The 111,344-nt window shown below is 55.9% G+C and overlaps 3 protein-coding genes across 5 annotated transcripts; 2 read left to right on the forward strand and 1 right to left on the reverse strand.

Moving 5' to 3' along the window:
- Nucleotides 1-19,996: 19,996 nt before the first annotated feature.
- HDAC7 (histone deacetylase 7) lies at nucleotides 19,997-55,936 on the forward strand. 2 transcript variants are annotated; one of them, XM_054719132.1, is made up of 26 exons: nucleotides 19,997-20,233; nucleotides 35,432-35,482; nucleotides 38,950-39,137; nucleotides 39,246-39,348; nucleotides 39,649-39,760; nucleotides 40,327-40,442; nucleotides 40,580-40,705; nucleotides 41,074-41,165; nucleotides 41,339-41,449; nucleotides 41,587-41,767; nucleotides 41,951-42,147; nucleotides 42,365-42,535; nucleotides 43,287-43,506; nucleotides 45,318-45,451; nucleotides 45,611-45,731; nucleotides 45,988-46,037; nucleotides 47,281-47,388; nucleotides 48,533-48,588; nucleotides 48,724-48,811; nucleotides 49,893-50,012; nucleotides 50,249-50,346; nucleotides 51,787-51,905; nucleotides 52,892-53,025; nucleotides 53,343-53,427; nucleotides 54,507-54,645; nucleotides 54,820-55,936. In XM_054719132.1, exons 1-26 carry the CDS (start codon nucleotides 20,215-20,217, stop codon nucleotides 54,863-54,865), a joined length of 2,985 nt encoding a protein of 994 aa, XP_054575107.1. In that variant the 5' UTR covers nucleotides 19,997-20,214; the 3' UTR covers nucleotides 54,866-55,936. The 2 variants fall into 2 exon arrangements, with proteins under 2 accessions (XP_054575107.1, XP_054575108.1); XM_054719133.1 differs by lacking the exon at nucleotides 41,339-41,449 and having other exon boundaries at nucleotides 19,999-20,233.
- A 1,723-nt stretch (nucleotides 55,937-57,659) lies between these two features.
- Nucleotides 57,660-64,227, reverse strand: SLC48A1 (solute carrier family 48 member 1). The gene is made up of 3 exons (XM_008140598.3): nucleotides 63,990-64,227; nucleotides 58,579-58,746; nucleotides 57,660-58,051 (listed from the first exon to the last, which is right to left on the reverse strand). The coding sequence occupies exons 1-3, from the start codon at nucleotides 64,123-64,125 to the stop codon at nucleotides 57,915-57,917; spliced, it is 441 nt and encodes a 146-aa protein (XP_008138820.2). The 5' UTR covers nucleotides 64,126-64,227; the 3' UTR covers nucleotides 57,660-57,914.
- Nucleotides 64,228-77,280: 13,053 nt separating this feature from the next.
- Nucleotides 77,281-98,952, forward strand: RAPGEF3 (Rap guanine nucleotide exchange factor 3). Of its 2 annotated transcripts, XM_054719134.1 has the most exons (29): nucleotides 77,281-77,715; nucleotides 78,172-78,384; nucleotides 84,615-84,668; nucleotides 84,752-84,858; nucleotides 85,071-85,192; nucleotides 85,343-85,511; nucleotides 86,119-86,203; nucleotides 86,546-86,606; nucleotides 86,714-86,790; nucleotides 86,981-87,127; nucleotides 87,666-87,778; nucleotides 88,048-88,136; nucleotides 88,445-88,523; nucleotides 88,725-88,875; nucleotides 88,961-89,049; nucleotides 89,816-89,855; nucleotides 90,399-90,563; nucleotides 91,510-91,591; nucleotides 91,886-92,032; nucleotides 93,902-93,999; nucleotides 94,441-94,566; nucleotides 94,653-94,834; nucleotides 95,003-95,093; nucleotides 95,234-95,284; nucleotides 96,214-96,301; nucleotides 96,707-96,771; nucleotides 97,245-97,299; nucleotides 97,391-97,462; nucleotides 98,524-98,952. In XM_054719134.1, the coding sequence occupies exons 1-29, from the start codon at nucleotides 77,710-77,712 to the stop codon at nucleotides 98,640-98,642; spliced, it is 2,943 nt and encodes a 980-aa protein (XP_054575109.1). In that variant the 5' UTR covers nucleotides 77,281-77,709; the 3' UTR covers nucleotides 98,643-98,952. The 2 variants fall into 2 exon arrangements, with proteins under 2 accessions (XP_054575109.1, XP_054575110.1); XM_054719135.1 differs by lacking the exon at nucleotides 90,399-90,563.
- The last annotated feature ends 12,392 nt before the right edge of the window (nucleotides 98,953-111,344 follow it).

Genomic DNA, 111,344 nt, shown 5'->3' on the forward strand with positions numbered 1-111,344 from the left:
CCAGCTCTCTACTAAAGAGCAGGTGAGGGAGGTTCCCATTCCTAAAGGAGGCCCGGTGATGGGAGAATTGGAGGGGCTGGATCAACCGGTGTTCGACTCTCAGGAAGCATTCAATGGGGTGCCATCAAGTTATGGCCCTTACCTGAGACCTCAAGAATGAAAGCCAAACAACTGTTGACAAAAATGTGTTTTGTGTTTGAAATGCTGCTGTGCCAGTGATGGAAAATTGCAGGGGCCAAGAGGAGCCAATGCACCCAGCTCTGTTCCCAAGGATGTGGGGCTTATAAGGGGCAACATCGCTTAACACAGCAAGCAAAAATACTAGTAGCTCACCAAAACAACACGGTCATCTGCACGTGGGAAAGTCCTGTCCAACCAGAGTATTTTGGATAAGTTGGCCTGGGAACCTGCAGGTGCGATTTACTTTAACTTTTCAGAAGTATCTGCAAAGATTTGAAACCAAATGTGTCACTGGGGGTGGGGTGGGAGTAGAAGAACTGAGGATAGGGCTTGAGGGCCACTTGTCATGAAAAAAAAAATGAAAGGACTTAGAAACAGCTGCTTAAGTGTGCATGTCTCTGGCTGGTGAAGTGTGAAGATGAAGTTCTTAGAAACTGTTTGGAGAACCTATTTGGTGTCTTATAGAGGATCTAGAAGAACACAAAATCTCCAAATTACAATAAACTCCAGGCAAACTGAGAGAAATGCACCCAGAAAACCTTAAAGTCGGAATGAAGTGATTTTAAGTTTTCACATTCCGTTTCTGATTCTACATGTGTGCTATTCAACCAAGTGCCACGTGTGACTTTTCCAACTAATTGAAACTAAACTAAAGCCAACATTTAGCTCTCCCGCTGCACTAGCCCCATTTCCATTACTCCGTGGCCCCAGGGCTACTGGAACGGACATGCAGACACAGAACAGTTCTGTCCTCGCAGAACATCCTGCTGGACAGCACGGGTCCGCACAGCACCCTTTACCTGGTACTAATCGTGGATGCCATGCCCCGGTGACCTGGTGGGCAGGCAGTCACTAAACTGTTGAACATCGTATAGGAGATAGATAGGGACGACCCTCCCTTTACATCAAGCGATGCTGCTCCTGGATGCTGTGAACAGGGCCCTCAAGGAAGACATAAAGGAAAAGCAACTCACGGGCTGTGGGTTTGACAGGTTTAGCGCTTCCTGTGGCAGAGGTAGGTCAGTGGTATGCCGGGAAATACCGATTTCTGTAGTCGGAGGGCATCAAACAGGGCCTGCCAGGAGTGGCCGGAGCCCTCGGGTCAGTGTCTCTAGCTTCTGCTGGGACTCCGTGGAGGCTGTCTGTGCAGTGTGGGGTCTCTCCGCCTGCCCTCGGCGAAGAAGACAGTGCGGCTAAGGGGATGCCTGCCAACACCCTTTCAGACATTAGCACCCGTGTGGGCGAGAAGTCTGTGAGGCTCCTGAAGGAGTCTGCGCGCCAAGTGACCAAGAGGCACAGTGGGGTGTGGAGCAGTAGCGGATGAGGGGGCGGATTCAGGAGGAGGGGGGGTCCCTGCTCCAGACAGCTGCTCTGAATCTCTATTCAGACATGTCATCTATGACAGCAGTCACCAACGTTTCGGACCTCATGGACCACCAGTGGTCCGTGGACCACCGGTTGGCAACCGCTGATATCTGATACATGAGGTAGTGCAAGTTGGGTTCTGGGGAAGCTGACTGTGAAATGTGGGTTGAAGGGCAGGGAGTGTACTGGGGAGAGGTCTCTGGGTCACCAGCTTTGATGGCAGGGAAGGAAGTAGGATCAGTTAGGGAGAAGGTGTTCTCCATCGAGGTCTCAACCAACCCTCATGGGGAACTCTGAAATGGGATGGCACGTGCCAGGTTTTGGGGTTTTTTTAATATATTTTATTGATTTTTTACAAAGAGGAAGGGAGAGGGAGAGAGAGTTAGAAACATCGAAGGGAGAGAAACATCGATCAGCTGCCTCCTGCACACCCCCCACTGGGGATGTGCCCGCAACCAAGGTACATGCCTTTGACCGGAATCGAACCGGGGACCCTTCAGTCTGAAGGCTGATGCTCTATCCACTGAGCCAACCCGGTTAGGGCTTGCCAGATTTTTATATTCCTTCATCAGCCAGTTGCTGGATGTTGCCTGTTCCCACAAAGAGTGTGACCTTCATGTGACCTTGAGCTAGGTGGCTCTTTTCAGCCAAGGGCAGGTAGGACTGAAGGCTGTTCCTTCACATTTTGTACAATCAGGTGGGCCCTTTCAGAATGGGCGGCTCTGCCTTGGGGAGAGGCTGGGAGGCTCCCAGGCCCTTCCTAGGGCTCTAGGTAGTGGGGCCTCACAAGTCCCAGACGCTCCCTCTAGAGGAGGATGTCGCCAGCTTCTCCCCAGCTCTGGACTATCTGTTCTTTTCCTAAATCATCTTGAGCTTTACCACTAGGTGGTGCGACTGCTCTACATGGACAGGTTTGGGCTGTGGGCTTGGCTTCTCTCTTCCCCCCACTCTCCTCTCTCCCCCACTCCTGTCCTTTCTCTATTTCTGTGACGCTGAGTCCCTGACACTGCAGGCACTTGGTGGTGTTCATCTCTCCTCACACCAGTGACCAAGCAGAACACGTAAGGGACCTGCTCTCTGGCTTTCCAGGACACCTCTGGAGTCACCGCCAGGGAAGATTCTGACACTCACACCTTAGCCAATAACCCTCTAAGGCTGAGCTCTGGTGCCTGGGGCCTCTGAGCACCTTTCATGCCGGCCCCAGGTTCCCTCTGAGGTCCAGCCTGGTTGTTTCCAAGCACAAACACAGCAACTGCACTCAGTGCTGGGGATACAGCGATGAATAAGACAGTCACTGCCCCGGAGAAAGGCACAATCCCGTGGGAGAAGACAGACCTATAAACAGACCATAACCAAGCAGTACAAGCAGAAGCCACAAAGCATAACATTTAACAGTATAACCTGCTGGGTCCCTGTCCTGGTTCTGCCACTTATTACCTGTATGACCTTGGGCAAGTTACTTAATGTTTTTGAGCCTCAGAATCTTGATCTATACAACAGTAACAATAATAGTACTTACTTCCAGGTTTGTTGTTGTGTTATAATCTGTGTAAAACATTTATCACACTTACCTGGGCGTAGCCATGAATCACAAATGCTGGCCAGCATCATTATTACGTTGCCAGTGGAGGGATGGTCAAATCAATTTGCATCGGATGTTGACACTGCTCTCATCCCCTGACCACTGATCCTTGCTGGGCTTTCTGGACTGGCCCCAGGTGATCTCTTAGGCCTCTGGAGCTATGGGCTCCTCCTGCAGGCTCCAGGAATATCTACTTCAGCTGGGAGGCATCATTATGCCATCTGGCCACCAGGGGGCAGGGATGCAACTTAATAAGCCAAATGGGTCCCAACTGAAACAGTCCGCTTGGAGAGCAAAGTGTGGGAAAGAGATGGGAAAGTAGGCACATAAACTGAAACACATGGAACTCTCGTTAATACGGTCCCCAAACTTCCTTCAATTATGGTCTTTCTTTGCCAGCTTTGCTTCCCCAATGACCACCACCACCCAATTTCATTGCACACACAACCAGCCCATAATTAATGTTGGTATTCTCTGGTAAGAAGTGGCTCATGCCCCAAGAAGGGGAATCAAAATGAGCTTCAAACATCAGGTTTACTCTATGTATTTGTTTTGTTATTGCTTCTCATTTTTACCCAAGCACTTCCCAGGTCCCAGGTCCCAGCTCCTTTGGTGAGATAAAGCCTACTATGATCAGGTCTGTCTGCTTCTCCAGGGTCACGTGCCACTGTCCAGATGTTGGAACTCAAGCTCCTGCCACCTTCAACCACTTACTGGTCTCCAACCGTGTGTGTTGGCAGCCTGCCTCCACGAACCAGCGGTTCTCAAGAGAAAAATAAGGACTGCAAAGAGCTTTTGTTTCTGTCGGTTATATCCACCAATATTTACCATGTTAGAAATTTAAATTAAGAAATTTGAAAAACGTATTTAAAAATAACAGTAATGAATCCTATACAATAAAAGGCTAATATGTCAATCGACCGAACAGCAAAATGACTGTTTGCTATGACGCACACTGACCACCAGGGGGTAGACGCTCAATGCAGGAGCTGCCCCATGGTGGTCAGTGCTCAGCCAGAAGCCAGGCTCACGGCTGGTGAGCGCAGCAGCGGTGGCGGGAATCTCCCGCCTCCACTGCAGGCAGGCAGTAAGGAGCGAGGGGTCCCGGACTATGAGAGCCCCAGACTGCGAGAGGGATGTCTGACTGCCAGCTTAGGCCCGATCCCTGGGGGGATCGAGTCTAAGCTGGCAGTCAGACATCCCCCAAGGGGTCCTGGGCTGTGAGAGGGCGCAGGCCTGGCTGAGGGACCCCCTCCTCCAATGCACAAATTTTGTGCACTGAGCCTCTAGTCTATTATAAGTTCACATAATTTTTATTAAAACAACCTTTTTCCCAAAGCAGAACAAATTTAGTGACAACAGGGTATGGTTTTACAGTCTCGCAAATCTCTTTAACGCTGGCTTACTAGAAGGCAGCTAGTTCTCATATCTGCTTCTACAATCCATCTGTTAGGATATCACACGTCATGGAAGCTCTGGACAACTCCTCTGTACAAAAGTGAGGAAATAAGAGTAAGAAGGCAAACGATGTCTTAATATTATTGTGAAAAGAGTATTGACCTTGCAGAGCCCCTAAATGGGGCTTAGGGACCCGTAGGGATCCCCAGACTACACTTTGAGATCCACACTGTATGCATTTTTACATGTTATTTCCTGACATGCCCTCCACTGCTCTCTCTCCCCCAGTTTTCTCAACTGGGCAAACTCCTACTGCTCCTTTGATTTCTAGTTCAGGCTTCATTCTCCCATAAGTTCTTCCCTGGATGTCACCCTGCTATACCCCCCGCCTGCCCCATCTGGGTAGAATTGTGCACCTACCCTATTTGTAGAATGAAGTGTACATTGTAGTGGGTTTCAAGTTTCTGTTTTGCCTCTGGGGCTCCCTTCCAGACTGGAGCAAAGGAGGGAGGGATTCCATAAATTAGCTGAAAAGGTGGATGAATGAATGAATGAATGAACACAAAGCCATGTACTACCCACTTTTGTGAGCGTCTGCTCTACATAAGAGACATCAAGTTTAAAAAATCCTGCTCGGGTCCCTACTAGAAAATGAGATGCAAACAGACTTATGCAAATTTAAACACCTTCCTCTGAACTTTGGAAACTGAGAAGTTAAGTCCCTGTGGCTTCAGAACCCACATGCTAACTACCTCTCCCTAAAAGCATCTATCTGTAGGTGGACAGTTTGCTTTCTGTACCAAAATGCAGAATTGGCATTTTTCCCTCTTCATATTTATCTGATTTGATTTATCATCCCACATCTTAGCCTGCTCAAATTTTTGAGTCCTCATTTTGTCACTCAGTATTCTGACCATCCTCGTGGCCTTGAATCTTCCAAAACTTAGGTCTGTAGACCATGCACAAAGTTAATTCACACAGAGCCCTAGGCCAAGCCCCTCCTGCAGGTTGATATCAGTGCTCTGTGGTCCGGCTGTTCGTGACCTCAGAGGGAGCCAGAGAAGCGGGTGTGTGATGGGAGACTGGGTTGCAGAAGGGAATAGTTGCAAAGACCCAGGCACCCACTGCAATTTGGGAAACCCGTCCATGCTTCCACAACCCCTCCGTCCTTAGGACCCAAGAGTCTCACCCCAAGTGTGGACAGATCCTTAGGGAATTAAACCGTATCTGAGCCAAGGATCAGAGATCCAGTGATATCTGATATAGGGATGCAGGGAGGAGTGGATCAAGTGTCAAATTCCAAGCTGAATTGTTCTGCAAATTCTGTCTGAGCTGGACTCGGGAAAGAAAGAAATGGTCTCCTAGATACTGGCTGCTGAGAGGAGAAAGGCCACGGGCAGTGCGCAGAACGCTCCGTAGGCATCCCTATCGTGGTGGGGGGTGGAGAAGTCACATGTCACGGAGCCTGGCCATCCTCATCTAGCTCCACGGGGCCTCCCCACTGCCCCCTTCACTTGCACTCAGAACCCTAAAGGCGTCTGGAAAGGCCTGTGCCACCCCATCTAATTAAGAATCCCAGAGATGCCTGTGAACATCTGTGGCAGCTGGCACGGGGCTCGGGGCTCGGGTGAGGGGAGGCAGGGGCCCCACGTCTGCGCCTGGTTCCTGTTTCTCCATTTGCCTACCCGATCAAGCAGCCCATCAGCAGAGGCTCATCCACCAAGGTTAGCCCACCCTGGGCCTGCAGGACTGAGGGCACCAGCTTCAGAGTGCCAGGGCCACCCCTTCCTGGGGTCCCTCTGTTTTCCCCACCCCACCCCCGTCCCTCCCCCCATCCATTGATTTAAATGTCTTCCCCTCTCTCCCCCTGGAGCCCCACGGGGGTGGCAGGGAGGGGATGGTGGAAGAGCCCTGGGTGATAAAGTGGGGATGGGGAGACGAGATAAAGGAGGTGGCAGAGAGGCCAGCCCCACTTCCGCTCTGATAGGGACCCCACCCCAAGGGGCTCGCTGCCTTCTGCTGTGTTGACAGGAAAGCCTTGAGGTGGTGGAGGAATGGATGGGAGGGGAGGGAACGCTGTCGCTGGGCAGGATACCAGTGGCCTTGGGAGATGTCTGTCCGCTGTTGTTTCTCTTGGTTGTTAGTTCATTCTTTGAGCTCCTCCCACCACAAGCCAGCAAGGTGCTAGGCTGTGAAGGCTGCAAAGGCAGAGAGCGCTCAGGTGCTCTCCCAGCCCCCCTCCCTGCCACTCCCAGCCTGGAGGGAAGCAGCAAGGTGGTGCATAAGAACATGGACTGTACAAGTAGATCGTCTGCCTCTGATAGTGTCTGTCACTCGCTGTACAACTTGGGGGGAATTACTTGACCCCTCTGGGTTTCCTCTTCTATGCATGGGGACACAGAGTCTTTGTGGAGGTAACACAAAGAAAGGCTTGCAGCATGGTGCCTGGCAGGGCCTCACCTAGGGTAGCGGGTGAGGACGGCAGAAGCAGCACCGAGGGGAGCAGGATCTGAACTTCGGTGGGGCTGCCGGCCACGTGTACTTGTGCTGTCGCTTCCGTAAAGTGAAGGTAATGGGACCCACTGCATAGGTGTGAGTTCACACACAGCGTCTAGAGTTGTGCCTGGCCAGTAGTAGATGCCTGAGAACTATTAGCCTTTACTAGTATGTTCATCAGCACCTGGGCATCCCCTCCTCTAAGCAGGCATCCTCTTCCTTACAGGGGTCACCCTCCCCTCACAGCCCAAGTCAAGGCTGAAGGGGTGGGAGTTGGAACTCACAGGTGGGCCCTGTCATTGAAGGACTGAGATGGCGCCCCAGCCAGGCACTCCGCCTGCCCACCATGCCCCACCCAGCTCCAGGGCAGCAGGGCAGCTTCTGTCTTGAGTGGAGCCTCCCCAGGCAGGGGACCCTGCGGGGGGGGGGGGGGGAGCTGGTAGAGGGGCTCCTGGCCCTGGGCCCCCTGTTCCAGGCCAGGGCTCTGCCTCGCCCCATTATCTCCTCCTGCAAAACCTCCTCCACCCGTCAACCCCCAACCGAGATTATAGACCCTCAACTGTCTCCAACTGCTCTGATTCATGGATAAGGCCGGACCCTGTCCCCACGCCACAGTCCCTGGCCACCCCCACCTCGGCCTGCTTCTCTGGGAGCTGGAGGAGCAGGTGTCCCTGGGGCAGGGCACCAAGGAACAGGGTGGCCAGGAGGACATTGCCCCCACCCATGGGTGGCCTCCAGAACTCAAGGAGGAAAGCCAGGCTCTGACGGGGAGGGATCTGGTCTCCCTCTATCTCCCTTTTGGTTCCGTGCCGCTCAGCCTGTCTTGTTTCTGTGTCTCCAGGCCGCTCTGCAGTTTCTGCCTCTTAGGCGGCTCTTCCCCCACCCCCAGAGCACACCTGGCTCCTCACATCAGATAACCCAACCACAGCAGCTCCCCTCGCCCCAACCCCGCTTCTGGCAGCCCCCTGCTCGCCCCTCGCTCTCTTCCTCCCCCGCCTCCCCCACCTTACAGCTCCCCGGGCTCACCTAGATTCCCCTGGGAGGCCTGGGGCCCCCCAAAGCCTTACAGCCTTACTGGGTAATGAGTGTGTGAAAGACAACTCTTCTTAGCCACAATACACACACACACACACACACACACACACACACACACACACACACGTGCACACATGGTGGAAACTTTATACCCGTGTGCCATGTAGGAAACAGAGTGAGGGGGCAGGACCAGGGACCAGCCTTGAGGTATGAGGAAAATCCAGCCTGAGGAAGTGAAGGGTGGGGGTCGCAGAAAGGGATGGGGGTTCCAGAGCTTCCTGCTTCTAGGCAAAGAGAAGGGTCTTCCCTCTCCCAGAGCTTCCTGCTTGCATGAGGTCATCCTGGTCCTAGGGCTGGAGGACTCCCCCAGGCCGGGGTCTGGGCAGGGAAGCAGACAGATGTGATCTGGGCCCTTCACAGCCCCAGCCCCTGCCTCCTACTCCCCAACAAAGGCCAGGGAGGGAGGAGCTGGGGTGGGGGTGCAAGTGGGACTGGGGAATGCTGGTTTCAGGGAGCAGGGATGAGGGTGAGAGCTGGGCAAGAGGGGGGGGGGGGGCACAGGAGGGGTGGAACAAGGACCGGTGGGTGCCTGGGAAGTGGGCCTGGAGGTTTTAATGCCTCTTGACAACAAATGAATCATAGGCAAATGATGTGGAAATGATGGCGTAAATAAAGACGTGTTATTTCAAGGCCCCAGTGTGTCACTGTAGGAAGATAACTGAGGGGGGAGGAGCAGGAGGCTTCCCAGCGGATGGTGCCCGTAGGTGGGGGCCCAGGTGGAGTTCCTGTGTATGTGGGGGGGGGGGGGGGAAGGTGATGGCCCACTTACATCTCACGGCACCTTCAGGCGATGTGAAATGGCAGGTGGCTGACCACAGCCTGCCAACCCCTCCCCCAGAGCAGAGCAGCCCTCCCATCCCCTAAGCTCCTTGGCGATCCCTCCCACCCTCCCCGAACCTCCCTGGGCCTTTGCTACCCACACACACTGTTCCCTTTCCCCAGTATCTGCTCTCGACCTCCCTTGGCTCTGCCCTCTGGGGCTGCCCCTCCAGGACCAGGCCCAGGACCAGGTCCTGCTCAGCAGGGGCACAGGAGCCAGTGGAACGCCAGGAGCTTCCAGTGGCCAGAGCACCTGGGAACCCAGGCGGGAACCCGGGCTTTTCCCTTCAGGACAGCGCTGAGCTAACACCCGCAATGACAGTGCCCGGCACATGGGCAGAGCCCAGGATACACCTGCACCTGCTAAGTGAATAAATTCATGACCTCCAAGAGGATGTCAGGAGCCTACGAGTAGCTCAGTCTAAGATTCTGGTCAACCTTCACCCCCACTCACCACAGCTCTTTACAAGGTTGACAATTATTAAATAACTAGAAAAATGTGTATACTCATGCCACCTTACATAACCATTACTATTGCATGTATTTCCTCTGAAACTTTTTCTCTGTGCTTATGTGGGGTGTGTGTGTGTGTGTGTGTGTGTGTGTGTGTGTGTGTGTGTGTTTAATACAGTTGCCATCACAGGGCATACACAAATCTATATTCTCCTGAGATTCTAGGCTGCATTCATATGCATCTTTTTAACAGCTTTATAATTTTCTATTAAGTGGAAATATAATTTACTTCACAATTTTCCAGCTGTAGGTGTTCAAATTGTTTCTAATTTTCCCCATTACAAATCGTGTGGTGGTGGACATCATTATGCACTTATTCCATTCTGTTTCGGCTATAGACAGCTAGTTTAGGTACATTGGGTGGAGTTATTGAGCCAAAGGGTAAAAACATGTTATAGCTCTCACTATATATTGCCAAACTGATTTCAAAAGGGGTTACACCACCAACAACAACGTGTACATTTCACCACACTCTCACTGACGTCTGAAAGTGGCTTCTACCTTTATCTTGTTTTAATTGGCGTTACTTTGAACATTTCCCTACCTTTGCTTACTCGCTGTGCTTCCTCTTTCCCTGAAGAGCCGTTTCTGGGCTTTGAACTTTAGTCTAGCATTGTTTTAGTGTTTCCTATCAATCAGTATGAGCGCTCTCTATAAGAATGATTTCAAAGCATCGTCCATTCCTACTGAGCCCAATCTTCTCCTCGGAAGACTGAGAGAAATATCGATGTGAGAGCAACACATTGATTGGTTGCCTCCTGCACACACCCTCACCAGGGCCCGGGCTGGGGAGGAGCCTGCAACCAGGGTACCTGCCCTTGACCAGAATTGAACCTGGGACCCTTCGGTCCACAGGCCGACACTCTATCCACTGAGCCAAACTGGCTAAGGCTTTTTATTTTATTTTACTTTTCATCACTTGCAATTTTGATAGTTAGAATTGAAATACGCTATAAGTATAAAATCTAAACTGGATTTCAAAGACTTGGTATGAAACAAAGGATGTAAACTATTAGCAGTTTTTTGTTTTGATTACATGTTGAATGACAATATTTTACATATATTAGGTTAAATAAATATACTATTAATGTGAACTTTACCTTTTTACTTTTACTTTTTGTAAAAAAAAAATTTAAAGTCACATTCTGTTTCTATTGAACAGTGCTGGTCCAGACCCCCCTGCAGGCAAAACTCGGGGCTCCAGGCTAAGAAGCGATGACAGGTCCCCACAGATTTAGATGCAGACCCCACTGGAGATATCACCACCCAGTTGGATACGCAGGGCAGACTTTGAGTGGCCCAGCGGCCTGGACAAGGCAACATTTCCTGGGTAACCTCTTTATCCCTGCATTTCACAAGGCCCTCTGAGCTGGCGTGTGGCTCTCCAGAGCTTGTCTCTGTAATGCCCTGTTACTCCAGACACGCAGTCACCCAGAGCCACCCACCTCCATAGTTCATGGAGAAGTTCTTCATCATTCATTGAGGCCAGGCCCTGGGCCCCTCTCCAGAAGCCCAGAGGCGTCCTTCCTCCTGTCTAGCGCCCTCTCTCCCACGCACCTGCGCTTAGGCTCAGCCCACCTGTGGGCTGGAAGGGGATGAGAGAGGGAGGCGGGCTTGACGTGCCCCTGGGCCTGTAGATACATTGGCTGGGTCAGCAGATGTATTTTATGCTCAATTTCGAATGTCTGTCCTTCCTGTTGTCCCACTGATGGGGGAACAGAAAAGGAGGGAGCCAGGAGGGAGGGCACAGCCCACTGGGCTGCCCTTCTCCACTTCCTTCTCTCTTGCCTGTGCCCCAGAAGAGCCATAGGAGGGCACCAGGAGTCTGTATGGGTCTGCCCCCCCTTCTCCCGCCTAGATGACTCCACCTCTCCCAGGTCCTGGCTGGGATCCGAAGGCCCCAGGCAAGTGGGGGAAGAGGAGCCACTCCTACTTTCCCAGCAGCTGCTGCTGCTGTCTCTTCCTGTTTTGCTAAAACTCTGGCTCTGGACCCAAGGGGGTGGGGGAAGTTGCCAGCCGCTCCCGCCCCACCAAAGGTCAACCTTGTCCCCCTGGTCCTCTTAGCTAGTTATTTATAGCCCCCCAGGCCCTGGCTGAGGAGCTAGATCTCTCCTCCCTCAAATGTCAGCAGCTGTGGCTATTACTCCAGGGATGCAGCCAGATGTGCAGATCACTCCAGATGTGCTGTTGCCAGGATTGGGGAGAGGAGGCAAGGCTCTTTCTACAGCCGGTTTGGGCATTCCCAGCAGCTGGGTCCAGGTTCCCCTCGACTGACGCAACTGAGACAAGACCAGAGGACCTCGGGAGGGTTGGTCTAGCAAGTGTCCGCATTCCCAGAGCCCAGCCAAGCCACCCTGCACGCCCCACAGGGGTCAGCTTGGGTTAGAGACCCGTTTGGGCTCCTTTGCATAAATTAGGTCAGCATCATTGAGATTGCATTTGTGGGGGAAAACTGCGGCTTAGAGGGACAGACGAGACAGGACACTGTCTCCTATTACTAATGTCAGCAACGAGCTCCATCCCCAGCAGAGCCCTGTGTGCGTCAGGCTCTGTGCTGAGCACTTCATGTCCTGATCTCAGGAGTCCTCACAACAACCCTAATATGGCAGGCGCTCCATACCGCCGCCATCTGCAGATGAGGAAACCGAGCCTCCGAGAGGTCAAATTCCGTGCTGACGATCACGCAGTGGGTAAGCGACCAACACCAACCCAAGCAGCCGGACTCCAAATTCTTGCTTTTAAGCACAATATGCCGCAGCCTCCCTTCACCATTCCTCTGCAGGTTTTTAAACGGTTCCTTTAAAGCTCAGGGTGGAGAAGCGTGGAGCCCATCCTCAGGGTCTGCCCCAGAGTGGAGCGGCCTTGTCTCTCAGCCTCCCAACTACTGCCTCCGGCACGGAGGGGGCCGGTCGGAGCAGGATTAGCGCCCCAGGCTAAAGGACCCGGTCATGCATTGGGTCCTTTCCAACACGGAACTGCTGTGACCCTGTGAACCCAGCATCTCCTCGGCAGCACAGGCTGTTGGAGCCCCTGTCTGACAAGCTCTCTCATCCGGGCTCTTCTCGGCGGCCTCCTGCTCTCCAGGAAATGATGCGTTCCTCCATGATAGGACCTGTGGCTTCTTTTGCCTCTGTGCCGTGCCCAAGAACCTGGCACAGAGTAGACGCTCCATAAATAAGTCACACTCAATGAGAAAGAGTGCAGTGGTGGTCCCATGTGGGTGGAGTACTTCAAAGTCTTAGTAAGGACACTCCCACCCATGTCCCTTCGTAGCCACCTTCACCCCATTTCACCCTCTTTCACCCTCACCTCAGCTCATTGCTCCTTTCCTGCCTCCTCTCCCTAGACATGCAGGGGCCTGTCCAAACCCACCCCAAAAGCCACTCCTGGGGAAGAGAGGTGAGTGCCCTTAGGCCAGGACCTGCTCAAGGTCTTGGGGGGGGGGTTCCCTGGCTGCAGATCAGTGCCTCCTAAGAGGCACCTTTACAATTTGTAACAAGGTGGGACTCTGCCCTCCAGCCAATATAGCCACTGGGGCTACAGAGGGTGCTGTTGGGGGCACGGAGCAAAGCCGAAGCCCCAGGCTCACCAGTGGGTGGACCCCGGCATCCCTGCAGGGGCCCGTTGGAGCGAGTAATCGTGAGCTGGCTGCAGAAAAACATTCTGCAACTCAGACGAATTTCTTCTTGCTCATGATTAGTGTATGGCCCGGTGGCTGCCTCCCTGACTGTAATCTCTGCTGGCACAGGCATCTGCGGGCTGGGCAGTGCGGACTGTGGAAGGAGCGCTGACCTAGAAGCTGGGACGCCCGAGTTCTCTGCCAGCTCCCCTCTCTGATTCATGACTAACCAGGTCGTCTCTAGCAAGTTACTTTCCCCGCGGGTCTTCAGTTTCCTCATCTGTAAAAGGAGTGGTTTGGATTAGGCCAGGGGGTCCCAAACCTAACCCCGATTTAGAATTACCTGGGAGCTGCAGATTACTGGGTACCCCCTACCCCAAAGGGTCTGAGCAGGTCTATGAGGAGGCCCAGGAATCTGTTTTCACAGGTTCTTCCAAGTGATTTTGATGTGTTATCGGGGTTGGGGGATCCTACAGACTAGATAATCTTACAAATCACTTGCAGCTCTTAGGAGCAAAGATTCCAGTAAATGGAACGGGCGTGTAAATGGAATGGGAGGTTTTGGTGTTGGGAAGTTTTATCACAGGGCAAGTGAGGAGTAGTTTATTTCATTATCAGCATCAGCATCACTATTATTTATTATTATTATTATTATTATTATTATTATTATTACTATGCTGACATTATTGTTATGGAGGGAGATGGCAGTGACCCCAGCTGTTTGTTTCTATCACTAATGAGGCTCTGGCTTCAGGGGACCCTCACCTCCAAGTTGGGGGTGAGACTGGGATAAAGGGGAAGGGAGGAATGGGCCTTGTCTGGTGGGTGGAGCCTCTTGGCAAGGGAACCTTTCCTTCCCTCTCTCCTGGGTGGAGTTTGGCTGCATGGGCTTTGGCACCGACCTCTGGGGCTGAGAGGGAGTCTTCCCACCCATATTCCTCCCCCACTTTCGTGTCTCAGCTGCCTCAGCCCTGGGGACTGCCCCTTCTCCTCCTCCAGACCTGACTTCCTCCCCAGACTCCCTCAATCCTCACCAACCTCATTCCTGAGCCTGCTAATCTGTTTGCCACCCCTCTGCTTCCTTGCCTTGCCCTGGCACATGCCTTTCTCCCTACCTGGAATGTCACCCCCCTGCCCCCACACTGACTCACATTTCTGGGCTCCTGTAAAACCCAGCTCAACACTCGCCTGCTTCGTTCCAGCCAGGCTCTGCTCAAGTCTCTCCTCTTTGCTATGTACCCATTTACACTTGGAATAACCGAATCAGAAAACTGCTTTAGACTCAGAAAAATAAGTAGAGATGATCCAAACCAGCTCCCTCATTTGACAGATGACAAAACTGAGGCCCAGAGGACTTGTGACTTGGCCAAGATCGCACAGATAGTGAGATTTTTAAAATAGTTGGCTTCCCAAGAGGCTTTCAAGTATTTTATGTGTTTGTTTTGTTTCTTCAACACATTGTGATCTATATGAGGGCAGAGGCTGTGTTTTTGTTTTTGCCTTTAATGTTCTTTATCTCCACTGTGGAGCGTGTGTGTGCGCGTGCACGCACGTGGTGTGTTGTACCCAGGGCTAGAGTAAGTAATTATAATATTTCTTACGCTCTCAGGACAATACTTCTAAACCTCACATTGGTCCAAACTTTTGCATATATTATTCATATGATCTCAGAGCAGCCCAGTGAGGTAGGTAGCCAAATTATTGTTATTTTACAAAGCAGGAAACTAAGACTTAGAAAGGTGAGACCCAGGAAGTTAATGGCAGAACCAGGCCTAGAATTCAAGTTCCTTGACTCCCAGCCCCAACCAGGGGCCCTGATACCCACAATGCCTCTCTTGGGGCTCTCTCCTGATGTTCCTGAGCACCTGGAGTCATCAAGGGGGTGATCTTTGCCATCTTGTATATTCGTTGCTCTCTCTTCATCCTGGGGTTGAGGAGAGCCTGTCTTTGGCTTCCTGCCCCTCCCCATCCTGTCCCACCGCTTTCTCCTTGTGTCCCCTCACAGCTTTGTTGGCACATAGACGCATACACATATACTCAGAACTGCAGGTGTCTAGGGCGACAGACCACAGGGGAAACCACATCACCTTTGTTGACACCGAGGGAGGGAGGGGCACAGGGGAAGGGACTTGCTTAGTTCTCTCCACCTGCCTCAGTCCCCACGGTCATCGGCCTCCCAACCAGAGCCATGTGGACTTGAAGCCACGCCCCAGCCTCTTCTTCATTTATCCATCCAATTACGGCCCAGGAGGCTTATCACTTCTTCTCTCAGATCCTGAAATCCTGGGTGGGGGTCTGCCTAGCTGCATCCCAAAGCCACACAACCCGCTCCCCAATCCTAGCCAGAATACTTATGTAGCTCCCTGATCCCGCCTAGGCAATACAACTGAGAAAGGTGGGAACCAGAGATGAAATGACAGGGCTGGGTCAGTGAGGAAGAAAACTTGGCATCTAGGATGCCACACCTAGGTCAGCTGGGACCTCAAATAGCCAGGTATTACCAGACTTGACAGCAGGTTCTCCATTGTTGTGACCTGCTAGGAGAAATTGCACAGGCTCTGAATCAGACATATTCAGGATTAAGTCACTTATTGGCTCTGTGGCCTCGGGGAAGTCATTTTGTTTTTCTGAGTTTTAGTTTGCTCACTAAAACAATAGGGATAATAATGAGGCGTAAGTGAAAGGGCCTTGAACAGCATATGATACAAAGGAGATCCTCAGTAAATCCTAATTATCTTCCCTCCCTTCCTTCCTGCCTTCCACTTGTTATATCTGGTCCCATGAAACACTTTATTTGGAGTTGGGGACCTGCCCCCTCTATTAATCTGCCACTTCAAAACTCTATGAATTGGCATTTGATCCCATGTTCAGAACCTGGAATGCAAGGCGCAATCCAACTCAATGGGACAGTCCTCAGAGATCTCACCAGCCTTTGGGGACGGAGCGTTTTTGATTGCCTTTGTGGAGAGTGTGTGGAAAGTGTGGGCTGGGGGATGGATTGTGGCTTCGGCTGCTGTATCAGGATGGCCAGATCAGGAGTGATCTCGAGCCCTGAGTTTAAACCAGATGACCTTCTGGAGCTTTGAATCCTGGCACAAGGTGGACACCCGGTAATATCTGTTGAATGAATGAATGGCCCCATCACTTACTAGTTGTGTAACTTTGGTCAGGTTTCTTAACCCTTTATGAGCCATACTTTAACCATGACCATAATAAGGGTTATTGTTAAGAATAAATGATCTTCCCAGCCAGCGTGGCTCAGTAGTTGAGCGTCAACCTATGAACCAAGGGGTCACGGTTCAATTCCCGGTCAGGGTACATGCCCAGGTTGTAAGCTCGGGTTTTGGGCTTGATCCCTAGTGTAGGGTGTGCAGGAGGCAGCTGATTCGCTCTCATTATTTTTAAAAATATATTCTATTAATTTTTTACAGAGAGGAAGGGAGAGGGATAGTCAGAAACATCCATGAGAGAGAAAGATCGATCAGCTGCCTCCTGCACACCCCCTACTGGGATGTGCCCGCAACCAAGGTACATGCCCTTGACAGGAATCAAACCCAGGACCCTTCAGTCCGCAGGCCGACGCTCTATCCACTGAGCCAAACCTGCTAGGGCTCTCTCTCATTATTGACGTTTCTATCTCTCTCTCCCTCTTCCTTCCTCTCTGAAATAAAAAATATATATATTAAAAAAACAAAAAAACAAAAAAAGAATAAATGATCTGATGTTTGCCAAGGGGATAGTATAGGACTGTTACATGGTAAATATTCAGAAGAAAAAAAAAAAAAGAAAAGAAAAAGCTAAGTATGGGAAGAAGAGGAGAAGGAGAAAGAAAAAGTCCAGGAGGCCCAGACCACAAAGAGGAGCAGAAGAGGAGCCCCTCAGGCGTGTATGGGCAGAGATTCTAGGAAGACTCAGGGGAGACAAGGCCGGTCCCATGGAGCTCATCTCTTCTGCTAGGTGCTTAGCTGAGCAGTCTGTGAGAAGCCTGGGCTCAGGAGCCTTTAAAAAAAAAAACTTCCCATGGTAACCAGGGTAGAGGAGAGAGAGGTAGCCTGTACTTTTCTGCCTCGTGTCTCTTAGGGTTCTTGCAGGCTCTCTAACATATCCCAGCAAGGGACATGTGACTTAGAAACTGCCTTAAGACTCGGTCATGGGAAGTAGGGAGTGTGAAATGGTAAGTAAACCTGGGAAGGGAGGGAGGCCCAGTCCATCTTCCCAGATGCAGGTCTCACAAGCTATCTTTCTCTCTGGCAGTGAGTCCTGGTGTGTGGAGAAAGTCAGGTGCTGGGTACAGGCAGGGGGAGAGACCCCCCTTTTTTAAAATGTATTTTTAGTGATCTCAGAGAAGGAGGGAGAGGGAGAGAGAGAGAGAGAGAAACATCAATGATGACAGAGAATCATTGATCTGCTGCCTCCTGCACGAGCCCTACTGGGGATTGAGGCTGCAACCCGGGTATGTGCCCTTGACGGGAATCGAACCCGGGACCCTTCAGTCCACAGGTCAAAGCTCTAGCCACTGAACCAAACCAGCTAGGGCAGGAGAGACCGTCTTTGCTCAAATCCCTCAGAGCTCAGTGATTATGTAAAAAAGAAAAGGAAGGCTCACAAATAAATGCATGATTGATGCACACGGTAGAAATGAGTACACAAAGGCCTGATTTCAGTCCAGAAATAACGACAGGAGTCCTGAGGGGATTAAGAGAGGGCATTGGGGTGGGGGTGGGGGGGCGGCTAAAGGAGAGAGGCACAGGGAAAAAAAGACTGAGTGTCTGAAGTAACCAAGCAATTTTTCTGGAGGCTATGGACACAGAAGAGGCATCTGGAAGGAGAGTGATGTGGTTTGGAAGTAAGGGCTGGGAAGAACACACCTGAGGTGGAAGAACATGTGTCTTGCAGAGTCAGCATGGGGAGTCATGAGTAAAAAAAGGGTGCGTTGGAGGTGTCCAGCTGGGGTACGGGCCTTGAAGGCCATGAATATCTGCCCCAATTCAGCAAAGAACTATGGGGAGCTTGAATTCTGTGTAAGGCACTTAGCAAGACACTACAAGAAATGCAGTCATGACTAAGGCAGTGGCTGGGCTCAGGGATGTCCACTCTTGAAGGAGAGTTGAGACAAGTCGACAGACTAGGAGGATAAAGGTCAATGTAGAGAGAAAAGACTGACAACGTGGGGTGGGGTCCTTTCATGGAAGGAAAGATCCCTCTGGCTGTGGGAATCAGGGAATGGCTCCTGGAGAAGTTGGTATGGACTTGAGGATTGGAAAGGTTTCAACAGGAGGAGAAAGGACTGTGAGGACAGTCATTTTTGGAGGCAACAGGGAGAGCCAAGGTGAGGGAGTGGGGAAAGAATGAGAACACAATGGGGAGCAGCCAGCAGCCCACTTTGGCTGAAATAATAATAGTAATCATAGCAACTGACATTGCTGAGCACTAAGTACCAGGAGGCACTGGGCAGAACATCAGCAAAAGAGAGAGAGAGAGAGAGAGAGATGGTGTCGTATGTGCCAGGCCGCAGGGAGGCTCGGAGGCCAGGAAAGGACTTTGTGAGGATAAGCTAACAAGTGCACTCACTGCCTGCTGACTGAGTGCTGGGACACCCACAGGGACGGAAGACCAAGTCGGCTGCTAAAAACCCCAGTTAGCAACCAGTGCTGAGGCTGGAGCTGCGCTTGTGGGAACTAGGAGTCTATGGCCAGAAGCTGGACCTCGATAGGGCCAGGCCCTCTCAGGCCACTGTGGACTCTTGTTTCTCCATCTGACATGACGCTGCCTCTGGCTCAGCCTCAATTTCTCCTTCTGTAGAATCCGGAGGCTCTCGGGGTTCCTGGGAATAAGGGAAGATTGGGGTCAGATGGAGGCTGCGCCCCGCCTTCCAGTGGTGATGCCTCGCGGGAACCCAGGGCCTGGTGGATCAGGTTGTGGACCTCTCCCCTTCCCAGGAGCCACTGTGTCTCTAACCCAGCAGATCGCCAGAGGCGACAGGGCTGACAGACTAGGCTGGGAAGCAGAGTGGTGAGGTCCTCAGCCTCTGACCCCTGAATCTGACCTCCTTGGGCTCCAAGGGTGGAGGGGGTCAGGGAGGGCTGCTGCGAAAAGCCGGCAGGAGCTGAGTTTATTAGCTGAGGGAGGGCTGGAGGCGGCTGCATTCCGACTCACAGACTGGAACATTTCTGTGATCCGCTGTAATGCACTGGGAGACACTGGGCACATTGCTGAAGTTTGACTCATAGGGACCGGGAGGGGGAAAGAAGCGGGGAGGGTTGTGGGGGGGGGGGGGAGAGGAATGGGAGGAAGAGAGGAAGAGGAGAGGAGGGAAGGAAATCCCTTGAGAAATTTCTTTAAAAAAAGAACACTTTCCAAATCCGCACCGCCCCCATCCCCTTTTTCTTTTAATAGGAACAGGCTGGACCCTTCGGTTCCCCTCTGCAGGCGTTGGGTGGGGGGTGGTAAAGGGGGAGGGCTGGGCAGTGATTCAAATCAGATCCTGGAACTTTCCTCAGGCAAGTCGTGCGCGGGGGGCGGGGGGGGGTGCCCAGGGATCTCAGAGGACTTGAGACTCCACGCGTGTCCCCAAGTGTGACTGTTTGCTCGTGGGCTGTACTTGTCTGTGCTTGTGCGCGCGGAGGTCCTCCCCTGAAAGTGTGTCTGCGCAAACGACTCTGGCCCAGTGTAAACATGGATGTGTGTCTGCGCTGTGCACGCAAGGCTGTGGGCGCCCAGGTAGCCGAGTTTCCGGGAATTGTGCGCGGGTCGGGGCGCCGCGCCTCGGGCTGGGCGGCGGGCAGCGCGGCGACCGCGCGCGGAGAGGGGCCGCGTCCCGCGCTCCGCGCTCCTCCCCGGCCGCGCGGGGTGTCCGCCGCCGCCGCGCGGGGCACGTCTGCCGGGCGGTGTGTCCCAGGGCCGCGCGCGCCGGCCCCCTCCCTCCCCTCCCCCTTGGCCCGCTCTCAGCCTCAGATAAAGCATTTCCTTCCATTGTCATCCTACCCGGCCGGCCGGGCTGCCAGGGCCCTCCCCCTCCCGGCCCCCTCCCTTCCTCTTGCCGTCTCTCAGTCGCTCTGCAGCCTCCGGCGACTGGGGGGATGTGAGGCCAGCGCCCCGGCCCCCAGCCCCGCCATGAGCCCCCCGCTCTGAGGGCCGCGGCCCCTGGATGCACAGTCCCCGCGCTGGTGAGTACCGGGCAGCCGCCCCCAGCCCCGCCCGCCCCGCCCTGCGCGGTTCCTCCGCTCCGTCCGCCCGGCTCGGGCTCGGGCTCGGACTCGGGCTCCGGTTTGGGCTCCGGACGCCCCGCGGCCCGGTCCCGCGTGCGCCCCCCCGGCCGCGCCCGCCCCACCCGGCTCCGCGGGGCTCGGGCAGGCTCCTGGCCGGGGCTGGTTCCGGGGCCGGAGGGCTCGGGCCTCCCGCTGGGCGCCCACATCCGCCCGCCCCGGGGCAGCGACAGGCCCGAGGGAGGGAGTTGGAGGCCCCGGGCCGCCGATGCTCAGGCCCGGGGTCCCTTCACCCCCATTCCTGGGGAGGACGGACCGGGGGACCGGGGAAGGAGGGACGGCTGCCGCGGCCCCGGGAGGGGGCGGTGCTCCGGGGCGGAAGGTTTGGAAGCGCGAGGGCAAAGGGCAGGACCCACTGAGTTGTGGCCGGGCCGGTGGTGCTGGACATCCCATCCCGCGGATCCCGGCAGGGCCTTACCCCGACCCCTAGGCTGGGGCAGAGTGATCCCCTGGATGGAGGGTCCGGGACCGGGAGGTTTCTCTGAGCACCGCCCCGCACCCTGCTCACCCATTGGGGCGAAGAGACACCTGTGCCCAAGTGCGCTGCCTGCCGAGGGGCTGACAGAGGTAGAACCGCAGGCGGTGTCCTGAGTGTTGGGGACAGGATGTGTGCACCCTCAGGCCTGGGGTCTGCTGGTGCAGGGAGGTGTGAGAGCAGGCTGCAGATCTGGAAGCTGGGCTGGGCTCTGACACGGGGAGTTTCTAGACCTGTGCGCTGAGAGAGAACTCTCTGGGGCCTGCAGGCCGCCCAGCTCCCCCCAACCCCTTTTTCCTTCCCTCTGGCTGCCCATTCGGATCTGCACATTTGGATCTGACCTCTCCAGCCACTGCTGCTCCTCCCACCAAGTCTAGGCCATTCCCTAGCCCCTGTTGGCTGTCCTGCATACCCAGAGGCCTCCCCCTGCATCTGGACACTGGCTGTATTGCTGCTGCCCATCCCTCTCCACACACCAGTTTAACATCTGCTTGAGGCCCAGCTTGACGTGCCAAATTCTAGGGTGAGAATGGGGCATTGGATTTTAGTGGCCCTGCTGGGGACTCAGCCTCTGGACTGTTCAGCCTGCTCCTTCGGGACTTGCACCTGGACCCAGGGGTCTTCTTTAAGACTCCTTCCCCGGCCCTGGGCTGAAAGAAGGGAGACTGTGACTCAGTTTCCCACCCCCTAACGGGGCACCTTGGCAGCCCATTTCTCCCCAACAGGACCCTTCCATGAAGCGGCTTAGGTTGCCACACACACTTCTCTCTTCACACCAGCCCTCTTAGACATCCCAGGCTCCCTTTTCAGCATCTGCAAGCCATCTCATAGCTCCTCATAGCTTAGCATCTCCTTCTTCTTCTCTGCTCTCTGTTCCTTCTACCCACCTCAGTTAATAAGTAATTTTCCTCTTTTCTGCAGTCACTTCTGAGGGAAACTAAGGCACAGAGCAGACGTGCTGTGTTATGCACAGTGAACCAAGACTGGAACCAGGTCCTGGACCTGCTGGGACTCCTCCCTTGCCTTTAGTCCCCTGATGCTCCTGGAACCTAGCAGGGCCAAGCTCAGAGCTGCCGCTGGTGTTACATCTGGAATGGTCTGGGGAAGTGTTCTCCCGAGGCCTCTGTGTTTGTTAGCTTGAGCCCACGGGTGGGTGTCTCTTTGGCCACCAGGTCTTAGGCTGGCATTGTGAGGCTGGGAAATTGCATCCAGGTCTTGCACTGACCCCCCCAAGAATCTAAAATGGTCACTCTGCTCTGACACTGACGTTCAGTTTCCCCATCAATAAAACGGGGAGAAAATTTCAGGTGCACTTCCCAGAGCACAGAGGAGGAGAGGTTAACTATAAAGAGAGGGATCAATGTTCAGTGTGAGGGCTATTATGCGGGCCCCCCACCCCCACCACTACCTTCAGGGATAACAGACACCAGCTTTCATCCTTGGTGGCTTCTGGGAATGAGAGTTGGAACTTTTCCTTCCTGCGTCCCTTCCTTAATCCTGATAATGGGAGTGAGCTCATGTGTGATGGGGGCGTGGGGACCCTCTCTTGGCTGTGGGCATGCTTGCCCAAGGACCCGGGAGGAAAAAGCCTATGTAACCTCCACCTCTTTTTCATTACGAGCTGGCGATTTAGAAGCTGGCAGGGGCCCGAGAGAAGATGAGCTAATGCAAGGCCCAGGGTCACACAGTAGGGAATGGCGGGCTGAGTGGAGCTGGAGGCAGACCTAACCCTGCCGGTGCCCATTCTGCTGGCCTTCTCCCTCCTGGCTCAGGTCCTGTCCATGCCTGCCCCTCAGAGCTTGGCCCTGGTCTGCCTTCAACCCAGACTGAGACTGGGGCCTCAGTCATGGGCTTGGGAGCTGGGGGGAGGGCATGTGTCCTCCCTGAGGCTCCAGGACTGCGTTTGTGTGTGTTGGATTTGTTCACTAGATGGGGTACTTCCTCTGGGGCAGGAAGCTTTGATTTCCTGTGGTGGGGGCGTTTGGTAGGATTAGGAGTGGGGGGCTCCGCTCTGGGCCATCCCTGATGTTGTTGTTTGGAACCACAGAGGGGGCAGACTTGTGGCACAGGCTGTGTCCCCCAACCCAGGGAAGGCAGGATGGAGAGCACTGGTGAGGAGGCCCAGGCTGAGGCTGGAGAAGGAGGCTGTGGGGCTGCTGAGATGAGGGGGGGGAGGAGGGGGGGGCAACACAGCAGGAAGCCTGGTCACCAGGTGACCCTGCCGGGTATTGTGTTTCCCTGTGATATTTCCCCCTGTTTCTGTGGTAACCTTCCCTGGGGGACCCAGGCCTTCGGGCTGCAGGAAGGTGCCCCCAGACAGCCCTTTCCTTAGAGGCCTGAGTATTAGGAGGAGTCCCTAAATCTGGCCACCTCCTTAACCCTTTTGGCTGCTAGGACCAGGGCCTGGGAATCTAGGCAAGTGGGCAGAGCACTGAGGGATGACTGGGGAGAGGCCCTTCTGCATCTCTTTGGGGTGAGGGAAAGGGGAAGAGAAGGGCTGCTGGACTTTGGGGCGGGCTCTGTGCCTGCATTCGTCCCATCTCTCCACTGCCCTCCTCCTTCAGCATCCCCCCTACAAGGGGGAGGTGGACAGCACGCTGCCTGGGGCAAGGGATAAGGGTGGAGGTGGCGGAGGCGGGAGGGGTGTTTTCATCAGCGGAGCATAGCTTCTTTGGTCCTGGACCAGTTCCCAGAGGCAAAATAAATTCAGGATAGCGACTCTTTAGTGTGGGTCAACCTGTGATGGGTGTGTGTGCACACTGGGTGTGTAGTGGGGGCCTGTGTGTGCGCCCCAGGCTATGTTTGCAGGTGTGGTTCTGTGACAGTTTGTGATCCACGTAGTGGCTTTGTGTTGGGTCTTTTGGGAGTGTGTACACGTGTAATGCAGATGTATGTCATCTATGTAGTGTATACCTTTGCAGTTTATGGCTCTGTGTGGGGAATGTGTTCATGTTTTGGGGGGCTGTATACCTGTGCAGAAATGGCTTTTTAATAGAAGTCCAGATGTTGGCTGGAAAGCACCATCTCACTTGTGGTCCTCAAGTCTCAGTTTCTAGACCATTTGTTTGGGAGTCACCTGGGAGTGTATTAAAAAGAAAGAGCCTCAGGCCCCATCCAGGCAGATTCAGAATCTGCAGGGGAAGGGCCTGGGAATCTGGATTTTAGCAATTCCGGTGCAAAGCCGCGTTTGAGGACATGAGGACCACCAGTGTGGGCCAACCTCTTCCTTTTTTTCTTTTGAAGAAACGGAGACTTTTAGAAGGTGTGCAGTTTGTCCAGGGACTCAGGGGCTATTGAGAGGAAGACCTCAAGCCTCTGAAGACGGTCCGGGCTTAGCTATGCATGCTCTGTGTATGCAGGTATGCCCCTGTCCACACTCAGCGTGATGGAGGGCACTAGGTGAGGCTGACGCACACACTCACTGGGCCTTGACCTTTCCCTCGGGGTCCCAGGCTTCCTAATCTTGCTCTCTGGTTGCATCCGGCTTCCATCTCCCTGGGGAAATCCTGGAGCTATTGAGCGTCAATCCTAAAGGTAATGTTGGCAACCAGGAGGCCCTATTTACTGAGCCAGTCGTTCAGCTATTCATCCATTCACTGGATGCTTACTGAGCCTTGCCACGTGCCAGGCACAGATATGCAGTGAACACATAAGCAGAGCATCTGACCTCAGGGAACTTCCACTCTAGTAGAGGAGACAGACAGAACAAGTAAGCAAGTAAAGAAATGAGTCTATGTATCTAGTTACACGCTGTGATAAGCTCTAAGAAGGAAATGAACCGGGTGCAGTAATAGAGAATAACAAGGTGGGACTTCCTTAGAAAGGGTGGCCAGGGGAGGCCTGCCTGAGGAGGTGACATTGACGCCTCCTATCACCTCCCCAGACTAGACGTGAGCCCTCAGAGCCTTCTGAGCATGCTGGGAAACTGCCTGGATCCAGGTGGGGGATCGGAATTGTCAGCCTCTTGCCTGGCATGGGACAGAGCAGGGTCTCTGTTCCTCAAGCGGCCCCCAGAGATTGGCCAAGGAGAAGAGGAAGATGGAGAGCTGGACAGGGTCCACACCGAGGCCACTCCGTGGCGTGGGAGAGCAGCCGCTCCTTCGTAGGCGAGCCCAGGCCCTGGGGGCACGTTGGGTGTCGGGAAGGTAGCAGCCTCTCTCCAGGAGCTCTCAAGCGCCGCCCCATTCCTGACCCTCCTGCCTCACCTTCCTCCCACCTCATTTCCTTCCTCCCCATCTCCCCACCCTGGAACTCCTGTGCCAAGTCCCTCCCCTCTAGGTCTAGCCGGGCTGCCTCTGTGGCCACTGGAATTTATTTACCTGGCTCAGAAATCAACTGAGGAGAGAGGGAGGGGGTCCAGGCTGAGAGAGGACCTAGACCCTGGAAAATAGGACAGAACCCCAAAAGAAGGGTTGGGGCACATACTGTAGAGGACAGGGCCAAGAGTGGCCGCGGAAGAGACCTTTGGCAGGGCCTGCAGAGCCTCTCTTGGGCCCTTGGAATCTGCTCCCCAAACTGGCTGAAACTCTCGGCCCAGGGGGAGTCATCAGCTAGAAGGCAATGCCCCCCCCCCCCCCCCAGCAGGTTAACTTTCACATCGGCCAGCAGCCTTCAGGCCCTTTCACCTCCAACCTCTTCTGGTCGGGCCCCCCGGAGCTGCAGGCTGCAGAACGGTGCAGCCCTCTCTAGAGAGCTGAGAGTTGGAGGAGGCTTCATCTAAGAGAAGAGGCCCGCCCGTCCGTCCCGCCTCGGCTGGCATTCCACCCGGGGCCTCCTTTAGGCTGCTCGGTGCAGAAACCCCCTGGACTCCTGTGCCAGGCTCAACCCTAGCCACTCCACAACCTCCACAGCAAGGTGGGGAGGGGACTTCTCCTAATGAGGAGGGCCCTGGGCTACACTCACCATCCCCGCCCTGTCTCCAGCCACTTCCTTTTTCCCTTCAGTTGCCTGCAGGGATTGGAAACCCTGGTGCTTTGAGACTTTGGGCCTTCAGGGCCCAGCTTGAGCCTTGGAGAGAATGAGGGGGTACCCTCTTCCCTTTCAGGAGTTCCCGCGCAGCTCCCTGCAGAGCCCATTGCAAGGAGCCCAGCTCTGGCTCTGTAGTCACCCCATTCCTCCCTCCCCCCAGCTCCCAGGATGGCAGGGAGAAGCAGGGCGGGCTGGGAGCCACAGGGTCGGAAAGAGCCCGGGGTGGGGGAATTTGGGGACTGGGCTGAAACTGGCTTGTTTTGCTTGCCCCACAAACCTTCTTGGGCATCCGCTGCGCCCTCTGGGGCGTTCAGGTTGTGGAACTGCTCTCAGAATGACAGGCTGGTGGCACCCAGTTGGGTCAGGGGGTGGGGGTGGGGTGAAGGCGGGGAGCCCCAGGCAAGGGGGAGCTGGAGGGTTAAAAATAGCAGCAGCCGGGTTTCAGTTAGCAAATGTGGAGGCGGGGAGCTGGAGGCGGGGCGGTGGCAAGCTGTGTTTGCCCACAGCGCAGGGCTGTTTCCCCTGGGTCCCAGGAGTGAGTCACCGTGGAGCTGCTGAGGAGGTGCTGGCACCGCGACCCCGGCGCAGGGGTTGAGTGCAGGCTTCATCCCGGGTTCGGGAGGATGTGCTGCTCCCGCCTGGCCTTCGGGGCTGTCTGGAGAACTGGGCCAGGGGGATTGTGACATAGAGGGGGAGAAGCGTGCCGTTCTGGGGCCAAAGCCCTGGGTTTGAAACCCAGCCGAATGGCTGAGAGACCTTGGGCAAGGTTGCCAAGGGCCCTAAGCCTTGGTTTCCTAGTCTTTCAAGTGGGGATTTTCTCACATGCATGTGTAAGCACTTGGTGGATTCTACAGCATCCGACAGAAGTTCATTATCACCTTCGGTCTGCTGTGCCCATTGCAGAGCTTGGCCGGAGGGCCTTCCTGTAAGGACACAGGGGGAGGCCTGGATGACCTCGGCAGAGCCCTTTCTCCTGCGCAAGGGCTTACAGCTAAGTGTAACCTTGGGTACGCGGTTCTCTGTGCCTCAAATTCCTCCATCTGTAACATGAAAATAATAATAGTTTCAGCCTCATGGAGATGCTATAAAGATTAAAGTAAGTAATGTTCACACCGTGCCCGGTATGAAGTCAGTGTACACAGAATATTCGTCATTCTTATTAGTGTTATTTTCATATTTTTGAAGGTCAGGGTTAGGGAATGCTGAAGACGCTAAGAACAGAAACTGGGCCCAGCCCCAGTTCACAGGAAAAAATCAGGCCAAATTCTCTGTTCCAGATTCCTCCACCCATAAGGGCCTGGAGCAGCAGGCGTCTGGAGCCAGAAGTCACAGGGTGGACTTCTCTCTCACTTCACTGCCCCCAGCCTTCCCCAGGGAGGTAGGACGCCGGGGACCTGAGGGTCTCGAGTCCAGCCGGCATTGGAGAGGGCCTGGGACGGGACACCCCGATGGCCCCGATGTGGAGCACCTCGCCAGCATCTGCTGGGGTGACCTTTTGGTTAGCCCCTCCCTGGCAGCTCTTAAGAGGAACATGAGGCAGAGTAGGGATGGAAGGTCAGTGATGTCAGCAGTGAGTATTCCCAGCACAGCGCCCTGGAAGAGGCAGAAGGCATTTCTGTCAGTAAATGACCATTATTCAGCCTGCAGGCATTCATTGAGTAAGTCCTGACTGTGTGCCCAGCCCTGTGCTAGGTCCTCTGTGTGATTCAGGAGAGGCAGAGGACGCTGGGTTGTAGATCACTCAGAACCTCGAAAGACTTGGAGGTGCAAGAATTCAAATGGAGTCAGTGAAAGCCCAGTGGTGTGGGTCTCTGGGAACCAGAGGTTGGGTCTTGACTCTGCAACCCATTGGCTGTGTCAGTTTATATTTGTGTGTGTGTGTGTGTGTGTGTGTGTGTGTGTGTGTATTCTGTTTTTATTATTATAGAAGCAGTTTATGTGCGTTGCAGGTAATCAGACAACACGGAAAAAACAAAAATTAAAAACTAAAAAAAAACAACACAAAAAACGGCGAGCAATCCCAGCTGTTGGAGATCACTGCCACGATACCTCCGTGCACACCTTCCCATTTCCTGACAGGCCTTTATACACCATACCTTTTACCTAAATGAGATTACATTGTGTGTGCTGTGCCCCCGGGCAGTGCTCTCCACCTCCCACTAAGGTCACTTTTCATTTCATCAAATTCCCAGTTGGCCAGAAATTGTTCACATCTGGTTTGTCCAAATCAGTACCCAGGACCAGGCATCTGGCTATTGCATTCCCTGAAGGCTGGGTAAGCACCCTGGCTGGATTTGTGATCTGGAAAAATCCGGCTCACCAAGTCTTAAGGGCAGCCGTGGCCACAAAAGGGAATCATGTCACCTGGAGAATCTGCCCTGAACACGGGCCATCTTCCAAAAATAACAGGCGAAATAAGGGAGCTACCAAGGCCTAAGTGGGATGGCAATCTCCAGGGTACTTACTGTCATTAATATTAATGTGGCTTCCCTCTTAATGCCAGCATTCATCAATAGCTTGTTGCCATTCACAGATTCATACCCATCATGCTCCCAAGCCATGGAACAAGCCAGGATCCCCACTGTGGCCTCTGCCTTCCCCTAACCCAGGTGCAAGGGTGTCAATAGCCCTTGGCTATATTCTTAGTCCCCAGGAGCTTGCCATGAAGGTGGGTGCTCCCTTCTACACTAGTGGGTGCTCCATCCCTTCTACCAGCCCATGGGTGCAGTGTGTGTGTGTGTGTCAGTGTGAGAGAGAGAGAGAGAGAGAGAGTGAGCGAGCGAGCTTGGGACAGCATCTCTTCCCAAGGGAGTTTGCTCACTATAAGGGTGACTTGCTGTGGTTATGCAACCTGCGTTTATATAGGCCTAACAGTTTCCAGAGTGCTTCCACACAGCTTGTGACCCTCCCCTGCAGCCCTGGGAGCTTTGCTTGGTTAGTTAAACCCTGCTGGAGGCAGTGCACAGGAAACAAAATGGTAACATGTACATTGAAAAAGCAGGAAAAATAGAGGAGGAAAAAGGGAGTGAAGATGGAGTTGGGGAGTGCCTCCTGGAGGCCAAAAACATGTGAGGGACACATGCAGAGATTATTCTCTGTTTTCGTTTTTGCTGTTGTGGATGTTTTCCGGATGGAAGACCAGCACACTGTGGGAACATGTTGGCACTGGGAATCACCCCCAGGCCTTCAGAGGCCGGGCCCCAGCTGTGCCCTGTGGCCCCTCAGTGGAGGTGGGTGGAACTAGTTGTGCACACCAGGGTAGTGATTATGAGCTAAGGTTCTGGAGTCCCAGAAGCCCTTCTTGCCATCTGCGTGACCTCAGCGATTTTCCTAATTTCCCCGAGCCTCAGTTTCCTTCTTTGTGAAATGAGGGTGATAATAGTATCTACCTTAATAGGGTTTTGAGGACCAAACGAGACAGTAAAAGAGAGATGCCTAGTACAGTCACCAGCACACAGTGAACATTTAATGCATGGTTGTTGATCATTACTAATGTTAATTATAGTATGATAATTATTAACATAACTTAAACTTTTCCCTGGCAGTCTCTGGAGCGGCTGAGTGGCCTCTTGGTTGGCATAGGTGAGAGGAGCTGAGGAAGGCCCAGCTTCTGGCTCATGTGCAGCAGGGAGAGGCCGGTGGGCGGGCAAGCAGGAGTGGGGTACACACACAGGGAGGCAGGGTCTGGCCGTGGAGGGCCCAGAGCGGAGGGAACAACAAGGATGGCAAATGAATGACTATGAGACCTCTGAGGGGGGACGGGAGGCCCTGAGAGGCAGCCCCAGGCATGTGGCCTGAGAGAGAGAGAGAGAGAGAGAGAGAGAGAGAGAGAGAGAGAGAGAGAAGCGCCCCTGTTGGGGCAAGCGCTGGCCCTTGAGCAAGATTGTCTAGGACTGTCTGCTAAGAGGGAGTAGCTGGTTTAAGTGGAGCACCAGGAGGTGGGAGAGGGGGAGAGACCAAAGCAGAAGCGGACAGAACCTCAACTCTTCTCCTCATGTTACAGTGGGGCTCCCATCTTGACTGTTCGGGATGTTTTGCCTAAGATAGGAATGATGGTGGTTAGACTTTAGGGTGAACTTCCTATCTTAGGGATTGGAGCGACTGGAGCAAGGAGTGAGAGTAGGTGGGAACTTTCGTTTTTGAGTGCTTCAGGGCCTGAGGAAGTGGGGCAGTCTGGACCAAGGGGCTGGGACTAGGGGAGCCGGCCTGCTCAGGAATTCCCGAAGTGGCGTGGCAGGGCAGGCCTCCCCGGCTGCAAAAAGGCTGTGGGTGACAGGAAGTGGATGCTGCCTCCCTGAGCAAGTAGCTCGGCTCTTGCCCTCACACCTTCACAAAGAGCAGGCTGGGAGGACTGAGTGGTGGGTCCCAGAGGCCCCCCGAGGCCGGCAGGGCTTGGAGGAAACCCCGTTTTTCTTTGCTAAGGAAAGAGGCTCTTGTGAGGCTCTCCAGAGAGCGCTAGTCCCGAGAACCAATGGCTGCCCACATTCAGAATGCCCAGTTCTCCCTGCCTTAGGGTCCAGGGGTCTCCATCCATGAGAGGCATGGAGTGGAGGAGGACCTGGGGCTGGGCAAGGAGCCAGGGAGGGCGCTTTTCCCACCCCTGGAGAGCTCAAGCTGCCGCTGCCATGGTTACGTCTGCTTCCTGTTTGATTCATCTCGAACAGCAGAAAGAGGGGGGCGAGGCTCCCAGCTTGGCCACCGCTGCGTGGGGCTGTTTACAACAGCCGCTTGCGGGATTCCCAGAAAGAGACTCCAAACCGGACATCCTGCGGCTGCAAAATACCCAGGTGTCAAGAGCTAAAAATAGCTGCCACCCGGGCCCCAGCGCTGGGGAAAGGGGCAGGCTTGCTGCGAAGGCTGGAGGGCCAGCTTTGCGGCTCTCACATCCAGCCTCCTGCTGGTGCACAGCTGCTGAGCCTGCAGAGCTCCAGTCCCCTCGCCTTAGACTGACAGGAGGCCTTGGTCGTGGCAGCCCCCACGTCCCAGGCAGCTCACCTGGGAGCCCAGCCTCTGCCCCCGTGGGCAGCTGGCCCCTCTGCCTGCACTGTGGACCTTGCTTTGGGATGCTAGTGAAGAGCCTGCAGGGACCTGGGAGCCTCTAGAGAGGGGATATGGCGGAGCACTCAGAGCAGGGGAAGTGAGGCCGATGCTCCTCCAAGACCAGCCCCGGGTGCCCACACGCCGTTTGAAGTCGTTGCGTGGAATCTGGGAAGACAACAGTTAGCTGCTTTCCAGACGTCATTCTTCAGGATTGTCTTCACGGGGGCCCAGAGATGGAACAGGCAGCTTCTCCCCTCCAGCCTGCAGCAGGGGTGGGGTTTACTGCGGGTAGGGACCTGTGCCCAGCTAGGTCCTGCCTTTGCTCTCCCCTTGCCGGCCTGTGGGGAGAAAAAGTTGTTGGGGAGCAGTTGGGTGTATTGGTTGAGAACTTGGATTCTGGAGCCCCATGGCCTGGCTCAGGTCCCGGCTCAGCCACTTCCAAGTTACGTGACTTCGGACAACCCTGCTGGGCCTCAGCCTGCTGATCTGTGTAATGGCAATAAAAACAGTGACCACCTTGTTGGTGTGTCGTGAGGGTCAGCTGAATTAGCGCATGCACGGCACTTAGAGCAACTCCTGGCACACAGCCAAGTGTTAGTTTACAAAAGTTCAGGTGGAAGAGAAAGCGGTGAGACTGGTTGGGAGAGGCATGGGATAAACGAGGGAGCTGGGGACCGCGTCTGGGAGAAAAGGGACGGTGGTAGAGGAGAGGAGGGTGAAATGCTTGTGCCGGAGGGGCTGCAGGCAAGTTCAGGAGCGAGCCGTGTTATTGATCACAGCCATTAAGGCAGCACCAACCACATGCCAGGTGCTTCACGCTCAGCACGGTTAATCTCAGATGACTTGCTCCCACGCAGATATTCTTAGCCGCTCGTTACAGGGGCAGCTGAGGCTTGACCAGGTTACATTGTGTCCCTGGCTCTCCCTGCTGGTCACTGAGGGAGTCAGAGTTCGAAGCCAGGTCCATCTGACTTCAAAGCCAATGTCCTCTACTCTGAGGACCCTCACTTCCATGACTTCACGTGGCAGGAGTTTCCAGGCAGCTTCCACTCCCTGGGTTCTGGGTAATTCTGAGCAATAGGCGGCTTCGTGCCAAGAAAATTAGTAAGAGAATTTCTGGAAGGGAGACTCAAGAAACTGTTAAAAAAGGGTTGATTCTAGGGAAGTTCAAGGGAGTTGGGTGAGTGAGAAACTTTGTTTTATACTTCTTGAGGCTCCTTGAAAATGTGTTAGTATCTGTAAGTAGCATTTTTTTAAATTTTTTTTTTAAAAAAAGTGTGCTTTATTTTAAACTCCTTGAAAGTGAGAACCAGATTTCATTCCTATTTCCATCTCTTCAACCCCCCACATGAGTGACCTCACATGGAGGTCCTAAGTACCTGTGTCTGGGATCGACTTTTGGGGGTTTCCCTGCCTTGATCTGATCTGGCCTGGCTGTGCCACTGACCTGCCAGGTGACTGTGACCTAGCCCCTTTCCCTCTGTCTTCCCTCCTCTGTGTTAGCCTGAACAGTTCCTAAAGCCCACAGTTCCTAAAGTTCTCAGACTCTGTGACCTGAGTGCCTTCAAGAAGAGCGTCTCCGTGCTCAGCCCTCCCTGTGGCAGAGAGGTCTGGCAACCGTGCTGTTCTTTCTTGTGTTTGTTTATTTGGGGATCTTCCTGAAGCCATTTCACCCCGCAGCGTTCCTCTTCTCTGCCAGCCAGATACGGAGTCAAGCTTGGTCCCGCCTGTGTCAGAGCTGCAGCGTGGGGCGGGCAGGGGTCAGCCCGGACCTGGCACTTGGCCTACCGCTGCTGCTGCCTGCTCTCCTCTGGCTGCTGGGGCCTGGACCTCAGCTGGTCAGGAGACCAGGCATGTGGAACCGCTTAAGAAAGATTGTGGCGTGGTTGGGAGGAGGCTTCTGGGTGGCAGTGCTCCTCGGGAAGCCCTGTCCCTGACCGGGGGCCTGCCACACTGGGGAGCAGGTGATCAGGCAGGCTCAGGTTTCTGCGGGGCAGGTAAGGGCCCAAGGCAACAAGGTAGGAGGGCAGGGCAGCTCGGGCAGGTGCCCAGGGACAGCAGAGTGGCCTTTGTGTTCGCACTGGGGGTTGCTGAGGGCCGGGGTGGACCACCGGAGCAGGATTTCCGGGGCTCTTTGGTTCTGGATGAGAGCTGGTGTTCTGGTTTGGGGAGGTGACTCGGTAGGCCCGGTGCCTTGGTGCTGAGTAAACTGCCTCTTCAGCCTGACTACAGCTGCTTCCCAAGATGGTAGAAATGGGAGGCAGCCAGGATTCCGAAAAGGAGAGGGCCCCACCCTGGCCAGGAGATGTGTGGAGAAGGGTCCAGCCCTGTGAAGCATTCTCGGTCCCTGCGGTCCATTCACTCCTGATCTCATTACTGTTAGACCCCACATTAGTGGTAACAGTGCTCTGAGAGGGGCCGAGGAGAAGAGGGGTCCCCAGCGTTATCCCCAAGCCTGGGATGCAGGATGTTCACTTTCTGGTTTCAGTTCAACCCCTGACTGTGTCCCTTTTAATAGCTTTCCTCCCTCTGGGACACAGGAAAGCTGTTCCCGGGATCTTTTCTCTATTGTTCTGGGCTCTTCTGAACTCGGAGGTTGTCAGCACGGAGCCAGGGAGTTAGGGGAGAAGCAGAACTTTTTTCCAGGAATTGCTTTTGGAAGCAGCCCCTGTTGGCAACACACACACACACACACACACACACACACACACCCTTTTTCTGAACAGAATTTAGACCATCAATCAGCATCACAGAACATCCCTTTGGGGGCAGGCAGCAAACACTACAGAGTTCAGGGCCATTAATTTTTCTCCTATCCACAAAGTGCAGGGTGTCCAGAATCCGTAGTTCCCAGGGGCGTGAAGCGCAGAGAACCGGGTTCTGTTCCAGAGCGTGAAGGCTGCCGACCAGGCCTCAGGCAGGGACTCCAGGCCTGACATGGCCTCTGAGAGTGTACCCCGGAGCCTGGTTCAGAAACCTGTCTTGGGGGACCAGGTCCTGCAAAAGAAAGAGGGGGTCCTAAGAGAACCTGGGATCGGGGTTTCCGTGTCCTGGGGTGGAGAGGCTGCCTCCCACACCAGTGTTCCTTGGGGCTCACAGACCTTGAGAAATGTGCATGCCCTGTCCCAGGCAAGGGGCCAGGAGAGAGCCATTATGTTCCATTCACCGGTGTCCGCCGTGTGCCCAGCAAGGTGTTAGGTGCAGATGGGCATGGCTTACAAACGACACCCAGAGACCATGATTAATGGAGTGTGTGCAGGTGGTGGACACAGAATGGCTGCTCTGGGGAGCCGGGAGAGGTCAGGATGAGCTTCAGGAGGACATGGGCTTGGACTGGACTTCACAAGGTGGGCAGAATTTGAATAGGTGGAGTGGTGTTTCCCTCCCAAACATTGCCATTCGAAGCTCGGGCCCTGGTGACGGAAGCCAGTTGGTGGGAGTCTCTGTGCCTGGAGTTGCCCCCTCCCCCAGCGCCTGCCTGCAGGGAGTTCTCCTTTTCAGCTTTGGAAGAGGAACTGTGGCTGCCCCTTCGACACAGCCCAAAGAGCAGCGCTCACCAGTTGTCCTCCAGAAATATTCCTGTGCCAAGGAGGGCTCCGGTGTGGCCACCAGACGCCCCCTCCCAGCTTTCCAGTCTCCTGGCCTCCTGTCTCCTCGACCCTGAGCTGGGACAGCAGGCGGGAAAGTGTCCACTTTGGACAGGTGGCCTCGGACTCACCTTGTCTTCCCCCACCCCACAGTCTCTGTACTCCTCAGGGCCTCTCTGCTGCTCACCAGCTCTGGCCCTACTGTGCGTTTCATGGGTTCCGAATGGGATGGGTCTGAGCTGGGCTTAGGAGGCTGGGGCAGGTGGCCATTTCCAGAAGGAAGCACTTCTGCTACAACTTATTCAAGAAAAAGGCTGAGCAGTTCTTCCTCGGGGAGGGGGGTGGGACTGGCTAAAGGGTGCAGGCTGGAGCAGGAGGAGGAAAGGGGTACCTACTATGGGGTCCCTGGGCTGCGCATTCCAGACCCATCACTTTACAGCGCCCACCAGGCCTGACTTGACCTCTAGGCCATGACCTAGTCCCTCCCCCACTGTGAAGCCTCCAGTCCCCTTTTCCAAGCCGCTGCTGCCTCCTCCTCCTCCTCCTCCTCCTCCTCCTCCCCCCTCTTGGCATCTTCAACAGGTCTCACCAGCCCTGCTGTCCCACCTCCAGCCCCACCTCACCTCCCAGCCCTCTCCTTTCCCTTGGGGCTACGGGAGCCTGGGCCCAGGGAAGATTGTATCTGAGCACATTGGGAGGGCTGAGGGCATTGTTGGGTGAACCGGGGCCTCCCTGGGTTCCTGCTGTGGCCTGAGCTCCCGCAGGGTGAGATATCTGAGTCGCTTAGTAGATTGGATGAGGAAGAGGGAGCTGAGGATCGCTGCCATCCGGCATGGGGATTTGAGGAAAGGAATAGGATGGAGTCTTCTCTTTTTGGTGAGCCTCTGTTGGAGGTGCCAGGTTTTGGAGGGCTCAAGCTGGAGGGGGGTCCCCTGGAGAGGCAGGGGCCGGCCTGGCTTGGATATTTTCCCTCCCTCTTCCTTGCCCCCTTCCCGCAGCCCCTTCACTCCATCTCTCTTCTCTCTACAGATGGGACCCAGGTGACCCCGGGTGCCCACTGCCCCAGTCCCCCAGGCACAGGTAAGCATCAGTCCTGAGGGAGGCTGGGTGGGAAGTGGGAGCTGAGGGTGGAAAGGACATGAGACGGGCGAGTAGCTGAGTAGTGGTTGGGCAGGGGAGCTGGCTGGTCTGCCACAGAGTCAGGAGGTTGGGGTTCTGGGGGAGAGGGTGAATTGGGGTTGCATGGGAAGGGGTGAGGAGTGGAGATAAAGAGGCCACTCTGGATCCAGGCCAGCCCCAGTGCTAGGAAGCACGACAGGAAGAGGAAAGGCAGGATGCAGTGAAACAGGAAGGCAAGTAGGAAGCTCATATTTATACTCAGGCCCCTGCCTCACGTCAGGCTCATGTTCTTGGTTGTTGGCTCGTTCTGTCCTCACGCCCCCCTCTAAGGTGGCATGGCAGCTCTTGCAGGATGGAGGATGCCTTGTGCTGCTCAGGTAGCAGGGGAGGGACCCCTCTTCCTGGCTCTCTCATCTCCCTTGCCTCCTAGTAGGCTGCACTGAGCAAGGAGGGGAGTGGACTTCCCTGCTCTGGTTAGGACATGCCTGTGGGCTGGGGCTGAGGCTGGATGAGGGCTCCCTTACTTCAGCCAGGATCCACTGAGGACCTACTAGGTGCATACCTGACGCCGAATAGTTACACATGGCAGGGAGAAATGAAGGCCAGGTGTCCTCTTTGCATCCATCCTGGCTGTCCAAAAGGCTATAGGTAGGTTGGGGAGATAGGACACAAAGCGAGGAAAATAATAGCAGACTGCATTATGTGACCAGTGCCAAATGAGGGGACATCTGGTTAATGTGTTGATCCATTCATTCAAGAAACATTAAATTCACCATCTATTACTATTTAGTCTTCAGAGATGTGTAATTTTCTAGAAATTAAATACAGAAATTAGAAAAAGAAAAACTAACCCCGTCTCTGTGCCAGGGGCACCTTCCTATGCATTTTTGGGGGGATACAGAGATGTATTCATTGATTCAGCCAGTGTTTATTGGGTGCCTATCACGTCCTAGGCACTGTTCTAGGTTCTGGGATAGGGAGCAATAAGCAAAACCAATCCCTGCCCTTGGGGCTTAACTCAGACCACGCAGTGCTTGTGGGCACAGAACTGGGAACGTCATTGAAATCCACGTGGCACCGGGCTGGGTCCAGGGAGGAGGGAAGATTCTAGCTGGGCTTGGAAGGAAGGGTAGGACCTGGAAAAGTAGAATTGAAGAGAGAGGACAGCACCAGGAGAGGGAGGTTGTACGCAAAACTCAGAGGACAAAAGGCACATGGGCTTGTGACGGGATGGGAGCCGATGGCTGAGGTGGAGGATTTATGTTCAGATGTAGGAGAAAAGGTGAAAGAAGCAGGGTTAGCACCAGACGGTGCAGACCCCCACATGCTGAATCACCCTGCAAGCCGTTCCCAGGGTTTTAGGCAGAGCCATTTCCAGAAGATTTATGCTCTGGCCCCTGGAGGTGCTGGGAGTGAGGGACGGGGCTGCTCACGGTCCGTGTGTGGCCGAAGCCACCAGCTGCAAGCCCTCTTGCATCACCAGGCGAGGCACCCCAGGAAGCCAGGACACCAGATGAGGAAGAACTGAGACCCTTCCTGGGGCAGGAGTGTGTTGGCATTGGAGGCCCATACTCAACCAGAGTGACCTGGTTCCCTGGATGGATGCATGAACAAGGGGTCCGGGAATCAAAGCTGTGCATTGCCCGTGACGGGCTGCCTCTGGGGGCACAGCCATCCTTTCCGGGCTTCTGACACCTGCTCTGCCCCTCTCTCTGTCCACTTCATGGGGAGAGGATGTTAGAGCAGGTGCCCCTTAGCCTCAGCCTACTGAGGCCCCTCCTCTGTGCCCGGTGAGAAACACTCACCAGGGGAGGCAGCTGGCTGAGAGTCACTGGGAAAGCGGAGCTGGAACACTGGCCTCGGCAGGGCCAGAACCCATGCCCTCAGTCTGCTCGGAGCTGGGTGGCCTTTACCTGAGCCTCCTTTTCCTTATTTGGGATAAGAGAAGAGTGACAACCACTCCCAGGGCCTATGGTGGTGATGAGGTGAGGAGGTTTTGCAGCCACACGTGCACATGTGCTACAGAGGCTCGGACAGTGACTAGTCATGGTTGAGCTGGGCCTGGAGGCCGTGTTTCCTGACTCCCCGGCTGGTGCTTTGCCACAGTGCCGGCATTCCCCCACAGCCTCGGGCCCCGAGGACAGCCTGGGGCTGCCCTGATGGGGGTTGCTCGGCACTGGATGAGCCGAAGCAGGCCCCTCCAGAAAGGCTTCAGTGCTCTGTGCTCTGAGGGCACCTGCTCCCACCCCTGTCTGCCTTCACTTCTCCGGGAGCATCTCTGGCTGCTCAGCCCAACCCGGCTCAGCTGGCTGTGCGGGTGGAGAACCTGGTCCGGCAGCTAGTTATAAATAGCCCCTGCACCCACAGCCTTGGCAGGGTGCTCCTGGCGTGGGTGCAGAGGACACTCGAGAAGAGGCACCTGAGTCGCGTCCTCACCAATGCTGGCCCAGAGCTGGCGTGAGGGCACCCGAGAGCAGGCTCCATGGGCACACGGGCTGTGCAGCCCTTGGGTGGTGGCCAGGGCTTGGCTGCAGGTTGGAGGCACCGCTTCTTTTTTTTTTTTTTTAATCCTCACCTGAAGATATTTTCTCCCTTGATTTCTAGAGAGAGCGGAAGGGAGGAGGGAGAGAGAGAAGAGAGAGAAAAACATCGATGTGAGAGAGACACACTGATTGGCTGCCTCATACATGGGCCTTTACTGGGGCTGGGGAACGTGCAACCAAGGTACATGCCCTTAACTGGAATCGAACCCGCGACCCTTCCTTCGGTCCACGGGGCCAACGCTCTAACCACTGAGCAAACTGGCCCGGGCGAGGCATCGCTTCTTTATCCTATGGCCTGCGGTAGAGTAGGGAGGGTGATGACTGAGAGGGCCTTTGAGGCCCTTGGGGGTTGGAGGCTGAATGAAGGGGGGCTGTGCACCTGTCTGATCTCTGTCTTTGAGCCCAGCTCACTGGGGGCAAGTGGGTCAAATCCTCATTCCAGGTGGGCAGAAGGGAAGGAGAGAGCAAGGCCAGAATGTCCCGCCAAAGTGGTAACTAAAGAAGAGAGGAGGGTAGGTGTCAGTTTGGAGAGGGGACCGGGAGGTGAGGCATAAGGATCAGCTGCTCTCAGCTGTTTCTAGATCCCCACCGTCCCAGCCCCCCGTCTTTTAGTGGGAAAGCGGTATGCTCGGAGTCAGAGGCTCAGTTCGAACCCCACAAGCGATAGACCACCCAAGGACAGTTGAGATCCCCTCCTTACTCCTGGGAGAAATGGAGTTGAAAATACCTACCTTCTAGGACCACGGTGAGGATGGAGAGAGGAAAAGGCCCCTAAAGCATGTTTTGTTTTGAGTCACGTGAGCCTTGAAGGCGGCCACGAGGCTGGAACCTGCCCCTGCGTACAGACGCTTCAGCTGACTCTGCTTCCTTGCTGTGTGTCCTCAGGCTGCCCCAGGCCCCTCGCAGACACGCCAGGCCCTCAGCCCCAGCCTATGGACCTGCGGGTGGGCCAGCGGCCCCCGGTGGAGCCCCCACTGGAGCCCGCGCTGCTGGCCCTGCAGCACCCCCAGCACCTGCACCACCACCTCTTCCTGGCAGGCCTGCAGCAGCATCGCTCGGTGGAGCCCATGAGGGTAAAGATACGAGCTCAGCTCCCAAGCCCCCTCTCTCCCTTGAGCCTCCCCCCCGCCCCCGAGACCCTGTCCCAGCCCTTAACTCCTTGCCCCTTCCTGGGCGGCCAGCCCTGCCCACAGCTCTCCATGGACACGCCGATGCCCGAGCTGCCGATGGGGCAGCAGGAGCAGGAGCTGCGGCAGCTTCTCAATAAGGACAAGAGCAAGCGAAGTAAGGATGGAGGCCTCCCGCCTGTGTCCGTGGCCCAGCCACCTGGGCACGGCAGGGCTGGGGTGGCAGTGACGCCAGCTCAGGTCTCCCTCTGCTTGCTGGGCTCTGTGAATGTACTAGTAGGTGGGGTAGAAATGGGGGGGGCGGGTTCTGAGGTGGGGCCTCGGGCTTGGCTCTTGCCTGAGGAATCCTGGGTCACCTTGTCCTATACTAGGGGAGTGGAAAGGCAAAGAAAAGGTGCAGGCCGGCCACCTGTCCGCCCACTCCAGCCCCACGCGTGGTTCCCCCCGCTCCCCGCAGGCGCCGTGGCCAGCAGTGTAGTCAAGCAGAAGTTGGCAGAGGTGATTCTGAAGAAACAGCAGGCAGCCTTAGAGAGGACAGTCCATCCCAGTAGCCCCAGCATTCCCTACAGGTAACGCCCTCTCCCCCCTGTTCCCTCCTGTCCCTGCCATGCCCTCGCCTCCCTATAAGTCCACCTGTGAGCACTCATTTACCCTCTCCCAGCTGCTTATCACCTGATCCGTATGCCTCACCTCCCTTAGTAATTCCTGCCCGGTCCCCTCTCCCAGCTGACACCTGCCCTCCTCTCTTCTTTAGTTACCTCCCCACCCCCGACCCGAGGCTTCCATCTTTGTGCACACACCCACCCACCCTGGCTTTCTTCTTCCACACAAGTCCCTTCTCTTGTTTGTGTCGCCCCTAAGCACAAAAATATCCTGGTTCCTAGAGCAGGTTCCTCTCCGGGGAGACGGGCCCCAATGTGTCTGGGACCCTGGCTGCTGGTAGGGTGGGTGGCCCGCTGCTGCCACCTGGAGATGGCCCCTGTGCCTGCCAGTCCCCCACTGCCCACCCTGCTGGCTGCCCTCCCCTGGCCGGGCCGGTGGCCATGCTGAGGAAGGGGCCTCTGTGGAATGAGGTTGCTGCCAGGCCTCTGGGCACCCCCATCCCTCTGAAGCGGCCTTGGCACCCACCCCACAGGACTCTCGAGCCCTTGGAGACGGAAGGAGCTGCCCGCTCCATGCTCAGCAGCTTCCTGCCTCCTGTTCCCAGCCTGCCCAGTGACCCCCCAGAACACCACCCTCTGCGTAAGACAGGTGAGTGGGACAGGCAGGCGGGGACCCCTCCGGGAGTTAGGGGGAAGGCCTTGAACATGGGATGACCGGGAGGGAGGGCTAATGGGCAGAGGGGAGGAGGGTGGGCGTGGGGCCAAGTAATGCTGGTGCTCCCACAGTCTCTGAGCCCAACCTGAAGCTGCGCTACAAGCCCAAGAAGTCCCTGGAGCGGAGGAAGAACCCGCTGCTCAGAAAGGAGAGCGCCCCTCCCAGCCTCCGGCGGCGGCCTGCCGAGACCCTCGGAGGTGAGGGCCAGCAGCGGGGCCCGGGCGCAGGCAGGGGTGACTGATCTTGTCCTTTTGGGGGAGGTCCCACCAAGATGGGTCCCTTCCTCAGGGTGACCGCGGGTGCTTGTACAGGGTGTGCCCGACACACTTGCCAGGGGTGAGTTGGGGCGGGAAGCCAGCCTCTGCTCTGCTGGCTAAGCTGCCCAGAAGAGGTGCCTGAAAAAAGCGTGCAAAGGCCCTGGAGACTAGTGGTGGCCTGCCTGCTTCCCGCCCTTCTGGGAGGGAAGCAGGAGCAGAGGCGGGCCTCTTGGCTACTGGCTACTCGGGCCTCTGACTGTGCCTCCCTCTCCCCCGCCCCCTGCCCCCCTGCTCCCCCTGCTCCCCAGACTCCTCCCCCAGTAGTAGCAGCACACCTGCGTCAGGGTGCAGCTCTCCCAATGACAGCGAGCACGGCCCCAACCCCATCCTGGGCTCGGAGGTAAGGCCCTGCTGGGTGGACTCTCAGGGGGCAGTTCTGAGGCTCAGTCTTCCTCTCAGCAGGGGCCCTGGGGCTGCTGGGCTGCTGGGCTGCTGGGGCTGGGTGTTCCGGGGAAGGCGTGCCCAGGGGTGGAGGTCTGGGACCAGTGACCCCTGCCCTGCTCCCCACGGCAGGCGCTCTTGGGCCAGCGGCTGCGGAGGCAGGAGACCTCTCTGGCCCCGTTCGCCTTGCCGACAGTGTCCTTGCTGCCCGCAATCACACTGGGGCTGCCCGCCCCTGCCAGGGTGAGTGGCTGTGGCGCCCTCCCACATGCCAAGTTCCCCAGCTTCCTTGACTCCCTTCTGCCGCCTCACCCATCGCCTTCACTGTCCTCTCTGCTGGAACCTGCTCCCCTGTGACCCCCTCCCCGCCTCTCCCCCAGGCTGATGGTGACCGCAGGACCCATCCAACTCTGGGCCCTCGGGGGCCAGTCCTAGGGAGCCCCCATGCTCCCCTCTTCCTGCCCCCTGGCCTGGAGTCCGAGGCTGGGGGCACCATGCCCTCTCGTCTGCAGCCCATTCTCCTCCTGGATCCCTCAGTCTCTCACACCCCCCTGCTGACTGGTGAGTCCTGCTGCTTCCCCAGGGGAGGGGCTGGATCCCTGCACCCTGGTAAGGGCCGACCCCCTCCGCTGCCCCATCTTTCTGTGCATCTCCCTGCTGGGTCCTGCCCCCCGCCCGTGCCCTTGCTTCTTTCCATTCTTCCCCATGGTTCCCCCCTTATGCCACCCCCCACGTTCTTTCCAGTGCCCGGGTTTGGGCCCCTGCCCTTCCACTTTGCCCAGTCCTTACTGACCACCGAGCGGCTCTCTGGGTCAGGCCTCCACTGGCCGCTGAGCCGGACCCGCTCAGAGCCTTTGCCCCCAAGCGCCACCGCCCCCCCATCACTGGGCCCCCTGCAGCCCCGCCTGGAGCGGCTCAACCCTCACGTCCAGCTGATCAAGGTGAGGGGAACTGGGTAGGGGAGGTGGAAGGGGTTGCTTCACTGGGCCCACGGGGGCTGAAAGAAGAAGGGAGGATTTGGAAGGGCAGGGATCTGGAGGGCCGAGAGCTACTTGGCCAACGGCATCCCAGCCAAATAAATGGCCACCCAGCCCACCACGTCCCACCCCACACCCCACCCTCCAGCATGGCTTCTCAGCGGGCCTCTTCCCTCCCCAGAGGTCAGCCAAGCCGAGTGAGAAGCCCCGGCTACGGCAGATACCCTCGGCTGAGGACCTGGAGACGGATGGTGGGGGAGTGGGGCCCCCGGGGGATGACAGCCTGGCATGCAGGGGGTCGAGCTCGGGGCAGCATGAAGCCAGAGGCCCTGTTCTCCAGCAGCACCAGCAGGTATGGCAGTGCCCGAGTGCCCCTCAGAGGTGTAGTTGGTTAACGCGGGGGCCTGGCATAGACGGAAGGGAGGGAGATAGGCTATCAGTGTGGGGAACAGCTCTGAGACCCGTGGTTGTCCGCCAGATCCACACACACACACACACACACACATACGGGCGCACACGGTGCATATATGCATGCAGGCACACTTCCACTTACACATGCACTCCAGCAGCGTGCCAGGCTCTGGGTGAAGCATGTCCCTTGTCCAGCAGTGGGACTAGCCTTTGATGGAGCCCTACACCTGCCTCCCCTAGTGCTTCTCCCCGGGACCAGCTGTACTGTGTCCAGGAAGGTGCCTAGGGCAGGAAGTGGGCAGAGCCAGGCTCTAGCGCGCTAATCAGGCGCTCTCACCTGTGAGTCAAGCCACGGGGTCAGCATTTGCTAGGGCTGCTGTCCCCATGTCCTCATGGCAGGTGCACGGACCTTATCCCTGCAATCCCTCGCCTGGGTTCTGGCTTTGGAGTTCCGAGGGCCCAGGGAGCTCGGGGGAATGGGCTGGTCAGTCTGAGGTGCAGACCTTTGGGGGCTCGTGGGAGTAGGGAGCTTAGAGTCAAAGGCCGGAGCCTGGCTGGGAGGCAAGACTAGAGGCATCACCCCTGGAATCACGCCGGAAAAGGGGCCTGTTTGGAGGTTTCCGAGACCTTGGGCAGAAGCACAGGGAGCAGGATCCTGAGAACCTGGAGACGGAGGCCCCTGTGTCCCGCAGGTGTTCCTCTGGGAGCAGCAGCGACTGGCCGGACGCCTGCCACGGGTAGGCACTGGGGACTCTGTGCTGCTCTCCCCGGCCCAGGGCGGTCACCGGCTCCTGTCTAGGACTCAGTCATCCCCAGCTGCACCTGCCTCACTGCCAACGCCGGAGCCCCCCAACCAGGCCCGTGTCCTGCCCAGCTCAGAGGCCCCCGCCAGGACCCTGCCCTTCACCACAGGTGAGTCCTGGATTAAAGTGGGGCCGAAGGAAGAGCTGGGGACACACAGAGGCTCAGGCACGGGTCCATGTCTGCGTCGCAGTGCCACTCAGGACGAGGCCACAGCGCACTTTCTTGGCCTCGTGGTGCCCACACAGCATCTGTGAAGCAGGGGAACAGGTGGTGGTTCTCGTTTTACACACGAGAAGACCGGGCTCAGGAAATCTAAGGTGACAAGCTTGTGGTCAGATAGCAAGCTGGCAGCAGACGGGGCTAAGAATGGTCGGGAGCTCCTGCCAACTAGTTCAGGCCTTTCAAAAATGACATCTGTTGGTTTTGCTCTGCTTGGAGAAAGAGCTCAAAAGCATTTTAGAAGCTTTGCCCGGCCGGCATGGCTCAGTGGTTGAGCATCGACCTATGAACCAGGAGGTCACATTTTGATTCCCGATCAGGGCACATCCCTGGGTTGCAGGCTTGATCCCCAGTGCGGGGCGTGCAGGAGGCAGCCAATCAATGGTTCTCTCTCATCATTGATGTTTCTATCTATCTCTCCCTTCCCTTCTGAAATCAATAAAAAATACTTTTTTTTTTAAAAGAAAAAGCATTTTAGAAGTTTTGAAAAATGCAGGAAAAGCATAAAAATCGCCAATCAGTATCCCACCACCCAGAGGTAGCCACATTGCTCTATTCTGTCTTTGTCCTGGTCACCTGTACACACACAACACCATATGTACCACAGACGCAGTACCCCGCTTTACTCCGTTAACATATTACAAACACTTGTGATGTAATTAATCTTCAGAAATTAGGTTTTTATAGTGTTCCAGCATAGTACTTTATTTTTATTTAAAGACTAGAGGCCCCTTGCACGGGGGAGGTCCGGGGGGTGGGGGGGGTCCCTCAGCCTGGCCTGCACCCTCTCGCAGTCCGGGATCCCTTGCTCCTTACCGCCCGCCTGCTCACTGCTCCTTACCTCTGGGCTCTCTGCTCCTTAGTGCTGCTGCGGAGGCGGGAGAGGCTTCTGGCTGAGCAGCACTCCCCCCTGTGGGAGTGCACTGACCACCAGAGGGCAGCTCCTGCATTGAGCGGCTGCCCCCTGGTGGTCAGTGCCCATCATAGCGACTGGTTGTTCTGGTCGTTCCGCCGCAAGGTCGCTTAGGCTTTTATGATATAGATTTCTCACTGGTTGGGCAGTTAGACGGTTACTCGTTTTTCCTCATTTGAGTTTCCTTGTGCCTACACCTTCATTCCTCCCTGGGACTGTTTTCCAAGGGTCAGTCTCAGGGAGTGGCATCCCTGGGTCCAGTGGTGTGAGAATTCTGAAGACCCTGACATCCTAGACTTGCTGAAAGGACTGTCCCACTGGCAGTGCACGGGGCCTTCCTAGGTGTTCGCTGACCAAGCTGAAACAGACCCTCCCCAAAACGGCATCTGTCTGGTCACATGGCCCCGTGTCACTCTGGGCCTCCCCGCTCCCCGTTTTGGAGTTTCTGCGGAATTCTTTCTCCTCTGACCCCTCCTACTTGAGTCTCAATACATCCAGTGTGAGAGCCCAACATCGGGCCTCCCTTTGTTAGGCTCCGAGTTCTCGATGTCGTGGAAAGGTAGTGGCCACGTGAGGAGGATCCGTGTGTCGGGAAGGTGGGGCTGTGTTGGTGAGCATGTGAGGTGGTGAGGCTGCCTGGGTGAGCAGCCGCGGGTGTGAATTCATGGGAAGGGCCAAGGTGTAGGATGGGATGGGGTGTGGGGGGGGTGTGCCAAGCTTGGTTCCATGTGGAGCGGGGGCACTGGGGACTCCCTGGGGTCCTGACTCTGACCCCCGCTCCCCCCAGGGCTGGTGTATGACTCGGTCATGCTGAAGCACCAGTGCTCCTGTGGGGACAACAGCAGGCACCCCGAGCACGCGGGCCGCATCCAGAGCATCTGGTCCCGGCTGCAGGAGCGGGGGCTCCGAGGCCAGTGTGAGGTGAGGAGGTGGGTGGGGGCTGTGGAGTCGGGGAGGTCAGAGTGATGGAAGGGAAGGGGCCGAGGGCCTAGAGCCAGAGGAGATGAAGGAGTAGGCGGGTGGTGGTAATGGCAGGGAAGGGCAAGCAGGGCCTCAGGAGCTCCGTGGGCCCTTCCTCAGTGTCTCCGAGGCCGGAAGGCCTCCCTGGAGGAGCTGCAGTCGGTGCACTCCGAGCGGCACGTGCACCTCTACGGCACCAACCCGCTCAGCCGCCTCAAACTGGACAACGGGAAGCTGGCAGGTAGGGCCCAGCGGCGTCTGGGACCCTCGTACCTCCGCCGGCTCATCTCGCCTACCCATCCCAAATCTCTCGGGTCCCAGCTCTGCCAGCCTGTCCCCCCAGCATCCTCGACATCCCCACGCCTCCCCTGGCCCCTCTGCTGCCCATCCCCTCGCCTGTGCACCCACCCTGGCCCTCGTTCCAGGGCCTCCCTGTGTCCTGGCCAGGCCAGAGGCTGCGAGGGTGCAGCTCCCACACCCCTGGCCTCTCTCCACAGGGCTCCTGGCACAGCGGATATTTGTGATGCTGCCCTGTGGTGGGGTTGGGGTAAGTGTGCCCGGGGTTCTCGAGCAGGCATTGCCACGGGCTCTCAGGCCTCCTTTCCATTCCCCAGGCCCCACCCTGCCTGCTTGTTCTTGCGGTTCTGCCAGACCCGATGGGCCAGGGACTTTCCCATAATGCCCCTCTGCTGGCTAGAAGCGCCTTATGGGCAGGTGTGTCCTCAGCCCTCCAGTATCTCCTCAGCGTGGAGCCTGTGCCTCACACTTAGAAGGTGTTTGGTAAATGTCGAGTGAGGCTCAGAGAGCAGGGCCAAGATCATCTCCCTTCATAAGACCCCAGGGGTCGGGACTGGCCATTCACCGAGTGAGCCCCAGGCAGGGTCGGGGCCGCCTGGGCTGGGACTGGGGGGTGTCCTCCAGTGTCCTTGGGGACTCAGGCACTCCCCTCCCACTCCCCACGTTGCTCCCTCCCTCCTCACACTGCGTGGGGGGCTTCCTGCCTCCCTAGCAGTGCCCGCCTTGCCTAAAAGGTCCCTGCGGTGGTTGCCCGGCCAGGTGTGGAGGCAGGGGATGGAGGCCTGGTTCTGGAGGGAAAGGGGAGCTGTAGCTGGGGGGACTGTTGGGAGCCAGTCAGCGCCCTATTCACAACTTCCCATTTCTTGCCACTTTCTGATTTTTCCAACTGTTTTTGCTTCTGTTTTCTCCTCCCTCCTCTCCCTCTCTCTCTGTCTCTCTCTCTTTCTCCAGCCTCTTGAGACTCTCTCTGCCTTCCTCGCCTCTCTTGGTCCGCCTCGCCCTCCCCATCTCCCCATCACGCCCCCCGGCCCCTCCCTAGCCTTGAGGCCCAGGGACTGGGTTTGGGGGGCCTCCCAGCCTGGGCTAGGGGCCCTGAGTGGAAGACAGTGGTGCAGACGGCCCCTCGAGCTCCGACGTCCCGCAGGGCCTGAGCAGAGCCAGCTGGGGCTTAAAACCCCCTCCAGGCCCAAACCCCAAGTCCCGCCCAGGTAACGCCATGCCCCCTCCTCTGACCGGGGAGGCAGGCGCCATGCCGCCAGCGGAGTGCTGGCCAGATACGGGCTGGTGATGTGGACTGAAGCTGGGAAGGAGACGTCATGCTGGGACTGGGGGTACAGGAGGCCTTGCCTTTGGGCGGTGGGGCACTGGGGAGGCAGCACTGTCTGCCCAGCTCCCTGCCCCTGGGGTCCTGGCCATGGGGTGGGCACTGCCCATGGGCCCTGGCTCCTGTGGGAAGCCTTGGATGATGCGGGCCCTGACTCTGGCCCCCACAGGTGGATACTGACACCATCTGGAACGAGCTGCACTCCTCCAATGCAGCCCGCTGGGCCGCCGGCAGCGTAACCGATCTGGCCTTCAAAGTGGCTTCCCGCGAGCTGAAGGTAGGACATCTGGGTTGAAGGTGGGCAAGCCACGGAAGGAGGTAGCAGAATGGGGCGGCAGGGGGGCCAGACCCAGAGCCCCAACATCTCATTTCTCTTGGGTAGCACCACGGGGTTTTGGAAGGGGAATCAAGAGCTCTGGGGACCAAAATGAGATTTGAACCATTTCATGTTACTTGGTGGAGAGTCCACCACTGTGACCCTGGACCTTTGGTCTCTAAGAGACACAGGTCATGATCACCCAGGATCATTTAACATAGACCCAACGTGTGACTGTAGGCGGGTTGCAGGCGTCTCTGGACCTCTGTGCATTGGCAGATTGTTTCTTTGCAGTGTTGAAGTTTTTTGTTAATTGATTTTTAGAGAGAGGAAGGGAGAGAGGGAGAGAGATATAGAAACACCAGTGAAACATCGATCGACTGCCTCCTGCATGCCCCCTAGTGGGGATCGAGCCTGCAACCCAGGCATGTGCCCCATGACCTCCTGATTTATAGGTTGGTGCTCAACCACTGAGCCACACCGGCTGGGCTCCCCCACTGAAACACCCCCCTCTCCCCCCCCCCTGCAATGCTGAAGTTTTATAGACTGGGTTGGTACCTGGGCTGGACACCTTACAGGGGTTTGTCCTGAGGTCCCCCCCCCTATTGTTTAGGAGCTCAGCCAAAGGTGGTCACGGTGTCCTCAGTGTCAAAGCCCTTTGGTGGGTCTTTGCAGTTAAGGGCACAGAACTGGGTTTAGAATTTCTGGCTCCACCATTTACAACCAGGCAACTTTGCACAAATTGCTTAACCCACCTAAACGTCAGATTTCTCCTGTCTGTAAGCTAGAGCTAATAATAATGCTTATCTCATGGAGATGTTATGAGGATGAAATCCAGTGTTTATAAAGAGCTTAGCACAGTGCCAGGCACGTAGTTTTGGCCCAACAAACAGCTGTGATTACGAAGTGCTAACAGCCAGGACACACCGGGCGGGGGTTTCTCTGTTCACATCCAGCCTGAAAGCAGAGGATGCCAAGCCTGGGGCTGAGTTCCGGGCACTTCAGACCCATCCTGGCCCTGGGAGGAGCTGGGGCTGGGGCATGTTTAGGGGGATGGGGTCAGAGGGCTGGCCCTCCGGTTGATAAGCATTCCTTCCATTTCCAGAATGGTTTTGCTGTGGTTCGGCCCCCAGGACACCATGCGGACCGTTCCACAGCCATGTAAGGTCTGGGGAAGGCCCAGGTGGGGTGAGCCTTTTGGGGCGGGACCAGGCCAGGAGCGGGTAGAGAGGGGAGGCCGGACAGGTGGAGGCGCAGGAAGGATGGGCTGTCAGGACTTCCCTTTCCTCCTCCCAGGGGCTTCTGCTTCTTCAACTCCGTGGCCATCGCCTGCCGGCAGCTGCAACAACAGGGCAAGGCCGGCCGGATCCTCATTGTGGACTGGGTATGTCCTGGTGCCTAGCCCCTTCAGACCCACAGCCCTGTGGAAAGCGTCCTGAGCCTGGCGTCAGGAAATGTGGGCTCATGTCCTAGTTCGGGATTGGCCTCCTGAGCCTCAGTTTCCCCCTTGTATAAAATGTGGGAGAAGAGGGTGTCTGGGAAGGCCTGCAGCCATAACAGACCCCCCCGGTGGGAGGAAGGAACCATTTGAGTGCTGGCTTTTGGCCTCTGGTGGCTTCTTTCTGCAGCTCTAATTTCTGCGTTTCCCCTGTAGGCAGTGACAGTAATAGTAACAGCAGATAACGTTAACATTCCACTAATCACATCCAAACACGGATGGATTTCACATGTGACGTATTTAACTCCTGACTGTAACCTGGTTTTCAGACAAAGGAAGTGAGCACAGAGAGGTTAAGTAACTTGCATACAGCCACACACCTAGTCTGTCCTGAGCCAGATTTGAAACCAGTTGCTTAGTGCTAGCGTACGTGCATCTAAGTATAAGCTAGCCCACTCTGCATTGACACCTGTGGATGGGACATGCCTGTACAGAAGCTGAGGACAGTGGAGCTTTCCACACGTGCAGCCATGCATGGCCGTGAGTTAGCGACTGCAGAGCCACTGCTTTCCCTAGGATGGATGGCGATGGGCCTCACGTACCTGCCCCTCGGTACTTGAGCTTGTTTCTCATCGCCCGCATCATTCCATGACCTTGGACAAGACACAGCAGTGAGATTTTCTGATGTATAATCCTGGACTCTTCCCTCTCTCCCACTAACCCACTCCCACACACTCTCTCACGGTCAGGCTGGCTTCCTCCCCTTCGGGCTCATATGATAGCCACCCCCCTTCAGCATGTTATGTACACATCTCTGCATACGTGGGGAGATTGAGGCTCAGAGAGGGCCATGGATTTATTACTTGGGGCCACTCAACAGTTTGGCTCTAGGGTCTCCAGTTTCCTCACCCCCTGTCTAGGGTCCTGACCTTCAAACGGGTCACTAACCTCAAAACCCTTCCAACCTGCTCCAGTCTCCATCTCTCTGCTTTCATACCTTCCCTAATCCACTGCCCATCTCCCACAGGATGTTCATCATGGCAATGGCACCCAGCACACCTTCTACGAGGACCCCAGTGTGCTCTACATCTCCCTGCATCGCCATGACGATGGCAACTTCTTCCCGGGCAGCGGGGCTGTGGAGGAGGTAACCACGTGTCGGGTCTACCTCTTCCAGCCCCATTGACTCTCTCCCATGACCCTTACTCTGCCTCTGTTCCAACTAGCTGTGTGATCCTGGATAGATTGTTTAGCCTCTCTGATCCTCAGTTTCTCCATCTGAAAGTGAAGAGGGTATATGAGCTGGTCTTGCAGAGCTAACATCTGGGATTCCTCTCCTGGGACTCTGCTCTCCTCATGTCTCTCTTGCGTCCTGTTTTCCAGGTGGGAGCTGGCAGCGGTGAGGGCTTCAACGTTAACGTGGCCTGGGCCGGAGGTCTGGACCCCCCAATGGGGGATCCTGAGTACCTGGCTGCTTTCAGGTAAGTGCTCTGAGGCCTAGCACATCAAGGCCACCCTTTCCTGCCCTTTTTCCCAGCAGCACCAGGTTGGAGGCAGTCAGTTGGTTTGTCAGCCTGTCCTCATTCAATTACCAGACATTATAAGCCAGCCCCAGAACCGAGGCAAACCAAAGCAACGGCACTGTTATCCTGGCTTCTAGTAGCCTCCAGTGCCAATGCGAAGACAGGAAATAGAATGAAATAGTCAAAGGGCACTTTATAAAGTCACTTGTTACCAAGAGCCAATGTTGAACTGAGTGCTGGGAGACAGGCAGGTGGAGTGAGCAGAGCATTCAGTCCAAGAAAGCTGCCTGGAGGAGGTGGGCTTTGTGCAGAAGGTGAGAAACTTAAATTGCAGAGAAAGAGGGAAAGCAGATGATGTCTATATTGGGGGAGTTGCTTAGGAAAAGCCATTCTAGAAGGGCAGCTTTGGGCTCTGTTCAAGAGCCCTTATATATTTCTTTCTGGGGCCCCACCACTCCTTTTGGGAAAAGGAAATCTGGAAGTAGGTCTCCAAATACTTTCCTGGAGACATTTTCCATGAGAGCTCATTCTGTAGAAGCCCTGCCCATAGCCCAGGGCTTTGGAAGACACCAAAATGGACCCTAGAGGTAGGTCAGGGATGTAGGGAGGCAGCTGTGGGGTCGGCAGGGGCTGAGGAGGAGAGAGTACATCTGGGTAGCCCAGGATCTCAGAGTCTAGGCACACCCTGGTCAGCTCTTGGGTGGTGAGTGGCAAGGTGTGGTGGCAACTAAGTACCGAGTATTTCTAGTCCCTGAGGTTCAGTGACCTGTACCTTTTTTGTGGCTCTGACCACTGCACTCTATAGATACACACACATACTCTTTCATCCTCTCTGGTACCCCATCTTGGCTCCTTCCTGCTTTGTACCAGTTAAGCAGCTTGGTGGCTGAGCCCTTAGGCTATGTCAGGGTAATGGCACATTCCTGTGCAGAAGCTAAGGTCAAAGAAGTCAGAGGGGCCCTGGCCGGTTTGGCTCAGTGGTTAGAGTGTTGGCCCACTGACCAAAGGGTTGCAGGTTCAATTCTTGGTCAAGGGCACATAACTCGGTGGCAGGTTTGACCTCAGCCCCTGTCGGGGCTCAAGCTGGGGGTTGGAGGGTTGTGGGGGGACGAGGGAGGCAACCAATTGATGTGTCTCTCATGTCGATGTTTCTTTCTCCCTCCCTCTTCCTCCCACTCACTAAGAATCAATGGAAAAAAATATCCTCAGGTGAGGATTAAAAAAACAAAAGGAAGTCAGAGGGATCCATTAATCCTTCTGGCAGATTGGGTATCTTGGAGTCCTAATAGCAGGCTGCCCCACAGTGAAGGTGGTGGAGAGAGCTGGCACCATGGGGGCCCTTGGCCTCCGCCCGGCAAGGCTACAGTGTGGTGAGCCCTCCTTCTCGCACCCTCACAGGATCGTCGTGATGCCCATTGCCCGAGAGTTCTCTCCGGACCTGGTCTTGGTGTCGGCTGGGTTTGATGCTGCCGAGGGTCACCCGGCCCCACTGGGTGGCTACCATGTTTCCGCAAAATGTAAGGAGGGCCCATCCCAGGGGAATGAGGGCCGGGCTGGAGGGGAAGGCGGCTGTGTCCTGCCAGGACCATGAGAGTGAGGACTGTGGTATGGCAGCTGGCCCTGGGATTCCCTGGGTTCTCCTAGCCTAGCATAGCCCAGAGCCCTGTCTCACGACCAGCTCCATTCACCATGGAAAGCTTGACCAAGTCGCACCCTGAGGACACAGGACGCTCAGCCATAGGACTCCCCCCTCCCTAAGTGTGTCATTCCCAGGCTGGGCTTGCAGCTTCTCTTGAGGGAGGATAAGAGGAGCAGTGCTCTCAGAATTGAGAGAGCCCCCTCAGCCTGCTGGGCCACGGGGCCTGCAGGACAGAAAGAAAAGATGGTGAGGCTCAGTTGAAAAGGATGTCGCTGGAGTCAATGCCCCTGGTTCAAGTCCTAGCCCTGCCTTTTACTAGCTGTGAACCCTTGTGCAAGGACCTTAACTTCTCTGAGCCCTGAGTGAGGCATACTCATAGGTTTTACATGGGATGGTAGAGTGTTGCATACTCATAGGTTTTGCTTGGGATGGTAGAGAGTGTTGCATCTGCATCATCCTGTATAATAAAGCCCTAATATGCAAATCCACCGAACTGTGGATCAACCGGTTGCTATGACACGCACTAACCACCAGGGGGCAGATGCTCAATCAGGAGCTGCCCTCTGGTGGTCAGTGCGCTTCCACAGGGGAGCGCTGCTCAGCCAGAAGCTGGGCTCACAGCTAGTGAGCGCAGAGGCAGTGGTGGGAGCCTCTCCCGCCTCCAAGGCAGCGCTAAGGACCCCTCGGGTCATCGCCAGTGCAGTCTGGGCTGAGGGACCCCTCCCCTCCCCCCCAGTACACGAAAGTCGTGCACTGGGCCTCTAGTTATTTATAAGGGAAGAAGCAGGGACATAATAGGTGGAGAGGATCCACCTCTCCTCCACCCCTCTCCCTGCCTTTCCTCCCCTTTCCTCCAATATCTAGGTTTTGGGTACATGACGCAGCAGCTGATGAGCTTGGCTGGAGGTGCAGTGGTGCTGGCCTTGGAGGGCGGCCATGACCTCACAGCCATCTGTGACGCCTCCGAGGCCTGTGTGGCTGCTCTTCTGGGCAATAAGGTGAGCTGCTCGCCCCCATCCATGCCTCTGTGGGAACAGGAGCCTGGCACTCGCAGGACTGCCCCAAAGAGCAGACAAATGGGGTGCGTCCCTGAGGGCTCACAGATAGGGCAGGGATGGCCAGGCCTGGAATAAGGGGGACAGAGGGGATGCCTCTTCCCCAGGTAAGGTTTGGAGCCAGAACCTCCTGCCCTAGGCAGAGCCAGAGGCACATGCCTCTCTGTGCCCAGAAACCAGAAAGCCAGGGCCCTTGGCATGGGGGGACGTGGGCTATGGGTCCCCGAGACTGGTGGTTGATGTATTCATTTCTTCCGTAGGTCGATCCCCTCGCAGATAAAGGCTGGAAACAGAAACCCAACCTCAACGCCATCCGTTCTCTGGAAGCTGTGATCCGGGTGCACAGTGAGTGTGGAGAGGACACCCGCTGACCCCAGACTTGGGAGGACCTCAGGGGTGCTGTTCCCAGTCACCAGGGCTTCCACTGCCAGGAACCTTGGGGCTGGTCAGGAACAGGCTTCCTATAAGTTACCTCAGCCGGATGGTGGGGCAGCACCCCAAGTGTGGATACCCTCAGAGCCTCCCCATGGACCCCGCAGGGACCACCCGACAGTGGCCTGCCTCCTCAAGGCAGGACTGAGCTCTGATCTCCAGCCACAGCCCCAGGCCCGGGCCAGGGAACAGCTACCCTCGGGCTTGTTGGTTAACAGTGCTGGTTCCCACCGCAACCCTCCGTCCCGGCCACGAGGGCCTCAGAAGCTCTGCCCGTTTTGGGGGCTGGGTCTTAAGACAATCCCACATTTGGAACTCCCTTTAAAATCTCCATTTCAACTCGGTGTCTATGGAGCATTTTGTGTAAAAACCCATGACCTATGCTAGGGATACAAAAAGGAGTAAGTTACGTTTCCTTGCATCCGGGCTCAGTAAGGGCATGTCGGTAACATAAAGATGTCGCTGGCACTTTGTACAGAGCCCTCGCTCTGGGCCAGGCTCTGGGCGTGTTCCCTGGACCCGGCAGTAGGCAGGGTGGGCATGTCCATGTGGGAGCCCGGGGGCGGGTGAGTGGCTAGCCGATGGCCACCCCGCGATGACAGTCAGCTCTCCCCGTCCTCTCCTTCTCTCTGGGTCCTGGGCTGACCTTTGCTTGGGGCTGATGCTCTGAGGAACCCTGCACCTATGGGAATAGGCTAGAGGCGACCTTTCAGCCAAAGCGGGGAGAATGGCGTGGGCACCTATGAGGCCGCCTCGTAGCCATGCTGAATCTGCTCTGCTCCTCTTGTCCGGGCTGTGGGGGCCCAGTCGAGGAAGGCTGTGTCTTGAGGGTAGAGGCAGGTGAGAGAACTGACCCCAGATTGAGGACACGGCCGCTACTCTCGGACCCTGGCCTGAGATATTCGGTCTCAGTACCGGTCTAGGCTGTGTGGGGAGGCAGGCTGGAGGACTTGTTTTCCCCAACCCTCTCTGACTAGGCTTTCTTGTCCCAGGTAAATACTGGGGCTGCATGCAGCGCCTGGCCGCCTGTCCAGAATCCTGGGTGCCCAGGGTGCCAGGAGCCGACACAGAAGAAGTGGAGGCAGTGACTGCACTGGCATCCCTCTCCGTTGGCATCCTGGCTGAAGAGAGGTAATCCCGACCCCCGGCCAACAGCCTCTCCAACCCCCTGAGCCCTTCCAACCTGAGGATCCCAGATTCCAGCCCAGCCAGCCCAGCCTTCTTGGTCTTCTTGGGAAGGTGGGCTGAGGCCCTTTCTGTAGCCCTGGCCCCCCAGCAACCCCATGCTTATTTATCCTCCCCCAGGCCCTCAGAGCAGCTGGTGGAGGAGGAAGAACCTATGAATCTCTAAGGCTTTGGAATGGTTCTGCTGGCCCATCCTGCCCTTCGGACCTGGTTCTCTTCTGACCTCTGGCAATAGTACCTGCTCCTGGGGTTTTCAGAGGTCCTCTGGGCAGGTAGCTGTGGCCAGAGAACACTCCAAGGAGACTGACAAGGCCCCTGGGTCTAGGATAGGGACCAAAGAGGACCCTGAGGAGGCAGGCAGGGCAGCCGGCCAACCCCATGTAGGGCTCTCCTAAAAACAGTCTGCCCGTGTGGGGTCCAGGCCCTGCTGGGCCCCCATTCCTCAGGACTGCATGGAGGACTGGCTCAGTCAGGCCCACCCATAACCACTATTCTTGGCGCTGTAGACCCTGGACTTTGCACACAGCCCCAGGCTCCTCACAGAAATGTGAACTTGGCCTCAGCCAGGGTAGCCCTTCCTAGGCTCTGAGGGCTGGGGTGGGGGGGGGAGGGAGACAGATAGGAGCCAAGGGGTCCCATATCCCCGAGTGCAGGGGGAGTCCCGCCTCTTTCCTGTTTACTCACATGACTGTGGAAGCCACCCCAACCCCCCACACCGCCATCGGGCAGTGAGACAAAGCTCCCTCAAGAGCAGTCATCGGTAGGCCCCCCTCTGGTGCTGACCATCTCAGTGCCCTGGTGGAGGAGATGGGTGCTCTCGGAGTTCCGTGCTTCCTGATCCGATGGTGCCAAACCCTCATCTCCCCTCAGAAGCACAGTGTGACCCCCAGGGATCCCCCGGTCACTGCCCCCTCCAGGAGTGTTCTCTTTCTGGGGTCTCTCCCACCCCAGCTGACTCCTGCCCCACATAGGACTAGCTTGGCTGAGGGGGAAGGGGGTGGGAGAGTAGATGCAAGACATGGGGGAGGGGAGGCAGACTGGTAAAGTCAAGGCTTCTAAGGCCAAGAAGGACCGTATGTGTGCGCGCATGTGTGCGAGTGTGTGTGTGTGCGAGTGTGTGTGTGCGTACATGTCTTCCCTAGGACTAGCATACCCTGTGTATGTATGCATGTTTTTGTAAAAAAGAGGAAAAAAAATGGAAAAAAATCTGAACAATAAATGTTTTATTTGCTTTAAAGGTGCACATGACAGGGAATGGGGTGTGCAGTGGGCACACAGCTCAGCGTGCATCTTTTCGCTGTGGAGAAGGGACCAGCCCCCCTCCAGCTCCTTGTGGAGCTGCCCTGCAGGAAGAATCCATTCTGCACACACTAGCTGCCCCCGCCTGCCCCACCTGGGGTAGTAAGGAGGTGGCAGCTTTGGGCTGAGTCCACAGACAAGAGGGCCCACTGTGGGGGGGGGGGGGGCGGGTATATAGCTGTTCAGAACCTGCTCACTAAGGCATCCCCAAAGAGTTGTGAATCACACTTACCTGGTTCCAGTCCCAGCTGGGAGGTCAGGTGTGTCATGTCGCCTCTAGGGGCCTCTGTTTACCAGTTAAAGGCTCCAGAAATAGGCCCTGTTTATGGTTCCTGCTCTAATGCACCATGACTTCCTCAGCGTATACTGAGCCTCAGAGAGAGAACAGGTGAGGCCACAGGCCCGGACAAGCTCAGCGCATGCCAAGGTGACGGTGCCAGGGCTGCCATCCCTGTCTCTGTGGCTCTGAGTGGGCCGGGCTTGTCCAGCCTGCGGGAGTAGAGCCTCATTACCTCAGACCCGGCCCCAAGCCCTCACAGCCTGGGAGAGTCTAAAGGCAAGTGGCTCTATCCCCTTCCCATCTGTCCTGCCTCTTGGGTGACAGACACTAAATCCTATCCGTCCTGGCTGAGGCCGTGTCCATGGGCATCCTCACCCTGGCCAGGGAGTGCTGAGAGCCAGAGGAAGAAAGTCAAGCCGGTGGGTTCCCCCATGCCAAGGGGGCCAGAGGGAGAGGGTCTCCAGCCCCTGAGACGCCAGCCCCTCCCCTGCCCGCCAGGGCACATTGTGAGCTAAGGAAATGGCATTACGAGATAACTAGAGACCCAGCACCACCGGCCCTCCCACCCGCTGCTCTCGCAATCCCCCCAAGAAACAACCAGAGGCTGCCTGATACAAACAGTCGCTGTATTTCTGCTAAAGTGACAGTAACACAGATAAGGCAAAGAGCTGAGGTGGGAAAGGGGTAGACCGTGCAAAATTGGCAACCTAACATAAAAAGACACACGTCCCAGTAGCCTCTTCCCTCCCGAGTCAGGGGAGCCCTTGGGCCAGTATATGGGCAGAGAGCAGCTTTATCCTTCAAAAGGGAGATAAAATAAAGATATAAGCTCTAGGTGAGGGGCAGGGGTTGGGGGGCATCTCATAGCAGGGGGTGATCTGGGTGTAACCAGGGGCAGGTGTGAGAAGGCCGAGTGGAAATGCAGGGCTGCAGGTGTGTAGGCACATATCTGGGGTCCTTCCGGCCTACACCATGCTGCCCCCCTACTCAAGCCCTTCTGGGGGCAGGAGCACCTTCCCCAAGACCCTTAGTCTGGCCTCATTTGGGGGTCCTGCTCTGAGGTGTGTGATGCGTGTAAGGGAAGACTTGGGTGGTGAGGGAGGTGATGGACCAGCACACTCGGGAGGCCGGCTCTGGGTGGAACAGGGACACTGAATTCTCTGCCCAAGACCTTGGGGGAACAACAGGATGGGATGCTGGGGTTTGGGGTGAGGTCTCTACTAGAGACCCCTTAACTTGACCTTCCCTTCCCAGGTTTCCACCCTGGACTGAGGGAAAGTTCCTGGGGCAGCAGGGACCAAATCACCTGCCCCCAGGCATGGGTCAGGGCCTCTCTGCCCCTCAACTGTTGCCTTGGCCCTTACAAGGATTCCTCACTGAGTGCTAAGAAAATAGATCTATTTGCAGCTTCCCTCCAGCCAGGCTAATGAGGAGCAACAGAGCAGGACCCCTTTCCACCACCCCCAGGTTTCCCCCAAAGGGGACGGGACAGCGTCTTGGGAGACCAAAGTCTTCCTGTTGCGTGTTTTCTGCCACGGTGCTGGGGTACCCCAGGGGTGGGACAGTCCCACCTGATGTCTCAGAAGCTGAGTCCAGGTCCTGAGGACCCCAGGGTGCAGAGATCTCACCCCCTGCGTCAGAAATCGCTGAGGATGCTGATGTCGGCAAAGTCAGCCCGGTAGCGGTGGGCGTAGAGGCTGAGCAGGAAGGCCCACTTGAAGGCAATGAAGCTCCAAACGCAGGACAGGTAGTAGCTGTTGGGGTCTGTGAGGCCTGCAAGGGAGAGGAGCCCGACTGTGACTCTAGAGGGCCTTGCCCTCTTTCCCAGCCCCATCCCACAAGGTTGGGGCCACCCTCCCCAACCTCCAATAGAGGCTGGACCAGCCTTCAGGGTTTGCAGGCAGGGGGATGAGGGAAGGTCAGGGTTGGCCGTTCACAGGTGTGTGGCATCTTCTGCTTTTGTCACTTTTACCCTCGGCCACTTCCCACCCCCTTGAACCTGCCGGAACACCAGATTCCCTAGGGTCAGGAACAAGGAAGGGCCTTTGGCTTCTTGCTGGTTGCAGCCACCAGGGGGCACTCCCATCCTACTACATGGTACTGCAATTAACCAGCAGTGTGCTTTGTGCTCAGCACTTCCCACTCATTTCACTGAACCCTTCCAACCCCAGGGGATGGGTACTCCCATTCAACCCACTCTAACAGTGAGAAAATAGACACAGGATTTTAAGTGATCTGCCCAGTCCCTTGGATGTAAGCACCCCCTGCCCCCCACCCCGCCCCCCAGCACCGGCCCTCACTCTGGTGTCGGGTGATGGCCAGCACAAGGAAGTTGCAGAAGGTGGCAATGGAGACAGCTGAGAAGAGGATGCCCACGAAGAAGAAGCCACGCAGCCCCTTGAGCCAGGTCCTCCAGTAATCCTGCATGTACATGATGTGCGTCACCAGGACCCACAGAGCCAGCACACCTGTGGGACAGACTCGGTCAGAGGGACAGACTGCCATCACCCTCTCCTCCCAGCCTCCAGCCAGTGACCCCGGGACCTCCAGTGACCCCGGGACCTCCAGGGACCTTTAGGACCCCTGGGCCAGACCAATTTCTGGGTTGGGAAATGCTGAAACACAAAGATAGTGTTGATCTTTACAGTCTCGTGACTCTGGAATGGAGTTTTTGGAGGCTATAGGGCCTGTGATACCACGAGGGCCTGATTGCAAGAGCAGATAAGGGAATCTGCCTTCTCTTCAGTCACACAGTCGAGAGATCGGCAAAAAGATAAAACCATATCATTCTCCCTAATTTTTTTGGTTTTTTTTTTGAAAACATGACTATTTCCTCACACACACTAATATTACTTGTGTTAATGCAATGTTATTTTTAATATTTTAAATGCTTAAAAATGTTATCAGTTTTAACTTCTAATATGGTATGTATAGATATAACCCACAAAAACAAAATTTTCCTGGGGTTTCACTACTTTTCAAGAGTGTAAAGGGGCCCGGCCTGAGGGCCACAGATGTGGGAAGCAGTCCTCCCACCCTGATGTTCCTCCACCCAGCCCGCAGGGCTTTGAAGACCTTGCTCATGGCCATACTCCCTGTCACTCCTCCAGTTTGCTGCAGAGGGCAGGCCTGATGCCCTCAGCCTTTCCCGGGTCCACCCTCCGGGCCAGGCTGGGCATGTCCCCTACAATGACAGCTGCTGCTCAGCCAATACAACGAGTGCCCTCTGTGCCAGGCCGTGCCTGCCGCACAGCCTCAAGAGTGGAACAAATATCAGTTCCATTGGCAAGGGTCCGGAGCGGGCCTGCAGGGTCCCTGCAAGGAATGAGGACAGAGGCAGAGCCAGCTGCAAGCCTGGCAGGTGTGGCCACACAGGCCGGGGGTCCTAGGAGTCAGGAGACCTGTGCGCACATGCACAGGAAGGAGGGCCATCTGGCTGGGGAAAGTGGTTGGTTATCTGTGGCAAGAAAGAGAAGAAAAGGAAGTTGATAAGGAGGTGGGGGTGGGAAGAGTGCTTTGACTGAATCTACGATCTCTTAATTCTTAGGCTGGGTGGTAAGTGTAAGAGTGTTGGTTACATTATCTACCCTTTTTTCAGTTGCCCAAAATATTTCATAAAAATGTTTTTTAAGTTAGGGGAAACAAAAGGCAGAGGGGAGCATCCTCACAGAGCTATGCTCTGGTCACCAGCCCAGACGTTGTCGCAATTCAGGCAGCCTGGCAAGGGAGGAAAACCGTGAGACTGCCAGCCAGGAAGCCCGGGGCCGTACGCCATGCCACTCCCTCATGACCCCTCAGAGCCTTAGTGTTTCACATCTAAAGAGGGTGAAGCCCAAAGGTCCCGCCAGCATGGAAACTTGGGCGACTCCAGTTCCACCCTAGTGAGGTGCAGCCCTGCCAACCCTGCAGCTTCCCCTCCTACCCTGTTTCACCCACACTCTCCCAGCTCTGCCCCTGCCCACCCCAACCTGCCAAGAGGAGTGGGGGGCCTGGAACATGGGTCCTTCCACCTCTGAGATCAGGATGAGCCCGAACAAGCGTCTCTCCATGGCCGAGGCAGGAAGTGGGAGCAGGCCAGAGGTGGGCAGAGTAGCAACTCCACGGCTTCAGCTCAGCTCCCATCTTGTGATCTGGGTTGTGCGCCAGCCACCCTTCCCAGAGTCTTTCCCTGCCTTCTCACATGCATCCTAAGTGCTCATTTGGAGAGCCAATGGTTTCTTAAAGGGCCCAGGAAGGAGGCTTATTGTCACTGAGTGTGTGTGAGGAACAGTCAGAATGGCACCTGTCTGGGCCAGCCCCGTTACCCTCTGTCTCCTTAATATGCCACGGAGTGGCTGGGGTAGCTGAGCTCTAAGATCCTCTGCCACTCAAAGATTCTGGAAGCTAGCTCAGGAGAAAAAAAAAAAAAAAGGTCAGAGCAATTCCTCTGTGACTCAGCAATTTCTAATGCTGAAATACGGGCCTATGGAAATGCCATCTCTTAGTCCACTGGTGCCCCCAAAACCCCCACCCCCACATAGACCCACATGCCAAAAAGGGCTGAGCAGGAGGAAAAGGCAGATGGCTATCTCGGGGGTTCCAGGTCCCAGGCCTTTGTTCATCAGCAGGCACAACCTTCCCCACCTCTCACTTCCCCTGCACACAGGGCTCACCTCCAGGTAAACACACGCCAAGTCTGGAAGCAGGCTCAGTCTCACCCACCCCGGCTCTCACCACTTTCTGTGGAAGAAGGACCTCTCTCACCCACTCCACCCGAAGGTGAAGGCGCAGGAGCCCCCACTGGCCCCTCAGGCAGGAGGCAACGGCCCCTCAGCCCTGCTCCCTTCCCTAGGATACTGTGGGCTCCAGGAGCCTGGTCTGCTCAATCCAGGCAGAATGGACAGGTCCCCGGGCCCACCCACACGCACGTCCATGCCAGGCCTCACCCCTCGCTCCACCCGACCTGCTTCCAGGAACAGAGACCCTGCTGCTCTCAGGGGAAAGCAAGGCCCAGAGCTCCTCTCACTCACAGCTCCCATGGGAAGAACACAGAGCCATTTGGACTCCCGGGGCAACTTTTCTATGCTTTTCCCCTTTCCTTGTCTGCAGGACGTAGAGTAAGAGTGTGCGTGTTTCCCCGGGGTTCCCACCGCAAAACTTCCTTCTGCAACTGCCTTTCCTCCAAGCTTCTTCCCAGGCACCACCAGGATGGGAGAGCAGGTCTCCACTCATGAACGCTCTTCCCACTGGCCCCAGGGGCCCCAGGGGCCCCCTGTCCCAGAAACCAGCACCCCACTGGCCACTGCCTGGTACCCAGGAAGAAGGAACACACTAGGGCTGCCCTCTGGTGACTCGGCAGTTTCTGAGCTAGAAAGTGCCAAGTCAGAAGTGGGGTGCTCACAAGTCAGTAAATTCGCTGATGCATCACCCCCAAAAGAGGAAGAAGTCTGACTGGCTACAGACTCTCAGAACCCACTCAGGGTGGAGAGGGCACGTGGGCAGCCCTGGCCAGGCAAGCCCTCCTTCGCCCCACCACACCACTGCCAGGCAGCGTTGGCTCTTCCATGGCCACCTCCTGGTTGTCCAAGGCCAGACTGTCAGGGAGGCACCAGGACCTGCTCCCGCTGATGGCTGCCCTGGTGCCCAGCTCCACAGCTGGCCTGCCTCAGAGGGAAGCCTGCAGGGAGGGAGAGAGGGCAGAGTTGGGGTCAGAGGGAAGCCCCAGGACTCCCTGGAGCATAAGCTAGTTCATGGCCCTCCAACAGGCAGCTGTGAGATGAATGAGAGAGGACACAAATTTGTAACATTTCAGGCCTGAAAAGCGGGTGGGGGGTGGGGAGGGAGGGTGTGGAGGGGGGTTAAGGAGGTAGGGGTGTCTCTGAGATCATCTCCTTCACTGGCATCTCCTCCCACTCCTTACAGATGAGGAAATTGAGGCCCAGGAGGCCCTGATGGGCCCAAGGTCACACAGCCTGGGCTCACTGCACCAAGCCAGACTCCAACACACCCAGCTCTGAACCCAGGGATGGCCCTCCCTCCTCACCCCCAACCAGCACCCATCTCGGGTCTTATCAGTACCACCACAGCGCCTGGCCTGAAGACACCACCTTTCTGAGGGGAAAGCAGAGGGCTGACGAGAAACAGGGAAAAAACTGCAAGAGGAGAACCAGGAGAAGCAGGGTAGATGGTGAGGGTTCCGGGTGGAGGGCGGAGTCGGGGGTCTGCAGAGGTGAACAGAGGTAGTCTGGCGGCCCACAAGGAGAACGGAAAGCCACAGGTGGTGGGGCATCCAGGCGGGCAGGAGAGCAGCCCAGCGAAGGCACCCACCGCCCTTGGTGACGCCCCAGTGCTCTGGTTGGCACTGCGTTGGCTGTGGCTATGTATGCCCTCTTAGAAGGCAGAACGTTCACCTCCCGCTCCTTTTCTACCCAGGGATGGCTCTCAGTAAGCTCAGGGGCAATGAGCAAATCTAGTTATCTGTCATTAGACCCGTGGTCGGCAAACTGCGGCTCGCGAGCCACATGCGGCTCTTTGGCCCCTTGAGTGTGGCTCTTCCACAAAATACCACGGCCTGGGCGAGTCTATTTTGAAGAAGTGGCGTTAGAAGAAGTTTACGTTTAAAAAATTTGGCTCTCAAAAGAAATTTCAATCGTTGCACTGTTGATATTTGGCTCTGTTGACTAATGAGTTTGCCGACCACTGCATTGGACCATTAAGGTCTCTTTGGGCAGAGGATTTTAGTAATGGAATAAGTACATCATATGTAAAAGCATTATCCTTACATATATTTTTTTTCTCAAAGGTCTTTTCCCACACGTACCATTTCGTGTAGCTGTGTAACCCCGGGCGAGCTATTTATTTAATAATAATAATCCCTACTTCCCAGGACTAACCTAAGGATTAAACGAGACAATGGAAGCAGATTGCTTAACAGTGTCTGGCACGTAGAAAAAAATGTTTCATTTTCACACCAATTCTACAACGCAGAGAGGCTAATGGCATGCCCAAAGGTGCACAGCGCTGCCGCCAGGGTGCTGACGTCCTCACTTTGGTCCTTGCCTCCGCTTCCCTCCCAGAGGCACTGAGAGGGCGGCCAGGGCGGGTGAGCAGATACTGGTGGAGGAGCCACAGCACAGGGGTGGCAAAGAGACACCGACGTGGCGGAAACAAATGTGCCGTTTCCCTCACATCCCCAGAGTGCTCTTCCAGGTTCTCCACCAAGGACTCCGCTGGGCGGGGTCCACACTGGAGAGAGGCAGGTGGGCTTCCCCGGGGAGCCCCAGCCCTCCTTTCCGCTTGCCCCTCTCTGCTCTCACCCAGCCCCCAAGGAAGAGGCGCTTCCGGAGCGGGACCCCCCAGAACAGGTGTGTTTGGGGGGAGTCCTTCACACTTAGCCCAGGGACAGCCCTGTGGAGCGGTGGCGAGCGGAGCGGGGCGCAGGGAGGAGGCTGTCCCAGGCAGTGGGCGGCCGGGGCGGGGGGGTCGCGCGCTAACCCAGGCGGCGGCGCCCGGCGGGCAGGCTGGTGCCAGCCCAGCAGCGGGACGTCGGCGCCCGGGAAGCGCCAGGGCTCGGAGAATGCTTGGGCCGGGAGAGGCCTGCGCTGCTCAAGGATGTTTGGGGTAAACCCCCCACCTGCTCCCCCGGGAGGTGCCACCCGCGAGGAGCCTCGGGAGCAGAGCGCCTCCCCTCGCCCCACAACCCGGCCCCAACGCCCCCTGAGCCCCGGGGTACCTGCGAGTCCCCCCATAGCCGCCGTCCACGGCTGGCTGTACACCACCGTCCAAACGATGAAGATGGAGAAGCCGGCCACGGAGCTGAGGCCGGAGTAGGCGGCGCGGAGGCCGAGCTGCCTGCGAGACGGGGCCATGGGCGGCGGGCGCCGGGCGCGAGGGCGAGCACAGCCTGCGGAGAGTCACAGGTGCGGGGCCGGGAGCCGAGCCGGAGCCGCCGGCCGCCCCGAGCTCCGCCCCGGCCCGCCCCCTCCCCCCTCCCCCGCGCCGCCGCCGGCACAGCGCCCTCCCTGGCCGGAGGCCGCCGGCGCCGCAGACCCGCAGAGCTTGGCACCTGAGGTCCAGAGGCGGCTGGGCTTTCTGATCGTCAGGGGGTTGGTTACCTGTAAAAACCCGGGCGTGTCCTCAGACCCACCGTATCAGGGTACCCGGGCTTTGGCGGGGCCTAGCAACACATGTTTACAGAAGCCAGCTGCGGTGGCTGCTTTACACGTTTAACCTCTGGGTAGGAGGCACATTCTCTTTTAAAATTTGAGATTTAAATGTCTCGTTAAAAATGGAAACATAAATTAAGAAACATGAGCCCTAACCGGTTTGGCTCAGTGGCTAGAGCGTCGGCCTGCGGACTGAAAGGTCCCAGGTTCAATTCCGGTCAAGGGCATGTACCTTGGTTGCGGGCACATCCCCAGTGGGGGGTGTGCAGGAGGCAGCTGATCAGTGTTTCTCTCTCATCGATGTTTCTAACTCTCTATTCCTCTCCCTTCCTCTCTGTAAAAATTCAATAAAATATATTTTTTTAAAAATTAAAGTACACAGTGAATATGATTCCTTCCGCCCTGCCTGGTTCTCTCCCCAGACTTGCTTCAGACGGGGATGTTTGGGGTAAACAGACGGTACTTCACACAGAAGCTTGAGAATCCCTGCCACCATCACCTTCTAACTGTCGCTCACAGCTCCCCTTTCCTTTCATCTCCACAAGCCTCCCCCCCCCCCCCTCCTCCCCCCCCCCCCCCCCCCCATCCCTACCAAACATCACTTCCACCCTCGGAATCAGATGAAAGGGAAAACCCGACCTAACACAGAGCCCTCAGGGCACTTAGAATCAAGTTGGGGAGGCCCATCACATACCTGCACAGAATAAGTAGCCAGTATATCTGTATTCATTTCTTTTCGCTACAAATTACCACGAATTTAAATGGTTTAAAATAGCATACATTTATAATCTAGTTCTGTACACCCCAAAATGGGTCTCCCTGCGCTAATATGAAAGGGGTGGCAGGACTGCCCTCCTGAAGGCTCAAGGAGAAAATCTCTTCCTTGCCCTTTCCAGCGCCCATAGCTAACTACATTCCTTGACTCAAGGCGCTCTTCCTTCATCTTCAAAGCATTCCTTTGAACTCTGCTTCTGTTGTCACATCTTCCCTCTCCCTGACTCTGCTCCCTCCCTCTTTTCCCTTGTAAGGACCCTGGTGATTAAGAATCTGGATAATCCAAAATAATTTGCCCACATCAAAATCTTTCACTTGCCCAACCGGCATGGCTCATTGGTTGAGCATCAACCTATGAACCAGGAGGGGACGGGTTCGGTTGGATTCCTGTCAGAGCACATGCCCAGGTTTCAGGCTCGATGCCCAGTAGGGGGCATGCAGGAGGTGCCCATCAATGATTCTCTCTCATCATTGACGTTCCTATCTCTCCCTCTCTCTTCCTCTCTGAAATCAATACAAAAAATATTTTAAAAATTCTTAACTTAATCACATCAACGAAATCTCTTTTGCCATGTAAAGTAATATATTCACAAGTTCTGGGGATTAGGACATGGCCATCTTGGGAGAGGCATTATTCTGACTACCACACCTTCTGAAAGTAAACTCTGTGAGCAGGGCCTGTACCACCTTTGTTCACCCCAACAGCTAGATGAATGCCTGGCACACAGTAGCCCCTTAATGCACCTTAGTTAAATAAATGAATGCAAGTGAATAAAGGTAAGCATTAAATAGCAATCATGCACATGAAACCTAGGCAGGGTATGATTAACTAATTGCAAAATGAGTGATGCAAACCCGTGTGAATAAACGCCATCTGCCTCATTTCAGAATCGCCTGGGAGCTTCTTTAAAAACAAAAAGACCCCAGACGCCTCTCCTGGCCCATTACGTTTGAATGTTGGGAGTATGTTTTGTTTTGTTTTTAACGAGAAGTGATTTTAATGTGGTGAGAACCCAGCCCTCCTCCGGGAACCACTGATGGAGAGACGCAGAGCTTGACGGTCAGAGAAGAGAGCGAGCCCCCAGGTCCACAGTACACTGCCGTGCATGGCCTCAGAGTCCACGGCACACTGGCCAGCTGGCCTGACACTCCAGGCAGTGGGAACAGCGTGTATACAGACAGCACCGAGGGAAGAAATAGCACGTCAGGTCGGGAATCTGTAAGTAGTCTGTGGTCTGTGGGTGGAGTGCTGGGTTTGGAAGTTAGAAATGTTCTGAACATAAAGGCTTTGAGTGCTCTGCTAAGAAGGCTGTCCCCCGCTTCCCTGTGGAGCCAGGGGAGGGAAGAGAGTAACAGTTCTGTGTCCTAGAAAGGTGGCCAGAGTAATAGTGAGGGTGAAATTTTCCCCGCCTGTAAAGTGGGGACAGCAGTGAAATCTACAAGTGTTGTGATGAGGACATGCTGCTTAAAAGAGTGCCTAGCACATAGTAGGCGCTCTTTGTCCACAAGTATGATTAGTAGCAGCAGACCAGCTGCCATGGCAAATGATGTGGGGAGACTGAAAGGTGGTTTGGGTCAAGGCAGTGAGAATGGAAACAAGGGAGCTGATTCAGGAGATACTTAAACTATTAGAACCTTAAAGGTCAGGTAGGAACTAATTAGCTGGGCCGACAGAAAGGAGGAGAGCAAAAATATTATGAGTGTACATATTAGGAGTATTGTAGAGTAGGGAGCAAACTTGTTAGGTTGGAGTATGAAATTGTGCAAGAAAATAATGAGGAAATAATGATGCAACAGTAGCTTGGGCCCAGGTTGTACAAGAAGGGTAAGGGCAGGCTGAAACTTTTTCTTAATTGTGGAAACTTTTTCTTAACTGTTGAAGGATTTTATACTCAGATAGGGTTACCACTTACTCTGTGGCCCTTGGCTCCTAATTTAATAAAAGTTTCTGCCAAGAAAAAAAATTGCTATATCTGCGCTCTCCAAAATGATTATTATTCACATATCGGTATTATTTGATACTAGAGGCCCGGTGCATGAAAATTCATGCACTGGAGTGGGGGGTCCCTCAGCCCAGCCTGCCCCCTCTCACAGTCTGGGAGCCCTCAGGGGCGGGAGGCGACTCAGTGATCAGGGGAAGGCGATGTCCCCATCACACCTCTGCTGATGCCACTGCCGGCAGCACAAACCTCAGCCAGCCCTGGTTACCTGAGCCTCGGGAGGCCCTGGGCGGCTGGGCAGCCGCCATCCAAGGCTTGCCTGTGTCTCAGGCTGGTCCTGGGTGGCTGGGGGGTTGAGGGGACTGGGGAACTCTGGAGGCAGGCATGCAGGGCGGGCCTGGCTGTGCTGCACGCCTGCCGCCCCGGTGGGGCTGAGGGAACTGGGTGCTGCCATCTTGTGGCTGTGGGCGCTGCCATCTTTTGAGGGTGTGACAGTCAATTAGCATATTCTCTCTTTATTAGCTGTGGGCACCACCATCTTTTGTGAGGGTGTGATGGTCAATTAGCATATCCCCTCTTAATTAGATAGGCTGTGACTTGCTGAATTTTCAATGGTTTTTAATTTTAATTTAACCACATGTGACTATCATATAGCATGTGGTCTTTTCAGAGCCCCTATTGCTCCATCTATCTAATGAGAATGATGATGCCGCATAGGCTGGCTGTAATGGTTAAGGTTTATTGAGGTTCTTCAGTTAAAGCACTCAACACAGTATAACTCAACACATTTTTATTGCTGTTGTTGAAATTGTTTACTATTGTTGTTGAACAGGAATAGCATGACATAAGCCATGTCTTGGGAATATTAGTTAGACTGTGGTATCCAGGTTAGATTGAATGGGAAAGAAAACTGTAAAAGAGAAAGCATTCATAAGGCTATTTCATTGGTAAGGTGTGCGTTGAGATCTTACTTGAGAAAGCCCATGAGAATGGAAAAAATGGAAGGATTATGGAGCTACAAGCAGAAAGGTGTACATATGATTCTTCCCACATCAGCTTCCTTTCTGAAGTACTTTCAGAAAACACACTCCCAGCCCAATCCAAGACAGAAACCACTGCCCACCCCCCAGAAACTGCAAATGCCCACTATTAGCAGCTTTTTCTGGCACGTGACATACTAACTTTGAACTTTGAACACTTCCCAGATTCTTTGCAGTTAAATGGATGCCATGGGAGGGAGTTCTGAGCAATGGAATCAGCACAGAAGCAATGTGTGCCATTACCAGGTTGGACCCATAAAAATTTCCCATGTATCTGCCATTCCCTCTTCCTCTTCTGTGATGATTTCAGGGGCCACAGGTTGAAGACAGCTTAGGACTCTTGAATGAACGAATGGAGCAGAGCCACTCCCTCCATCCCCCAGCCCCTCATCGGACTGTAACCTGAGTGAGAAGTGCACCGTTGTTGGGCTAAGCCCCTGAGATTTCAGGGTTGTTTGTTACAGTTAACCTTATTATCACAACACATCATCTTCATTCCATTTCAGGCCATGTAGACATAGCCTATATGGCTAACCTGTCTGAACTATCAATCCCTCTGAAGTCACTTTGAATTGGGTCCCACCAATATTAAGGCAGATTCCTGATTCCCACCTGTAGGAACCTTGCCTCCGAAGGCATTTCTTCCTCACTCCCCCAAAGCAGGCACATTCCAGACATATCTTCTCCCACAACGCTACGCCAAGGCTACCCTCACTAAGCTATATCCCAGTTGATAAAATTTGTCAGGACTTCCTTCTCTCTGTTCCTTAATCCCCACCCAGCAGGATGTCATCTGGAGCATGTCCTTGTTTTTCGTGGCTCCAGCCCCAATCCTAGACGTCATTACTGAGTCCTCCTTTTCCTTCACCCCCTACATCCAATTCATGAGCTGGGTCTGCCCTATCCTCTTTCCATCCCCTTGCCACCACCCTAGTCCCGTCATATCATCACCTCCACTGCCCCCTGCAACAGCCTCCTAACTGCTCGTTCTTTCCCCTCCAATCCATTCTCCACCCAGCATCTGGCGTGATCTTTAAAAATAACAACCTGCCCAGGCAGTGTGGCTCAGTAGTTGAGCATCGACCTATGAACCAGGAGGTCATGGCTCGATTCCCAATCAGGGCACATGCCTGGATTGCAGGCTCAACCCCCAGTGGGGGACATGCAGGAGGCAGCCAATCAATGATTCTCTCTCATCATTGATGTTACTATCTCTCCCTCTCCCTTCCTCTCTGAAATCAATTAAAAATTTTTTTTAAAAAAAAGCAACTACAACCAGAACATGGTACCGCCCTGCCGCAATCCCTCCAATAGCTTCCCCCAGCTTAGGGTGCAGTGATAGGGCCTCTCCAACTCCAACTAGTCTCAGCCCTGCCCCCCTGCCGGTTTCACTTCTGGCACACTGGCCTTCTTTCTGTGCTCGAATGTGCCAAGTTTGTTCCTGCCTCGGGGTCTTCGTACTTTGTGCCTGGAAAGCTCTTTTCTGAGAGCTCATAAGATCAATCCCTTATCACTCTAGTCTCAGCTCAAATATTACCTCCTTAGAGAGGCAATCCTGTTCTTATGTGAAGTACAATCCCTCGCCTGATTTATTTCCCATAGCACTTATACCATGTGAAATTACCTTATGTATTTGCTTATCCTTTCCATCCACGCCCCTGCCACTCCATTGGAATATAACTTTAGGAGGGCAGGGGCTTTATCGGTTGGGGACCAACTTCTCTTGGTTTGTTCAGAGCTGTCCTGGTTTTATCACTCGGTCTAGGGCAAACCGTGATGGTTAGTCACCCTATTTCCTGCCTTGATCACTTCTGCGTTCCCAGCATCTAGTCTAATGCCAGGTGAATAGGGAGAATTCAATAAATATTTGTGCAACGAATGAAGCAAAGGGCTGGCTGTCCATAAAGAATTCTTTGATCCTGGCTCTAGGGGGCAGCCTTCCCCAACCTTGTGACTTGACACCCAGCTTTGCAAAGTTGGGCTAACATCTCCTGTGCATGAATTTAGGTGGTGAGTTCCACAGGATCCTCCCCAACGATCTTATATGGGTCCCTTGCCCATCCCCCGCTCTTGTGGAGTTCAAGGCTGCGAACTCTGATTAAGGCAGCCCAAGGTTGTGCCTGACACAGAGCTGGGTCCCCTGTCTCCACCCCACCTTGGCCCCCTTCTGCAGCTTCATCTTCCTCCTCAGGTCAGGCTTACAGACCACAGAGCAGAAAAGACGGTCTTAGAGAGGAGGAGCAGGTGGCTCACTGCAGGGCGGCGCTGGCCCCATCAGGAACATCCCCGCTGCCCAGGCTGCAGGAAGGCATCCTGAGTTGAGGGCTCCGATCCAGGGGCTCACCTTGGCTCCCCACTGCTGCTCCCCAGGGCTGTGGCTGTCTTCTGACTCTCAAAGGGGATATCTTCCCTCCTCAGGGCTAGAGAAACTGCTCGGCATCTGGCTTCTCGCTGAGACCCACTTCCTCTGCCTGCTCACCGACAGCCAGGAAGTCCACACAGTGGGCAGGTTGCTGAGAGGATGCTGAGTGGAAGCAACAGGTCTCAGAGCTCAAGAGCTTAATGAGCATCTGAGCATCCGAGGCAGGGTGAGAGGCATCAAGGTGAGGGGCGGGGAAGCAGCATTTGTGCTCGCGCAGCTGCAGTAGCATTTGGGGGTGCAGCATGGAGGGGCCCAGGCCTGCTCACCTCTCCTAACATTCTCTGGCGACTTCCATCTCCTGACCTGAACGCCCCAATCAAGGTACCTACTCCAACTCTCTTTTTCCTTCCACTTTGAGGTTGTTGTTGGTTGAGTGGAGGGGGAGAAGAGAGAGAAGGAGAGCGGCAAAGCCTGCAATTAACCTCTACATGGCCTTGTACCTGGTACAGCGGGGGGTTGGGGGGGGGGGGGGGTGGGGGGGGGGGAGGGAGAGAATACTAAGGCTGAGAGAAGGAGGGGAGGGCATTAACTCTCCCTAAAGGACAAAGCCTGGCACAGGGGTGAGTATATATTTTTCCTTTACATTTGAATTTGGGGATTTGATGTTTGAATGGGAAAGTTAACTGTGGAGGCTTAATCAATACATACAGATCCTCCTCTAGTCCAGCTGCAAGGCACTGGGTGAAGGTAAGGGACTAGAAATAAGGCTGTCTGTCACCTATGCTCAGTCCAGAGCATGGGACCCCAAAATAGCACCCTAGAGGCCACATCTGAGGCACTTCCAGGAGGAGGAAGAGGATAGAAAGGTACCAGGAAGGACAGATGCGGGGGAGGGGTATGAGGGAGGTGAAAGGACCCAGGGCAGGAGAGGGAAAATTAGTTCACCTATTTAACTCAGCAAACTTCTCTGGAGGGCCTCTGCGTGCAGGCCCCTGACTCTGAGGTCCTGCAGCCTCAGGCAAAGCAGAGCCAGTCCCTGCGCTCTGGGAGCTTACATTCTCCTAGAGGAGGGATCGCTGATAATAATTAGGCTGATTTCAATTCAGTTCTGGTGAGCGCCAGGCGTTTGGCAGGGAAATAGGGGGAATCCTGGCACAAGCTGGGGCTCTACCAGGGGAGAGGAACCAGGCTGAGCTCAGGGCTGCTTTGCCCAGCTCCCAGGGCCCCTGCGAGCACCCTGGCTAAGGTCCGAGGAGCCTGAGGCCCAGGGAGAACTGAAGCCTCAGGGAAGATTAAACTGGGATTCAGGCCTTTCGAGGCCTCGCTGGGAGGGGCAGCCAAGAGCAGGAAGGGACTGCCAGAGACCTGGGCTGGGACCTCTGAGCAGCGGGAAGGCCTCTCTGTAGGGAGGGAAAGACTGACAGCGGAGGAGAGGAAGTGGCCTGCGGCTCTCCCATTCATAGCTGCAGACTTCCCTCCCCTCCACTTCCTGCTCTGGACCCCATCTCTCTCCGCTTCCCGCTCTGGACCCCATCTTTGCAGCCTTCCCTGGGCTTTCAGAGTGTCCTCCCTGGAGGGAGGAAATGGGCAGTAGCTCTGGTGCCTGGAAGTCTTTGAATGTTCAGCTTCCTCCGTGGCCCCAGCACTTCCTGAGTGGGGTTCGGGGCAGGATTCCGGGCTGCTCTGATGCTAGGAAGGGGCCTCTCTCCCTGGCTTGCTGGCCTCATTACCCATGTTCTTGCCCCCTCTTCAGCCAGTGCTCTGGATCCAGACAGAACCGGGCATCTGTGAGCTGAGCTGGGGCTGGGGCTCTCTCAGGCCCCTGTAGCTGACTGCCTGGTCTCAGAAACACACCTGAACAAAGGCTGCCAGGATAGGCTGGACGATGGGAGGGTTTGAGGCCGGGTTTGGAAAGGCTGGGAATGTTGGAAAGACGGAAGGGGGAGGGGGTAGTGTGGGTGGTGGCTGGGGAGTGGTGTAGCTCGGGGGAGGCTAGTGCAGACCAGAAGCTGGGACATGGTGCACGAGTGAGGGAAAAGGACACTCCGAGCCTGAGGAAAAGTGGCCAAAACCAGACTGGAGCCACCATTTTAGAACATTGATTCCTCAAGGTCAGATGCGGTGTCTCCTGGGTATTTGGAACACACATACCTTGAAAAGTAGCAGCTGGAGGGAGGTTTCAGCTACGGATTTATGCACGTTCATATAACACCCAATTTCCCTGGTAGGCAGGCCTGTTCCCCTCCTTTTAGCACAGCCCCAGACCTGCCCCTGCAGTCTCTGCTGCTCTCCCCGCCTCTGCTTCCCCTGCGGCCCAGTCACCACCGCTGGCCAGCTCACTGATTGCTTCCTCGCCCCTCTCATGCGTGGATAGTGTGAGCACCAGTCAGAAGAATGTGCCTCCATGAAAGGGGGGGGGGGGCGGGGCGGTCCCTGCTCTTGCCTCAGTCATCTCCCCACTAGTCCCAGCCCTGCCTAGCCCTCATGAACTTCCTTCTAACTTGCTCACCTCTCCCTCCTGGAGAAGACAGGAGCGCATCTCTCCTCTGCCTCCCTGCCCCACCTCTGTCACAAGTGACTGGCTGTGACCTGCTAGTCCTAAGGAGGTTTGGCTCAGTGCCCACCAGGGTTCCAGCTCCCTGCCTCTGCCCCCACCCCAGGAATGGGCAGGGGGGGAGGTGGGGGAATTGAAGTGGAATCACCCCTGGGGGAAGGAGCCTGGGCAAGCATCACTGGACCTTGAACCTTCCAGAGCCCAAAGGTAGAGCCCACATGATGGTACCTATCTTCTCTTCTCAGTCCCTCTCCATGTGGATCAACCATGGCCAAGGTGGAGTCCCAGGGAAGCCGAGGGCGGCTGCAGTGGCCAAGGTACCAGACAGAGCCCTTACATGCTCTGGTCCCCACGCTGGCCCTTTCTGCAGGAGGCCTGGCTCACTGGAGCCCTGTTAGTTAACACTTCCTCCAACCTCCCACTCTCCTTTCCACCAATCAACCTCAAGTGACATAGCTGAGTCTGTGAGCAAAGTCTGCAGCCCAGGAGAAAAGAGTAGGAGACAAAGAAGCAGCAAGGAGGAGAGAGATGGCAAAAAAATGCCCCGAAAAGGAACTGAAAAACCACCCCCCATCCCTTCCACCCTGCCCTGGGTGTAGGCCCTGGGCCGGCACCAGATGACTTCCCACAGTTCCCATTCATTTCATTTCCACCCATAATCAGTAAGCACCTACTTTATGCCAGACCCTGTGCTGGGTAGAGAGGCCCAACCAGATTAGTGTGTTAGGGTGATAAACGAAAATTCCACTAGACTCTGTGGTCCTGAAGCCCAGTATCTGCTCAGTTTTAGATCGTCAGTGTACAGCAGAGTTCCTGGCACTTGCAGTGAATGTTGTGGAGTGAATTACACATTCTTGTGGCATTCCATAGGGAGGATGTTGAGCGTAGTAGTCCGGGAGGCAGTACATAATAGTGGGGAAGAGTGTGGGTTCTGCAGCCGGACTGCCTGAGTCGGGCTCCGCCCAATTCAATGTGTGAGCTTGGGCTAGCTGCTCTACCTCTCTGACCTCAGTATCCTCATTTGCAAATAGGGATTGCTCTGAGGATTAAAAGGTGATGTCTATAAAATGGCAAACAGTGCCCTGCACATAGGACTGCTGGAAGAGACCATCACAGGGCTAGAGCAGGTGTGTGTTGTGGGGGGAGAGTAGGCGGGGTATAATGGATGGATGCAACAGATTATTCATTAGTTGAACCCACCAGGCTTGGTGGCTGATTGGATGTGGGAGAAGGAGGGAACAAGGTTCCTTGCTTAGGCGGCGGTGAGGCTCCTGGAGTAGGAAGCTGAGAGGGGCAAGGCAGGAGGAGGGGCCGGTGGGTGGAAAGGGAGTTTTAGACCTGCCTAGTGAGAAGGACCTGTGAACATTCAGGAAGCTTTAGGCTCTACAAGCAAACGGGCCTGTGTGGGAGGAATAGGGCCCAGAATCAAAGCCAGGGGCTGAAAAGCCCTCCTTGCCCACTCACCCTCCTCAACTATTACTTGGGAGCCTCTGCGGTCCCCTGCCACCCGCCTGAAGAGAATGGGGCAAGAGGGTAGACTGAGTCAAGGGGCCCTGCTCTTCAGCCTCCATCATCTGCCTGTTCCTCCGCCACCTCTGCAGCCTGTGAGCACCCAGGCCTGGGGGCCGTGACTCTGGCTGTGGGCTTTCCCCCTTGGCGGGAACTGTCAGGCTGAGGCAGGATGGCGCGTGGTAATGCACGCGGGCTCAGCTGCTTGGGAGAATCCCTCACTGCTCCACATCTTCCTGGTCATGGCACCTTGGGCATGGCATTTGACCTTTGGGTGTCTCGGCTTCCTCATCCGTAAAGTGCGGTAATAATAATACCTATCTCGGGATTGTCGTGATGATTAAATCAGTGAATGTATATAAAGTATCAAGTACAGGGCCCGTGCATGTTAATTATTATTATTATGAATCTGTCCAGTCTGGGTAGGGCCTGGCATGTGTCCCCAAGATGACTCACCATCTGGCTTGGGACGCCGTCCTCAGACACACTACCCTAGTTGCCTGCCCCTCCAGGCCTCAGCCGCAGTCAGATCTCTACTGAGCAGTCATTCCACTGGCCAGCCCCCACCCAGGAATCCTGAGCCATAGAAACCTGCCCATCATCGGCTAGGTGGGAGCCAGGGGCTTTGCCTGCCAGTCACAGCAATGAGATAAGTGGAAGGTCCAACCTTGATGGTCTCCCTTGGCGACCAGTGAACAGGTGATCACCAGGCCATCTTCTCAGGGAGGGGGATGAGAAAGAGACGCGAAAACAGAAAGGCAAGGAAAGGGTATGTTGAGGGAGAACACAGATGGGGGGAAAGTGGGTTTGGGACACTTTCATCTTCACCGATTTGCATGACTTTCTTTAAACCCTTGCACCCCACTCCTCCCTTTGTACCGTTTAGCTTCCTCCCTCAGACATATAGTCCAGATGAGAAGGAGGAGTGTAACATATACACAACACAGCATAGCATGGGGGTTCAGTGAAGCCCAGCAGCCTGAGTTCAAGCCCCGGCTCCATTATTTACTAGCCGTGTGGCCTCGAAAAGTTACTTAATACCTTTGAGCCTCAGTTCCCCATCTGCAAAGTGGTAATTCATAGGGTAATGGCAGAGGTTATAGACATGTGAAGCACTTGGCCCCGTGCCAGTCACTCACAGGCGATTGTGGCCCGCAGACAGGTCTGTAGGAGCAGATGTCCTGCCTCCTTCTCCAGCTCCTTTTCCACCTGCCCAAGGTAGGGGCAGTAGGAATAGAATTCTGACCCCACTGACAGTCTCTGGAAACCCCCCTGCAGGTGCTTCTAGACCAGGCCACCGGCCACAGCAACCTGAAACTTCAACACTCCCCCACACCTACCTCCCCCTGAACCCTCCTCCCCAGGCACCCCCCGGTGACCCCAGCCTGTTATCCCTTCCTGCCAATATCCAAGCTGCTCTTCCGTCCGCCAGGTTCCCAGGGCTTGGGTGGGTGGATCGGGGTCCAGATCATCCTCAGGTTCCCCTCCTTCCCTGGAGGGGCATTTAAAACGCCACCATGGTTTCTCAAAAGTGTGGACAAAGCCGAGAACCCGAGGGTGTTAATTCAAAATACAAATTTCCCATTTCATACCAGTAGGACTGAATCTGAATTGGGGCCGGGGGAGGGGGGGGGGGCGGTGTGGAACTTGCATTTTGATGAGCTCCTGGGAAGATTTTCTGATCCACAGTCCTCACAATGAAAACGGGCAGCCCCACCCCAGCTCCAAGGACACAGTCATCGGTGGAAGACGGGGACTCGGTGTCCCAGCCGCAAGGGGATGGATTGTTAGAGAAGCGTTTCCCGCGGGCCAGGCAGGCTCCGCAGCAGAGGGAAAGGGACAGCGATGGGGCCAAACGGGAGCGAGTCCTAGAAAGCCGGGGGCGGGGCGCGCGCCTCTTTCCGAAACGCTCCTGAACTTGCTGGGCAATTACCGGGCGCCGCAGGAGTCGCGGTCGGAGCGGGAGGCGCCGGGCCACCTGCGCGGTGCGCGTTGGTGGAAACTGAGGCCCGAGGAGGGGACGCGCCTGCAGTCCCGGGGCTGGGCTGCCACCGCCCGCCGCCTGGGAGCGCGAGGTGGAGGACGTGTTCCTCCGAAACCTCCCCCCTTTTTTTTTTGAAGCTCAGCCACAGCTTCATCCGTCTCGAACGAAGCACGGTCCTTCCTCTGCAGCCTCGGCTTCCCCAACCGCGCCCGCGTGTGCACGGAGGGCGGAGAGGGGGCCACGGGGTGTGCACCTGGGAGCGCAGCGGTGGGAGGCCAGGCAGCGGGATTCCCCACCGGAAAGCAGCCCAGTCCCTCCCCGGGGCTGTCCGAGACCCTGAACCGAAGCCGGAGGCAGAACGCCCCAGCCGGGAAGCGGCCTCAGCCCGGATTTCCCTCCCGGGTGGGGCCACAATGACTCACCTCCCGCCCCTTCCCCCCCCCCCATTCCCCCGGTTTCCTTGTTTGCATTTGTCCTCCGGGCCACGTGGCGACCGGTGCAGCCACTCACCGCCCCTACCCGGTCACCTGGGCCTAGCGGCCCCGGCACACCCCCCACACACCCCGGGGCGCTCCTGCCTCCTGGGGGTTCTCAGAGCTCGGGCTCTGGCCCAGAGGCTCTGCAGGCCCCCCGAGTCGGGTCTCCACCCCTGCCCGTGTCCGCCCCCCTGTCCTACGCCCTCCCTCCCTCCCTCCCTCCCGGCCGCGAGGCTGGAGCCTCCTCCCTGCCCCCTCGGCTGGTCCGGGAGGGGAAGGGGGCGGGCCGCACAGGGGGTGTGACAGCTCCCGCCCGGACCGGTGCCAGCTGCAGCCTCGCTTCAGTGCCCCGTGCCAGCTGGCTCTTTCGTCTGGGACGGAGGTGGAGGCTCGGGCTCCTTGTCGCTGAGGGGGGAGGCCCCCCGCAGGCCCCCAGCCCTCTACCCACCCAAGAGGAGCCTCTCCTCCCAGCCGGCCTCCGGCTGCTCTGGCGGTGGGTCCAGCTAGGAACTGGCCCTGGCCACTGCGCCCAGGACCCAGAGCCCGCAGCCCTCCAGGATCCCCCCTATCGGAGCTGACCGGGGCTCGCTGGGGAGCCCCCCGGCCTTTTGCTCGAGCCTGCAGGGCTGGACGAGCTTGAGAAGGATCATGAAGGTGGGTAAGGTGGGGCCCCGGGGCGAAGAGCCGCAGAAGAGGAAGCCCACACGATGGGGAGTTTGGGTGGGAGAGAAAGGGCTGGTCGTGGGGGAGGGAGGAGGGGAGAAGAAGGGTTTGAGCTGAAGCTACATTTCTGGGGGATCCAGTGAGTCCACAGCTTCCCTGGGAGGTGGTGGAGGTCCCTGCAGGGACTCGGGGAGCGGGGTGGGGGCAGAAGTCCAAAGAAGGCCGGGAAGGAAGGCTCTACCTCCCGCCAGCGGGAGACCCCGAAGTGCGCCAGACCGACAGGACCCGGCGAAGGTCTTCCTGTCCCTCCCCCAGCTCCTGGCAGGGCTGCAGCACCTCCGCCTGCCCAGTCCAGAGGATTCCGAGGAAGCGGTGCTGCCGGGGGAGTTGTGTCCTGGTCCAGCTGCCCCAGCCCCATGGCTGTCCGCCTTCCTCCCCTCCTCACAGGTGGGCTGGCCAGGTGAGAGCCGCTGGCAGGTGGGCCTGATTGTGGAGGACAGCCCAGCTCTGGGAGCACCTCAGGTGGGAAGCCTACCAGACGTGGTGCCCGAGGGGACGCTGCTCAACATGGTGCTGAGGAGGATGCACCTGCCCCGAAGCTGCTCCTACCAGCTGCTTCTGGAGCACCAGCGCCCCAGCCGAATCCAGGGCCTTCGCTGGGTGAGTGCTCATCGCCTGCCCAGGCAGGGACCGGGGCTGGAGCGCCTGGGTAGGGAGCACGGGCATGCTGGTGGTGGCCCAGCTTGCTCTGGGAGTGGGGTGGGGGGACTGCCGGATGGACAGACAGCTGGTCAGGCAGCTTAGCTTCGGTATGGGTATGTGTGGGCGGCTCACACAGCTGCCGTGTGTGTGTGTGTGTGTGTGTGTGTGTGTGTGTGTGTGTGTATGTGTGTGTGTGTGTGTGTGTGTGTGTGTGTGTGTGTGTGGTGCCCAAGTGCCCCCATTTAGGCATGGGGAAGAGGCAAGGGATTTGCCATTTATTCATAACCTCTGCATGCCTTGGGTTAGGTGCATGTGTGTTCTCCCTGTGGGGGTTAGGAGGCCAGGTCAAGTCAGGGCTGAGGTAAACTTGGTTACTATTCTCCACATCTCACCGTGGCAACATTCCCGGTTAGTGAGCAACTGAACTGCACCAATTCTGTGTGTTTTTTTTTGTTTTTTGTTTTGGGGTGAGGTGGTCATGCGAACATTGCTAGGTATCTGGCATTGGGGAGCTCAGGGAAGGATTCTGAAAAGGTTAGAGAATCTGAGGCGACTGGAGTTCCCCTTGTCATTGGACAACCGCTTTGGAGCTGCAAAAGTGAAGGAGGGAGAGAGCAGGAGGGGGTAATGGTGAGGTGGGGTGCAGGACAATGGTTGCAGGATCCAAATTGTCAGAGGAGCTCTCCTCAATCTCCTAGACTTAATAGAGTGACTTCACCTGAGATTCAGTGTGTGTCTTGTGTGCCCACCTGTATGGGGGGGGGGGGGGGTGGAGGGAAACAGGAGCAGGTGACAGACTTGGGAGAGCTCATCTCTTACGGGCAAGTCCCGTTGAATAGAATGACCACCACCTTCTGCCTGCTCCCTCCTACCTCTCTCAACTGCCATTTATAGTTACCCAAACATGAGGCTGAGTTGAGAAAACTGAGGGGGTCATCCAACATGAGGGGGTCATCCTGGCGATCAGAATTGAGAGGAGAATCTAGGTGGCAGCCCCCCAAACCCTGCCTCCCAGGGTTTTCCTGACAAGGGGCCCCCTGGCCTTGGTCCTGCTCAAGATGGGGCTCTGGAGGAGGCAAGGGAGCCAGTCACTTCTGGGCTTAGCTGCCCCCGCCCCCCCTTCCGGGTCCCTGGCAGTAGCTACTGCTTGGAGCCAGTGGGCTGGAACACTCCCTCCCTCTTTCCCTCTCAGGCTATAATTACTTGTGCATTTCCTGTCCTTTTCCCAGCCTGTAGAGGCAAGGTGGAGAGTGGGGGGAAGGTCAGGTGCTAGGACAATGAGGTCACTGGAGGATCCCCTGGGACCCAAAGTCTGGGAGTGGGTAGATGAGGCCGCCAGGCTGTCTCCTGACCCCTCCAACCCCTGGTGTGCTTGGGGAGGCCAGAAGGGTGGGGGTGAGGGCTGTTGGAGTGTAAATGGGGTCAAAGGCACAGAAGCAAGGCCCCTCCCCTGCCAGGTGGTGGGGGGGCAAGTGGGGACTGTTGATTAGAGGGAACATAGGTTTTTCGGGCTTCCACACCCTCTCCTGATGACCTTCTCTGGGGAATGGATTGGGGTCGTTTCAGCCCACTGTGTCTGTGACTCTGGGTACCTATAAAGCTGCACCTTGAACCTCTGGATGATGCCTTTGGCCCGTGAAGGGCTCACGTGAGAGGGACAAGCGCCAGGCAGGGAATGTGCACACCCAGGGTGAAGGGTGGATGTTGTGAGGGAGCAGAGCCCAGAGTCCCAGGAGGACAGTGCTGGCAGCTATGCAGCCCCTGCCTACCTCTTAGAAAAGCAAGGGGAAACCCATCAACTTCCTGCAGGCTAAAGAGAGCACTTTCTGTTCCTACTGGACCAGGACAAGAGAAAAATAAAAGCAGGTTACAGCAGGAGGGCCGGAGGTTAGATATAGAAAGGACTTACCAGCCCTGACAAAGGTGACACTGGAATGGAATGGAAGAGCACCTCCTTTGGAAATCGTGAAGGGGAGAGATTGTCTGGTGTCTGGGAACCAGCAGAGGGGTCAGTCTGTCTAGGGGCAGCGACAAGATCTGGATGACCCCTGGTGGGTTCCATGAGCTCACAGAAGCCTGGGGTGCTTCTCTTTGAGTGATTGTTTTGGGGATGGTGTGTCTATGCGCTAACTCAGAAAACATGCTTTCATCCAACCTGTCCAAATAATGGTAGTAGCTGGTAGTTATCTAGGACTTATGTCCCAGGCACTTTTGTAAGGCCTTCATTATATCAAATACTCACACAACAGCCTGTGAGATAGGTGCTAATGCCATCATTTCATTTTAGAGATGAGAAAACAGAGGCACAGAGAGGCTAAGTGACAGGTCCAGAGTTACACAGCTGCTAAGGGACAAAGCTGGCCTTTGGTCCTGGGTAATGTGGCTTCAGAGTCTAGGTTCATGGTATATTTTCTCTTGCTGTGGATGGTAACACTGAGACTCCAAAATATCGCCCCACCCCATGCATCCCCTCCCTGTCCCACCAAAATATCGCCCCACCCCATGCATCCTCTTCCTGTCCCACCAAAATATCGCCCCACCCCATGCATCCTCTCCCTGTCCCACCGTGAATAGCCCTGGCCTGAGACCCTAGCCATGGGCTAATGGAACTGGTCTGACAGGTCCCCATGCGTCTGTCTGCACTGCCAGTGGGGTTCTGACACTCAGCGACAGGGAGGGAGGGTGGGGCAGGTCAGGTGCTGGTGCCATGGGAGCTAGCTGGCAACTCCTCTTCCACCCTGAGTAGTTCCTGTGAAGGCATGCGAGGAGGCGGGCGAGGACCTTCACCTCCACCCATGTCGGCTACTTCTTTCCCACTGAGAAGCCCTAAGCTGACATTCAGGGTCATCGGGTCAGGGACAGACAGGGTCAACGAGGTACATTTCTTACAGTGTCCAGTGCCCAACATGAAATAAAGATTAATCAAGTTACTTAGCACTTACTAAGCAGTTACTTCAAGCCAGGCCCTGCTCCAAGTGCTTTCTATTATTCTCATTTGATCCTTATAATAACTATGGAATAGGTGTTTTTTTTTGGGGGGAGGGGCAGTATATTTATCACCAACCCCAGGTGCAGGTGAGGAAACTGAAGCACAGAGAGGTTAATAAGCAGTCCTGGGTCACACAACCAGCTGGTAATGGGAGAACCAGGGTTTGAACCCAGGCATCCAGCTCCAGAGCCCACACACTTGACCACTGCCCCTGAATAGCACCCACACCCCAACATCTTGGGCCCAGAGGGACTATGATAACAAACCTATTGAATTTGTTTTACCCAGTGTCCTCCAGGCTTACTTGCCCATGGAACGAACATTCCTGAGGGTAGAATACCTCTGCTATTTCAACTTCTATGGCACAGCGGGGGAAACATGGGGTAGTTGCCATGGAGACGGCAGGGCATCGTGGCTAAGAGCATGGGCTTTAGAATCAGACGGGCACAGTGTGAATCCTGATGCTTATTTTACCTACTCTCGGGGTATGTTATGCAACCTCCGAGCCTCCTTCTCTCTGCCGTGACATAGGAAACAAACACCTACGTTCAGGGTCAGCGCTGGTAGCAGTCAATCAGTAGGATCTTCCATTTCTAAGCAGCGTGTGAGCTACTTCGTCTCTGGGCACCTGCTTTCCTTGGCAAAGTGAGCGGGCTGCCTCTAGGCCCCTCCTCAGCTCCGATGGGCCAGAGCCTCTGACCCTCGTGCTCATCCCCTGGGGCAGGACAGGAAATGGCTGAGGCAAGGCCTGTGGATCTGGGATCTGGATGGTGACCAGCCTGGCCACATGACCTGGCACCTCCCCTCCTGAAGTGCCCTCTGGGGTCAGAATAATACCAGGAAGGGAGCCTGAGCTGGAGCCTGGGTTGTGGGCACCAAAGGGAGTTGGGGCAGGGACTGGGGCCACCTGGGCATTTTGACATGAACAACAACAAGTCATTAGCACTCGGCACTGTTTGTTCCAACACTGGGGCCTGGCTGGGTAGCATTCCTGCCCTTCCTCTTTCCCTGGCTGCTGCTGCTCCTCCTCCTTCTCCTTCTCCTCCTCCTCCTCCTCTTCCTCCTCCTCCTCCTCCTCATTTCCTGTTGCTAAGTCTCTAGGCTCTGTGTCTGGCACCAGGCTGGGCCCCATGACCCGGGCAGGGATACCCTTGGGACACCTAGTGACTTCCGCTCAGCGCTGGGCCAAGCATCTACACATGCCAGACCTCAGGCCTCTGCCTGGCAAACAGTGGAAGATGCCAGGACCAGGGGAGGGGGTCTGGCCCCAGGCCTGGGTGTACCCCAGCCCCCCAGCCAGGTCGTTTTCAGGGACCTGAGTGCAGATGGGAAAGCAGGAGAGAGAGAGAGAGAACGCTGGTGAGGAGGGGGAAGGGAGAGGAAGGGGAAGGTGTGGTGGGTGGAGCGAGACCAAGAATGTGAGCACTTCTGGTCGGAACTCGAGTTTTTCCGTGGCTGTCTGGCTGTCTCAAGTATGTATGACTGAGTTACCTGAGCACTTCACCTCAAGAGTTTTGTTTCCTTGTAAGTCAAAGGAGACAGATTAGTATACCTGCCCCGCCTCGCTCACGTCTGATCCTATTTAATACAGGATCAGAGGGAGTCACAGAGGTGATCATGCTTTGTAAAGTGCTCTGCCTCAGGGAGGGCTTGTACAGGGAGGGCATCCTGTCCAGGGATGGCCACAAATTCCAGTTCTCAGGTGGCAGAGAAAAGGGTCGGGAGAGGTTTTCATGGCCAACACCCGGGGCACATAGGCTGGGTGGCTCGATTGATCCAAAAGGCAGGAAACCTGTTAACCGATGTTTCTACGTAAACCCCGTCTTCCGGAGCCAGCCCTCCTCCCTCCACAGGGTTATGGACTAGCAGCAGCATCTCAGAGAGGTCAGGAGCTTCGTGCAAGCAGCCGCCCTTTGCTTCACAGATGAGTAATAACAGCTGACACGTACATACAACTCTATACCAGGCAGTGCTGTGTTCAGAGTCACACTGCTGATAAATGGAGGAGCAGGGATTTGGAGCCAGGAGTCTGGCTCCAAGGTTTGTGTTAACTACCAGGGCGCACGGAAGCCCACACAGGGCAGGTTTGCCCACGGACCTGTGGTTGGGGACAGACCTTGGCTCTGGGATCGGGCCTTGTGACGCCAGCCGAGGAACAAGTGTTCCAGGCCTCCCGAGCCACGCACCCCCTGGCCTCAGGGCCTTCTTATCTCACGTCCTCATGCGCTTCCAGGGGCGGGTACCCGGGAGTAAGCAGAACTGGGATCTCGGGGTGCTCATCTGTGGGGGTGAAGTGCTTGGGTGTCTGGGGACAGGTTAGCAGGGTGGGGAAGAGGCGATGCCAGGCACACCGTGTGATCAGTGAGTATTTGTTTACAGTTGTCGCCTCTCATCCAGCGGCTATGTTCCAGGACCCCAGCACATACCTGAAACTGTTTTTCCTGTACGCACATACCTTTGCACTTAAAGGAAGCACTTTACTACTTGTCTTTGGCATATCGGAATCTCTAACACCACGACTGGTGCGCTTTAGGGCTAGTATTAAGTAAAATATGGCTTCCTTTTTTTTTTTAATCCTCACTGCAGGATATGTTACTGATTTTAGAGAGAGGAAGTGGGGGGAGAGAGAGAGAGAGAGAGAGAAAGAGAAACATCAATCAGTTGCCTCCCCTATGCACCCTGACCAGGGATCGAACCCGAAACCTAGGTATGTGCCATGACAGGGAATCAAACCCTGCAACCTTTTGGTGCACCAGATGATGTTCCAACCAACTGAGCTACCCGGCCAGGGCTAAGTGTTAACACAACATTGGATCTGATAACCCAGACCTCCTAAGTGACTAACGGGTGGGTAGTGTATACAGTTGAGGATATGCTGGACAAAGGATGATTCATGTCCCGGGGGACAACACAAGATTTGATCACACTGCTTAGAATGGCACACAATTTAACACTTAGGAATTGTTTATTTCTGGAATTTTCCATTCGGACCACAGTTGAGTGTGAGTGACTGAAATCCTGGAAAGCAAAACCACAGATAGGAGGGAGACTCCTGTATTTGTTGAATGAGTAGCTGAATGGATGCGTTTGGAGTTGGGGGTTGGGCAAGGGGTGCAGGGATGGGGGAGGGGTGGGGTCCAGGAGCTGGATTTGAAGGAAGACCTGGCACTAACCTGCGGACTCTTCCCATTGCCCTCAGACACCACTCACCAACAGCGAGGAGTCCCTGGACTTCAGTGTGAGCCTGGAGCAGGTACAAGCCTGAGGGTGGAGCTGGGAGGGGGCAGCATGGCCAGCGGGTGAGGGCCTGAGCCAGCGGTGCTGCCCACCCCCCAGGCTTCCACGGAGCGGGTGCTCAGGGCGGGGAAGCAGCTGCATCGACATCTCCTGGCCACCTGCCAGAACCTCATCCGAGACAGAAAGTACCACCTTAGGCTCTATCGGTGAGTGGCGGCCTTGCCTGCCTCCTGGCCCAACCCCTCTGTTTTTCTCTTCCTTTTCATTCCATTCCAGGCATCTGGGCCTGTCCCTGCTTCTAGCAGAACTGGGGCTGGGCCTAGGAAGGTGCCCTTTGGGTGGAGCGTTGCTCCCTCTCTCCTCTTCCCTCCTGCCATTTGACTCTCCGTCCTTTTCCCTGTCCCCTTAACGCTTGTAGGCAATGCTGCTCAGGCCGGGAGCTGGTGGATGGCATCTTGGCCCTGGGGCTTGGGGTACATTCGCGGAGCCAAGCCGTGGGAATCTGTCAAGTCCTGCTGGATGAAGGTGCCCTCTGCCATGGTGAGCCTGAGCCCAGGGCAGGGCACCCGGGGCGGGGCAGTCCTGGGGAGCAGGCATCTGGGGTAAGGAGGGATGAGCATTGTAGTAGGGCCTCCGACCCACTCAGCCTCAATGTCCTCTCCTCCCCCATGTCTGGGCCTCTTCCCGCAGTGAAACACGACTGGACCTTCCAGGACCGAGACACCCAATTCTACCGTTTCCCGGGCCCAGAGCCGGAGCCCGCGGGAGTCCATGAGCTGGAGGAGGAGTTGGTTGAGGCCATGGCCCTGCTCTCCCAGCGGGGGCCGGATGCCCTGCTCACTGTGGCACTTCGAAAGCCGTGAGTTGGCACTCTGCACCCTGCACCCCGAGGCCCCAGGCCCCACACAACTCCCAGACCCCATAGCGTCCTAGTTTCGTCTCCGAGGGGCTCCCTTGCTTCTCACTGAGGGAAAGGACCCCGGTTGGATCAGAGGCCTGAGCTCTGACCTGCATTCTGCCAGACTTGCTGGGTGATCTGAGCCCTCCTTCCCCGCTGAGCCCGTTTCTTCCTCTGTAACTGAGGGTCTTCAGAGGCCCTGCCCACTCTGAGTGGCAGCAATGGCCGAGAGAGGGTGGGCTCACGAGTCCTCAGGCAGATCTGGGTTCAAATTCTGGTTCTACTGGCTGCGAGCTGGGTGGCCTCGGGCCTTTCCGTGCCAGCTTCCTCTTCTGTCAAAGGAGAATAAGAATGCCCACGTCACGGGTTGTCGTGAGGGCAATTGAAATGATGCGTGCGAAGCACTTAGTCCCGTGTCTGGCACACAGCGGGAATGGCTGGCCATTGGTGATAACAATCCTTGCGGAGGCACCGGCCGGCCTCGGGCCTGTGCTTTGTGGGTGAGTGGTCCCCGCCCTGGCCCCGGCCGGAGTTCATCCTTTGCTTTCTGGTCCTCCCTGGCCTGCAGCCCAGGGCAGCGCACGGACGAGGAGCTGGAGCTCATCTTTGAGGAGCTGCTGCACATCAAGGCTGTGGCCCACCTCTCCAACTCGGTCAGTCCGCAGGCCCCGCCCTTCCCCGCCCCGCCCCGCCCTTTCCCCAGGAGCCTCCTCTCCTGTGACCACCCCAGGAGGCGCCGGCTGCTGGCCCAGAAGACACATCCCTCCCCTTCTGCTTATGGCTTGGAAATTTCCATCTAATTTCCTGTTCCCAGCACTCTTGTCTGAAAATCCTTCTGCCTCTCTCAGCCCTCCCGCACCCCCCAAATCCCAGGCCACCTGGCCTAGCCACATCTCTGCCCCCGAGCACTCATGTCTTTGGGCCTTCCCTCCTCAGCCCTAACCTGGCCCTCTGCCCTGGACTTGCCCACTGACCACCCTCTCCCTGCCCCACAGGTGAAGCGGGAATTAGCAGCAGTTCTGCTCTTTGAACCCCACAGCAAGGCGGGGACTGTGTGTAAGTCAGACCGTGGGCAGGAAGCTGGGCCCCGGGGACCTGGGCATGGGTGGGGGCCCCAGAGAGGTGGTGGGTGCTGGGGCGTGTCTGACCCGTGCTCCTCTCAGTGTTCAGCCAGGGGGACAAAGGCACCTCGTGGTACATTATCTGGAAGGGGTCCGTCAATGTGGTGACCCATGGCAAGGTGAGTGTGCCCTCCTCCCCAGCCCCCTGGGGGGTAACTGCTCCCTGGTCGTGCCCCCACGGGCAGTGCCTCTGGTGGGCCCAAGGCGCCAACGCCCAGGTCTTCTGCTGCCTCGGTGCTCCTTCCCGCCCTGGGTCTGTTTCACGGGGGCTGGGCGGGCGGGCGGGCTGTGACTGAGGCCTGGCCCCAGGGGCTGGTGACCACCCTGCACGAGGGAGATGACTTTGGACAGCTGGCTCTGGTGAACGACGCACCCCGGGCAGCCACCATCGTCCTGCGAGAAGACAACTGTCATTTTCTCCGAGTGGACAAGCAGGACTTCAACCGTATCATCAAGGTGCCGTTGCTGGGGGTGGGGAGGGCAGGTGGCAAGGACGGTTCTCTGGAGAAGTGTGGGGCAGGGGAGGGACCAGAGAGAGCCTGTGAGGGGCAGGGAGCGAGGAGATGGAGAAGCTCGGAGATGATGGCTGGAGCAGGGAGCCCAGCCTGGGGGGTGGGGAGGGTGTGAGGAAGCCCACAGCATGCTGATGAGGTTCTGTGAGCCCGTGAACTCCACTCTGTCTGTGCGGGAGACCATGGGGGCAGGGGGGCTACCGAGGGGTGGGGGACTAGGGTGCGAGGGGGCAGTGTGATGGAGGGTGGGATCCATGGAGGGAGGGCGGGGAGGGATGGAGCAGAGGAGGGGCTCAGGCTGTGGGATAAGCAGGGGTGGGAGGAGGGGCAGATCCAAGTGGTGGGTGTTGAATAGAGTGGGAGAAGGGCTGAGGGTCCTGGTGGGGCTTGGGGTCTGGAAGGAGGGAGGTGTGGGGAGCGGTGCCTGAAATGGGGGAAGGGGCATGGTGGGTGCTGAGCACTGGGTGTGGCTTGTTCTTCAGGACGTGGAAGCGAAGACCATGAGGCTGGAAGAGCACGGCAAAGTGGTGCTGGTGCTGGAGAGAACCTCTCAGGGCGCTGGCTCTTCGTGCCCCCCAACCCCAGGCAGGAACCGGTAACACACCCACCAGGCTCCCTCCCCACCTCCTCTCCTTCCCTTCTCCAGGCTTTACTCCCTCCCTCCGTGTCATACCCCTGCCTGCTGGCCTCCTGGGTGGAGAGACACCCCGGGACTCAGCTGTACCCCTGAATAGCCACCCCTCCACCCCAAGGCGGGGCAGGGCAGACAAATAGGGAAGAGTGATATGACTGATTACGGCCATCTGTCCTGGTTGTGGGAGGGGGGGTGGTGGCACCAGGGCATGGATTGGCCATTTCTGCCAGGTATACGGTGATGTCGGGCACCCCGGAGAAGATCCTAGAGCTGCTCTTGGAGGCCATGAGGCCTGATTCCAGTGCTCATGATCCCACAGGTAGGGACAGGGGACACCTGCCTGCCTCTGACTCGTCAGGTGGTCAGCGCGGCCTGGGAGAGGGCTAGGCACCTGCCTCTGACCTGATTGGCTGCTGGATTGGTCCGTGGGGCCAGGTGGCAGTAAATCCTCATTCCCGTGCTCTTGGCTTGGGTAGGGAGTGCAGTCACAGGGGCTGGGCATCGGTGGTACTTTGACCATGGCAGCCCTGGGGGGTGGCACTCCAGCCGTGCGTGCACCTGTGTTCAATGGGCTTGACCTCTGAAGCCCCACCTGCCACCTGACTCCCACCCCTGCCTGTCCTACAGAGACATTCCTCAGTGACTTCCTCCTGACCCACCGAGTCTTCATGCCCAGCACCCAGCTCTGCGCTGCCCTCCTGCACCAATATCCTTCCAGGCCCGGGGATGGTGTGTGGAGTGGGGAGAAGGGATCGCTCCTAGCATGGCTGTGCCGAACCCTCCCAAGTACCAGCCTCATGCCAGGCCTGTCAGCAGGCCCTGCGAGTCCTGCCCTTCCCCTGCCTGAGGGGTCGGGAGGGGGGGGGTGGCTCGGTTGGACGCCGCGGTTTCCTTGACCGGCGCCCACCTTCCACGCGGAGCCCGCGGGAGGCAGTGAGCAGGAGCGCAACATCTACATCTGCAACAAGAGACAGCAGATCCTGCGGCTGGTCAGCCAGTGGATGGCCCTGTATGGCCCCATGCTCCACACGGACCCTGTGGCCAGCAGCTTTCTCCAGGTACCTGGGGGTGAGGCAGGCGGCTGGACAGGGCTGCCCGGGTGGACACGGCTACAGCGTCTCAGTGAATCTTGGCTCCTCCCAGAAACTCTCAGACCTGGTGAGCAGGGACGCCCGGCTTAGCAACCTGCTGCGGGAGCACTGGCCGGAGAGGCGGCGGCACCTCCACCACCGGTAACGTTGGCTCTCAGTTAACTTGTCGCACGCGTGACAGGCAGCCCCTCGGGGGCTGAGCGCACCAACTCTGGACTCAAACCCAGGCCGGACCACTCGCAGCTGTGCTGTCCTGAGCACATGAGCGCACCCGCCTGAGGGCTTTGGGCTCTTGTCTGTAATGTGGGGGAGCACCTGCCTCCTTGCACGGGAAAGGGTGACTGCTCCTTCCGAGGGCAGAGCAGTGCCTTGCGCATGTGCCGTGCGCATGTTGCCTGTCCTTGCTCCTTTGTCCGGTCCTGCTTGTTTCAGTGGGTCCTTCCCACCAGTCCCTTGCTGTTCACCCTCACGTCACATGCTCAGCCATTCTCACGCATCACACAGCCATTTGTGTGTCACTCCTATCCCGAGTGCACCTGCTGTTCTCACTTCCTCCATCCGGCACATGTTTATTACCCGGCACCATCGGTGCCAGTTCCTGCCAGCCCCACCCAGAGAATTTCCTAGTGTCTAGCTTCCCCTTCCCCGACATTCCCATGGGGACAGCTCACCTGAACCATCTGACACCTGGGCCCATTTCCCCCCTTGAACTCCTTTCCCTCCCCTCTTGGCCTGAGGAAGTCAGGATCCAGGGCCCCAGGTTCAGCCCCTTTGCCCCTTTTCAGGGGACATTCACCAAGTCTGTGACACTCTGCGCCTGGGGTGAGGGCGGACGGGATCCAGAGCCCCGGGCACCTCCCGGCTCCTGCCTGGCTCCAGTCTCACCCCCGTCTCCCTTGCTCCACAGGTTGGAAAATGGCGGTGGGAGCGCATCTCCTCAGATAAAGGTGTCTGCTCGGAATCGGTTCCTCTCACCTCTGTCAGCCTCAGCTTCTTCCCTCTGCTCCCCCGTGACTGTAGGGTCCTCCTTCATCCCCCATCTGAGGGGTCCTGCGTGGAAGGTTCCCATGCACAGACACCCCTCATATCCCAGGTCCTATGGGGACACTGAGGTCTAAGGTCACCCCTTCACCCCACCACCACCCTTAGACCCAGCTAGCAGTTCCCACCAGGTGAGCCTCTGAGGCCCAGCGGCTCCTGGTGGCCAGCGTGGGAGCCCAGAGGAAGGCAGACCCTCCTGGGAGTCAGAGGTGGCCAATTCTGCTCCGGGTCGGGGCCCAGGGGGGCAAAGAGGGACTGGAGCTGAGATTTGGTTGAGGAGTGGTGGGAAAGGCACTGGAAAGGTAGGGTGGGGCTGACTGTGGGGGTGCTGCATTGGGAATAAATCTAAAAGCCTCCCCTGGGCTTCCGGGTCTCCCCGTGCCTCTCCCACCTCACCCGCCCCCCTCCTCGCGGCGGAAGACACTCATGGGCCCCCCTCTCTTCTATAGGTGAAGCTTGTTCCCGCCTCAGGGCCTGGAACTTTCTTTCTCTGGCTCTTTGACTGCCTGGATCCTTCCTATCGTTCTGACCTCAGCCAGAGTGTTGGGTTTCCAGAGAGGCCCCTTCCCATCTCTCTGTCCAGAGCAGCCCTCCACTGGCCACTGGCCTGCAAGGTGTCTACTGTGATTTTCTTCAACGCAGGATCACCATGTGGAGTTGTTGTATTTGTCTAGTTGCCCGTTGGCTGTTAGTATCACATCCCACTAGACTGCTGGGCTCACGGTGCTGCCTGTGGCTGGCACGCAGGAACCGTGCAGAATGGTCCTCATGTGCCAGAGACCATGTAGGAGCCTACGGTGCAGTCCTGGGCTGGGAGAGCCGGCCTTGGCCTTCAGGGTCAAGCGAGGCACCATCTCATGCTAAGGGCTAAGACAGGGGTCTCTGAAAGCAGGGAAGGGAATGGTTGACTCAGGGTCAGGGTCATGGTCAGGGAGTGTCCTCGAGAAGTTAACTGTTGGAGCTGAGAGCTGCACGGTGTGAGGGGGAAGGGCCCATGGAGGAAGGCTCGGGGGTTTGACAGGACAGTTGACATAGTTGGTAGATAAGAGCACAGGGAGAGGGAGGAGCAGGTGAGGACATCAGCTGGGCCACTTAACAGCTGTGCTGCCTTGGGCATGCTCCTTAACCTCTCTGAGCCTAATTTATCTATAAAATGGGAAGAATAATAATATTTTTGTCAAAGGATGATTCTGAATATTTAGATACTTAGAATAAGCGTGTCCGTAGCCTGGCATGTAGCTAATAGGAAACTAGCAAATGGTAGCCGAAGGAGGAAAGGGAGGAGAAAGACAGCTGAGGTGTGCTCACACTAGAACAGCTCTGGGCCTCTTTTGCAGAGGGGGTGACACACGTAGAGGGGCACCCCCTCATTCTTAGCGTCATCTGTCTCTTTTCCTGGAGCCTTGGTCCCAGGGCCTCACCTGGCTCAGGTTCACACAGCCAGCAGAGCCCGTTGGTGTGCATGCTGTGCAGGTCCCATGCTCCCAGTGACAAAGGCCCCTCCCTGGCCCTGCACTCCCTCCTCTGTGTCCTCCCGGCCTTACTCTCTCTCCCTCTCAGGCCCGGAACATGTCTGTTTGGCTCCCCAGCCTGGACGAGCCCCTCCCCAGCAGCAACTGTGCCATCCGAGTTGGAGACAAAGGTGGGTGGCCTGCGCCAGCCAGGCTAGAGCTCACACTCTGCCGTGGTCACCCTTGACAGTGGTGTGGCCGGCCGAGGATGGCACCCTGCGCTCCTCGGGGCCTCAGGTCCAGCTTCCCCCTCTCCTGGGCTCAGGGCCTCTCCCTGCTCTGCACAGGGTGCCCACCCAGGCTTCCTCCTTGGGGCCCCTGTCCTGGCCTGCCTCCTGGGGGCCCCTCCCACTGTTTGCTGCCCTTTCTCTCCTGAGGTGGGGAGACCAAGCAGCCCCCTCCCACAGCTTGATCTTCCTCTCCAGTCCCCTATGACATCTGCCGGCCAGACCACTCGGTGCTGACCCTGCAGCTGCCTGTGACGGCTTCAGTGAGAGAGGTGATGGCAGCGTTGGCCCAGGAGGACGGCTGGACCAAGGGGCAGGTGCTGGTGAAGCTCAACTCTGCAGGCGGTGAGTGGTGTGTCTGGACAGGGTGGCCCCGAGGGAGGAGGGGCCCTCAGCGCCATGCCCAGATCCCCCAATTAAAATCATCATCTTTATTGTCTCCATCCGTGTTAATGATGCCCGGCATTTGTGGGAGGTTGGGGATGTCTCTTTAAAGGGCTCTAAATGCGGTGCTTAACAGCATGAGCTCTGGAGCCTGCTGCCCGCATCGGAACCTGGCTCTTTAGCTCCCTGTCTGCATGGCCTTGGGCATACGGGGTGCTTCAGCTCCCCATGCTCTGTTTCATCATCTGTAAAATGGGGGTGACAAGAGGACATGCTTCATAGAGGAATCGTGAGGACCACGTGGCTCGTCTATGGAAGTGTTTCAAACAGTGTCTGGCACATAGCACTCCTTAGGTATTAGCTGCTACTGGTATTATTATCATGCTTATATATTCATTTAGTCCAATGACAGTGTTGTGAGATAGGTACTTTTATCCTATCTCAGACAAGGAAACTGAAGCTCAAAGGGATGAAGTGATTTTTCCCAAGCTCACATAGTGAGTGTAGCCAGCCTTTGAATTTAGCTGGCCTTCATTCATTTAGTCAGTCAGCAAGCATATTGGAGGATCAGCTGTGGCCCAGCAATGTGTTCAGAGCTAGAGGCGCCATGGTCGGTAAGATAGAGTAGCTGATGGTTAAGAGCAGAGACTGGACCCCCAGACCTGTGGAATCTGAGAGCCATGGCTAGTAAGCTGTGTAATCCTGGGCAAGTGGTGTAACCACTCTGAGCCTGTTTCCTTGTCTGTCAAAGGTGTAGCTGGACCTTTCACGTAGGTCTGCTGCGACTATGAAGTGAGATGCTGTGTGTAAAGCACTTTGCACAGTGCCTGGCGCAAAGTCAGTGCTCAGAGCGTGGCAGCATGGATTTTTAAGACCTGCCTTCAGAGAACTTACGGACATTAAAAGCCACTGTTGTCTGTGAAGGATGCTGCCCAGGTCTGACCGCGGGAGCCCAGGGTAGGCTGGAATTAGGGGCACCCAGAGAAGAATGGCAAGGAGTGGAGGCAGAAAAGCAAAACCTTCTCCCTTCAGGACCTGGGGAGACAGGATGAAGTCACCTGTGCCTACGTGCTCTGGAAGCATTGCCCTCTGGTGGCCACCTGGAGAGTTGCGGTTGCCCAAAGCCAGCATCTATTGATACCCACTCTGAGCCAGGTGCTGTGTAGAGAACAGATTTCTAGAGTGTTTTGATCAACACCCTTGTCAGTAACCGGTATTTTATTACAACCCCCCTGCTATGTGTATATTTTATTATAAGTCATATACATGAATTCCTACACTAATGTCATGTAATTAAACTGTACACAAAATAGAGGTACAAAACAGATGAGAAAACTAAATTTAAGTAGAAGAGCTAATATTTTTCCTGGATGCGTGGATGGCCTTGTGTACCTTACTTTGAGGCTACGACCTAAAAACTGAGGACTCAAATATGACTGAAAACACAGTCTCAGTCCACAAGAGCTGATGAGCATCAACGCCAATTTTCGTAGAGCTTTTACATGTATCATTTACGTATAGCCACTATTTATATAAACTATTTCATTTGACTGCATAGTGAGGGCAAATCTTATTGTCTCCATTTGACAAAGGAGGAAACTGAGGCTCAGGGGGGTTCCCACCTTGCCCAAGGTCTTCCTGTCTCACTGAGCATCCCCTTTCATTCCCCTCCAGGAGTGTGGATGCGTGGGCACGTACACCTGTGCATTTAGAGCACCTGTCCAGGACTCTAACCCTGATACTGAGAGAAGGACCTCCCAACTGCTGCTCCAGCTGCTCCCCGGCCTCACTCCCTGTCCCCACCTAGTGCATCCTCTGCTCTCTTTGCAGATGCTATTGGCCTGCAGCCAGATGCCCGTGGTGTGGCCACATCCCTGGGGCTCAACGAGCGGCTCTTTGTTGTCAACCCACAGGAAGTGCATGAGCTGGTAGGATCAGGCAGGGCGCCAGGACCCAGGGCAGATCTGTGTTTTGGGGGTGGTAGGGATGGGCACTGAGGAGAGGGGGGCCTGGTCTGGCTGCTGCTGGGCCTTAAGTGGAGAGAGGAAGGAGTGGGCCTCAGCTGATGGGGTATTCCAAAGGATGGGGAGGGGAGCGCTGTTTGGGAGCTCTCAAGGGGAAAGAGGAAGATCTGCCCCCATAGGGGCTCCCCAGGAGATAGGAGCCCTACAGGGAGGGGTCTCGGTACCAGGGAGCTGTCAGGAAGATGCCTCCTTGGGGAGCCCTATCATTTAGAGGCCCCTTCACTGCCTGCAGCACCCCTGCCCTCCCCAGCACTCTTCAGCTCATGGGCACAGAGTCTACCCCAAACTCTTCTCCCACCTGATACCTTTCCTCTGGACTCCCCCTGAATACTCTCCCCCCTGCAGACCCCACACCCTGAGCAGCTGGGGCCCACGGTGGGTTCTGCTGAGGGGCTGGACCTGGTGAGCGCCAAGGACCTGGCCGTCCAGCTGACGGACCATGACTGGAACCTCTTCAACAGCATCCACCAGGTGCGGGGAGCAGAGCTGAGGGGAGGACAGCAGGTGGCAGGCACCCTGAGAGGCATGGGCTGATCTCTGGTGCTGCCCCCTCCCAGGTAGAACTGATCCACTATGTGCTGGGCCCCCAGCACCTGCGGGACGTCACCACCGCCAACCTGGAGCGCTTCATGCGCCGCTTCAACGAGCTGCAGTACTGGGTGGCCACGGAGCTGTGTCTCTGCCCCGTGCCCGGCCCGAGGGCCCAGCTGCTCCGGAAGTTCATTAAGTTGGCAGCCCAGTGAGTGCCTGTGGGGATCCACGGGATGGGGGGCAGAGTCCTTAGGCCACCTTCTCTTAAACCTCCCCGCCCCTGGTCAGGATGTTGCCAAATCTGGATGTTGTCTGGAAGTGGGGCTCTGTGGGTGCGGCCGCTTCCCCTGAGGGTCTCTGGTTTCTCTGCTGACAGCCTCAAGGAGCAAAAGAACCTCAACTCCTTCTTCGCCGTCATGTTTGGCCTCAGCAACTCGGCCATCAGCCGCCTGGCCCACACCTGGGAGGTAGGTGTTTCCTGGAGGGGGTAGCCAGCCCCTCCCCCCACCCCAGTCCTGAGGTTGGACCCCACGCCCATCCTGGGAACAGGACCCCTCTGGGGACAGGACCCAGAGCAGCCTCATCTCCATCTACCTCTCCTTCGCAGCGGCTGCCCCACAAAGTCCGGAAGCTGTACTCGGCCCTTGAGAGGCTGCTGGTGAGTGCTGGGCCTCGGCCTGTCCCTCCAGAAACCCTGCTCCTTGGCCTCCCAGCAGCCCCTCTACTTGTCCTTGGTCACTGCCAAGGTTTCCAGCCCTGAGCTGGGACCTGGTTCTCTCTGGCCTGTGAGTTTGGGGAGCTGGCTGAAGAATGGGTGTTCAGCCGTATGGAGGGAGTGCATAGGGTATTCTGTCCCCCAGGATGTGGGTATTAGGGAGGTACATTTGCTGTGGCTCTGAGGTCCTGTGTGAAGGCCAGGACAGGCACATGTGGTATCTGGCCCTGGGTCTGAGGTGCCAGGGGAGCACTGGGGGACGCTGGTCTCCAGTAGACCTGCCCCAGGACTCAGGAAGCAGGTCCCGACACCAGCACCCACAGTGTGCCAGGGCCTGACTCCAGGAGCCTGTGGTCAGACTAGGCCAAAAGGCAAGGAAAGAGTTGAGGAGCGGAACTCCAACTCCAAGAATTGTTGGCGGGGCAGGGGGGCAGTGGGGAGGTTTGAAAGGTTTTGACAATGTTCAGGAGAAAACCGGCTCAGAAGTGTTCTTATCAGTATGGTTCTGGGAGTTCTTGAGAGAAAAATTCACCTGGTGGGGCTCAAGAGGGTCAAAGGAACTTACCTGCCAGAGAGGGGTAAGGGTGGGGGTGGGAGAGAGAGAGAGGGAGAGATCCATGAAAGCTCAGGCCCTGTGACTAATGGCTGTGAAGTTTCCTTGGCGGCTAATTGGAGGCCAGGAAGCCACATGCACACATGGCCTTCCCGCCTGCCACAGAGCCTGTCGTGGTGAGACCTGGGGCAGAGCAGAGGCTGAGCTCCAAGGGGCGGGCATATGGCCCTTCTTGGGGAGGGCGGGGGGAGGAGGCATTTGGTTGTGTTACGGTATGTGGGGGACCTTCCCTTTCTCCCTGTGACTTCTTTCCTCCCAGGACCCTTCATGGAACCACCGAGTGTATCGACTGGCCCTCACCAAGCTCTCCCCTCCTGTCATCCCCTTCATGCCCCTCCTCCTCAAAGGTAATGGGACCAGAGCTTACCTTCCAGCCTCCATCCTATTCTACATTCCTGCGCCTGTGTGTCTGTATGTCCACCCAACCCTCCCTGAGCGATTCCAATGTGCTGACGCCTTGAGGGGCACAGAGATGAATTAGGGGTTCACAGGCTAGAAGTTGACAGGCTAGAAGCAGAGTCAGCACATGCAGACAGATATTGGTGACATCCCATGGCCTCTGCTCTGAGGCCTAAGAGATACAAGGAAATTACTCCAGGAGTTGGAGGGGAGCCAGAGGAAGAGGGCAGTGTGTGTGGGGGGCGGGGGGCGGGGGGTGCAGGCCCGAGGCTCATTATCGGCCCTTCGCCTTTCTTGGACTGCTGAAGGGGAAGGCGTTTGGGCATCTTTGAGCACAACCAGTTTCTTTGCAGACATGACCTTTATCCATGAGGGAAACCACACCTTGGTGGAGAATCTCATCAACTTTGAGAAGATGGTGAGTTCCAGGAGAGTAGTCACCTCCTACTGGCGTAGGTTGGGAGATAGGACTATGACCTTGGAAGAAGGGGGGGGGGGCGTGGGTAGGAGATGGTCTAAAGTTATTAATAATATGAATGTGAAGACTTACTTTAAATCAGCCCTTTCATAACTCCATTGTATACTGGAGAGCCTATCCTATTGGGGGTGCTGGGGTGGCAGCCTCAACTATCTCACCCTTCAGCGAGAGCCCCTCCCAGGCCTCTTCCTCCCTGAGCTCTTCCTGACCTCTGTTCTTCTCCCACTTCCTGGTTCCTGCTGGGCCTCTGCCTGAATTGGGGCAAAGGGGACACCCCCCCCTCCCACCTACCCCATAGCCTCTTAGCCTCTAGGTGCACCCTGCTCTCAGGGAGCTCGGGTTCCCAGCTGCCCCACGGGCCAGGCCGGGGTTCTGCCCTCAGGCCCGGTCTCATGTCCTTGCTTTGTCCGCAGAGAATGATGGCCAGAGCCGTGCGGATGCTGCACCACTGCCGAAGCCATAGCAACGGTGAGAGGGCAGCCCCCCCTGGGTAGGAGCCCCCCCAATGTCGCCTTCCAGGCGTGGCTGTCTTTCTGACTCCCATCTCTCCCCTACCCAGTGCCGCTCTCACCACTCAGAAGCCGTGTCTCCCACCTCCATGAGGACAGCCAGGCAGCGAGGGTTTCCACGTGTAAGTGGGGCAGGGTGGGTGCTGATGAGTTAGCATGTTTAAGCACTTGCATACATGGTACATCTATGATACATGCTGAGAGCTTCACAGCACCTCTGTGAAGTAGGTGGAATGTTATCCCAACTTAAAGATGCACAAACGGGCTTGATGTTAAAATAACTTGCAGAGGCCACCCTAGATAGCAAGAGAGTTTTGACCCAGGCAGGCTTACTCAAGACCTGCACTTTAAACATTGCCTCTCAGTTGCATGAAATGGGATTAATCATAATTCACACTTCATTCCACACTGTCATCATTGGCCTTTTATTATATTTTATGTATGTGTTTATTCTGATAATGTAATGAACATTTCTGGACCCAGGCCAAGCATGAGCACACTGACAGTAAAACCTCTCTGTGATATCCCCCTCTCCTGTCCCCGTGCCTCCCCACCCATGGTAACTGCTATCCTGAATTTTGAGTCACTCATTGTTTTGTTTTTTTTGTTTTTGTTTTTATGAAACTTTTAAAAATATATATTTATTGACTTGAGAGAGAGAGAAACATTGATTTGTCATTCCACTTATTTAAGCGTTCATTGGTTGATTCCTATATGTGCCCTGACCGGGATCCAACTCACAACCTTGGTGTATCAGGACGGTGCTCTAACCAACTGAGCTACCTGGCCAGGTCATTTTCTTGTTCTTTAAAATAGCTTTATCATTCACACACAGATACACACACACACATACATATCATATAAAAATATATATAACGACAACAGAGTAATCTTTAGTTTTAGTTGTTTTTGAACTTAGTAGAAGAGATACTGTGCTATATGTAATCTTGGGGACCTGTTCTTCCTGTCTTAACCAACTGCTGTTCTGCCCCCAGATCAGTGGGGGTGGGAGAGCAGTCTTCACGGCTGGGGGTGGGAAGTGGCCGGGTGGGTGGTGGATTGTGGGAAGTGGCCGGGTGGGTGGTGGAGGGCAATAAGGCTGATTTGCTCCTTGGAGGGGGAAGAGATGGGCCCTACAAAGCAGTGTCCAGGCCCTCCCTGACCGCCTCCCCTGTCCCGCCAGGCTCGGAGCAGTCCCTGAGCACCCGGAGTCCAGCCAGCACCTGGGCTTATGTCCAGCAGCTGAAGGTCATCGACAACCAGCGGGAACTGTCCCGCCTCTCCCGGGAGCTGGAGCCTTGAAGAGGGGGCTGGGGCTGGAGCAGCAGGCACTTCCCGCCTGGAAAGCCAGGGCACGCCTGGGCCCAGGGGCCCACAGGCCGGCCGCAGCTGGGCAGGGCTCTCCGAGGCATGGACGTGAGGCCCTGGATCGGGCAGCGTGGAGGCATCTGTCCCCTGTGATGATTGTCGGCCAAGGAGGACCTCAGAGTGGAATGAGCGGAGGCCCACGCCAAGGAACGGGGGGCAGAGAGGCCAGAGTGGGTGGGAGAGCAGAGCAGGCGCTGGGACTCTGCGTTCAATAGAGAGCTCTCCACACCAGGTTTTTTCCAGACTCTGTGCCTCGTGGCCTTGTTGTCCAGCCGTCTCCCGGCCCCTGTGGTGTGTTTGCACCGTGGACTGAGAGTGTCTGCATTTGTGTGGCATGTGTGTGGCGGGGGCAGGGCCGGTGGTGGGGAGGGCGGGAGGGAAGGGGCAGCCCTGCTTTTCTTTCCAGAGCACAGGAGATAAACAGTGGGTGTGGTCAGGGCTGATTGTGCGGGAGGGAGCGGTGGTCCCTGAGGAGCCTCATTGTTTCTGTAAACTAACAGAGACGCCTGTGTGAGAGCCCAGCCCTGTGGGGTGTGGCAGGGAAGGCCAGGAGCTGAGGAGGAGGCACTGTGTCCTGGAGTGGACCCAGAGGCTGACGGAGCAGCTCCATGGCCGTGTGTGGTCTCTGGGACCCAGGCAGGGCTCCCAGATGGCTCACTGCTGTCCATATTACACCCCCCTCCCCCCCCACCATGCCGGGCACAGCACCTGCTGGAGCCTGGAGCCCGTCACTGGCTGGCCCGGGTAACCCTCTGCTCTTCACGGTGGTCTGAGGGGACAGTGACAGCCCAGCTACAACTATCTCCTTCCACTGCCTCTCTGCTCCACTTCCTGTCCCTCGGCCTGTGCACAGCTTGGCAGAGGCTTCCGAGGGGAGTCCATCCCTTGCTGAGGCCCAACAGACTTCCGGGAATTGGGCTTTCTCATCAAGAATGGCCCCAGCCGGCTCTGTCAGCGTTCAGTCCTCTCTTCAGCCTGGGAACCAGTTCCTGAGAGGACCCCTTCCACTGCTCTCTGCTCCCCATGGCCCTGGGCCTGGCAGGGAGGTGCACTGTCTGGCCCCACCAGGGGCCTCTTGGCCTTGGGGATGACCCTGGGGCAGGTATTGAGCTGCAGGGTCTAGGGCATGTGGCGGAAGTGGGCCCTGCATTTGCTCAGCAGGCACATCTGCCAGGGCTCAGGCTGGACATCCCTACACACTCCTCCCCTCACCCCTACACACACACCTCCCCTCACCCCCACACACACCTCCCCTCACCCCTACACACACCTCCCCTCACCCCTACACACTCCTCCCCTCACCCCTACACACACCTCCCCTCACCCCTACACACTCCTCCCCTCACCCCCCCACACACCTCCCCTCACTGCTACACACACTTCCCCTCACCCCTACACACACACCTCCCCTCACCCCCCCACACACCTCCCCTCACCCCTACACACACCTCCCCTCACCCCTACACACTCCTCCCCTCACCCTACACACAAACCTCCCCTCACCCCTACACACACCACCCCTCACCCCTACACACACACCTCCCCTCACCCCTACACACACCTCCCCTCACCCCTACACACACCTCCCCTCACCCCTACACACTCCTCCCCTCACCCCTACACACACACCTCCCCTCACCCCTACACACTCCTCCCCTCACCCCCACACACATCTCCCCTCACCCCTACACACTCCTCCCCTCACCCCCACACACACCTCCCCTCACCCCTACACACACACCTCCCCTCACCCCTACACACACCTCCCCTCACCCCTACATACACCTCCCCTCACCCCCACACACACCTCCCCTCACCCCTACACACACCTCCCCTCACCCCTACACACTCCTCCCCTCACCCCTACACACTCCTCCCCTCACCCCCACACACACCTCCCCTCACTGCTACATACACCTCCCTCACCCCTACACACACACCTCCCCTCACCCCTACACACACCTCCCCTCACCCCTACACACTCCTCCCCTCACCCCTACACACACCTCCCCACACCCCTACACACACCTCCCCTCACCCCTACACACACCTCCCCTCACCCCTACACACACCTCCCCTCACCCCTACATACACCTCCCCTCACCCCTACAGCGCCAGACCCATGCTCAGGGACTCATGCACGCTGCTTCCCCAAAGCACCAGACGCTTAGCGACAGGCCGCACAACTGGGATGAAACCTCAGGTTTCTAAGTGAACCTGAGCAAGTCCATGAACAGTTCTCTGCCTCCATTTCTCCGTCTGTGAGATGGGTGTGATGATCTTAGTCCAGTTCTTGGTGAAAAAGCAATCAAACTGCAGCTCTGCCTCCAGAGCCAACATGGCAGCGGTGGGCTACCCTGTGTCCTCAGCCTGACGGGGATGCCTCCTCGTGGCGAAGTCAGGCAGAGCCCACTCCCCAGGGAGAACCTGGCGTGGAGCAGGTGGCGGCGGTAACCAGGCCAGTTCCCTTGCCCCGAGAGGAGGTGAAGGACCGCTGGGCACAGAAGCTTCCAGAACTGAGCAATCGCAAGGCTGAGCCTCAGCCTGAGTGAGTCAGGACTCCCAGTGGCTTCCTTCTCTTCCAAACCCATTGTCTGTCGGGGCTCCGGCAAGACCGGCCTGCCCTTCACCACCCTCAGACCCAAGGGCAAGACCAGCCTTGCAGCGATGCAAGCCAAGCGAGGTGGGGGCTGTGTCCCCATCAGTGTTTCTCCTCTGTGGTCACACCTAGGTCCCTGTGGTCACACCTACGTCCCTGTGGTCACACCTAGGTCCCTGTAGGACTTTGGCAACTTTTGAATCTCCCTCAGCCTTGGACTGCCTGTAACGTCCCAGCTGCTCAGTCTCTTGGGCGGGACACCTTGGAGCCTGTGGGAGAGGCCTGGCCAGGAGACCGGTGCCCAGGGTGGCAGGAGGACACTGACTTGGCGCTGGAGGCCCCAGTGGCCAGGCTTCGTCACCGCAGAGGAGGGAAAGGCTCCAGGTCACAGTGACTCGAGCTCTGAGGGGTGTTGCCTGTCTCCCTCACTGCCCAGGGGTGGGGTGGGTGGGGTGGGTCGGATGTCCTGGCAGCCAGGCTGTGTGTAGGCCTCTCAGTTTGTGTCTCAGCTTCAGGAGGAATTCATGGGATGGCTGAGAGAAGGAAGTGCAAGGTCAAGCCTTTAAAAAAACCTTTTACCCAAAAGGAGGTAAAGCAGAGGGGATGTGTGTCCTATGGGGGAGAACAGAACGGAGGGGTAATCCCTTCTCTCAAATACACACACACCTCCCCCTCCCTTACCTCTTATCCTTAGCCTCCCTGTGCAGGCCTGAGGCAGGCTGGGGACCAGGCCAGGACTCTAATTGTGGGGTGCACACCAGGGAGGGGCACGTCTCCAGCAGGCTGAGCAGGATCTGGTGAAGGGGTAGGGCAGGATGGGGAGCCAAGCCTCCAGCTGCTGCAGCTCCTTTCCCTGGGAGGGAGTCCTCCCCTCTCTCCTAGTCCTGCCTTGTGTCTCTGCCTGCTCTGTTTTTTGTATTTTATTTTGTTTCTTTGAGAGAAAGAGAGAGAGAAGGGGCGGGAGGGGGAGAGAGGGAGAGGGAGAGGGAGGGGGGGCATGGATGTGAGAGATAGAAACTGATCAGTTGCCTCCTCCTGCACACACCCCGACTGGGGATCAAACCCACAACCTGGGTATAATGCCCTGACTCAGAATTGAACCCACGAACCTTCAGTGCACAGGACGATGCTCCAATCAACTGAGCCACACTGGCCAGGGCAAAATTAACTTTCTTAATATAGCTGTCGCTCCCAGTACTTAGCATGCTAATCAACTTGAATTGTTGTCATCCTTTCTAGCACACTTTCACTTCTATTATCTTTTTACCCTGATGACAGGGAGGTATTTTTACCCCTGTTTACAGTCAGAGAAGTTGAGGCCCAGGAAGATTTGCCTGAGGTCACCTTACTGGTTAATAACAGGTGGGCTGGTGAAAGGGCTGGGTGTGTTTCCGCCATGCCTATGCCCTGGGCCTTGCTCATCCGTGCGTGACCTTTCCTTGTGCCCCCGGAACTCCAGCATTTCACAGACCCAGGCATGTAAATTTCCCTTTCCCGTCCTCCCTCGCTCCCTTCATTGTGGAACCCTTACTACGGGCCTGGTAGAGGCTCTGTGAATGACATAGGCAGTCCTGGCTCCTCAGATAGCAGACCAGCCAGCCGGGCAGGTGGATGCAGAACAAGGCCAGCAGAGGGGACAGGATGCCTCAGAGGGCAAGTCCAGAGAGTGGGGGGTGCCCTATTTGCAGGGCTCACCCCCAAGCATTCAGGCCCACGGCTGCTCCACGTTGGAATGCAGGTGCACAGCCCCAGTCACTGCCCACCCCCGCTCCCAGAGCCCTGTACACCTGTCTGCGATCCTCTGCCTCCCAGAGTTGGGGGCACTCTCAGCTCCCCACTGGTATAGGCCACCAGAGTGGCCTGAGTGTCAGAGATAGGGCTGGTGGCTCAGGCAAAAGCTCTTACCTGGCCGTTGCTCTTGATCCCTCCCTCCCTTCCATGGACGGATAGGCCAGAAAGTAAATGCATTTCCAAATGTGTCCTTATACCCTGCCCCATACACAGCATTCTGGGCTTCTCACATCTGCCAGGGCCACGGGCTTGAACTACATGGGTGTCTACTCAGGCCTGTCCAGTTGCCCCAGGCCCCCCTCTCCGAGGTTCTGGACTCTTCCAGACCTGAGCCTCGCCCTCCTGCTGCCCAGCCTGACGGGGCACCTGAGGGCGAAGGGGCTTTCTTCCCCGGGGGACGTGGCTGCCGTCCCTCACAGGGACGATGCTGACAGCAGCTCACTCTGGGAGCTGTGCTTGGAGAGCTTGGAGTCTGACTCAGCTGTGCTTAGAGAGCGTCTTCTCTCCCATGCCCGGGGCCTTCCGGGCAGGCGGCCCCATCTCCCATTGATGGAGCCGGAGGAGGCTGCTCTGCTGGTGGCGGCGGGTGGAACACGGAGGCAGGAGCCTGGGCCCAGGGACGCCCCGGGAGGAGGAAGAAGGCCAGACTCAGAGCCCAGGCCCACTTAGTTTTACAAGCAAGTGAGATTCTGGTGGCTTATATCTGTTTAGACTGACCAGCGTGGACCCCGGGCCAGGAGCCTGGACATGTAGGGCCTTGCCTGACTGTCACGCTCTGGGCTCTGGGGCAGCGCTCGGGGCCTCGGTGCTCCGGCTGGGGTGTGAGCTGTGGGCAGCCCGATGTTTCCAGGCTGCTGAGTGGAGGAGCGGGCAGGCTTTCCTGGCACTCAGAGGACTCTGGGTAGCAGAGGGGTTGACAGAGGGTGACATTTTGCTAGGGCCATGTCAGCAGGACATGCTAGGCTCTTTCTGCCTTCCGGAAAAGTGCCCTGTGAACCAGAGCGTGAGGCAGCACAGGCAGGTGTCAGGCGGCCCTCCCACGGCGAGCAGCGTGGGGGGAGAGGAGCCTTGGACACAGTGGCCACGTGGCTTTGGGCAAGTCCCTTTCTCTCCCTGGGCCTTAGTTTCCTTGCTTACAAACAGGGATTTGGACTAGGTGGGTGAGGGGATGTGTTCCTGCATTTAGTGTCTATGACAGTGATGGCGAACCTATGACACGCGTGTCAGCACTGACACGCGTAGCCATTTCTGATGACACGCGGCCGCATGCCGAGGATGAAACATTTGCTGCTCCTGAGGATGAAACATTTGCAACTAGAGTCTTGGAATTAGTTTTTTCCTCAAAGTGACACACTACCCGAGTTATGCTCAGTTTTTTGGCGAAGTTTGACACACCAAGCTCAAAAGGTTGCCCATCACTGGTCTATGACTTAGGCAGCCCAAGGCATCAAACGGGGTGAGGGGACACAGACCTCTCTTAGTCATGATGCTGGCGACTCCTCCAAGCATCTCCCCAGCCGTGGCCTTCGGGCAGACGGCCCTGGAGAGGGAGAGCCAGCTGCAAGCACGGTTTTATTAGAAGGCTTCTCAGAGAGTGTTCCCTGTCCCTAAATAAAACTTCCTGCAGCTTGCCCGAGTCTTTCTTGTCTGCAGAAGGCCTCTGTTGTGTAGATATATAACTTGGGAGACTTCTAATGGTCACTTTAAGGGGGAGAAAAGGAAAGGCAGAGCCTTGAGGCAATGGCACTGAGGGAGTGGTTATAACATGGGGCAACGGGCAAGGCCTGGAGTATTCCTTAGGGCCGTGGTCAGCAAACTGCGGCTCGCAAGCCACATGCAGCTCTTTGGCCCCTTGAGTGTGGCTCTTCCACAAAATACCACGGCCTGGGCGAGTCTATTTTGAAGAAGTGGCGTTAGAAGAAGTTTAAGTTTAAAAAATTTGGCTCTCAAAAGGAATTTCAATCATTGTACTGTTGATATTTGGCTCTGTTGACTAATGAGTTTGCCGACCACTGCCTTAGGGCATATTGCAGTGGCTCTGGGAAGCACAGGGCCCCCAAAGGAGCGAGTTAGCGGAAGAGGTAGGTGGTCAGCCTTCTCCGTTTCTCCTCTCTCTTGGTTCTTGGACCCTGCACCCTGTAGCTGCTGGTGATCTCATCAAAAAAGCCCAAGGGGCCGGAGGCTGGAGCTGTGGACTTGCTCCCCACGGATGGCAGAGCAAGGCTCGGCTCCCCAGGCTGCAGCCACACCCCCAGAAAACGGGTGCTCACCTTTGCCAACCAAACCTGGGAGCTAGGCAGTGTACATCATCAAAGACTGAGCCACAGGACTCGAAAAAAATTTAAAATGTACATTTATTTTTTGAATTAAAAAAAAAATCACAGTATGGAGAAGTTCCAGAAGCTGCCACTTTCTGTGTCTGTTTTAAATGCCATTTTTTTTCAGGGAGTGCTTCCCTATTCATCCTGTCTAAATTAGGTTTTCTGTGGCCCTATTTTTTTGTTTTTTTGTTTAATACACACTTATCTGGTCTTATTAGGTGCTAAGCACTGTTTTAAGAGTTTTGTAAGTATTAACTCATTTGGTCCTCAAACGAGCCTGTAAAGTACTCTTACTTGCTCTATTTTAAGTGGCAGGGGAAACTGAGGCATGGAGGTCAGGAAGATTGCCTGGGGTTGAGATAAACAGCTGGTGAGTGGTGGAGCTAGGATTCGAACCCAGGTCATCTGTCTTTAGAACCAGTGGACTCAGCATTTATGTATTGCTGCCCCAATCATAGATTTTTAAAAAATATTTTTTTATTGATTTCAGAGAGGAAGGGAGAGGGAGAGAGAGATAGAAACATCAATGATGAGAGAGAATCATTGATTGGCTGCCTCCTGCACGGCCCTCACTGGGGATCGAGCCAGCAACCAGGCACGTGCCCTTGACCAGAATAGAACTAGGGACCCTTCAGTCCACAAGCTGACGCTCTATCCACTGATCCACACCGGCCAGGGCCCAGTCATAGATTTGAATGTACTTTGTCCATCGTCTCCCTCCTCCTTCAGACGCTGAGCTCCTTGCCCTAGCATCCACTTGGCTTCGCACAGCCCATGAATGAACGAGTGAATGAGAAAGGGGGAAATGCCCACAATCCCACTACCTTAGCACTAAGTTTGATCATTTTATTGCAGATCTACAGACCCTGGGTCAGGAAGGGCTCCTGCCAGTCCTGTCATCATCTTTGTGAGGACAGAGCAGCTGGCTGTGCCAACACACCTGGGCGAGCAGCCAGGGAGGTGGCCCGTGGCAGCGCCCAGCTTTGGTTGGCCTCTGCCAGGCTCTCTGTCTTGATTTTCCCTTGCTCACACCCTTCCCGTCTCTCTGAGCCTCCTTGTCGCTGTCTGCCTGTCTCATCCTCTTCTCTTTGTTCCCGTCTGTGCCTCCAGACCCTCTCCAAAGCCACTGGGGTTTGAGGACACGAGATGGAAATTTTATTTTCAATCACTGTTAGAAATGTGAAACAAACATTAGCATAGCTGGCAAAACATGGAGGCAGGTGGTTACGCTGGGATCCTAGAAAGCTAGATCAAGTCGAGTTATATGTTACATTGTGGATTCGGAACCTCCTGGAATCCCAGGTTCACTCTGATCCCTGTGATGGCTGCCCTTTGCAGTGGTGGTGCCAAGAGGTGGTATGGTGGCTTAGGACCCCCAAAGTTTCCATTAGTCCCAAATAAACATATAACATAGCTTAAAATCATGTGTTTGTTATGGAAGCACAACTACACATGAATCCCCAGGCCCCATTACACCCACTGCCCTTGAAGCTCCCCTCCCGCCATGAACAAATTCTGGAACCTCCAAATCTCACAGAGGGATCCACCTGCTCTGTTTTGCTCATCATCTTTTCTTTATAACAAATGGGGGCTGAGGTTGAGATAAACAGCTGGTGAGTGGTGGAGCTAGGCTCCGAACTCATTCATTCATTCATTCATTCATTCATTCATTCATTCCTGGTCCCAGGCACATGTATCTAACACATATTGGATGACAGTACGAAGCAGTAGAAGGGTCTGGCCAACATGGCTCAGTGATTGAGCATAGACCTATGAACCAGGAGGTCATGGTTCAATTCCCAGTCAGGGCATATGCTTGGGTTGTAGGCGTAATCCCCAGTGGGGGGCATACAGGAGGCAGCCAATCAATGATTTTATCTCATTATTGATGTTTCTATCTCTCCCTCCCTCTCCTTTTCTCTCTGAAATCAATAATATATATAAAATCAATAAAAAATATATACTTTCTTTTTTTATCATTGGCTGGGAATCAAACCTGGGCCTCCCGCGTGGAAGTGCCCTTGGCCAGAATCAAACCTGGGACCCTTCAGTCCACAGGCCGACGTTCTATCCACTGAGCCAAACCAGCAAGGGCAATAAAAAAAATATTGGAAAAAAAAAAAAAGATTCAAAGCAGTAGAAGGGACCTGTGAGGCAGGGTATCAGTTTCAAGGAATTTCAGAGGCGAGCTGAACAAACATCTATATGGATGAAAAGTTAGATGGCAGTGCATGGGTTAACTGCCAGCACATTGGCAGTATCTATCAGAGGCAGCTGTGATGTGTCAAAGGCAAACACAGGACAAACAAATATCAAGAACTGAGTCCATAGGCAGAAGGGATCGTGTGGGAGGAAGTCCGGCTTCGTGGAAGGTGGATTTGCCCTGGGGCTGAGGGATGAGCAGCAGGCAGACAGCTGGCTAGTGGGGGAGGGCATTCCAGGCAGAGGACTGGCATGGGGCTTGGCCAGCAGAACCCGAAGCACAGCCTGGCACTCTGTGATGAATGGCTCGGCAGCCTGTCTGACTAATGTGCCCAGGGCTGGCCATGAGTGTGATGCTGAATGTCAGGGCTGCCCACAAACTTAAAAATAAATGCCTGGAAACCCACATGTGGTGCACAGTATACAAGCTAGTGTGGGAGAAAATCACACATGGGACCTGTCTAACACTCACTGAGTAAGAGGACACGACAGACTGATGTGGTTCACAAGCGATCAGATGCGGGTGACTGTCCTGGGCCTCTATCCAGGGCACTCACATGCCACAGTGGGATGGAGGCTGGAGACACAGGATCTTCAGGGAGGGGTCCCTGTGGGAGTGAGTCCAGGCCTCACCTGAGCTGCGCCGGCTGCAGGGTCCCTCCAGCCTCTGGTCCTGTGCTGGAGTGACTCGGTCCTGGTTTTACAGAGGGCAAGGGTGGTGAAATAGGCTGGCCTGGCCATGTGTCCCCTGTGCCAGTCTCTCTCACAGCCCGTTGGTCCTGACAGACCCCTGACCACTTTGATAGCCCAGAGATGAGTGGGGTCTCCTTCAAACAGCGACCAAGTGCCTCGGCTTCCCTGACCTCCGTCCCACCAGAAACCAACCAGTTCCAAGAATAGTGTTCCAGCCCAGCCTGAACCCTGCCAGTCCAGTAACAGCATGGACCAGGCACATAGTGAGCACCCAGGAAACATTTACTGCTGGCACCCCCACTCCCCACAGCGCTCGCAACTGACTGCCTCCTAGAGCCTGGCCTAGGCAGCTTCACCCACTTCCCCACCCTCCACCCTCCACCCTCCACAGAGGCAGCAGCTGCACCCTCCCCTCCGCCCCCACCGCCCCCGGCCCAGGTGTCCGGGACCCCGCCTCCTGGGACTCTCACCTTGCTGGCTGCCTCCCATGGTGGCTCCTGGGGAAGAGCTTACAATGAAGGTGGAAAGTGGATGTGAGGACTAACTAATGGGGGGAGAACTTAGAAGGATGAACCGCAGAGTTTTCCGTCCAGACCAAGCTGGCCAAGAAGAGAAACTGTCTGCAATACAATTTAATGTGTCTGCCTCTCTGTAAATACAGGGGTGAGCAAAAGTAGGTTTACAGTTGTTCATAAAAGACATGCAGGTTAATAAATAATAACACAAGACTAAAATCTGTGTTTTGTGTGCTCACAACTGTAAACCTACTTATTTGGTCCACTCCAGTATATACATATATAGGGTGCCCCCCCCAAAAGGTATATACACTTTAACATCCGATAAGTCATTTAATTTTCACTCCTTTTCAGGTTTAACTGGTTTGCAATCATGGGTGAAGCCAGACTAAGCTTTAAACAAAGAACATTTATCCTAAAGTGCCACTAGACTTATTTTTTTGGGGGGTGGGGGGGGATACATAAAAGATAAAGTTTATGGTACAAAACCGCAACAGTCGATGAATTGAGGGCGCACAAATACTGAACAAAATGATTCTTGATGTTCGCAATTCCATTGCTTCGTGTTATCAGCAGTGCCTGGACCAGAATGATTATCAGTTTGAAAACAGGCTTGACAAAAAAAGAAACTATTCATTTCTGAGGATTCTTTTAAATTTTGAAAATGAACTGTACGTTAATAAACATTGACTTTATAATCATTCACAGTGTGTATCCACTTTTGGGGGACACCCTATATATGTGCATCTAAGTTCTCTGTGAGGCATCTTTGCACGAATGTATGGATGCATGCTCATATATCGGCTGAGTGGATTTTCCCCCTGTTATTCTATCTGTTTTCATCCAGGCCAGCATGGCTTGGGTTGCAAAGTCCTGGGGTTTTCAAATAAGATCTGGGAACGTGGTATGAGCAGCCCTGAAGGGTGGGATCCCTCAGCACCACAAGTATTCAAGTGCAGGCAGAACACCCATGTAGGATTGTTTAGGGCATTGCACCATCACATAAGAAGTGAAACTGGGTGACCTCTGAGGTCCCCAATTCCAGTGAATCTGATTTCAGGGCACTTTGCATAGTAATGCAGGCATAATGGAATGGCTGCTGCTGTACGTGAAGGCGTGATGTTTGGGGCTATGTGGCCTCAGTGTTTGCTAGGGTGGACTCTGGTCAGAAACTTGACTGCATAACTTAAAAATTGCATGCTTCTGGGCACATCTCCCTACCTTTCTGTGCCTCAGTTTCCTCATCTGTAAAATGAGATGACAAGAGTCCCTGGAAAGGGCTGTAGTGAGAATGAAGGCGAGAGCACACTGGATGGTCTTTGTGTGTGACACATGGAAAGGGCTCCATCAGTGATGGTGATGGTTGTTAAGTCGACATTGTGGTTCTCTTGGAGGACCCCGTCTGAAACACACGGGTCCTCAGGGGATCATCTGGCTCTCTGGGGTCCGTCTGTCTGCCCATCTTTCAGCCTTGCTCTTGACCTAACATTCACCTAACGGAGGTCAACGCACCCACCGCAAAGCTCCATCCCACAGTCAGTTCAGCTGGAGAGCAGGGCAATGCTGGCCAGAACCCATACCCCCTCTGATAGCTTTGGCCTCAGCCAGGGTCCATCCAGCCAGCTGGGCCCTTGAGAGGGACAGACCATCCAATCCCAGATCCCGAGGTGTCATTGCTTCCTGGCCCAGCAGTGACACTCTCCTTTATTCCCTAAACTAACTGGCATCTGAGAATGAGAAGTGCGGCTGGCAGCCGCTCAGCAGTCGGCTTTCAGGTTGTGCAAATGAAACTTACAAACAAGCAGCCATTTCTGCTCCCACTCCCTGTAACCAGCTTCCTTCCTTCCTAACAGGGCCAGGCTTTCTCTTCAAGGTGGCTTGCCCAGGCTGGCCTCTCACTCCTGACCACGACATATTCGATCTCATCCACACAGCAAGGCGGTGGGAGGCTCTCCTTAACCCACTGACAACTGCTTGGCCTGGGACGTGGGCAGGAAGCTTCAAAATAAAGTCTGAGAACTTGGAAGGGAATTGTCTGATTCAATCCTATTCTTTCAAAGAGGAGAAAACTGAGGACAAGAGGGGAAAAGTTTCACTGTTAAACTACACTGGCTGAGGAGTACATGCTACCCCCCCCCCCCAAAAAAAAAAAAAAAACACAAAAAAACACAAACACCCCAAAACAGAAAACTGTGGAGTAGTCTCAATTGTTCATAAGCTTTGCCTTTTTAAAAAAAAACAAAAAAAACAAAAACTTTTTTTTATTTATTTCAGAGAGGAAGGGAGAGGGAGAGAGAGACAGAAACATAAATGATGAGAGAGAATCATTGATCGGCTGCCTCCTGCACGCCCCACAATGGGATCAAGCCCGCAATCCAGGCATGTGCCCTTGACTGGGATCGAACCTGGGGCCCTTCAGTCCGCAGGCTGACGCTCTATCCACTGAGCCAAACCGGCTAGGGCAGCTTTGCCTTTTTATATGAGAGTTTTCTTTTTTGAGGGAGCTGAGAACTCC

This window comes from Eptesicus fuscus, chromosome 7 (genome assembly GCF_027574615.1).
Source record: "Eptesicus fuscus isolate TK198812 chromosome 7, DD_ASM_mEF_20220401, whole genome shotgun sequence".
NCBI lineage: Eukaryota > Metazoa > Chordata > Mammalia > Chiroptera > Vespertilionidae > Eptesicus > Eptesicus fuscus.

Bases quoted from the DNA above. Each gene is read 5' to 3' on its own strand.
- HDAC7 (XM_054719132.1), top strand. The intron at 39,138-39,245 runs GTAAAGATACGA...CTGGGCGGCCAG, and splicing joins GCTCGGTGGAGCCCATGAGG to CCCTGCCCACAGCTCTCCAT. The intron at 39,349-39,648 runs GTAAGGATGGAG...CGCTCCCCGCAG, and splicing joins TAAGGACAAGAGCAAGCGAA to GCGCCGTGGCCAGCAGTGTA.
- SLC48A1 (XM_008140598.3), bottom strand. From the start codon at position 64,125: ATGGCCCCGTCTCGCAGGCAGCTCGGCCTCCGCGCCGCCTACTCCGGC. The intron at 58,747-63,989 runs GTACCCCGGGGC...TCTGTCCCACAG, and splicing joins GGCTATGGGGGGACTCGCAG to GTGTGCTGGCTCTGTGGGTC. The intron at 58,052-58,578 runs GTGAGGGCCGGT...TCTCCCTTGCAG, and splicing joins GGCCATCACCCGACACCAGA to GCCTCACAGACCCCAACAGC.
- RAPGEF3 (XM_054719134.1), top strand. The intron at 84,669-84,751 runs GTACAAGCCTGA...CCCACCCCCCAG, and splicing joins TCAGTGTGAGCCTGGAGCAG to GCTTCCACGGAGCGGGTGCT. The intron at 85,512-86,118 runs GTGAGTTGGCAC...CCTGGCCTGCAG, and splicing joins ACTGTGGCACTTCGAAAGCC to CCCAGGGCAGCGCACGGACG.